At 41.0% G+C, this 142,583-nt stretch overlaps 11 protein-coding genes and 3 pseudogenes across 13 annotated transcripts; 13 read left to right on the top strand and 1 right to left on the bottom strand.

Annotated features, from left to right (window-relative positions):
• LOC115692210 (uncharacterized) overlaps window positions 1–1,932 on the top strand; it is a 9,265-nt pseudogene extending 7,333 nt beyond the window's left edge.
• An 18,598-nt stretch (window positions 1,933–20,530) lies between these two features.
• LOC115692209 (bidirectional sugar transporter SWEET1-like) lies at window positions 20,531–23,094 on the top strand. Its single transcript, XM_056311901.1, has 6 exons — window positions 20,531–20,782; window positions 20,896–20,932; window positions 21,013–21,108; window positions 21,237–21,516; window positions 22,564–22,683; window positions 22,806–23,094. The coding sequence occupies exons 1-6, from the start codon at window positions 20,605–20,607 to the stop codon at window positions 22,944–22,946; spliced, it is 852 nt and encodes a 283-aa protein (XP_056167876.1). The 5' UTR covers window positions 20,531–20,604; the 3' UTR covers window positions 22,947–23,094.
• Window positions 23,095–31,004: 7,910 nt separating this feature from the next.
• Window positions 31,005–32,523, top strand: LOC115692211 (bidirectional sugar transporter SWEET1-like). The gene is made up of 6 exons (XM_030618986.2): window positions 31,005–31,038; window positions 31,157–31,193; window positions 31,274–31,369; window positions 31,497–31,773; window positions 31,993–32,112; window positions 32,245–32,523. Exons 1-6 carry the CDS (start codon window positions 31,005–31,007, stop codon window positions 32,419–32,421), a joined length of 741 nt encoding a protein of 246 aa, XP_030474846.1. The 3' UTR covers window positions 32,422–32,523.
• A 17,765-nt stretch (window positions 32,524–50,288) lies between these two features.
• Window positions 50,289–52,629, top strand: LOC130138213 (uncharacterized). The gene is made up of 4 exons (XM_056311627.1): window positions 50,289–50,964; window positions 51,158–51,555; window positions 52,203–52,385; window positions 52,606–52,629. The coding sequence occupies exons 1-4, from the start codon at window positions 50,289–50,291 to the stop codon at window positions 52,627–52,629; spliced, it is 1,281 nt and encodes a 426-aa protein (XP_056167602.1).
• Window positions 52,630–63,904: 11,275 nt separating this feature from the next.
• Window positions 63,905–66,382, top strand: LOC115692212 (bidirectional sugar transporter SWEET1-like). The gene is made up of 6 exons (XM_030618987.2): window positions 63,905–63,938; window positions 64,253–64,289; window positions 64,903–64,998; window positions 65,562–65,841; window positions 65,952–66,071; window positions 66,194–66,382. Exons 1-6 carry the CDS (start codon window positions 63,905–63,907, stop codon window positions 66,380–66,382), a joined length of 756 nt encoding a protein of 251 aa, XP_030474847.2.
• A 7,261-nt stretch (window positions 66,383–73,643) lies between these two features.
• On the top strand, window positions 73,644–83,057 carry LOC115692188 (transcriptional corepressor SEUSS). Its single transcript, XM_030618957.2, has 10 exons — window positions 73,644–73,934; window positions 74,496–75,886; window positions 75,955–76,074; window positions 76,356–76,404; window positions 76,580–76,794; window positions 76,888–76,956; window positions 77,402–77,499; window positions 79,199–79,292; window positions 80,378–80,447; window positions 81,606–83,057. The coding sequence occupies exons 2-10, from the start codon at window positions 74,804–74,806 to the stop codon at window positions 82,553–82,555; spliced, it is 2,748 nt and encodes a 915-aa protein (XP_030474817.2). The 5' UTR covers window positions 73,644–73,934; window positions 74,496–74,803; the 3' UTR covers window positions 82,556–83,057.
• Window positions 83,058–86,517: 3,460 nt separating this feature from the next.
• Window positions 86,518–89,817, bottom strand: LOC115692194 (scarecrow-like protein 1). 3 transcript variants are annotated; one of them, XM_056311541.1, is made up of 3 exons: window positions 89,604–89,817; window positions 89,059–89,134; window positions 86,518–88,457 (listed from the first exon to the last, which is right to left on the bottom strand). In XM_056311541.1, exon 3 carries the CDS (start codon window positions 88,348–88,350, stop codon window positions 86,731–86,733), a length of 1,620 nt encoding a protein of 539 aa, XP_056167516.1. In that variant the 5' UTR covers window positions 88,351–88,457; window positions 89,059–89,134; window positions 89,604–89,817; the 3' UTR covers window positions 86,518–86,730. The 3 variants fall into 3 exon arrangements, with proteins under 3 accessions (XP_056167516.1, XP_056167517.1, XP_056167518.1); XM_056311542.1 differs by having other exon boundaries at window positions 89,059–89,130; XM_056311543.1 differs by lacking the exon at window positions 89,604–89,817 and adding an exon at window positions 89,425–89,485.
• A 6,306-nt stretch (window positions 89,818–96,123) lies between these two features.
• Window positions 96,124–98,045, top strand: LOC115692200 (transcription factor CSA-like). Its single transcript, XM_030618977.2, has 2 exons — window positions 96,124–96,594; window positions 97,048–98,045. The coding sequence occupies exons 1-2, from the start codon at window positions 96,414–96,416 to the stop codon at window positions 97,788–97,790; spliced, it is 924 nt and encodes a 307-aa protein (XP_030474837.2). The 5' UTR covers window positions 96,124–96,413; the 3' UTR covers window positions 97,791–98,045.
• A 6,558-nt stretch (window positions 98,046–104,603) lies between these two features.
• LOC115692180 (carboxyvinyl-carboxyphosphonate phosphorylmutase, chloroplastic) lies at window positions 104,604–108,911 on the top strand. Its single transcript, XM_030618944.2, is given in 8 exon segments — window positions 104,604–105,229; window positions 105,342–105,415; window positions 106,518–106,600; window positions 106,920–106,944; window positions 107,042–107,061; window positions 107,170–107,325; window positions 108,283–108,345; window positions 108,347–108,911. Coding segments are annotated over 8 exon segments (1,245 nt in total). The 5' UTR covers window positions 104,604–104,723; the 3' UTR covers window positions 108,665–108,911.
• A 2,287-nt stretch (window positions 108,912–111,198) lies between these two features.
• Window positions 111,199–112,130, top strand: LOC115692187 (basic blue protein). Its single transcript, XM_030618956.2, has 2 exons — window positions 111,199–111,539; window positions 111,763–112,130. The coding sequence occupies exons 1-2, from the start codon at window positions 111,356–111,358 to the stop codon at window positions 111,960–111,962; spliced, it is 384 nt and encodes a 127-aa protein (XP_030474816.1). The 5' UTR covers window positions 111,199–111,355; the 3' UTR covers window positions 111,963–112,130.
• Window positions 112,131–112,280: 150 nt separating this feature from the next.
• On the top strand, window positions 112,281–114,316 carry LOC115692186 (basic blue protein-like; annotated as a pseudogene).
• Window positions 114,317–119,374: 5,058 nt separating this feature from the next.
• On the top strand, window positions 119,375–120,650 carry LOC115692199 (uncharacterized; annotated as a pseudogene).
• Window positions 120,651–125,661: 5,011 nt separating this feature from the next.
• LOC115692198 (uncharacterized) lies at window positions 125,662–127,010 on the top strand. Its single transcript, XM_030618976.2, has one exon. The coding sequence runs from the start codon at window positions 125,835–125,837 to the stop codon at window positions 126,831–126,833; it is 999 nt and encodes a 332-aa protein (XP_030474836.1). The 5' UTR covers window positions 125,662–125,834; the 3' UTR covers window positions 126,834–127,010.
• An 11,777-nt stretch (window positions 127,011–138,787) lies between these two features.
• Window positions 138,788–140,137, top strand: LOC115692196 (uncharacterized). The gene has a single exon (XM_030618974.2). It carries the CDS (start codon window positions 138,917–138,919, stop codon window positions 139,913–139,915), a length of 999 nt encoding a protein of 332 aa, XP_030474834.1. The 5' UTR covers window positions 138,788–138,916; the 3' UTR covers window positions 139,916–140,137.
• Window positions 140,138–142,583: the final 2,446 nt, after the last annotated feature.

Here is a 142,583-nt window from a genome sequence, read left to right as displayed (position 1 = left end):
TGAGATAGTGAGACCTATCATACACTGAGGATTATCACTCATAGTTGTAATCTCTTGATTGATCATCTAATGGAATCCAGCCAGTAGACTGTCAGCGTGGGAGAGTGAACGTGGGTTTGATCTAAGCCAAACCATTATACATTTGTGTGCAAATTTTCTCTTCCCTAAAACTCCTTTTATTAATTTAATTGCACATTTACTTGTTTGTCATTCAAAAATTGATCAAAATCTAAATATTATTCAGACTTTACCTGTGATCAATTACTTCCACGTTAAAGTTGATAAAATAGTACTCAAATCACCTATGCACCCCCCTTCTAGGTGATATTTGCTAGTCTCATCACTTTCGTTATATTAGAGTTGGGTTTCTCTATATCTGAACGAACCAGAGCAAATCTGCTATATCCAGTTCATTATTGACATTACCAAATTAGTAAGGCCTTCAACTTCAGAGCAGATTTGCTGTTATCACTTCGCCTTATTTGCTTTCTTCTCACTTGCTTTTGACCTTGGAAAAGCCACGGACATTCTCCGTTTCTTGTGCGGCTCGGCACAGACTTTTGCATTCCGATTTCTGCATTTCTTCTTGTCATTCGAGCCCGTCCTTTTCATTTCTCCACTTGTTCTCGGCTTTAACATCCCTTGCTTTCCCTGTTTCCAATATAGGAAATGCAGTTGGTCTGTTCCTTTTCTTGGCGCCTATGTAAGTCAAAGCGTATCGTCTTGCTAAGTTATTATTCCGTCTTTTTCACTAAAACTTGTGAAGCTGCATAACTATTCTAGAATCACGTTCAAGAGGATCATAGCAAACTGGTCGACCGAGCAGTTCTCTGGTATCCCCTATGTGACAATCTTCTTAATTGCCTCTTCTACACTTGGTAAGTTCTACAGGATTTGCAACGACAAGCACAATGTTACTAAGGCACAAATCAGCTTGTTTTCTATATAATTAACCAAACTTGTGCGTATCTCTCTTTACTTGTGCGTGGCTAAATGATTTTGCAGGTATGGACTACCGTTCGTTTCATCGGACAACCTTCTGATATCCATCATTAGCGGCATAGGAGTAGTGATTGAGTTCACGTATGTTTCGATCTTCATCACATACGCACCAAAGAAGGAGAGGGCTAAGATCATGGGACTCTGCTCTTGTTCTGATTCTTTTCATAACATTTGCCTTTGTCTACCTCTTCGCCCTGCATGGCAAGACCCGGAAACTCTTCTGTGGCATCACGCTTGACATTTCCTCTACTATCATGTATGATTCACCTCTATCAGTCATGGTAAGATCATTTATATTGTTAAAATATTAAAATAGATTCCGCTTTGTACTCCAACAGTTTAAGCTTTTGGAGTAGGCAATTACACACTCAATTTAGATTTAGAATACATCTTAAAATATATCATCGTCAAAAGGAGAGGTTGGCTAGTACCAGAAGTTTAAATTGTATTTAAATCAAGCACTTGGTTTGATTGGTTTCGTTTGGTTCATACAGATGTTTGTGATCAAGATGAAGAGCGTGGAGTTCATGCCATTTTTGTTATCGTTGTTCACCTTCTTATGCGGCACTTTCTGGCTCGTCTATGGCCTTCTTAGTAGGGACCCCTTTCTCATCGTAAGTCATCACCTTTTATCATAATTATGTGTGTATGTGTCTGTGTGTGTCTGTGTGTGGAGAGTCAATTTTCAGAACATGCTATTTGAACTTGACAGTTGAGGACAATCTACGTGATGGTGTTGCAGGTGCCTAATGGATTGGGGACTGGGCTTGGGATTGCCCAACTGATCTTGTATGCAATGTACTGCAAGAACCAGAGTCATACAAAAGACGAGATTATGGATGAATTCGCCGAGATGGATCTTGAAAAGACCGATCAAATGAAGAAACTGGGTTGCCATGCTTAAGCTTCACCGCTCCTAGAAAAACATGACCAGCCCTCTTGAATGCGCTGTATTTGGCTTACATCACAAGAAAGAGTTACAGAAAACCTTTCCAGCTTTTATCATTCAAAATCAAGTGGCGACACACTTACATGATGAGGTTATCACCCTGATGAGATTCGAGAAATATCACTTTTCTTTTTCTTTTCCTCTTCTACTTTTTGGGTTTTGACTTTCACGCTAGAAAGTTTGCCTTCCTATGTCTCTCTCTACCACGATAGATTCCCACTACAATACGATATCATTTGTAAGACACCTCGAGTATGGCTTTAGTTGTGAGAATCAGTGATTTATATATCACTACTCATCTCTATATGATCACGATCTCGTGTGGTATTTTTAGGGTACTCATTGGATTCACATAGGTTAGGTCGCTACACTCTCTCCCTCCTTTGCCCAACCCTCAAACCCCACTATTGTCACTGTTACTCAAGGCACTGTCCCCAGCGACAACTTCAGCAAGGCACTGCCATCACCTCTCTCTCTCTCTCTCTCTCTCTCTCTCGTGATAACTATCCATTGCCATGGAGCCTCCATTGCCACTGAGATTTCGAGGTCAATCGTGGAGATGAGAGATGAGGCTAAAACTGGAGAAGGTTCCTCCTCCAAAGCTTGTGTTGACGCCAAAAAATGCTTAAGTGTTCAGTCAACATTCTCGAATGCAATTGTCGAAGAGGTAAATGATAAGTAGTGGAGTCGATAATCTCGGATGCAAACGTCAATATAGTAAAGTCAATGTAACTGTCAAGTAACCATCAAGGTAGTGCCATTGATGTTATTGTTGTAAATCTGAATGGCTTCGAACCAAAAGAGCAATCAAGTTGGACTTTGAGGCGTGATATCACTTTCCTTAAGGATTTATTTGCCCCACAATTGTTGCTAATGGTTATCGGCAAAAATCCTCCAGGATACGACAAAGTCTCAAAATGAGAATACTAAATAGCAATTCTAGTATTTCTCCAGAGTCTCTCTAGGAAACAAAAGAAATGATGGCTGTAGTTTTCAAAAGAAGACTTGAAGAAATTGATCTCTATTTTCTTTCTTGCCAAAAACTGACATATATAGAAATCGGTCTTAAAGAACATTGGCAACTCTTCACGAAAGGTTGCAAAGCTAACAAAGATATTCCTTCGGAAGAAGTTGCGAACTGAATAAATGCAACCCTTCGGATAATCTCCAAAAGTTGTCTTGGAAAGACACATGTAAAATTCGGAATAAAATAAATAAATAAATATATATATAATTCCGAATTTTCATAATTTCGAAAATTACTTAATAAAAAAAAAACAACCTTTCAACTAATAAAAATTAATAAGATAACCTTACGAAATAAAATAAAAATATAAAGGGATTAGTGCTAATTAAACCGCGGCCGCGCAAGCGTGCTAAGTGCGCCTAATAATCGCGCCAAAATCGCGCAATTATTCGCGCACCCGCACGCGGGTATTGTGTGGACTAGCACACACCCCATTGTCTTCACTCTAAGGAGCAAGAAGATATTCACAGTTATAAAGCGGCCCACTTTCTCAAAACTTTCCTATGTTGGACAAAGGAAAGAGCATTATTTTGTTTGTTTTACAAACAAACATCCAACATTTATTGTCTGTATAACCATCAAGATAGTGAAGTCGATGTAATTGCTTGTGTAATTGTCATTGTTGAGGTAATGGAGTCGATGTAACCATCATTTGTGAGCTATAAATACGCACATCAACGAACACCAGTTGTTTAATTATATTTTTAGTGTATCTTTACATTTCTGTACCCTTTTACATGGCTCGACACAATTGTCTCCAGTCTTTGTATTTTTAATTTTCTTGTCAATTGTGTTTCTGTCAAAGAGTCAGCAAAGGACCCTTCACATTTCTGTACCCTTTTACATCTCTGGTGGATTTCCACATCGATCCATATTTCGAAATGTTTTTCATCAACACTTTTCAGGAAAACATCCATTTGCACACTCGGTGGGACGCACTTTGTTGTTTTGAGGAGACTACAATGGCAAGAACCAGAAATCAACAAGAGTTTGTCACTAATGCTAGCAACAATAATCCAGTACCACAAGCTGGTGATTAGGTTACTACACGTTCTGAATCTTTAGCCACTAGGAGAGCGACAGGAGGAAATCGATGCAAAGAAGTTGATCTTTCAAGGGATCTTATTAAAGAGCGGTTAAGGGATGTTGCTCCAAATTCTAACATGATGTCAACCATGAGAAGATTGCTCCAAAAGCAGCAAAATGATATAGCTAGTTACATCATGAGCCACATGTCAGATGTGATCAAGCCAATAATCATTACTACCGTGAATGACACTTTATCGAAGCAGGGATCCTCCAATCAACAACAAGCACTCGGGCGCGTTTGGTAACGCTTCTATTTCTCTATTTTTCTATTCTTCTGTTCCCTGGAACAAAAAAGAACAGAAATTCGTTTGGTAACGTAATTTATTTTTCTATTTCCTGAAATAGAAAAGTGGCCAAGAAATAGATTTGGAGCAGAAATAAGAAGTAGAAAAAATCTACTTCTTTGTTCCTAGAAATAGAAATAGAAATAGAAATAGAAAGGTCCGGTCCTCAAGCCGCGACCTCAGCTCCTCCTCCATCCTCCGTCGTCTGCAAACCGTCTCAAAGCATCAGTCTGGTCCATTCTCGGCAAAAATAATAAAAAAATTATAAAAAATTAATTAAATTATAAAAAATTAAAAAATTCCAAAAATTTATAAAAATCAGAAAAATTCTCAGAAAATCCATAAAAATCAGAAAAACTCAGAAAACCCATAAAAAATTGCAAAATTTCGAAATTGAAAAAATTTTAAAAAAATTCATAAAAAGCTTTCTGGAAAATAAAAAGAGACAAATTTCGGGAAAGTAAAAAGTTTTAATAAAATTTTCCCCAGAAAAAACAAAAATAAAAAATTCACATAATGGCTTAGAATAAATTAAAAAATTCCGAAAATTCATAAAAATTAGAAAAATTTCAGAAAAATCCCATAAAAATTAGAAAATTAAAAAATTCCCAAAATTCATATAAATCAGAAAAATTCTCAGAAAAACTCATAAAACCCTTAAATATTTGCAAAATTCCGAAATTGAAAAAATTTAAAAAATTTCATAAAAAATTTTCGGAAAAATAAAAAGAAACAGATTTAGGGAAAGTAAAAAATTTTATAAATTTTACCCCAAAAAAATATAAAAAAATTCACATAATGGCTTAGAATACTTGTGGCCACCCACTTTGAGTGAAATTTAAATTTTTGAGGTGCCCAAGTGGTATTTTTGAAGATTCCTTAGTTTAGGGATTAAAAGGGGTTTTAAACCCCTAAAAAGGATTAGACAAACCAATAAATCATGCTTATTGATTTTTTTCACTTATAACTTGTACTTATAGTTAAATAAAAGATATAGATTTGAATGCAAAAAATTGGGAATAGAAATTTTGTGCAGTTACCAAACGCATTTCTGTTCTTTTTCTATTCCAGGAATAGAAATTTTGTGCAGTTACCAAACACATTTCTGTTCTAGAAATAGAAATTTTGTGTAGTTACCAAACGCATTATTTTGTTCAGAAACTCTTCTAGGAAATAGAAATAGAAAAAACTATTTCTGAAAAGAAATTGTTTCCAAAAATAGAAACGTTACCATACGCACCCTAAGTCAATCCAGCAGTATCAAGGTATGACCCTAGATCTTCTATTTTTAATAATATAAACAATCTTGGTCAAAATAATCATATAGGCAGTACCGATTTGACAAACCACTGGTCGATAGATTGGTCAAATGCCGAATATGGAAAACTTGAGGCCTGCAGTTGTTTTATCATCGGTTAATGCAAATATTCTGATTAGGCCTAATTTGCCAATTAATATTAACGTAGATAACTTGGTAAGACTAGCATCACCGCCTAGGGAGCAAGTGGCCAACCAAATCCTCAATTAAACCCAGCACAATTGCCGAAGAAGTTCAACAAAAATTAGGTTTAAATAGGAAATTATTAGGCCCATTTACAAGAAACCTTATCCTGAATGGATTGATACTGAGCCTTTTTCCTAGAGATTTTAAAATTCATGACTTTGCCATGTTCATTGGCAAAGATGAACAATTGATGTCACGCCCCGAACTCCTACGGGCTTGCGACATCCCCTGCTCCGGTCGAATTATTGCGATGTCCCAGGAACATCGCCGACCCAATCCCAAACATCAGAAACATATGCGGAAGCGAATATTAAAAACCCCGGACAAAAAAATGACGACAACAGGGTAGAACACCATAACGATCAAACAATAACAGCAACATTTCATGAAATATTACTGCACCAAATATACAAACATTCAAACATTATATTACAGACATACTTAATACACGGGCATCCACAACCACCGTCATAACAAAAGGATCGGATGGTCTGGTTAACCTAGCTTCGCTACAGGTCGACTTATTTTACACAACCCCTAAAAACTACCCTAGGGAAGCTACTAGTCGCCGTCTTCCATTCTGTTCTTGATTCTTCGGGCTTGAGCCTCCGGAAACTCACCTGCAGTTCCACTGGGCACCAAAAGCAGCTCCCCGGACTTCCAAAAAGAGGAGGCGGACTTCCGGGTTTACGGCTGGGGGTCTGAAAGTGGTGGTTATACAACCATGAGACGAATTTCAATAAGTGTACAACCCCAAACCCCACGTAGGCACTCACGTACCGCCAGACGAAAACACGCATAACACACGACAATCAATCAAACTAACAACCACACACGACCCTACCTGGAATCCATCATACACGTCCCTGCACGTTAGACAATAACACAGCCAACATATCGCAGCAATGAATCACAGACGCGCACGTGCCTCAATTATAAGATAAAACCCACTTGGGCACGTCCCATACCGTGCCTAGCAGTTTTTACCCCATAATTAAGCATCACATCACGCGATACAAACACACTCTCACACTGACTCACACCACGCATCACTTTCGCAAACCTCGCACCTCAAGCCAATTCCCGCTCATTCTCCACTTTTCCACCACTACCGCGCCCGCGTAAAACACATCAGGCCAACGGTCTTCTGACCTCATCAGGCATCGACACCCCGTCGGGCCGGGCATCGTCACCTCGTCAGGGACGGCATCGTCCCGCGTAAACGTACACGCCTCAGGACGGGATCCTACACACACTTTCCTTCTACCGCGCCCGCGTAAAACGCATCAGGCCAACGGTCTTCTAACCACATCAGGCATCGTCACCCCGTCGGGCCGGGCATCGTCACCTCGTCAAGGACGGCATCGTCCCGCGTAAACGTACACGCCTCAAGACGGATCCTTTCCAACCAATCCTACATTTCTGTATCCTCGTTCCACTCAAACCACACATACACACGGCCAACCACACCCATGGTCATACGCAACCTCACGCCTCACACACATTTCACAATGACACATTCTCGTCACACGAACACACCCCACGACCCACATACACTTAGCACGCAAATTCAATGCACATTCACATTTCCACGCCACCACACCTCACGGCCACACACACGGCACACCACATTCAGCCCAATACGCAACCAAAACCAGCCAATAATAACCAACAATACAAATACCCCAACATACCCAATCAAGCCATAACAATTCCAATCAATCACACCAACTAATCCCGATCGTTCCACAATGTCACAGCCCTAATCAAGCCTCCCAAACCTCGAAATTTCATCGCCCAATCAGTCCACGACAACCAAACAACCAGCCACAAAATTCAGTCCCAAAATAACCGCCTAAACTACCAAATTCGAGTCCTAAACGAGCCTAGTAATACCCGAGGTCCTAAGTGGCATTTGGGGAAGACACTTACCCTAGAAAAACAGGACAACTTGGCTGAACAGGGGCGGGGACAGCGGACCACCAACAGCAGCAGCAGCGTCGCCGGCGGCGCTTGGGCGGCGGCGGTGTACGGACGCGTACGGACAGCCGTACGGACGGCGATGTACGGCGACGTACGGACGGCTGAAGCATCACGGCGGCAGCAGCTCGGCTGGACGGCGCTCCGGCGGTGGCTGGTCGGTCTTCACGGCGGCGATGGGAGGAAACGAAGATGAAGAGGGTGAGAGAGAGAGAGATTTCGGGAAAGAGAGAGGATGGACCGGCCAAAATGAGGAAGAGAGAGAGTGTGCTGGTTAGACCGGTCAAATATAATGGGCTAATGGCGCCACGTGTCGCCGATTCGGAGAATTTGACCAAAATACCCCTAATCCGACGGTCCTCGTTCGTCTTTATCCAACTATTGAGGGGCAAAAGTGTCTAAGGTCTAATAATTGAGCTGATATTTCAGACCTGATTATTTCAAAAATATCCCAAAATTCGGAACACAAAAATAGCTCAGGGGCAAAATGGTCATTTTTTTGGTTCCGGGGCGAAATTTCAATTTTTGGCTATACCAACCCCAAATGGGTGTGGCCAACATAATATGGCGTCGGAATCGCGAAAATAGCCTCTTAAGCCCTCGAAAATCGATTGCAAAGTCCTGGGGAATAAAATAACATTATTTTTCAATTCCGAGCCAAAATTCCAATTTTTGACCGTAACAACTCTAAATGTGCGTGGCCACCCTAAAATGACATCGGCCGCAAAAAATAATCTCATACAGCCTCAAAATCGACATCGGTGACCAGAGGGGCAAAATCGTAATTTTTCCGGTCCCGAACCGAAATTCATTTTTTTGCAGAAATGGGTGGCCCCAAGGTTGGCCAAGCCAAAAACGTCATCGGCCGCTCAAAATTGTCACTTTCAAAATTCTCGATTCCCGGGCCCGAATTCCAAGAAATGACTAAAATTGAACAATCGCGACTTTAGCTTATCTCTGGCTAACGGGTGGCTCATTGGGATTACGCGCTCTCGACCCGTGATCGACACCAATTCAAATCACGTTTAAGTTTACTTGAACCGAGGCGACCTCGATTGTCATATAATTGCGAGGGTCTGTCACTAGTTCCCTTCGGACACGATCAATCAAATAGACCGGTCTCTATTGGCTCAAAACATTCCCTCGTCAATCGATATGGTCGAAGATCAAACCAAGGTCGAGTTGTTTGGTCGTGCGAACTCAATCCCATGCTGGCCTTACCCCTAAGGTCAGCATCCCAAGAATGCGCGGTTTTTGGTGAGATCTGACTATAAGTGCATTGGCCAAAATATTCATTTCATAGATCCCGGGAAAAGGATCGAAAATTCAGACTGTTACAATTGACCATTGAACATATCAATTAATTTATAGCCTAATGTAGAGAAGCGGGAACGAATGAATATTTAAGAAGGCTCTTTCTTTTATCTTTGTCGAAAAGGGCTTTCACTTAATACACTAATTTACCATCTAATTCAGAATGGGCAAAGATAGAAAGACAATTTCGAACAATAAATGAGGTATCAATTGTTGATTTGACCAGACTTTACCAATACAATAATGAGTCGGTTGATCAGTTTATTGCTTGATTTAAGAAGGCTAGGAATAAATATCTCGCCACACTCTTTGAAAAAGAATTCACAATAGCCTAAAATTTAACTTAAGGGAAATATTTGAAGGTTAAGAAGTTGTCAATATATTTGAATTGGCAACAAGAGTGTCTAAGTATGAGTAATTACTTAAGAAAAGAGATAAAATGCCATATGAAGACTTTACACAAAACGTGGCTTTAATGGAAAAATATGAGTTAGTAGATGAATTTAACCAGAATGAAAATATTACAATAGCTATAGCAAAAATGGTACTTGACAAGCCTTATGTTTGTCGGTTACTAAAGCCTGCCGAAAATAAAAGAAACAACAATGGCTAAGGCTAAAGACACTCAAGTTTACTCATTCAATAGCACTTAATTGGACGAAATCTTCGACTTACTTTTGAAAGATGGCCAAATTAAATTAACTGAAGGTCAAATAATTCCAAGTAAAGAAGATTTAGTCAACAAAAAATTGCAAGTGACACTATTCATGGAGCCATAATACGGTTAATTGTATTATTTTCAATAAAACAATTCATGAGACAATTCGGCAAGTAATAATCAAATTTACTGATGACAAAGGAAAAGCAAAAATGCAAGTCAATCCTAATCTGTTCCCTCACAAGGTTGGTATGGAATAAGCTAAGTTCAAGGGAAAAAAGCCTTAGAAAAATCTATGCCAGAATTGTCGACAGACAATTGAGACGGATGGCTGCGACAAAATGAAAGTCAAGCGACAGCCTGATCGAGGCAAAAAGGGTATTATGGATTATTCAATTTGAAAGAATCGAATGATTGATAAATCATTCCATTCTTTTAAAAGAAGACATATGTTGACACCAAAAAAATATCCAATTGTTCGGTTGACAATCTCATATTCAATCGTTGAAGAAGTAACTAGCAAGCAATGGAGTCGACAATCTCAAACACAACCGTCAAATAAGTAAATTATTAACGTAGTGGAGTTAGTACCTGTCAAAGTAGTGGAGTTGATGTTATTGTTTGTGTAACCATCAATGTGGTAAAGTCGATATAACCTTCAAGGTAGTAGAATCAATGTAATTGTCAAGTAAATGTTTAGGCAGCGGAGTTGATGTAACCGTCATTTGTGACCTATAAATACCCACGTTGTATTCTCATTTATCAATAAATGAAAACCAGTTGTTCAATTTTACTTCCAGTTTATCTTTACATTTTAGTATTTTTTTTATGTCTATACACGATTGTCTTTAGTTTTTGTACTTTTAATTTCTTCGTCAATTGTGTTTCCTGTCTAAGAATTAGCAAAGACCCTTCACATTCTTTGTTGATTTCTACATCAATCCATATATTGAAAATTGTTTCGTCAACTCTTATCAGTGAAACAGCCTGCGACTGAAAGGAGCTAGCATGAGGCATCAAGCTCTAGCACCAAAGCAATGGACGCTAATGTGGATGATAGCAGTGATGATTGCCAGAGCTACCATTTCCAATCTAATGAATTAATCGCCGTAAAATAAGTTTAAGAGTTTTTGGACCCAAAATGCATCATACTGTATTGGGCAACTGGTTGGAAACTTGGCATTGGCGAAGACATCCGATTTGCTAGGGAAAATTGTCCAAAAAGTCTTAACTTTATTGTAATTTCGCCAATTTATAACTAAACTTTTTAATTGTGTCAATTGAATCATAAACATTTTCATATTTTGCTAATTGAGTCCATTCGGTCAATTTTAGCAGAGAAATTGCTGATGTTAATGCAAGCCGTCCTACGTGGCACGGCCGGCGTTGATATACATAATTTTTAATAATATTTTAATCTTTTCTTTTTCCTTTTTTTCTTTTCTTGTCTTTTCCTTCTTTATTTTTTTTCTTTTTTTTTCCTTTTATCTTATTTTTTTTTCTTTTCTCTTCTTTTCTTTTTTCTTTTTCCCTTTTTCCTTTTGCTAGCCTCAGGCGAGGGACACTTGGGCCTGGGATGGCAAGGGACACCCTCACCAGCCTCGAGCAAGTGTTGCCCTCACCTGGGCGAGCATGGGAGGCCCTCGCTCGCCTTTCTTTTTCCCTTTTTCCTTTCACTAGCCTTAGGCGAGGGACACTCAGGCTTAGGCTAGCGAGGGACACCCCTCATTGAGCTCAAGCAAGTGTTGCCCTCACCTGACCTAACGAGGGCCTCCCACGCCCGCTAGGCAAGGGCGACCCTCGCCGGGTGCCGGCAAGGGCCAAGCCAGGCACTGGCCTCCCTTGCATGAGGCCAACAACCTATGCTAGCCATCGACGAGGTCCGACAATGGCCAGGGAGGGAAAAAGGGAAAAAGAAAAAAGAAAAGAAGAGAAAAGGAAAAAAAGAAAAAAGTAAAGAAAGAAAAGAGAAGAAAAGGAAAAAAAGGAAAAAGAAAAGAATAAATAAAAAAATTAGATAAAATATATTAAAATATCATTAAAAAATTTCTGCGTCAATGATGGTCGTCGGCCGTAGAGGTGGCTACGGTTCGAACCGACCGGTTCCGGTTCGAACCGGCGGTTCGGTTCGTGGCCAAGCGTGAACCGGAACCGTACGCAGGTCCGGTCCGTTCCGTTCGAACCGGTTCCGGGCCGTTCCTATTTTTTCTGTTTTTTTCTTTTCCTTTTCCTTTTCTTTTTTTTTCTTCTCCGCGGCCGGCCATAGCCGGGCCGGCGTGGAGGTCGCCGCGCCGGGCGAGGCCGGCCGGCCTCGCCCAGCCCAGGCGAGGGCCGGCCTCGCCCGACGCCGGCGAGGTCGAGCCTCGCCGTGCATGCGAGGCCGAGCCTTGCCGCGCGGGCGAGGCCGGCCTCGCCCGCCCCCGAGGGCCGGCCTCGCCGACGCCGGCGAGGTCGAGCTCGCCAGCAGTGCGAGGCCGAGCCTCGCCGCGCCGGTGCTGCGAGGCCGAGCCTCGCCTCGCCGGCGTCGGGCGAGGCCGGCCTCGCCTCACCGCGAGGCCGCCTCGCCCGACGCCGGCGAGGGCCCTCGCCCGACGCCGGCGACCTCCGCGCCGCCCGCCATGGCCGACCGGAGGCCGCGGAGGAAGAAAAAAAAATTAAAATATAAATTATAATTTTAAAAAACAGAAATAAGGAAAAAGACAAAAGAGAAAAAGGAAAAACAGAAAAGGAAAAGGAAAAGAAAAAAAAAAAAAGAAAAGGAAAAACAGAAATGAAAATAAAAAAATAAAAAAATACTATTCTTGTGATAGAACATTATTCAATATAAATTGTGATTAAAATGTAAATTGTACTCAAATTTGGGGACAAAAAGACAAGAGAGAAAGAGAGGGCTTCAACTTAATAAATTATCATTAAGCACATTACAATTCGTTACAACGATCTTAAAAAAAGGAGTACAATATATATACCCTAAAATTATCCCAAAACCTAAGCATTCCGTGCGCAGGGACCGAGAGGTCACATATCGTCGGATTATATTTCGGTTTCCCTAAGCTCACGTGGGCGTACGGGTATGAGAAACAAGAGTTCCCGAAATATTTGCCAACTCCAATAGTTCTTTTACCCTCAATCGTCACTACCCGTTCCAAGCACCGATAGTGGTAGCGGTAGTATCTCCGTCGTTAAAGAATTCGGATTCATTATTCCGATCTATCTCTTGTTGCCGGTATTGAGCCTTCGTCCAATCAGCAACACAAGCTTGCATCTCCACTGATTCTGATATAATCTTGAACGATGTTGTTCAAAATATTACCTCCGACCGAATGCTTGTTCGACCGCAACCGTAGAACAAGGGGTTGAAAAATCTGTTTTGCAATAAGAGAAAGGATTGGGTATTGGCTTGCGTGCCTCTTCCACCAATCCAAAATAAAAATATGTACCACCTTCGGCTTCGAAACTCAAATAAAATGGTTAGATAACTCTCTAATTCAGAAATATTTCCTATTACTCCCTTTTTTTTTTTGTCTATGTAATAAAAGTTGGTACCCTCTACTAATTTTACGTTCGTCATTTTGTATCTCCGTAGATTGAGAAGATCTAATATCACCTAAATTATATTTAGTATAAAATTCATTATATAATTCTATTACTACGTTTTTAACCTCACGTACTATAGTTGTAACATTTGTCACATCATAATGTAAACATTGATAATACGCACGCAAAAATCATTTAAGCCATCCAATTTGCAACGCGGATCAAAAACACAAGCAACTAAATAAATCATGGGAATTTCACTATAATAATGAAGCCATTTCATTTTCATTGCAACTACAGTAGGTTGTAATTCAACATCATTTTCATATTCATCAAAAGTTCCGACAATATTAGTACACTCTACTAAAAATAAATGTGTAGTAGGATAATAAACACCAGACAAAGTATAAGTTGCATCATTAAAAACCTTTAAAAGATCTAAAAAATTTTGGCAAATATGCCACTCTTGTGGGTATAAATTAATCTCAGGTATATTATTAGAAATGAATGCACATAATAAATCTTTATATGCTAAAGATTCACTAAGCAAGTGGAAAGTAGAATTCCAACGAGTTGGAACATCTCTTGGAAATCTTTTTGGCTTTTTGCCATTATCTCTACAAAATCTACCCCATTCTTTCATTTTTTGGGGTGTTTCCATAAAAATTGAATCGCCGTTTTTATTGGTTGAAGAAAAATATCAAGAGTTTTCAAACCATCTTGTACACATAAATTTAAAACATGACAAGCACATCTAATGTGAAAAATTTTCCACCAAAAGCGGGTTTACAAATATTTTCTAACTCGGCAATTGAAGCGGTATTTGCTCGGCATTATCAAAACCAATTGAAAAATTTTGTTAAGCAAATAATATTCTTCTAAAACTTGCCTAATTAGTCTATAAATATTATTTGCCGTATGATGATCATCGAAAACTCTAAATGCAATAACTCTTTTTGAATAGTCCACTCGTCATCTATCCAATGACATGTTATGCCCATGTAAGAATGATTTTGCCAATGATCACTCCAAATATCACTACCTATATGCACGCATCCATTAAATTGCATAAAAAGTTTTGTAAATCATTTTTTCCATTTTTGTAAAGATCTTTAATTACTCGTTTAGTTGTATTTCTAGAAACACGTTTTGCTTGTGGAGCACATGCTTTTTGTACAAATTCATTAAAACCAAATCTTTCTCCAAAATTAAATGCTAAATGCTCAACGGAAATAAATTTGCCTAATTCTTCCTTATAAGTTTTTCATTAAAACGAAATAAAGGGGAAGTGTTAGGATTGACGTACCCGGAAATTTGTTGTTGCCCGATATCGATTCCCGTTTCAGTTGGATGTTTGCTCACAAGATGTCGTTTAAATGTTCCATATCCTTGTCCACCTGTATATTTATATATTTTTCCACAATATTTACAAATTATATCATACCTTTTTTGACCGATATCAAACCTTTCCATTTTCGTGAAGTGATTCCAAATGTCGGATGTAAATTCCCGTTCCGCTTCCTTTATTGTAGATATTTCAGCAGGAGAATGAAAACTTTCTTGCGTCGGGACGCGCTCCACATCGTGAAAATGTTGATTTCATCATCTTGAAAATCTGCATATTCACGAGGATCAAAAGAATGATGGGATTTCGTCGCGATATTCTTACCTTTGCCGCTTGCACTCGACTTCCACTTGCCATTTTTCGAATGGATTGAGAGAATTGAGCGGATTAATTGGGAGAATTAAGAAAGAATTGCGGATGGATTGAGAAAATTGAGAGAATTTCAGAGAATTTGAGAGAATTTCGAGTATTGAGAAAATTTGAGACTTGAGAGAAGAGAATTGGAGAGAATTTGAGAGAATTGTGTGTGTATTGTGAGAATTTGAGAGAATTTATAGGAAAAAATAGAAGAAAATTTAGAATTAAAAAAATAAAACATAACCGTTGCAAAATTGCAACGGTTATGTGTTTTTTTATTATTATCAAAATGCCCGTTGGGCGTAGCCGTTGCCCCAACGGGCCGCAAGCTCAAGGCGGCGCACAGGCTCGCACGTCTCGCAGCCCCGCTGCAAATAAATCTTTTTTTTTTTTTGTTGGGCCGTCCGTTGGCCCGTTCTCCTACGGTGTGTGCCGTTGTAGCGTGGCCGCACCGCAGTTGCGGCCAGAGCCTCTTCACCGGCAGCAGCTTTTTTTTTTTTTTTTTTGCAGAACCGCCGGTTCCGGGCCGGTCGGTCCGGTTCCGGGCCAAAACCGGCCCGTGGCCACCTCTAGTCGGCCGGCCGTATCCTTTAGGACGGCCAATAGCCGCGGTTTACGTCAACGATTTATGGTTAAAATTGATCGGATGAATTCAATTGGCAAAACGTGAAAAGATCTAGAACTCAATTGGCACAATTAAAAGGTTGATGACTAAATTGACAAAAATGCGATAGATTTAAGATTTTTTTGACAATTTTCCTGATTTGCTAAGATGTCTTCCGTCGTAATCACTTAAACAGCACAGGTTATTTGGTCAACCGGCACTGTTTTTCATGTTTTTGTTTCCGAAGTCACCACCACTCAGGAAAGATTTTGGTGGTGGTGGTGGTGGTGGTGGTGAGAATCAAAACATTGTGCCAATTTGTCGAATCCCACGTTAAAGTTAGTGGCTCTATTATGCAGTGGAAATGATTTGTGTGTGGGATCTACACTCCCTAGATTCTCATCGCATAAATGTTTTGTTCGATTTAGATCCAACACGGACGATAAGGAAAAACTCGAATGAATGTCAGTTTAATCGACACGGTGGTGGTGAGAATCAAAACATTGTGCCAATTTGTCGAATCCCACGTTAAAGTTAGTGGCTCTATTATGCAGTGGAAATGATTTGTGTGTGGAATCTACACTCCCTAGATTCTCATCGCATAAATGTTTTGTTCGATTTAGATCCAACACAGACGATAAGGAAAAACTCGAATGAATGTCAGTTTAATCGACACGCTCTCCACTCGATTGATGGGAGGATATCTGTAACATCCTGAATTTCGACCCATTTCCGGGATCCGACGAAGTGGATATTATTTCTCATTTGATTTTAGTACGTCTCGTCCGGAGCTGGCCCCTCGCGGGATACTGACCAATGGGAAAGGCTAACTAGGAAAACGGTACGTGGACCGGGGACCCGATCGCGAATCGGGCACTGATTCCGAGAAACGACAGGGAAGTATTTTGGGCCAGTGTGGACCGAATCTAGGAAGGTGACGGATTTGGTTTGGCCAACGACGTACGATCGAATCGCGGGTGATTCCGCTCGACCGAGAGTACCAGTGGCGAACAAATCCCGAACTTGAACCGAACAATCGTGACCCCTGGAATAATCAATAATTCCTTGCGTCCTCCCGGTAATCGAGATCGTCACGACTCGAGTGACCCTAGGTCGATACGCGTAACCCCTAAACAGCCACCCGTCAGTGAGAGGCTCTAAAAATTTGAATTGAGCAATTTTGATCGTCAAATTGGACCCGAACTTCGATGTCGAAATTCTATGGGTGTTTGCGACTATTTTGCAAGGCCAACGTCGTTTTGGTGTGGCCACATACATTTGGGGCTAGTCCAGCCGAAAATTGGAATTTCAGCCGAAATTGGAAAAATTACGATTTTGCCCCTCCAAACTTTGCAGTCGATTTTCGAGGGCTTAAAAGGTTATTTTTGCGAATCCGACGTCATATTATGTTGGCCACACACATTTGGGGTCGGTACGATCGAAAAATGGAATTTTGACCCGGGACCGGAAAATTACCGTTTTGCCCTTATGGCCTATTTTTGGGGTTCCGAATTTTGGACAATTTTGGGAAATTATGTGGATAATTATCAGCCCAAATGTATTGGACAAGAATACCCCTCAATTATTGGACTTTGGAGTAATGTGAACCAAGTGTTAAAAGGGCAATTTGGTCATTAAAGGAAAATTTGACTATTTAGTCAAACCCTCCACTCTCTCCTCATTCTCTTCATTATCACCTCCGGCCATCCCCTCTCCCCCACGATCAGCCCCTCCTCTCCCGTCCTCTCCCTTGCTCGGCCGTGAGCCACTGCCGTGCGCCGCCGCTCGCCGGAGCAAACCGCCGGCCGCGCCGCTCGCCGCTTCGCCTTGCTCATCCCACCCTCACCGATCAGAACCTCCGCCGTGAGCCGCTAGAACGCCGCCGCTGATTTCGCCGTTTACCGGCAATCGGCCGCCCGTTCCTGTCGATTAGAATTTTGGGGAGCGTAAATAGGTGAGTGGAAATCCTAATCCTTAATTAGGATTATGTGCACTTTGGACAAGTTTTAGGGGTAATTGATGGGGGCTGATTTGGGTTGATGTTGTGGTGATTTTAAGGGCCTAAGGTGATGGTTTAGGGATGGTTTTAAGGCTGTGGAGACTTGGTTTAGAGGTTGTACGAGTTGGATTTGCTTAATGGTGCAAGTTACTGATTCTCGGATTACTGATTTTACTGTACCTCTGCGCTTTGTTATTTTTATTGTGATCATTGTGGGCCGAATCTGAAGAAGTGTTCTTCATGAAAGTTGTTCCCAACATCTTTAAGTATAACATACTTTAATTTGGGAATTTTTGGAAATCATTTGAGGCCATTCGGAAGTCCATCTTTGGACCGAAATAAAACTGCCCAATGTACTGTTCACCCGACCTTCTGGTCTGTTCGAATTTTTATAAATTTTTCCAGACCTATTTTCAAAATACTTCCTTCACAAAAATTGTTGGGGACATTTGTGGATATAATATATAAAAATTTCAAGGCTTTCCAAAATTATTTGGGTACTGAATGAGTTGTATTTTGATGGCCTGAGGGGCTGTCCGAGCGAATCGGATTTTGTCCGACTTGGAGTGTTAAAACGAGGTGTTTACGGTTAGAACTGGGTTTTTAGTTCTTCACGGAAAATGTTCATCGAGATGTTTTGTACAACATATCCAAATTTCATAATTTGTAGAATTGATTTACCATTTATTTCAAATGGATTTCTGTCATTGTGCAATTGCCCAGTTTGGACCCGATTTTTGCATATTTCCGATTTTTCTCTCTCTCGGACTGATTAGTGGCTGATTTGGGTACAAATTGTGCTTGATTGTGTTAAATTTTGTGGTGCCTCGTTTGAACGACTCGGTGGTTGAATGGTACTTTGTCGTGCTCAGTTGTTTAATGCCATGCCGCCTGATTTCGTGTTCGAGCAATGCGGTGTGTATTTGGCCAATCATTGGTGTGAATGTTTATTGCCCAAGTGCGTAAATTATGTTTTGGGCCACATGGTACTAGTTGGCCAAGTGCGCATGTTATGCGAATAAGTATGGGCAATTGATTGGCTATTTGAGCACGTTGATTTGGCATGTTTGTTGAAATGCCGTGCTGAAATTGAATGCTCATATTGCATTATACGACATTGCATGGCCACGCATTGTGTATGCCTAGTGTGAGGCATGTGACGAAATTGTGCGAGAATGCGTGTCTGCCATGAGCATGTGATCACCTAATTATAACCTGATGCGTTTTACGCGGGGTTCAGATAAAAATTGGCAGTGTGCCGTGTGATCACTTATTGGCCTTCGGGTCGTGCTATCCTCATGCACTTTGTAGCAGGACGATGCCCGGTATGTCCGGAAGACGACCAACCTCATGCACTTTGTAGCAGGCTCTGGTTCGTAAGGAGATCGGTGTTGCGCCTCATGCACTTTGTAGCAGGCTAGAGACACTGGGCCTGGGGCGTTTTTACGCTGACCGTGGAGTGTTGTGAGCCTTCGGGCCGTGACCTTCGGGTCGATTTCTAATTAAAAATGAGCTGTATGCTAGTGTGCAGTGTGAGCCAGAATGAAACATGGCATGATGATGACATTTGCATGCAAAAGAATGCATGGGCCAGTGTGCGAGTGTGCAAGACTCGGTCAATGGTAGGCGAGATGAACACTTTGAGTATGAGCATGCGTATGGTGTACGTGTGAAAATGTGTGCCACGTATGTGCCGTGATTTTTATGTCGAACTGTTTAACCTGCAGGGTCAGCAAGGTAAGCGAACCGGGCTCAAGGGCCTAGGTCATTTGATTGACATTATTGTCCGTTGATGTGTTGATTTGCTTGTCGGGAGGTGCATGTTAGCCTAGTTTCGGTTTAGGAGGCCTACTCACTGAGATTTGTCTCATAGTTGTTTAAACCCCGTTTTTCAGACTCATGATAGAGGTTGCCTGGTGTACCCAATCCATATGAGAATCCGAAGCCCATAAAGCAGGAACCCAAACAGGTTGGCGAGGTCGAGCAGATGGATTCAGAGGATGAAATAATCGAGGCTGAGTCCAAGTCATTAGGATCTGATCCCGATTAAGTTTCCTAGGATCAACCTTAGCCTCCCTTAGGTTGGGCCAGTAACCCTTTTGATTATAGCCCCACCTTAGACTGCCCCCTTGGCCACTTAGGGATTTTGTTAGTAGTGGCCGTCGACCCGCTTTTGTTTGGCGATTTGTATTGGTGTATAGTGAACATTGTATATGTTTTGAAGTTCAATGCAAATCTTGATTATTAGGCTTTGAATTGTTCGATGTTCCTGCTACCCTTGGTCATGTATTGTTTTGTAAGGGTGTTTTAATTGTTGCTTCCGCATGTGCCTTATGCTCTGTTTTGGGAGATGGGTCGGCGATGCGTCCTGGGACGTCGCATCAAAATCGACCGGTACGTGGGTTGATCGCGCTTCGAGGGGTTCGGGGCGTGACAATATCTGCCGTGTTATCAACAGGGACGAGGATCCCTTCAATTTGACAAGTAAATTAGGATCCTGTGAATTCTTAATTACTCTTCGAAACTTGGGTTGAAGTGACATCAATTCAAAATGTTCAAATTAAGTCAAACACTTAAGATGATTCGAACTCGATCGAGAAAAAGATGTTACACTAAGATTATTTGCTTCAACGGTAACCCCACTCCCCATTAGTAGATTATAAAGATGACCATAACAAATATACGGAACGTTCCACTAAGAAAGTGTGATCAACGTCACCTTCTAATCTTTTTTCTTTTGTTTTTGGTCGAAGCCACCTTCGAATCTAACTTTTAGCAATTATGGCTAACTTTTCAAATAATGAATCATTCGCTTCGGACATGAAATTTTGCTTTACCTCTTCCATTAAATATTCTAAGCTCCACTTCAAGTTTACCAGAATCCATTTTAGAAAAGAAGAGAAAGTTCCACTAATCTTTGTCTGCTCGTCAGATTAGAGTTGGGTTTCTCTATATATGAACGAACCAGAGCAAATCTGTTGTATTCAGTTCATTATTGACATTGCCAAATTAGTAAGGCCTTCAACTTCAGAGCAGATTTGCTGTTGTCACTTCTCCTTATTTACTTTCTTCTCACTTGCTTTTGACCTGGGAAAAGCCATGGACATTCTCCGTTTCTTGTGCGGCATTATCGGTACTGCGTTTTACAATCCGATTTCTGCAATTCTTCTTGTCATTCAAACCCGTCTTTCATTGCTTCACTTGTTAATGGCTTTAACATCGTGCGCTTTCCGTGTTTCCACATAGGAAATGCAATCGGCCTGTTCCTTTACTTGGCGCCTCTGTAAGTCACAGTGTATCTGTTTTCTAAGTTATCATCCCATCTTCTTCGTTAAAACTTCTGAAGTTGGGGAACTATTCTAGGACCACATTCAAAAAGATCATAAGGAGTCGGTCGACCGAACAGTTCTCGGGCATCCCTTATATGGTAACTCTTCTTAGTTGCAGCCTCTACACTTGGTGAGTTCTACAAGATTCGTAACAATCAGTACAATGTTACTATGGCACTAATCGGCTTGTTTTTCTATCTAATAAACCAAATTCGTGAGTATCTCTCTTTACTTATACATGGCTAATTGATCTCGCAGGTATGGACTACCATTCGTGTCGCTGGACAACCTTCTGCTTTTGATCATTAGCGGCATAGGAGTTGTGATTGAGCTCACGTATGTTTTGATCTTCATCACATACGCACCAAAGAAGGAGAGGGCAAAGATCATGGGACTCTCTGGTCTTGCTCTGGTTCTTTTCTTAACATTTGCCTTTGTTTCCCTCTTCGCCCTGCACGGCAAGGCCCGGAAACTCTTCTGCGGCATCACGCTCGTCATTTTCTCTACTATCACGTATGCTTCACCTCTATCAATCATGGTAAGAAGCTAAGAACTACTATATTGTTAGGATATAAAATATATTTCGTGCAATCCTCTAATAATTTAAACTTTTGGAGTAAACGATTACGCACTCAATTTAGATCTAGAATGCATCTTACTTGAAATATATCGTCATCAAAAGCACATTTAGGCACCGTTCGTTTCGTGGAAAACAACTTCCCAAAAAATGTTTTCCGGATTTTCCAGTCTTCGGTTCATGGAAAATAAACAAGTCAATGAAAACATTTTCCCTCAAATGAAAAAGCACCTTCAAAAGTGGGGAAAAGGATTTCTTCTTTTTGAAGAGAGAAAATCATTTTCCATTCTCTTTCCTCTCTACACTCCTTCACATTTATATTTCTTTTTAATTATTTTTTTATTTTTCATTTCTTTTTTCTTTTTATTTTTTTATTTTTTATAATTTCTTTTCTTTTCTTTTTTTCTCTGTTAGTCGCTGGCCATAGGCGAGGGACGAGCTCGCCCGTGGATGGTGAGCTCAAGCCTTGCCTGTGGCCGGCGAGCTCAAGCCTTGCTCAAAGTTGGCGAGGCGAGGCGAGGCTAGGCTTGGCCTAGCTCAGCCTAGCTTGTGGCCGACGAGGTGAGGCTCGAGCTCGTTGGCCTAGGGCGAGTGAGGCCGAGCCTCACGTGTGGCCAGTCACTGTGGCTGGCAACCGGCAGAGGAAGAAAGGAAAAAAAACAAAAAGAAGAGAAAAAAAGAGCAAAGAAATATAAAAAAGTATTCAAAAATAAAAAATAATTGAAATTCGAATTTAAAAAAAATAAAAAATTATTAGAAGAAGTGCAAGGAGGAAAATCAAATCAAATTTTCCATACGGAACAACGGAAAGTTTTTTCCAGTTCATTTTCAAGTCACAGCCGAATATCGGAAAATATTGTCATTTTCCTAGAAAATAACTTTCCGAAAAATATTTTTTAAAAATGTCACATTTTCCGTGAAACAAATGGAGCCTTAAGCTAGTATCAAAATTTCAAAGTGCATCTGAATTATGCACTCGGTTTCATCTATTCCGTCTGGTTCATACAGATGTTGGTGATCAAGACGAAGAGCGTGGAGTTCATGCCTTTTTTGTTATCGTTGTCCTCCTTCTTATGCGGCATTTCTTGGCTCGCATATGGCCTTCTTAGTCGGGATCCCTTTCTCATCGTAAGCAAATTCCCTTATATGATAATTGAGCGTGTGTTGGGTGAATATTCAAAATATGTTAGCTAATAACTTGGTTTATTTGAGCTTGATAGTTCAGGAAAATCTACGTAATGGTGTTGCAGGTGCCTAATGGATTGGGGACTGGACTTGGGATTGCCCAACTGATCTTGTATGCAATGTACCGCAAGAACCAGAGTCGTACAAAAAACGAGATTAGGGATGAATTCGGGGAGACGGATCTAGAAAAGACAGATCAAAAATGAAGAAACCGGGTTGCCACGCTTAAGCGTCACCGCTTCTAGCAAAAACTGACCAGCTTTCTTAAATGTATTACATTCAAAATTAAGTGGTGACGGACTTACATGATGAGGTTATCACCTTAATGAGATATTAGAAGTATCATCTTTCTTTTACATTCCCTCTTCTATTTTTCGGGTTTTGACTTTCACGCTACAGGGGTCGCCTTCCTTACTTTCTCTACTATGATGGACTCCCCCTTCAGAACGGCATCAGCTGTGAGACATCTCAAGTATGGCATTACTTGTGAAAGGAGTTTAGTATTTCGTAAGTCAACGTTCACCTGGGAATGATCATCACCTTACATGATTATTTAGAATACCCCTTTCCAAAATTGGCACGTATGGGATCAGGTCGTTACACACTCTCTTTCCCTGCTTTGCCAACCGTCCAACCCTCAACCCCCTACTGTCCCTATTACTCAAGTCACAGTCCCCGGCAACAACTTAGTAAGCCACTGCCATCACCTCTCTCTCTCTCTCTCTCTCTGGGGTGATGAGCTCCTATTGAGATGTGAGTTGTTTTAAAAAATTGTCAATAGGTAATATATCTTAGTCAGCTCATAACTTATTAATTTAAACTTTTGAGTGAAGGTGGGTCCAATCGGATATATTCTTGGGCTCAGACTTAGCTTCCCCTTGGCGATCCCTAAATGAAGGGTATCGGGCTTCTATTGTACACTCTCAAACAAATTATATCGACGCTGTTGAGTTTTGACTTCGAATTGGTGACAATGGCATTTTAGACCATGCACGTCTGTTTTAGGGGTTTTTTTTTTAAGGGGACTATAAAAGGGATGTGTTGCACAACACATCTCAAGAAAAGAAATCCTAGCCTCCACATTCTCTCCCTTCTTTGTTCTTACTATCTCTTGTTTGATATTTAGATCTTGTGGCTCACCAAGTGATTTTTGAGCTTTTGGATTGTACTCTTATACTTGTTGTTGAAGATAGTAAGGGTGCGCTGATCTATTACTGCCGTATTACGAACAGGAAATGATTTTTTTTGATTTCGGAAACAATTTGAGTATTTAAAGGCGTTTGATAAATGTCAAAATTTCTATTCCTAGAGTAGAAAAGAATAGAAAGCGTTTGTAACTACACAAAATTCGTTCCCAAATAATATTTTAATAATATTTTGAATTGTTTAATTTTTTTCTACTTTCTTCTTTGCCATGGCCGGTCGCCGTCGCCGGCGCCGGCCACGGCCGGGCACGGGGCATCACGGACCTCGCCGGCGGCCGGCGGAGCGGGTCGCCCTCGCCGGCGAGCGAGGCTGGACCCTCGCCCCGCTGAGCGGCGGCCTGTTCGCGACGGACCGGCTCGGCCTCGCTCTGCGCGAGGCCGCCTCGCCCGGCGGCGGGTCCGCCCTCGCCCTCGCCGGCGGCCGTGACGCCCTCGCCCGTACAGGTTGTGGCCGGTCGCCGGAGCCGCGCGCCAGCGCGAGAAGAACAACACACAAAATAAGAAATAAAAAAAAAAAAAAGAAAAAAAACTGATTCTCAAAATTGTGCCGAGAAACAGAAGCAACTTTTTTACTTCTTGTTTCTCTTCCAAAACTTGTTTCTTGGCACAAATTTTTGCAAAAAATTCGAGGAACAAAAAGTTTCAAACGCATTTCTATTCCAAACTATTTGGGAACAAAAGACGAAATTTTCATTGCGTTACCAAACGAGCCTAACCCTCTATCTCCCGTGGATTTTTACTTCTTGGATTTCTACGTATATCTTCTATCTCATGTGGTTTAATTTTGATTTCATCCTTTGCTATTTGTGCTTCGATTAGTGCATCTTTTGGTGTTGTTCCGCAACAAGAATTAGAAGTTCGAGGTTGGAATTTGGGAATCTGGTACCAAACCATTAGCTCTGAGAACTGATTCTGAGAGCTGTCTTTTGCCCACATGAGAGGGTTGCTATTAAGATTTAACCTATAAAACACGATAGGACATGGAATGATACTAGTCGAGTCGACAAAAGTTGTCCTAAATTAACTAATTAAGCCTATACTGCTTTTCAATTTGTTAGACAAAAAAGGTTGTTTTGATGTATGTATTTCCTGTTACTTTTATTCTACTGTTTAATCAGTGTCATGCATGTGTATACAGTATACTAGCTTAGACAAGAGGGGGATTGTCAAGAAGCAATTAAATGTATTATAGACTCATTTCCTGGAAGTTTAGACTTTGTGTAGTGTAACAAAAGTAATTACAAGTTAGAGAAGAAAAACGTTATGTTATTTAACAAAAAATAGAATTATGTTTCTCAACATCGTTCGTTGGCTTGGTGCACATTCATGCATGGCGTATCTCACGTATAGTCCTATTTAAAATGGAAAATTGTCCATGAAGTCTAATTTTAAACCTTTCAATTGTGCCAATTCAGTCATAAATTTTTTTACGATTTATCAATTTAGTCATCCTGATCAATTTTGGCGTAAAATTGCTGACGTGACTATGTGAAACAAGGGAAGTTAAGTGGGTTTAGTTTGTCTTGCGATGTCAAGTATCACACATTATATCCCATCTCAATTGGGAGAGACTCTCTTGGATGACAATAAAACCCATACCCAAATAGTCATCACATCATGCGGTTAGTTGGACACTCAGTTTGAGGACACGGCCGATGTAAAAGTGATCGGGTCATTAAGATGGTATTACATCAGACTCTCTTCGGGAGATGTGAGGTTCGAGGACAAATTAGACCTTAGCTGATCCTACAGGGCAAGGAGTCTGATCTACAAGGCGAAAGCTCTTGGACAAGGTACAACTGCTATAAGCTGCTAAGATGGCGATCAGGCATGGACTGGATCACACTCGAAATAGGGGATTTATAATTGGGCAATGCTTTTAGTGGGGAGGATTTGTTGTTCCTGAAATCCCATATAAGAGAAAAATGTATTCTCGAGCGATTCAAAGATAAGACAAACCCCAAAATGTTATCAACTTATCTAGTTACACCTGATTACTCACTTTGAGAGTTTAGCCCATAGTCCACGTGAGATGGGCTTAAAATGTCAAAAATGATATAGAGGGGGATTACATCCGGTAGATAGGTGATTCGGAGATAGACTAGCTAGGTCCAAGCCTTTTCGATGTTGGGAGGATTCGCTAGGGAGAGAGGGCTTGGAGAAGCTATGGCTCCTGGTAGACTTAGGGTAGGGATAGATCAAATCACACATCAGATATGGTTGCGGTGTCTCAAATCCCATAACGAATGGAAGATGCCCCTGTTTTTATGATTCATAAGTAAGATGGCTCCCATATAGTGACCATTTAATATGGTCATTTGAGCATTCCTTTTGAGGGCTCTCAATTCACGTAAAACGGGCCTTGTGGTTACAAACTTTTTTTGTTTGCCTGGTAGGCGAGGAGTTCTACTAATGAAAAACAAGCAGAAGATTTGCAATGTACATGTGGTTTATCACCAACTACGTGAAAATCTCAAGCCTATTGGTAACCTCTTCACATTGAGAATCTCAAGCCTATTGGTAACCTGTAAACCACCGAACCTGTACAAAACATCCTGCTTAACTTTCTAAAGATATAGCCACTACTTACAGAAAAATATTCCTCATGAATCCTCTTTTTCTTTCTAACCAAATTTTTTTAGATAGAACATTGCAAAACCAGGGATCGCAAACATCCCAATGCAACAGCAATCGAGTCGAACGAATGTCGGATGAGCCCAAAACCATACCTAGAGGTCACAGAATCGAAGGGAACTTTTTAGACCTCTAAGTTATGGTAGATGATGATTTTTGAAAATGAACCAAAATGACGCTCGGTTTATAGACTCGAGCCCTAGGCCCCAATGTGGTTTGAAATCTAAGATCGCACGCAATTTCATCTAACAATGAATGACCTCAACGTGAGCATTTTGACGGCGCAAAATCACGTAAATTGGACATGGGAGGAGGAGATACGGGTTCAGAAAGAGCGAGGCTCAAGACAAGGCGGACTCGCCTCATCTTGAGGCAGCCCAATTTACCTATGAGAACCTTTTCTGCCTTTCATTTTGAGAACGGTGAGTCTCTTCCTTACCCTTTTACTCTTAAAATTCTTCCAAACTTAATTTTCTTCTCACATTTCCCTTGTTTTCATGCGTTTTTATGGCGTTGTGAGTATCGAAGCTCTCGCACTTCCATGGGAAGTTTCGACTCCCTTTTTCAGGTTCATATGATAACTTGTTCCGAATCGGTCGTTATATTGAACTGAAAATCAAAAGCCTAACTATGTCATCATGCTGCCCGTTTGAATAGTCAAAAAACTTATGGACCATAAGAATATAAGTGAAGAGACGAAAGCTTCGGATAGGCGGGACCATTCCTAAACTTATTGCATTTGTACCAATTCAATCCTAAACTTCAATTTTATTGTTGTTTTCCATTTTAGCAATGAAATTAAAGTTTCAAGAGTCAATTCTCTCTGCAGTCTATATTAATATTCTTCATTTCATTTCTTTTCCTTTTTCACATGCTTTTGTACACGAGCTAACAAACTCGACCATTTCGGCCAAAAAAAAACAAGCTCGAGTATTGACGACTTGCAAATAAAGGGATCTATCATTTCTCAAATCACATAAGTTTCACCTACATGTAGTTTGAAATAACAATTGTAATAAATAATCCTAGAGATACTAAGCTTGGTATAGTAACAAAGTGTCGGGTTCATGTTGGGTGCTTAAATAGGCTAACTGACTTGAGTAATCACTTATAGTCTACTTCATCATTTTGTAAACAAATTCAGTATACATGTCCTAAATCACTTCCGAATTAAACATTTTTCTCCTCTATATAGTTAAAAATAACAATTACAATATATTGTAGTTAAATATATTAAGATCGGTATACTAAATTGATTTACAAAATGAAGTGTCAGTTTCATGTTGGGTGCTTGAATGGGCCAACCAACTTGAATAATCACTTGTTTATAAACTAATTTAGTATAACACTCCTAACAAAAAAAACAAGGGATCTGTTGAAGCAAACGCGGAAAAGCAAACACAGAACACGAGGATTTACGTGGTTCGATCACAACGTGATCTACGTCCACGGGCGAGGCAAGACAAAATTCCACTATAATCAAAGAGAGTACAGTTTTCAGAAGTCGAAACGACGACAAAAGCTCACGGCTCACAAAACTCTCCGAAAACAAAATTCTCTCTGTATATCAATGAGAAAACCTAGCTGCGGTATAAATAGTGCTCCCAAAAAAATTTCCTCGGGGCTACGCCCGAACCCCGAAACATTGATTCGTTGCTCCAGCTCGGGCGGACCGCCATAGATATTTGTTCACTTGCTACGAGTTGGGCCTATCGGCCCAACTCTCCGCGTCACGAACTAAATCTCAATTTTCGGGTCGCACAAAAATATGTCGGGTCGGGTGTTGAACCGGACCGAGAACATAAAATTCAAGACATATTTAACAGGATCTATCACTCTAATTAAACATGTTGCTCCTAGAGTTTTAAATAACAATTACAATTATGGTGGAGATACTAAGATTGGCATACTAAATTGATTTATAAAGTGAAGTGTCGGATTCATTCTGGGTGCTTAAATGGGCTGACTAACTTGAATAATCACTTGCAGTTTGCCACGTCACTTTGTAAACTAATTGTAGTATGTCAGTTCTGACAAAAAAAAAAAAAGGATCTATCCCTTTTCCATTTATATATGTTTCTTTTATAATCCGAAATAACAATTACAGTTATGCGAGAGATACTAAGATCAATATACTGGATTGGTTTACCCAGTGAAGTGTCAGATTCGTGCTGGGTGCTTAAATGGGCCAATTAACTTGAATGATCACTTTCAGTTGCTCACATCACTTCGTAAACCAATTTAGTGTACCGACCCTAATATCTCTAGCATTACTTTAATTAGAACATCTTTTAAGCACGTTACTCATCTCTATTCTTTCAACTGATATTTTGGACATTAACATGGATAAAAAGAAAATTGTAAGAAAATAGTCCAAAAAGTCCTAAACCTATTGCACTTTTGTCAATTCAATCATAAACCTTTCAAATTTGCCAATTGAGTCATAAACCTTTTCACTTCTTGCCAATTGAGTCCATCCGGCCAATTTTGGCCACCCGGAGCTGACGTGGACGCCAGCCGGCACCGGCCGTCCAGCCACTGCTGATGTAGTAATTTTTTAATATTTTTTTCGAATTTTGTAATATATTTTTATTTTTTTCCTTTTTCTTTTTTTTTTGTAGCCTTCTTCCCTCTGGCCGGCCCGGCAACCGGCCAGAGGCTAGCGAGGGCCGACGAGGTTGACCTCGCCAGCCTCTAGCGAGGCTCGCCCTCGCCGGCCCTTGGCTGGACTAGGTCGAACATCGCCCAGTAAAGGTGAGGCCGACCTCGTCGTCCTGACCCAGCCGACAATGACGGCGAGGCTCGACCTCGCCCAGATTTGGCGAGGCCGACCTCGCCGTTGCCGTTGCCTGGGTCGGAACGGCGAGGTCGGTCTTGCCTTTGCTGGGCGAGGTTGGGCGAGGTTGGGCGAGGTTTGACCTCACCCAACCAGGGGCTGGCGAGGCTCGCCCTCGCCAGTGGCCGACAGGGGTGAGCTTCGCCAGAGGCCAGTGAGGTCAACCTCGTCGGCCTCTGGCCGATTGCCAGACCGGCCAAAGGGAAGAAGGCCAGAAAAAATATATATATTAAAAAATTCAAAAAAAAAATTTAAAAATTGCCACGTCAGCGTTGGCTGGCATCCACGTCAGCTCCGAGGGGCCAAAATTGGCCAGATGGACTCAATTGGCAAGAAGTGAAAAGGTTTAGGACTCAATTGGCAAAAGTGCAATAGGTTTAGGACTTTTTAGACAATTTTCCCGAAAATTGTGCATCCTCTTAAATAGCCCAAGTCATCAATGATCCTGATGTGTTCAATCCACTTGAAAACATTATGCAACTTTGGAGATTCTATCGTTATGTGACTTAACCATATAACCAAATATATTAACCGTTTGATCAAGTCCACTGCATCATTTTCTTTCATTTCATTCCATACTAAAAATGGTAACTTAAAAACAGTTTTAACGGTATTGAAGGAATTTCTTATCCAATTTACTGTGATAGTCTTATGTTGAGAAATTATTACGTAAACCGAATGTTCTTTTGTTGACAACAAAATGCATCGTAGTGAATTCGGCAACCGACATTTGCTTTTCATGTCTTTGTTTCTGGAGTCACCACCGGTCGGGAATAGATTTTGGTGGTGGTGGTGGTGGTGTGAATCAAAACGTTGTGCAGCTCAAATTGGTCGAATCCTAGGTTAAAGTTAGTGGCTCTATTATCAGAGAAAAAGATTGTGTGTGGAATCTATAGTCTCTACATTATCGTCGCATAAACGTTTCGATTTAGATCCAACGCATACGATTAGGAAAAACTTGAATGAATGTTGATTCAATCAAAAAATAAAATTGTGAACTCAACACGCACTCCATACGATTGATGGGAGAATATTTACTCTGTTATCACAAAGGGATGACAAACCTTTTGATTCGATGAGCAAATTAGGATCTTGTGAATTCTTAATCACTCTTTGAAACTTGGGATGAAATGTCATCATTTCAAAATGTTCAAATTAATTCAAATTCTTAAGACGATTCAAACTCGATCGAGAAAAAGATGTTGAATAAGATTATTTGCTTCAACATTAACCCCACTCCCCATCAGTAGATTATAAAGATGACCAAAACAAATATATGGAACGTTCCACTAAGAAAGCGTGATCAATGTCACCTTCTAATCTAACTTTTAGCCATTTTGTCTAGCTTTTCAATTACAGAAACATTTGCTTGGGACATGAAATCTTGCTTCACCTTTTCTATAAAGTATTATAAGCTCCAATTCAAGTTTACCAGAATCCATTCTGGAAAACAAGATAAAGTTCCACTTATTTGTGTCTGCTCTCGTCATATTAGAGTTGGTTTCTCTATATATAAACGAACCAGAGCAAATCTGTGTATTAGTAAGGCCCTCACTTTCTTCTCACTTACTTTTGACCTGGGAAAAGCCATGGACGTTCTTCGTTTCTTGAGCGGTGTTCTCGGTACTGTATTTTGCATTCCGATTTTCTGCATTTCTTCTTTCATTCCAGCCTGTCCCTCAGTCGCCGTTTCGCTTGTTCTTGGCTTTAATGCCATAAATTTGCCTTGTTTTCAACGTAGGAAATGCTGTCGGTCTGCTATTTTTCTTGGCGCCTATGCAAGTCAAAGTGTATCGGTTTGCAAACTTAGTATCCAGTCTTTGTCGCTAAAACTTGGGAAGTTGCATAACTATTCTAGGACCACGCTCAAGAGGATAGTAAGAAGCCAGTCGACCGAGCAGTTCTCAGGCGTCCCCTGCATGATAACTCTTCTCAGTTGCAGCCTCTACACTTGGTAAGTTCTAAAAGATTCATAACGATTAGTACAATGTTACTAAGGCACTAATCATCTTGTTTTCTATCGAATTAACCAAACTCATGCGTCTCTCTCTTTACTTATACATGGCTAAATGATTTTGCAGGTATGGACTACCGTTTGTGTCGCCGGACAACCTTCTGATATTGATCAGGAACAGCATGGGAGTTGAGATCGAGCTCACGTATGTTTTGATCTTCATCACATACGCACCAAAGGAGAGGGCAAAGATCGTGGGACTCTCTGGTCTTGCTCTGATTCTTTTCTTAACATTTGCCCTTGTCTCCCTCTTCGCCCTGCACGGCAAGACCCAGAAACTCTTCTGCGGCATCATGATCGACATTTCCTCTACTATCATGTATGCTTCACCTCTATTGGTCATGGTAAGATCCATTACATTGTTAAGACATAAAATATATTCCGCGTTGTACTCTTAACAGTTTAAGATTTTTGAGTAAACGATTACACAATCAATTTAGATTCAGAATATAGTACATCTTACAATATGTCAATCATCAAAATGACTCGTTGGCTAGTATCAGAAGTTCAAATCGTATTTGGATTATGCACTTGGTTTCATCAGTTTAATTCGGTTCATACAGATGTTGGTGATCAAGACGAAGAGCGTGGAGTTCATGCCATTTTTGTTATCGTTGTCCTGCTTCTTATTGGGCATTTTCTGGCTCGCATATAGCCTTCTTAGTCGGGACCCCTTTCTCATCGTAAGCCATCACCTTATATGATAATTGAGGGTGTGTTGGCGCACGTGTGGAGTCGATATTCAGGAGATCCTAACTGATAACTTAGTTTTATTGGACTTGACAGTTGACAAAAATCTAATGATGGTGTTGCAGGTGCCTAATGGACTGGGGACTGCACTTGGGATTGTCCAACTGATCTTGTATGCAATGTACCGCAAGAACTGCAGTCATACTAAACACGAGACTAGGGATGAAATTGCGGCGATGGATCTTGAAAAGACCGATCGAACGATCAAACTGGGTTGCCAACATTTCCAGTTGGCATCTTGAAAAGACCTATCTAAAGACCGATGTAATTCGCTTGCATGTCAAGAAAGAGATGTATAGAAAACTTTTCCAGCTTTTATCATCAAAATTAGTGTCTTTATTTGAGGAAAAGTGTTTTTCTGGAATCCATTTTCCGGACTTTCACCTATTTAGTTCGCGAAAAATAATTAGTCAACCGAAAATACTTTCCGGTCAAGGAAAACATTCATGTACAAAATTAGGAAAGTGAATTCCCTAATATAAAAAGGTGAAAACACTTTTCGGAATTGCTCATCTTGAATTTGTTACTATTTTATTTTTTCTTTTCTTTCTTTTTCTTTTTCCTTCTTCCTCCCTCCCCCAGTAGCCGACCTCGGCAATAGGCCACAAGCACGGGTTGGTGAAGCAAATGTATTTTGAAATCATTTTCCAAATAAGATCTAAACACCAAAAAACTTTTTGATCACATATTATCAAACAAAAGAAAACTAACCATTTTCCTAAAAAATGATTTTCCGGAAAATATTTTCTGGAAATGTTACGTTTTCCATAATCAGGTTATTACTTTGAAGGTCATTTTTCTTTAACTTGCCTCTTCTATTTTTTAGGGTTTGACTTTCACGCTGCAGAGGTCACCTTCCTTACTCTCTCAATGAGAGATTCTCCCTTCGGTACTGCATCAATTGTGAGCCATCTCGAGTGTGGCATGAGTTGTGAGAGGCATTCATAAGTCAACACACACCTCCAAATGATCACCATCTTGCGTAATTATTCAAAAGACTCCTCTACTCACATAGGATGGGGTCATTACACTCTCCCTCCCTCCTTTGCAACCTCTGCCCAACCCTCAACCCCCGCTACTGCCATAGTTACTCAGGCCACAGCTCCCAGCAACAACTTCAGCAAGCCACTTCCCTCACCTCTCTCTCTCTCTCTCTCTCTCTCTCTCTCTCTCAAGCTCTCAAGCTTGATGGTGGTGACGAGTGTTGGGAAAACGTTCTCATAGATTTAAAGATGACAAAACTATCCATGTGTGTTTTATAAGTCTGATAAATGCCTTAAAATATTTTGATCCGTGAAGTTATTTTTTAAAGAAAAGCATATGTCAATATTGATCTTGTTCGTGTTCAAATTGTGAAATTACTTCAAGCAGAAGAGGTTTAGACTTTATATTGCAGATGAAGAACTTCAGACTTTATACCAGAAGTTCAGAATGTGACATAAGATCAGTATGTAAATAACAGCTAGTGATCTGGTTCGGATTTCACACTTAGAATAAATTGATTCACTCAATCCTGAAGATTGTTTTGCAACGGTTTAATATGCAAAACATCGTAATTGATTAGCAATCAATCTTGAGGCAAGTTATTTTCTAAACGGAGAAGCTCTACTTATGGAAACCAAGAATTTGGTTGTATGGGCGACCAGATTCATCGGAGATTCAGATTTTGTTCCTCAACGGCTACTCAATCTTCTTGATACAGTTTTGTCCAACGGATAGATTGGAAAACAATCCTCTTGAGAGTATCCAATGGCTAGATTAGAAGTAGAAGAGTATAAAAAAAAACCAAGTTGCCAAGGAGCAGAAGCAAGAGACGAGGTCCAGAGTCTAGAATTCCAAAGTCTGAGCAATCTTCTATCTATATACTTGTCTTTTGTGAGCTATAAAGTGTAATATTTGAGAGAAACTGAAAAGAGTGATTAAGTGAGATAGTGAGACTTATCATATATCGATAATTATCACTCACAGTTGTAATCTCTTAATTGATCATCTAGTGGAATCCAGCCGGTGAGCTATTAATATGGGAGAGTGGATGTAGGCTTGATCTAAGCCGAACCACTATACGTCTTGTGTGCAGTTTTTCTCATCCTTAAAGCTCCTTTCATTTATTACATTGCACACTTACACAATTGCTATCAAAGACTGTTTAAAATCTAAACATTGTTCAGACTTTGTTCTTGATCTTTTACTTCCACTTTAAATTGGTCAATAATTGTTTAAAATCACATATTCACCCCCTCTAAGTGATCTTTGCTTGTCACCTCAACGAGCTCCTCAATCAATACTCACTGTAGAGAAGCTCGATGGCCAAGGTAGAGCCTTGCTATTGTGTTGAGTGAGAAAGAGAGAGAGGGAGGAGGTCGACATGGAATTTTTCAACACTTTCCACCAGCTAGATCTTGGCGAGGTCTCAACGATCTCATCCTATCCAACCATCATCTTCACGATCTAACCTAGATCTCATCGGAGACTACTGGATCTGGAGAAGGTTCCTCCTTCAGAGCTTGTTGTAAGAGTTTTTCTATTGTGGTTAATTGATATTGTAATTTACTATTTTACGGGATTGGTCTAATAAAGTAAGATATAAAGATTCTTTATTAGTTTAATATAGGACTGGCTAGTGTAAGCCGAGTAAGGCCCGACCTGTGATGAAAGGGTTTGGCTTAAAACTTTATAAATAGTGCTCAAGTCCCTCCTCTAACCCTAATGCATAAGTTATCTCATAAAAAGAGCAAATGCTATCTTTGACAGACAGTCTCATTGAGCCAGTAATACATAGGGTAATAGAAGAGAAGAACTTGCGCTAAGGATCATCTATATTCCGCATCAAGAATGATGAATCCCAAAACAGGTAAGCGAATCTCTTTTACTTGATTATTGTGTTATAAATTCTAGCTATGGAGATCTTGGGTGTTGGCTTTTCGCAGCTAACACTTGTGACAAGCATGGTTAGAAAGAGCTCACACGAGGCATCCGTCAAGCTCTAGCAATCCATTATGAAATAGGCGAGATAGCTACAAAAGAGAGTATTAGGACTAATTCGATCATTTTATTTGCACATGTTAGATCAGTCGCTGAAATCAAATTTTCAGCTATCAGGAAAATGAGCATAAAAAAATGCATGTACAATATTTCCTAACAAAAAACATCAGATTGTAAGAGAAGATCAATTTCGTTTTCTGTAATCCCGATAAGTCTTGTATTGCATGCACGACGTATGTTTCTAAATGACATGATCGAAAATGAACAAAGAAAGTCTCTCAAATTTACAGCCTTCACTGCGTTTTCCTCGGTTGGACATCAAGATTCAAGGCAAAAATGGAAAAGAGACTCACAAAACAAAGAGAAGAGTTTGAATGTTTTGTAGATTTCCTCTTTCCTGATGATCAATCGAATAACAAGCTTGATCTGTCTATTTTCAGCCCCAATTGGCAGTTAGTGCTAAGAAAGGAATTCATATATTCAGAGAAGTGCTTGAAGAATTAGAAGTGCAATACTGGAATTCGGAATCCGGTACCAAACCATTAGCACTGAGAACTGATTCAATCTTTCGGCCATTTGGGAGGGTTGCTGTTCAGATTGAACCCACAAAGCACAATACGTCTGGAGAACATCGAACGATCCGAGTTGAATCGACAAAAGTTGTCCTAAATCAATCCTATACTGCTTTTCAATTTGTTACAGTGAAAATGATGTTGTAACATATGTAGTTTCTGTTACTGTCATTCCACTGTTTGATCTGTGTGATCTACAGGTATACTAGCTTAGACATGAGTGGGGATTATTAGAAAGCAATTAAGTAATATATAATATTTTTTTTGTGATGATGCATATTTTTTTTTATTGATCTATTAATATTGTTTATTTGTGATGCAGGCCAGATTGATAATGCTGCCCGCATCGAAGACGAGCTCACTCGACCAAGGAGATCAGCCCGCATCCGAGCTCGACAAGACGCTTGACCAGTCGAGGAGATATCGAAGGGACGCAATTCGAAGACCAAGAGTCTCATCCGCAATAAAGTCCTTGTCTTTCCCTATACATTGGAAGCCTAAAAGATACTTTGGGATGATCAAGAAGACGTTGGGCATTTATCTAGTTTATAGTTTCTAAGTTCTTTAATGTTTTATGCTTTCTAGGGTCTTTAATGCTCTTTAGTCTCTTCGTTTGCTTGAGTCTTTTCATTTGTTTTTCTTTGGCTATAAAAGACCATCTACTTTATGTATTCGACAGACAAATTTGATTAATGAAAATTTTGCATCAAGCAATTATCTTGAACCTTGAAGAGTTCATACCCCTGAAAACCTAGAAGAGTTTTCACTCCGTCCTTGAAGAGTCGGAGGTTTTCAAATCTGCATCCTTGAAGAGTTGCAGTCATCGATCTAGAAGAATCGGTGCCCTATCCACTTCCTTGGAGGCCTAGAAGAGCAACCAACGAAGTTCTATCTTTTCCTCTATTCTGTCCATTTACATCTGTCCACTTCCACCCCGATTTCGTCCTTCCTATAGTGCTTATTTGAGAAAACTCAAAACAGAGAAATTGTCAATCCAGAAGTCTTTGTTCATTTGGCTTTGGAATCGGGTCATTCCGATCTGTATCGACGAAGTTACATCCATTTTCCCGAGCTTGCGCAGGACTGTAATTACTGTTCGTCCTGTTCCACGTGTGCAAGTCACTCTCCCGATCCTAACGTTCGAGTAGCCTACACTAGGCTGCATCATTTGGTATCAGAGCTTTGGAGGAGAGAACCATGCCACCAAGACAAGCTAGACGTCGTGGAGGCAGAACCATCCCACTGAATGAAGTGCATACGCTCGCTGACAATTTGCAGCAACATATGCAACAACAAATTGATGAATTGACGTGGGAAGTTGAGCGTCTGAGGGCGGAAAGAAACAATTCACCACCTCGTTCCAGGACCGAAGATTCCAATGGTGACTCTTCATCTTCGGAGAATGTTCGACCATTTCGTAATCGGAGGAATGTTCGACGTCACGAGCAAAACATTCGTGAATCGGAGTGGGAAAAAGAAGTTAAAAAGAATATCCCGAAATTTTCAGGTAATGATTCTCCTTGTTGACACCTATTTTTAATTTGCCCAAAATTAATTGCAAAATTTAGGAGTTAATTTCTTTAATTCCTAAAACAAAAAAATATTTCTATTTAAATGCATTGCATATAGACATTAGGCATATGTGCATTAATAAGGCCTATTAGAGCATATTTTCTTAAAATTTTAAAAAAAAAAAAAAAAATTCAAATCGATTCGGGCCGGGTTGGGGGCCGACCCGGCCCTTTCTTCCTTTTTCTTTTTCTCTTTCCTCTGCGCGGGCCCATTCGTTTCCTTTTTTTCCTCCGCGCGGACCGGGCCCTGGCCCGCCCAACCCCTTCCTCTCTTCTTCCTTCTCCCTCGCCGGTCGCTCTCTCCTCCCCTGTTCTCCCCTGTGCGCGACCGAAGCGTGACGCACGGCGGCGCCGCTCCTCATCGTCGTCATCCGGTCAGAGGAGGCCGGGGGAACACGCCACAGGGACTGGCCATTAAGGCCAGTCCCGTCTTCCCTATCTCTGGAGCTCCCTCTCTCTCTCCTTCTCTCTCTGCGTCCTCACAGAATCGGCCCCTCCTCTGCACCGGCCTAATGGCCGCGAAAGTCTTGGTAGGAGCAGAGGCCGGTGCAGAGCATTGAATGGAGCAGAGAATGGCGTCGTCATCGTCGAATATACAGACCAGAGAGAGGAGGAGAGGGGGGGCGGTTTTTCTCGGTCGATTTGAGCGGAGAGAGTCCCCGTCGGCCATTTTGGAGAAAAATACAGAGGGAGCGTGAGAGCGTGAACCGAGAAGAGAGAGGAGCCTCGGAGGGTCTTGCAGGTCCCAGCCGGCCTCGTCGTCACCAAAGAAGCCGACCAACCCCTGGAGCAACTCCGGCGGCCATTTCGCAAACACGTAGAGAGCCGAGAGAGACAAGAGAGAGAATAGAGAGAGAGAGGAGCAAACCGAGGCCACGCGGAGCAGAAGGAGAACCAAGCGGCCACCGTCGCCACGGAGCACGGAGACCCCGAACGCGCCGTCGACCGTGAGCCCCGCCGAGAACCGCCTCTGTTTTCCCCTATTTTCCGGCGTGGTTGGGCCGGGACTCGCGCCGGCCGTTTCGTGCGAATCCCGCCCATACCGATGTCGTTCCCTGGCCCCCACTCGCCGTCGGAAGTGAGCCACGATCGCGGAGCGGACCGAGTCGCCGGAGAGAGGCCAAAATGCCTCTATTATTGTCATGCCCGCCAACCGTTTGTCAAAATGTCTCACGAGCTCGGTTTGTGTTTGAGCTTCGTCGGAGAGTAGGGGGCCGAACGGTGACTCAACCGACTCGGGTAAGTGTTGAGGAGACCATCGTGGACCGAGGAACCCGAATCGTGGTCCGGGTACGTCGGCCAAGTTCCGATCGGCGTCCGGTTTGACGAGTTCCGATCGGGGCTTGGCCGGCGATCATTCAGGCCGGTTCCCGGCGACCGGGCATCAACACTCCTCGCCTCGATGAGCGATGAGGACGATAAAAGATGGCCGGACAAACATCCGGCGAATCGCCGGATTTTCGTCCGGCCGCTGGCCCCGAGTTTGAGGCTTGGACACCGAACCGGTCCGGCCCTGTTCAAAACCGGTTTAGGGCCGGTTCATCGATTCGGTCAATCGAGACCCGACCCGGATCCAATTATCCGACCCGAATTAATCAATTCGGGTCGGTTTGATCCGGTCCGTTCCGGTCTCGGACCGGATCCGATCGCCCGACTCGGATCCGACCGACCGGATCACGTCAGATCCGACCTGGTCAACAGCCCGGTCGGATCCGTGACTTCGGCCTGATCCGACCCGGTTAATATTATATTATTATTTTATTTTATTTAAAAATTAAAAAATTTTAAAAAATTTTAAAAAATTTTTAAAAAAAAAAATTTTAAATTTTAAATTTTTTTTTTTCTTTTCCTTCTTCTGTATTATTATTATTATTTTTTTCTTTCGAAAAAAAAAAAAAAATTAATTAAATTTTTTTTTTTTTTATGTTATATCTAAGTGTTTTAATTTATTGTATTATTATGCATGTTTTTTGTCTTGTTTAAATTAGACAAGCCTGAGGTTACGCGGTAGTATTTTGCATGTTAGTTTTTATTACCGTTGTATTGTTATGCATATTTTTAATACAATTACATGAGTGTTGTATTTTTGAATGTCATCTGACTTAGTTAAGGTTAGAACCTTAGGCTGCATGAATTGTTGTGTTCTTGACTGCTGATCGTTTCTGATTATGCACTCGCTTGATCACCTCACATGTTAGGAGAAAGGTCCTAAAATTAATCCAAATTGCCTGACAAATATTTTCAGAAATGAACAGGGTAAAATGGTACCGAAAGGGCATTAGTTATCCAACTAGTGTAACCAAGTCCCCGAACTCATTTAATCTCTGGTTCGTAGGAATAGGGTGATTCTCCCATCACCCTATTTGGGTTTCTAATCGACCTACCCCAAATCGATTAGTGGCGACTCCTTGATATAAACCACTTGCATGTTAAAAACTTAAACCCTAAGTCGCGATATGGTATGGGCTTGGGAGAGCCCGAGTTAAGTCCCGAACCTAGACTTAGCGCGTACCAGGCGAGCCCCTCCCTTTTTGCATGTCGTTTAAAAAAGGGCTCGGGAGTTCGGTCGCGACAGACTGGCGACTCCGCTGGGGACTTGTTTTTTTTAAAGTGGACTTAGGCCAAAAAAATTTTTCCTGTTCAAATTGATTTTTGTTTGGCAGCAAGGACTCCAGGTATGAACCTGACATTAAGGTGATATTTGTCTTGCAGGTTCGAATTGATTATTTATAATTTGTTGTGCATGCTTTAATGATTTAGCACTACACCGTTGCACACACAACCACGCCGCCGGACCTGGGCCGCGATAGGGCATGTTAGGATGGTGTTAAGAAAGATACGACCTCGAACGCGAGCCCGCGATGTAGAGGTTGCCTTTCTTTTCCCCGAAATTTATTTCTAAAAATTGTAAAGAAGTATCTTTAGCCGCTATTCGCGTGACTATAAGATATTCCTTTCGATTTGGCCGAGGTTAAAAGGACTTGACACCAACGCGAGACTGCGACGGTTAGGCACCCTTTTAATTTCATTTTGCTGAGCCAGTCTAGATAGAAATCGAACCTCACTCCTCATGTGCATGTTATTGTGATTGCCATGGTTCAAGGAAAGGTATATATTCTGTCCCTTCTCATTTTTATTATTCAGCCTACTTATTTATTTGATTTGTTAATGTTAGGCCACCTGTTGATTGCAGTCTATATACCAGGGATACGCTTATTGCGGAGCTTGTCCGTAAAAATAAGCGCCTCCGAGAGACCGTGATTTCCCCATCGTTTATAAAATGAGTATCCGGGAAAGACACCCTTTTGTTAAAAACCCCGTCTTTTATATTTCCCTGTATTTATGTTCAGGGATTTTGGTTATCTCCTGTAAAAATGTTTTTGGGTTGTACAAATGTTAATATAACTCGGGCCGTTTTTTATGCTTTAAATAAAATTTTTGCCCCTTAATGACACCCATCGCGGCCTTCGGCCCAAGGGTATCCGGGGATGAGCAATACGGTCCGAGGCGACCGGGGTTCGAACCCCGGGGACGCCGCCTGTAATGTTAATATTAATAAAAACCCTTTTTGCTTATTTTTTTCTTTGCAAATAAAGAAAATACGCAATAATAATATGACTAAGTCATAGAATGATTCTTTATTGAGCATTATACTCATTCATATTAGCGTTTTCGCAGGTAGTTACAAAAAATGGCCGAAGAAAATGTCCGCCTCAATAATATGGAAGATGAGATGAAAATGGTCATCAATGCGATCCAAAATCTCACAAAGCAGGTGGAATCCATTCATGACAAGCTTACACCTACGCTAGCTAGCGGTTGAGGTGGTGTTATCACCACCGTCTACCGGAAAAGACAAAGCTTCGCCAGTGACAATAAAATGCCCCGCTAGAGAGACGATCCGCTTCCCTTGCTGTTAGGAAGCCTCGAACTCGAAGTTGTACCAGTGACGGAACAGGACAAACGCCTTGCAAAGGTCGAAGAAATGCTGAAACAGCTACAAGGCCCGCAAAATGCTGTCCCACTTGACCTGTCTATATACAAACGGGTCAAAATACCGAAAAAATTCAAGATGCCTAATTCGAGAAGTATGACGGTACCTCATGCCCCGTGACATCATTTGCACATGTATCATGTGCGGATGACCCAAGACGTTGACAACGAACCCCTCATGATTCGACCTTTCAAGCGAGTTTGACGGGGCCAGCCCTGACATGGTATATGTCGAAGGATGTTGATACTTTTAAGTCTTGGGATGATGCCGCTGATGCATTCCTCAAGCATTATCAATTCAACCTCGACGTCACCTTTACTCGTGACGATCTAGAACGCGCTGAGAAGAAGAAGATTGAGTCCTTCAAAGAGTATGCCACCAGATGGAGAAACTTGGCCGCCCAAAGTTACCCTTGCCTCACGACCATGAACAAGTGAAATTGTTCATAAAGTCTCTTCCATATGAATACGTACACGCCCTGGTTGGTGCCACCGCTGAATCCCTTAATCGTCTTGTTCCCGTGGGTGAACGAATCGAAATGGGATTGCGTGAGGGGTGGTTTACAGACCCCACTTCCACAAGCAAGAAACTCGGCATGAAGAAGGAGAAAGAACCTCTGACAGATGCGGATGTTGCATACACCCAAACCGTTCATCCTTCCCCAATGATTCGAGATAAGAGACAAGAACCGGCCTCGGCCGCAAGCCGCCCCAAAGGCGAAATAACAAAAAGCTTCACGCCACTCCCTTTGCCTATGTCTCGATCCCGCCTATTCTCCCGGAAAAGAGGTTGCTTGCTAAAGAGCCAAAGCGTGAAAATCCTGAGCGTTTCCCCAACTACGATCCCTCCAAGGCATGTGACTATCATTTGGGTGAAATGGGACATTCCGTCAATGACTGTGCTGTCTTGAAAAATAAGGTCCGAAATAGCTTTGGATGCAAAGATGTTTTCATTCCGCAACGCACCACCCAATCAAGCAGGAGGCACGGATGTCGTCATTGAGTAAACTGTAGACTCAATTTTCCTCCTTTAGAATAGATGCATATTTAATAGTTTGAATCCTCCTATGTAGGAGCTTTTCTTGCTTTCTAAAGTCCCAGTTGTTTTCTAAGATTCCCAGTTTTCTGATTTTTGTAATTATCCGTGGAATTTTAGTATTGCAATTTCCATTCCAACAAATGTAATTCGCCTGAATTATTCAAAAGAATTACAAATGTTTTGTTTTGAGGGCCTGAGGAAGTACTCCAAACCGGCCCGTTGATGATATCCAGCCATGTAAAGGAAAGTGTTCTGAGGCCCGGGCTTCCTCATGCTTCCTCGTTTCTAAACTTTTGAAAATAAAACAAACGTTTTATCATCTTTCAAAAGGGCCGAAAAAAGAACGGTGGTGGAAAAGCGTGCATGCTCTTAGCCCTGTTTGTTTTTCTAACTCGCTCACTTCGTGTCTCAGAGCATACTCCTTTTTGATTTGTTATTACGAAAGGGACATTTGGAAATGACACAAACTGAAGAGCACATCAGACCCTGGTAATGATCGCAGACCAACTAATCCAATAGGGATAGTCCGGAGCAAAGATCATCCAACCTTCAAATGAAGCATGGGGCAAATCTCACTACTACCAGTGGGTGATATCAACCCCAGAAAGTCAAAGAGAATGCGACCATTCCTTGACCCCATGATGAGCGAAACATCATTTCGTACGAGAGCCAAGCGATCAAAAAAAGATTATCCCTTTTGAAAGAAAAAGGTATGTCTTATTCCTTAACAAATTTTGGAAATGACATTCCTTCCCTTTTCTTTTGCAGATAATGAACTGGGGAACATGCTAGACTCTGACGTGCTAACGAGCCGGATAGAGCACCAATGTCGGGACCTCTCGAATGAAACATGACGAAGAAGTGCTTAATTAGGAGAGTAGACTAGGGGGCACGCAATCTCCCAGTCCATAAAAAAGGGTGTATTTCGTTCCTAAAGTTCATCCACTTTAGCATAGAAATGACATGTCTTTTCCTTTTACATAGGACAAAATTGAGTAAACAACACTCATGGTAGCAAGTCTAACCGGAAAGGGTTTCGCACATGACAAACTTGCGTCAAGGCCGATCCTGGCAACCACGGAAGTCTCAATGGTAGTCATGCCCATGTTCGTCAAAGACCTTTAAAGCAGAGATTAGCTTTGCTGCGAAGTTCTCTACGCAACCAATTGCACATGCCTGTGCAGTCGAGAATCGGAGCATCCACAAGAAACTCCTCAACATGCTGGAATCGCATTGACACAGCATCCGCTGACAATAAAACCCTCTATTCGGAAGCATCCCTAATTATAGAGGATTTCATTCGAGCTTCGAGACCAAGAGTATGGAAGAGCATTCTGAGACAAAGAAGGCTGAACAAAGTAAAGAGGAGAAACGACTCTGCTAGCTTTGAAGGCAAAATGGAAGAAGGGTAATTTGGATCGTTCTCAATTTACCCTCAATCCCCTCATTTCTAATATAAGCTCCTGTTTTTGTTAGGAGGGAATTATCGACATCCGAGAAAACTCAAGGAGTTGTCAGTTTAATCTCAAATGAAGGGAGTCACGAAGGATAATGTTGTATCGTTCCCAATTCCTATCCTTCAAAGTGCCGTTCATTAACACGGTCTTTCTCATTACCTTGCAGGTTTGCCTCACTGTTACAACACAGGTAAGTATTTCTTTCCCTTAAAGGCTTTAAGAGTTGAAAGAATCAAAAGAAAAGGGAAACATGTTAAAGCAAATAAATGCTTAACCTTCCCCCAAGTGCATTGCATGTCTTTTCAAAAGAATTTCGCATGGTAATTTTACTGTTTAATTCACCAATTCCTCAGGAAAACTGGACAATTCGACGAATGGTGTCGAATCGCTTCCGATATATTGAACGAGGTGTGTTAGGATGATGAGAGGCAATCCTTAGCCTATACACATTCTTAAATACCAAACCCATGTAAGATGAGCGAAAAGGTTCCACATTTTACAAGGTAAAGAGATTTCTCGCATAAGGTACGGTAGCCAAAATGACGAGAGGCAGTTCATTTCTCTGCCCCATACACTACCATTAATCCTTTGCTTGACCATTTGAGCCCATACACTTGGAGGTTCTTTTTAAATCACCCCTGTCAAGAACCACCCCACATTGGGGCAGCTTGAGGTAAACCAACATCACAGGGAGAATTCAAATTCAAAGGGAGCAAGAAGAGCGTCCCTCCCTTTCGATCACCGCCCCTGTGACTTCGGCCTCGTTGTTTTCACGGATCCGGTGGTTCTCGAAAGAGTCTTCCAAGACAAGCACACCATCGACGGCCGGACAGTCGAGGCTAAGAGGGCTTTGTCAAGAGAGGAGCAGCAAACTAAAGCCTGTCCAAAATGCCAATATCTTATTGATAACAGTGATGTTGTCACTGAGCAAGACAGGAAAGGATGAGGAGTTTGTAATATCTAAAATTTTCTATGATCATCAGCTGCAACAGCTCTCACAAGATGACAAAGATGAATAGGAATTTTCTTGCTCTCATTTGCATTAATCTTTGAGTGTTTTTATTGCAGATGAACTCTCACAATAATTTAAGTGCCCTAGGATGACGAAGAGCGGTTCTTCTTCTATCCCATACACTTATATCCCTTGCTAGCCCAATTGAGCCGGCGATTTCATTTCGTACCAACCCGGTTGGTGATCATCCCCTACACCGGGGCAAGGCAAAAGTCACCACAGCTTGAACATCAGGGTCCAAAATACCGAATCAAGATGAAGACTCCAAGAGCCTAATAACATTATTCTGCTCAAGCTTGTTTAGGCTAGTCCTGACAACACCAAAAGAGCATCAATAAAATGCTGAAAACTAGGGGCATGAAAAAGCAGTGTGCCTGGTAAAAGCAAGGCCAATGCCCATGAATAAAAAACAAAGAAAAAGAAAAAGGAAAAGAAGAAAAACGATGAAAAGACGACCCCAAAGGGTTAAACTTGAGTTCTTCTTCGATACAAATTCCTACTTTAGGAACTCTGTCTTGACAAAGATCTGTCACATGATAGAATGGTATACAGGAAAATGCTTGACGCATAAGCTCCTCAAGAAAATGTTGTCAAAGATGCTAAAACACGGGATTACCCAGGGAGTTGTCCAAGAGGATCCTGATGATGAAGAAAAAGACAGGTGACAATGCCAAGATGATCACCAACTCTCACCCTTACACACATTTTTGAGCCTAACGATCCTTTCGTTTCTCAACTCAGTGAACCGAGCCCACGTTACGTCCCTCATGAAGTCTCTTCGATTAGGGCATTTGATTTAACGTGGAATTTCAAATGTTTATAAACAACGCTCGAGGAAGTGCGAGCAAGACTATTTCTATCTCGTTTTGCAGGTTCTTGACTTGTAAACCCGGAGATGATTGCGAAATATTTTCTTTCATGGCCTTGACTCGGACGGTCTCCTTCGTTAAGCCATTGACCAAGCCTACATTACGACCACGAAGAAGACCTCTCAGATTGGCAGCGTCGTACCGCTTGCGAGAAAACTCAGACCCTTACGGATGTGATAGTGGTCAGATTGAGTGTTTTCGATGTTCCCGCATTAATGGATGGGACAAATAGCCCTTTTCAATGAGAGCGAGTGGAAAGTCCTTTTTGACGAGAATCCTCGTTCAAGATCTCGAGAAGTCCACCTCCCAAGCGAAAATTGTCTTGATTTACCCTCGGTGGATGTTTGGTGATGAGCATGGCAAAATTATCATGCATGAACTTTCAAATGCGCATTACGGAATAGCATAGCTTGTCTATCCTTGATGAATGCATGCATGTTTGCTTTAACTCTCTTTGACAGGTAAAATATCTTCAAAGACTCAAAGAACATATGACCTTTGGAGCGTCTCCAAAGATGTCACAAAATTTTTTCTGTTCCCAAGTGGAATTGACACAAAGATGCTTTTGCGGCTCGAGTTCTAATCCCCATATAGAACATGAAAATTCGGGCACTGAAAAGCCCTCATTATCATCACAAAAGAGATGCCCTGAAAAAGGTCGGGTATTCAGCAGATGATACATCAAACCTCCGGGTAAGAAATCCCGGGTATTTCATCGATTTCTTTTCAAACTACCCAGAAGGTAAATTGGGTGCTCCTTTGAAAAAGAAAAGCATCTTGACTAGCTGGTCAAGATATTTCATACGATATTCAAGAATAGCCTCAGTTGTCTATTTCTCCGATGAATACGTATGTCTTTGCACAAAAAAACTTGTCTGACAGGAGACACGCCCTTAAGAGGCAGGAACGTGCCCAGGTAAGTATATTCTACCCATGCCCGATTCCAAAAATCTATGTACCTACGATTGTTACGGTACCCTCTGAACATCGGATTGACCCCGTTGTTCACCCTCTGAACATCGGAGTGACCCCGTTGTTCACCAATTGAACATCGGATTGACCCCGTTGTTCACCCTCCGAACATCGGAGTGACCCCGTTGTTCACCCTCCGAACATCGGATTGACCCCGTTGTTCACCCTCTCGAACATCGGAGTGACCCCGTTGTTCACCAATTGAACATCGGATTGACCCCGTTGTTCACCCTCCGAACATCGGATTGACCCCGTTGTTCACCCTCCGAGCATGGGGCCGACCCCCATGTTCACAACAAATCTAGGGCGAGACCCCGGTGCTCATCGTTTGAGCCTTTTCAAGACCCGTCGGCGAGGACCCACCAGCAAACCAACAAATCCTCGGCGAGGACCCCAGTGCTCATCGTTTGAGCCTTTTCAAGACCTGCCGGCGAGGACCCACCAGGCAAACCGTCAAACCCTGGGCGACGACCCCTGTGTACTTTGACAAACAAAATCCGTCGATCAAGGCGACCGAAGAAAGGTCCGGTCCTAGACAGACGATTTCCCGATCAAAGGCGACCAAGAAAGGTTCGGGTCCTAGACAAAAACAATCCCCGTCAAGGCGACCGAAGAAAGGTTCGGGTCCTAGACAAACCATTTTTTCGTCAAGGCGACCGAAAGACAGGTTCGGGTCCTCGACACACAATATCAACCATCTGGAATTACTCTACCCTTCGGCAAGGTAAGTAGCCCCAGGTATGTTTTTATTTGCTTTAGCATGCATCATCTTATATCGCATCATAAAAATGGGAATCCGGTCTCGCTAAAAATAACATTCATTGAGCATGCATGGGCCAAATTTAGGTGCCATTTTATCTTTGAACGTAACCTCTCTGAGCTCAATCTCTGCGAGCTCACCTTCAAAGAGGGCAATGTTGACACCTATTTTTAATTTGCCCAAAATTAATTGCAAAATTTAGGAGTTAATTTCTTTAATTCCTAAAACAAAAAAATATTTCTATTTAAATGCATTGCATATAGACATTAGGCATATGTGCATTAATAAGGCCTATTAGAGCATATTTTCTTAAAATTTAAAAAAAAAAAAAAAAAAAAATTCGAAATCGATTCGGGCCAGCCGTTTGGGCCGACCCTACTTTTCTTCCTTTTTCTTTTTCTCTTTCCTCCCGCGCGGCCCATGCTTTCCTTTTTCCTCCGCGCGGACGGGCCCGGCCCGGCCCAACCCTTCCTCTCTTCCTTCTCCTCGCCGGTCGCTCTCCTCCCCCTTCTCCCCCCGTGCGCGACCGGGCGTGACGCACGGCGGCGCCGCTCCTCATCGTCGTCATCCGGCGAGGAGGCCGGGAACACGCCACGTGGACCGCCATTAAGGCTGCGGCCCGTCTTCCCTATCTCTCGGAGCTCCTCTCTCTCTCCTTCTCTCTCTGCGTCCTCACAGAATCGGCCCCTCCTCTGCACCGGCCTAATGGCCGCGAAAGTCTTGGTAGGAGCAGAGGCCGGTGCAGAGCATTGAATGGAGCAGAGAATGGCGTCGTCGTCGTCGAATATACAGACCCGAGAGAGGGAGAGGGGGGGCGGTTTTTCGGTCGATTTGAGCGGAGAGAGTCCCCGTCGGCCATTTTGGAGAAAAATACGGAGGAGCGTGAGAGCGTGAACCGAGAAGAGAGAGAGCCTCGGAGGTCTTGCGGGTCCCAGCGGCCTCGTCGTCACCAAAGGCAAGCCGGCCGCAACCCCGGAGCGGCCCAGGCCGGCCATTTCCGGCGAAACACGAGAGAGCAGACCGAGAGAGACAAGAGAGAGAATAGAGAGAGAGAGGGAGCAAACCGAGGCCACGCCGGAGCAGGGAAGGAGAACCAGCGGCGTCCACCGTCGCCTGCGCAGAGAGTCGGAGACCCCCTGAACAACGCGCGTCGACCGGTGAGCCCCGTAGAGAACCGCCTCTGTTTTCCCTGTTTTTCCGGCGTGGTTGGGCGGGACTCGCGCCGGCCGTTTCGTGCGAATCCCGGCCCATACCGATGTCGTTCCGGTCCCCACTCGCCGTCGAAAGTGAGCCACGTCCGCCGGAGCGGACCGAGTCGCCGGAGAGGCCAAAATGCCTCTATTATTGTCATGCCCGCCAACCGTTTGTCAAAATGTCTCACGAGCTCGGTTTGTGTTTGAGCTTCATCGGAGAGTAGGGGCCGAACGGTGACTCAACCGACTCGGGTAAGTGTTGAGGAGACCATCGGGGACCGGAGGAACCCGAATCGTGGTGCAGGTACGTCGGCCCCGAAGTTCGATCGGCGTCCGGTTTGACGAGTTCCGATCGGGGGCTTGGCCGCGATCATTCGGGCCGGTTCCCGGCGACCGGGCATCAAACACTCCTCGGCTCGATGAGCCGATGAGAACGATGCCAGTAGCTCGGACGAAACATCCGGCGAATCGCCGGATTACGTCCCACGTCAGTGCCGGAGTTTGAGGCTTGGACACCGAGCCGAACCGGTCCGTCTGTTCAAAAAGCCGGTTCGGGCCGGTTCATCGATTCGGGTCAATCGGACCCGACCGGATCCAATTATCCGACCCGAATTAATCAATTCGGGTCGGTTTCGTGAATCCGGTCGGTTCCGATCGGACCGGATCCGATCGCCGACTTCGGATCCGACTGAGGCCGGATCACAGATCCACCGGTCAACGCCCGGGTCGGATCGTTGATTCCAGTCGGATCCGACCCGGTTAATATTATATTATTATTTTATTTTATTTAAAAATTAAAAAATTTAAAAAAATTTTAAAAAATTTTAAAAAATTTTTAAAAAAAAAAATTTTAAATTTTAAATTTTTTTTTTCTTTTCCTTCTTCTGTATTATTATTATTATTTTTTTCTTTCGAAAAAAAAAAAAAATTAATTAAATTTTTTTTTTTTTTTGTTATATCTAAGTGTTTTAATTTATTGTATTATTATGCATGTTTTTGTCTTGTTTAAATTAGACAAGCCCGAGGTTACGCGGTAGTATTTTGCATGTTAGTTTTTATTACCGTTGTATTGTTATGCATATTTTTAATACAATTACATGAGTGTTGTATTTTTGAATGTCATCTGACTTAGTTAAGGTTAGAACCTTAGGCTGCATGAATTGTTGTGTTCTTGACTGCTGATCGTTTCTGATTATGCACTCGCTTGATCACCTCACATGTTAGGAGAAAGGTCCTAAAATTAATCCAAATTGCTCGACAAATGTTTTCGAAATGAACAGGTAAAATGGTACCGAAAGGGCATTAGTTATCCAACTAGTGTAACCAAGTCCCCGAACTCATTTAATCTCGGTTCGTAGGAATAGGGTGATTCTCCCATCACCCTATTTGGGTTTCTAATCGACCTACCCCAAATCGATTAGTGGCGACTCCTTGATATAAACCACTTGCATGTTAAAAACTTAAACCCTAAGTCGCGATATGGTATGGGCTTGGGAGAGCCCGAGTTAAGTCCCGAACCTAGACTTAGCGCGTACCAGGCGAGCCCCTCCCTTTTTGCTTGTCGTTTAAAAAAGGGCTCGGGAGTTCGGTCGCGACACTCCTGAAGAAATTGTTGATTGGCTAACACTTGTTAATGAAGTGTTTGAGCATCGAAATGTTCCGGAGGATCATCGAGTCGGGATCATCGCTATGCGATTCAGAGGTAAAGCCATCGCTTGGTGGAGGCGTGAGAAGCAAACTCGCCAATCCGTTGGCAAAGCGCCAATTACCTCGTGGAGGAAGATGGAAGACAAGATCCGAAAGTATTTCCTACCTAAGGGATACAAGAGAGAGCTCTATCAACGATACCAAAATCTGAGACAAGGTACGCGAACGGTGGACCAATACACCAACGAATTCAATGAGTTGGTGATTCGCAACAACATTCAAGATCCGGAGGAGATGCTTGTGAGCAAGTACTTGAATGGCCTTCAACTTCATATTCAAGATGCCCTGGAAGTCCTTGACATTTGGCACTTAGGAGATGCACACCAACGAGCACTCAAGGTGGAGCGTTCTCGCTCAAGGAGGCAACAATCCTCTATCATGACCAATCAACCCGCTAGGAGTACCCCTGGCACCACCAAAGTTGCTGAGGCTACGACGCAAACCGCTAGTAAGTTTCCTAATCAGTCCAACATTTTGAAGCGACCAACTACGTCCGATATTCGTTTCTATACTTGTGGTGAGTTGGGTCATCGTGCTAGCAATTGCCAAAAGAACAAGAATCGACAAGCCGGCAAAGCCTTCTTAGTGGATAACGATTCTGATGAGCATGTGGAAGATCCGCTCGAGGAAGAGGTGAATGATGTCGAAGAGTCCGCAGGTGACGAGTAAATAGTGCATGCTGATTCTGGTGAATTTCTGATGGTGAGAAAAATCTTTCTAGTTCCTCGTGATGAGACCAGAGATGGGTGGCTCAACTAACATTTTTCATTCTGCTTGCACGATTAAGGGGAAGGTATGTCAATTGATTATTGACTCTGGATGTTGTGAGAATATAATTTCTGAAAGTGCAGCAAACAAACTAAAGTTGGAGTTAAAGGCGCACCCAACACCTTATAAGATGTCATGGCTATCGAAAGGCACTGAGATAACCGTTTCCAAATGCTGCCTTGTTAATCTATCCATTGGTTCTGTTTATTTTGACAAGATATGGTGCGATGTTCTACCAATGGATGCTAGTCATGTTATTCTTGGGCGACCATGGCAATTCGATAGGCGGACTACTCATGATGGCTATCGAAATACGTATTCTTTTGAATTTGGAGGGAAGAAGATTATATTAGCACCTAGTAAGGAGCCTTTGAAAACTCCTGTTGTCAAAAAGTCTTCATCTCCTACACTGCTTTCGATGAAGGATATGAAAGGTGCTTTAAAAGGGGTTCGTATTGTATATGTTTTACTTCACAAACAGGTGAAGTTTCTTCTTCCATACCTCTTGAAGTTCGGCCACTTTTGGAAGAATTCAAGGTTGTTTTCCGACGGACTTACTCGCGGTCTCCTCCTATGAGAGACATTCAAGACCAAATCGATTTGATGCCCGGTGCTTCCCTACCTAATTTGGCTCATTATCGGATGAGTCCGAATTGAGCATGAAGAATTGCATCGACAAAGTTGTCGAACTCTTGACTAAGGGTTTTATCCGAGAAAGCCTTAGTCCATGTGCCGTTCAGCCTCTCTTGGTACCTAAGAAAATGGTACTTGGAGGATGTGTGTCGATAGTAGGGCGATCAAAAAAATCACCGTCAAGTATCGATTCCCTATTCCTCGCCTTGATGACCTCTTGGATCAACTCTCTGGTGCAATCATCTTTTCAAGCTGGATTTGAAAAGTGGATATCATCAAATCAAAAACAAGCCCGAAGATGAATGGAAGACAAAGATTCAAAACAAGAGATGGGTCATGTATGAGTGGCTAGTCATGCCATTCGGATTGTCGAATGCACCATCGACATTCATGAGGTTCATGACCCAAGTTCTGAAACCCTTTTTGGGAAAATTTGTTGTGGTCTATTCCGATGATATTCTTATTTTTAGCAAGTCTACTGATGAACACCTGCAGCATCTTCAAGAAGTACTACACGTGTTGAGACAGGAGCGCTTGTATGCAGCCCTCGAGAAGTGCTATTTCATGGTACCGCAAATCCTTTTCTTGGGATTTCATATTTCAGCAAAGGGCATTTCAGTGGATGATGCCAAGATCAAGGTGATTCGAGATTGGCCGACTCCATCAAATGTGCATGAGGTACGAAGCTTTCATGGCCTCGCTTCTTTCTATCGACGATTTATTGCACACTTCAGCACTATTGCGGCCCCACTTACTTCTTGCATGAAGAAAGGAGTCTTTGAGTGGACGTGTATGGCTCAGAAAAGTTTTGAGCATCTCAAAGAAAAATTGAGCACGGCCTCGACACTCGCATTGCCTAATTTTGATCTTGTTTTTGAAGTACATTGCGATGCGTCAGGTACCGGTATTGGAGGAGTTCTGAGTCAAGGAGGTCGACCCATTGCCTTCTTTAGCGAAAAATTGAATAGTGCTAAACTTCGTTATAGCACTTATGATCTGGAGTTCTATGCACTATTTCGCACACTCGAACATTGGAGGCAATATCTTATTCATCGAGAGTTTGTTTTGTACACTGATCATGAAGCTCTCAAGTATATTTCAGGGCAACAAAAGCTTAACTCTAGGCGTGCAAAATGGGCTGAATACGTTCAGGAGTTCACTTTCATCATTAAACATAAAGCTGGAGTTCAAAATCAGGTTGCTGATGCTCTTAGGGCCCGTTTGGCTCGACTTTGGGGGAATGCATTTGGGGGAATGCAAATACCTTTGGGCTAAAGAGGTTTTCCGAAATGCAAGTAGTGTTTAGTAAGTGTTTTTTAAAATCAACTTGGGCTAAAGGACTTTTGCTAATTTTTTTTTTAAAAAAAAAAAGCTCATGTGGAGCTAAACCACCGGCTAGATTTGGTTGCCGGCCAACCGCCAACGGCCGGATCCAGTCGCCGGCCACCACCGCCGGGTGTGGTCGCGTGACTCGGCGACCGCCGCCCTGGGGGTCGCTCGGAACCAGGTCGCCCGGGTCGCGCGACCCAGAAACGCTTGGCTCGTAGCGACGCAGCGACCTCCTAAGTGTCCGGCGACCCTAGGCGGCGGTCACCGGGGTCGCACGACCCCCAGGCGGTGGTCGCAGGGGTCGGGCTAGCCCTCAGGCGGTGGTCGCCGGCCGCCGAACCTCGGTCTGGGGAAGATGAACAGTGTCGATGAACAGTGCAAGTTCATTCCGAAAATGCAACATCCCAAAACACCTCCGGTGGAGCATTGGCCAAAGGTCCCTTGGGGAGCATTCCAAATGTAATTGCATCTCCCCAAAATGAGTAAAAAAAATTGCCAAACACTATTTGCATTTGACCAAGGGACTTTAGAGCCCAAATGAGCATTCCAAATGCTGAACCAAACGGGGCCTTAGTAGAAAGAAGAGCTTACTCCACACAATGTGATCAACAGTTCTTGGATTCGAATCATTCCAAGAGTTGTATCATGAAGATCCTTACTTCTCCAAAATTTTGCCCGAAGCAAAAGAAAAGAAACTTGCTGATTTCACGAGTGTGATGGGTTTCTTTTCAAAGGGAACCGTTTATGTATACCGATTGTTCACTTCGACAAAGGGTGATCGATGAAGTTCATCGCGACGGCCATTTTGGGCGTGACAAGACTATGCAACTTGTTTCAGCCAAGTACTTTTGGCCTCATTTGAAACGAGACATACATCGACATGTGATGAGGTGTCGATGCTGCCAAACTGGAAAAGGGCATGCTACTAATCGGCCTTTATTTGCCCTTGCCAATCTCTCAAGCACCTTGGGAAGATATCTCTATGGACTTTGTTCTTGGACTACCTCGCACTCTCAGAGGTATGGATTCCATCTTTGTTGTTGTAGATCGATTCTCAAAGATGGCGCACTTTATTCCTTGCCGCAAAACTATGGATGCTTCGCGTATTGCTGAATTATTCTTTAAGGAAGTCTATAAATTGCATGGCATTCCGAAGACTATTACTTCTGATCGGGACACAAAGTTTCTCAATCATTTTTGGCGACAATTGTGGAAGAATGTCGGTACTAAACTGCAATATAGTACCGTATTTCATCCCCAAACTGATGGGCAAACTGAAGTTGTCAATCGAACCTTGGGAAATCTATTGAGGACAATGATTGATGAAAATCCTCGCTCTTGGGAGACACGATTGTCACATGGCGAATTTGCATATAATTGTGTTGTAAACCGTACGACTGGGTATAGTCTTTTCATGATCGTGTATGGACAACAGCCGAACACTGCTCTTGATCTTGCACCCATTCCTTTTGCTAAAAAGTCGAGTGGCAATGTTGAAGATATTGTTTCTCAAATGAGAGCAATTCATGAAGATGTGCACCAAAGGTTAGAAAGCAAGATAGAGTCCTATAAAAAGGACGTCGATAAGCGGCGGCGTGAAGTTATCTTCGAACCAGGAGATTTTGTTTGGGCTTACTTGCCACCAGAGCGTCATCCTGTTGGAAGCTATAACAAGCTTAGTGATCGAAAGCTTGGTCCTCTTGAAGTTCTTGAGCGCATCAATCCCAATGCATATCGCTTAAGGCTTCCTTCTCATATGAAAACATATGATGTTTTCAACGTTCGGCATTTAACACCTTATGCTGGTGATTCCTCTGATGATGACATGAATTCGGGGACGAATTCTTTTAAAGAAGGGGAGGATGATGCAAAGCCGATTGATAATGCTGCCCGCATCGAAGACGAGCTCACTCGACCAAGGAGATCGCCCGCATCCGAGCTCGACAAGACGCTTGACCATCGAGGAGATATCGAAGGGACGCAATTCAAGACCAAGAGTCTCATCTCGCAACAATAAAGTCCTTCTCTTTCCCTATACATTGGAAGCCTAAAAGATACTTTGGGATGATCAAGAAGACGTTGGGCATTTATCTAGTTTATAGTTTCTAAGTTCTTTAATGTTTTATGCTTTCTAGGGTCTTTAATGCTCTTTAGTCTCTTCGTTTGCTTGAGTCTTTTCATTTGTTTTTCTTTGGCTATAAAAGACCATCTACTTTATGTATTCGACAGACAAATTTGATTAATGAAAATTTTGCATCAAGCAATTATCTTGAACCTTGAAGAGTTCGTACCCCTGAAAACCTAGAAGAGTTTTCACTCCGTCCTTGAAGAGTCGGAGGTTTTCAAATCTGCATCCTTGAAGAGTTGCAATCATCGATCTAGAAGAATCGGTGCCCTATCCACTTCCTTGGAGGCCTAGAAGAGCAACCAACGAAGTTCTATCTTTTCCTTTGTTCTGTCCATTTACATCCGTCCACTTCCACCCCGATTTCGTCCTTTCTATAGTGCTTATTTGAGAAAACTCAAAACAGAGAAATTATCAATCCAGAAGTCTTTGTTCATTTGGCTTTGGAATCAGGTCATTCCGATCTGTATCGACGAAGTTACATCCATTTTCCCGAGCTTGCGCAGGACTGTAATTACTGTTCGTCCTGTTCCACGTGTGCAAGTCACTCTCCCGATCCTAACGTTCGAGTAGCCTACACCAGGCTGCATCAATTTGTCAAATTCAGATTGATCTTTTAACATCGCTATCTGTGAAATATGAGTTTAATATTATTCATTTGTCAGATGCGAGTCAATATAAGATAGATACCTCTAAATTATAAAAGTTTTCCAAGACCTCATCATAAATAGATATGTTTAGACGTATAATTTATAGGTATTTCCAAATAGAATCTATATTCACATAAACAATTATTTTTAATATTTATTACCAAAATATGCATTATTATATTATTTTTTGTGCGTCAATTAGAGATTTATAGCCAAAATATATATGAATTAGTGATACAGATTGAGATACCAAAGTATCGGTTTGTTAGAGATCCATAATAAGCATGAGAATTAGAGATGCAGAATTAGATACTAACAAACGTACAAGAATTAAAGATGCAGAATTAGAGAATTGCGAGAATTAAAAATTTGCTAAAGTGATAATCAAAAGCAAATTACTAAGTAAAGCCCGCACGTGAGCGTGTCACATGACTCAATCTCGCGCGATATTTACCCGCTTCTAAATTGTGAGATTGCTTTTCACCAATCCAAAAGCTTAACTTGTCAAGTGGTTTAACATCGTTTGAACATGTTCTCCCCATATGCGCTATTAAATGAAGGTTTGATTACCTAAAAAGAAAATTAGTAAAAGAACGGTTCCCATTGAGACAGAAGAACGAAAGTCGCATGAATTTAACAAAAATCCCCGTCAATAGGAGCATACGACACCAGTCACACTTCTAACTCCACAAACAAGTATACTTTTATCGATGAGCAAGTCTTGCATTGACTCATTCACCATGAGTAGCAAACTTATTTTATTAAGTTAATGCACTCAACATTGGTCTTTTCTATCTAATGCAACAACATCTTAAGCCGAAATCCTTAATGAAATGGACAATTACGGTTCATGCATTTGGCTATGTTGGGGAGAACCGGGCAACAATTCACCAAGAACAAAACCAAATTCAGGATCAATATCTCCCCCACAATTGAACCGACCGAAATCGACTTAATCCTAGCAACAACCAACAATATTCCAGCAATTCAACCTTGAAATAATGAGGCAAATGCAACAACGACACCAAGATTTAACGTGGAAACCCAATGCGGGAAAAACCACGGACCACCCCAAAAACTTCCACTAATCACCAAGAATAGTCAGATACACCAAGTTCTTCTCTAGTCACACACTAGAGGCACAACATCAACATTACAACATCATTTTCATCACCGCGAAGGTGGATTTACATAAAACGGAGGAGAAAACCCTAACCGTGAATGGAGAGTTCGGAAGAGATTCTCAACGAACGAAACCGATCAACTCGTAGCCCTCGGTCTCACGAACAACATACTAAAATTTGAGTCAATTCCGACAACATCTGGCCTTCGAATCGGGACCGCAAATTTCAGCCCCTTCTTCCTGCTTCTCCCCTGCACTCTCGGTGAAGCTCTCGGTAAAGCTCTCAGTAAAGCTCACCTTTTTCTTTTTCTCTCTCCTATTTGAGCACACTTGCACGCACGAAGCACTTTCTTTTTGTTCTTTTCTTTTTTTTTGACTTTTTGTTTCTTTTCTTTTGTTTTGTATTATGCTGGCTAGGCCCCACATAAGGTGGACCCAGTCAACAAATCTCCCCCTCCACCTAATGTGGGAAGATCCATCATGCCCGCTTTGCTTCTACAAGAGTCAAGTTTCATCACGGGCAAGGCTTTGGTCATCATATCAGATCCATTGTTGTCGGTGTGGACTTTCTTGAGTAGAAAGAGCTTCTCTTCTAATTGTTCTCGGGCCCAATGATACTTCACATCAATATGCTTCGATCTTGAATGCAACACCGGATTTTTGCTAAGATAGATAGCACTCATGCTATCACAATAAAGAATAGCCTTCTCTTGCTTCAAGCCCAACTCTTGTAGGAATTTCTGCATCCACAAGAGTTCCTTACCTCCTTCGGTAAGAGCGATATACTTCGCTTCAGTCGTAGACAAAGTAACACACTTTTGCAATCTTGACTGCCATGAAACCGCTCCCCCTGCAAAAATCATCATGTAACCCGATGTGGACCTTCGAGAGTCAACATCACCGGCATAGTCCGCATCTGAATAGCCACTCAACTCAGGCTTTCCATTTTCATAACACAAACAGAATTTGGAAGTGCCTTTAAGATACCTCAAAATCCATTTAACAGCAGCCCAATGCTCTTTACCTGGATTTGAGAGAAACCTACTCACAACACCAATTGCATGAGCAATGTCTGGTCTTGTACAAACCATGGCATACATCAAACTACCGACGGCCGATGCATAAGGAATTTTCATCATCTCTTCCTTCTCTTTCTCACTTGTAGGACACTCGTCACTACTCAACTTGAAATGACTAGCAAGTGGAGTACTTACCGGTTTACATGTGCTCATGTTGAATCTTTCCAACACCTTATCAATGTACTTCTCTTGAGATAGCCAAAATTTCTTGTTCAACCTGTCACGAGTAATTTTCATGCCAAGGATTTACTTAGCCGGACCTAGATCCTTCATTGCAAAAGCTTTACTCAACTCATTTTTTAAGCTCTTGATTTTCTTAACATCATGCCCGACAATCAACATATCATCCATATAGAGTAGCAGGATAAGAAAATCATTATCCGAGGATCTTTTCATAAAGACACGAGAATCGGAGTTGATCTTACCATACCCGTGATCTTCCATGAATGATTCGAACTTCATATACCATTGCTTTGGCGCTTGCTTGAGACCGTACAAACTTTTTCTCAATCTACATAAAAGGTGCTCCTTGCCTTCGACTATAAAACCCTCCGGTTGCTCCATATATATTTCTTCCTCTAAGTCTCCATAAAGAAAAGCCGTCTTTACATCAAGTTGTTCAATTTCTAAATTCAAGGTGGCGGCCAACCCAAGAACAACTCGAATAGAAGGCATTTTTACAACCGGTGAAAATATCTCTTCAAAGTCAATTCCTTTCTTTTGACGAAAGCCCTTCACAACAAGCCTAGCCTTGTATCATGATTGCAAACTATTTTCTTCCGTCTTCAACTTGTACACCCACTTATTTGTGAGTGTTCTCTTGCCTTTAGGCAACTTCACCAATTCAAATGTGTGGTTCTCATGCAATGATTTAAGCTCCTCTTGCATGGCTTCATGCCACTCGTTCTTTTGATCACATGACATAGCCTCTACATAAGTTTCCGGCTCTCCTACATCGGTGAGTAACACATACTCATGCGGCTGATATTTCTGTGAGGGCCTACGTTCTCTTTTAGATCTTCTAACCTGAGGTAAGACCGGTTGTTCTTGCTCAACTGGCTCAACTGGCTCAACTGGCTGTTCTTGCTCAACTGTTTCACCCGTCTCAACTGAAGAATCAACATTTTGTGAGGATTCACCATCTTCATGATTTCCATGTACTTCTCTCCCATGATTTCCACCCAATATGGTAGGAGGACTTGGACTGAAACTAACATAATGTTGAGCTACATTCTTTGGCCTCCCTAGCCTGTTAATGTCTTCAATGGTTTGATGCTCAAAGAATATCACATCTCGGCTTCTAATGACTTTCTTTGCAACTGGATCCCATAACCTATAGCCAAACTCTTCATGTCCATAACCCAAGAAGATACACTGTTTAGACTTGTCATCAAGCTTCGACCTTTCATCTCTTGGAACATGCACAAATGCTCGGCAACCGAACACTTTCAGGTAATTATACGATACATCTTTCCCACTCCAAACTCTTTGCGGAACATCCCCCTTAAGAGGAACCGATGGAGAAAGATTTATCAAGTTCACTGCTGTTCTCATCGCTTCACCCCAAAATGACTTGGGCAACTTCGCATGAGAGAGCATACACCGAATCAGATCATTAATTGTCCGGTTCATTCTCTCCGCCACTCAATTTTGTTGTGGTGTTTTTGGAACAGTCTTCTCAAGCTTGATACCATAATTCCTACAATAATGTTCAAATGGGCCTCTATATTCACCACCATTGTCAACTCGAACACATTTCAACTTCTTTCCAATTTCTCTTTCCACATTGACATGAAATTGTTTGAAAGCTACAAGCACCTGATCTTTAGATTTCAAAGCAACAGCCCATACTTTTCTAGAGCAATCATCAATAAATGTCACAAAGTACAATGCACCACCAAGTATTCTAGCATCCATGCAACAAACATCAGTGTGAACTAAATCAAGTACATTTGATTTCGTATGTGGAGAGGAACTATGAAATGAGAACCTATGTTGCTTACCTGTAAGGCAATGAGTACATTCCTTCAGATTTCTCTCCTTTAATGGTAGGAGATTCTTTCTCGCAAGAGTTTCAAGCCCCTTCTCGCTGAGATGACCGAGTCTCATATGCCATAGGTCAACTGAGGAGTCATCCACTACATTCACATCTTCTTTGACCAACTTAGCTTGCATGGTGTAGAGAGTGCATGTCTTATTACCCTTAGCCATTATCATGGAACCCTTAGTCAATTTCCATTTGCCATCACTGAAGGTATTGCAATAACCATCATCATCTAAGGCACCTGCGGAGATCAAGTGAAGTCGAATATTCGGAACATGTCTCACATTTTTCAGAAGCAAACTACATCCAATGTCGGTCTCCAAATGAACGTCTCCCATGCCGATAACCTTGGAAACACCACTGTTTCCCATCCTAACACAATCAAAATCACCGCTGCGATAGGAAGTAAAATAGTCACGCCGTGAGGTGACATGAAATGAAGCTCCAGAATCAACAACCCAACCAAAGTCTTGGCATGTAAGGTTCACACAAGTATCATCACAAATGAACACAATATCGCCATCGGATGCAATTCCCGTTGTAACTTGCTTTTCTTCTTTCTTTCGACCTCCATTTCTATCATGGGATTTTTCTCTTTTTGGCAACCTACATTCCCTAGCATAATGTCCCATCTTGCCACAATTGTAGCACTTCACACTCCTCCTTGGCCTTGACTTCGATCTTCCTCTTGACTTGCCCCTATCATCATTACTCTGATGCTTTCTTGATTGAGTTGTCACCCTATTTTCTATGACAAGAGCCTCCGATTTAGAAGCATAATTCAAGCTTTTTCTCCTTGTTTCTTCATTGAATAGGCTTTCTTTGACCATGCTCATGGAAAGCACATTGGAAGGAGCCGAATTGTTTAGTGCCACAACTAAAGTGTCCCAACTATCGGGAAGAGTACCAAGCAATAGACATGCTTGCAATTCATCACCTAAGTCAATCTCAAGATTTGTCAATTGATTTACAACATCTTGAAATTCACTCAAGTGTTCCGACATGCTACTTCCCTCTTTATATCTCAAATTCACAAGTCTTTTAACTAGAAAAGCTTTATTTTGTGGGGTTCTCCTCTCATAGAGATCTTGCAATTTCTTCCACAAAGTGTCCGCTTTCGTTTCTTGAGCTACATGATGAAACACACTATCATCAATCCATTGTCGAATAAACCCAACCGTTTTCCGATTCATTCGCTCCCATTCTTTGTCTTCCTTATCTCCTTTGGCCTCATCACCCTCAACGGGATCAAATAAATCTTTGCAATATAAAAAGTCTTCAATCCGAGGCTTCCAAATGTTGTAATTCGAGGCTTTTAACTTAAACATGGTGCCACTAGTTTCCTCCATTCAATACTATAATATTAACGCAAGCTCTGATACCACTTTGTTGGGGAGAACCGGGCAACAATTCACCAAGAACAAAACCAAATTCAGGATCAATATCTCCCCCACAATTGAACCGACCGAAATTGACTTAATCCTAGCAACAACCAACAATATTCCAGCAATTCAACCTTGAAATAATAAGAAGGCAAATGCAACAACGACACCAAGATTTAACGTGGAAACCCAATGCGGGAAAAACCACGGACCGCCCCAAAAACTTTCACTAATCACCAAGAATAGTCGGATATACCAAGTTCTTCTCTAGTCACACACTAGAGGCACAACATCAATATTACAACATCATTTTCATCACCGCGAAGGTGGATTTATATAAAACGGAGGAGAAAATCCTAACCGTGAATGGAGAGTTCGGAGGAGATTCTCAATGAACGAAACCGATCAACTCGTAGCCCTCGGTCTTACGAACAACATACTAAAATTTGAGCCAATTCCGACAATATTTGGCCTTCGAATCAGGACCGCAAATTTCAGCCCCTTCTTCCTTCTTCTCCCCTGCATTCTCAGTGAAGCTCTCGATAAAGCTCACCTTTTTCTTTTTCTCTCTCCTATTTGAGCACACTTGCACGCACGAAGCACTTTCTTTTTGTTCTTTTCTTTTTTTTTTGACTTTTTGTTTCTTTTCTTTTGTTTTGTATTAGGCTGGCTGGGCCCCACATAAGGTGGACCCAGTCAACAGGCTATTACGTCACGTCTAACATATGCTTCAGTTAAGAACGAAATTTGATGCATGGGACACGAGGATAAGGGCCAGCAAAGTAATGCAAATTGCCAAGAGGGTAAGGATAATTTTAGGAAGCGATAATTGACACATAAAAGTGTTAGTATAAATTGAGATAATATAGGTTTTAGGAAGCTATAATTGACACAAACGGTTAATATAGTTTGGCTAGCCAAATTATATTTTGTCCCATGTTAAACCCCACGTAAGAGAACTTCTAAAGATAAAAGGGCATCTAAAGAGAACATTCCACACAATGCCCTCCTTGGAGATGAAAGTGATGATATATATATTATATTGACCAGCTTATAACATGTCACCCCAAAAGGGAAAGTATACAAAATAATGTGGTGCAACAATGGTGGGTCGAACTTGATTTGTTGTTTTGCGAGGTCAGTGGGTTTCGCCTTTCGTTAATACGCAATAGCTCGATTTGATCTAGTAGAAGGAGCGTAGACAACAATCTAATGGCATGAGCTTAATCCCGTGGGTTTTTAGAATTGTCAAATAGGCTGGTTAGGTCGAATTTGATTTGGATGGGTTGAAAATGGGCTCGACTTAAATTGATCCATTTAATTCATATTGACTTATTATTATTTAATATTATCTTTGCGACTCATATCCTACTTGATCCGGACCCAACTTGGGCTCCAAATTATTATCAACTTTGTCCTTAAATTTGGAAAATAACATGCTAACACAAAAAAAAATTAGCAAATAAGAAATTGTTAAAATTTCTTTCGAATTAAGCTATCAGAACCCATGTCCTGTAATTTTTCTTGGTGTTAGAAATTTTATCTAATTTAGCAAGAGAGAGTAAGCCTGAAAAGATATACATGACATAAATTCAATATGATATCCAATCCACAACTATTAGTCCATGCAATTGATGATTTCTTGAAGTTCGTTTTCGGCCATCAAAATTTCCTCGGCCAAGAATTTGTGATGACTCTCACCATCACTCATCCCAAAGGCCAACCACATTGAAACACCCTTGCTTAGTCATTCCTCGCGTCGCTGAAGATACTTTTTGTTATATTATGTCTCGAATTTGAATTCTTGATCTAAATAGAAATTTCAATCCCGAATAGGACTTGTGGATTGACGTCCGAATAATAAATTATCGAAATACTTTCCACATTTGAGTTAGATCATCATAACATATGAAAATGGGATTCTACTTAATTGTTACAAACTGGAGCAAACAAAAGTAATATTAGGTTTTTGAGTTTTCAAAGTAAGTTTTCTGTGAGAGATTGTGAGATCATACTTGTTAGTTTTGATTTTTTATGTGTGATTTGGGACTTGAAAACACTTGATCAATCGAGCAACAATAATTCTGTAATTCTCCAAAATCATAATGAATTTCTTCACAGTAGGCTCTCCCTGTGAAGTAAATACCGAGAACCGAACCACGTTAATCTCTGGTATCCTTATCGTTTATCGTAATCTCCATAAATCTATTCTTCTTGCATTAGGTTTGAATTGCAAGATTATGTTAAGTTTCTTTATTATTTCATAACACTTTTATACCTTTGGCATCAGAATGATTCCCGCCACACATTCGCACTGTGCCCAACTCTTCATGGCCAGTTAGGTTTGTTTTCCCTTATTTATAGATGCCCCATTACCCTCTCTTCTCAGCTCGACTCTCGTTTCACTTTTCTCCAAATTAATTCTGATCAAACCTTAAATTACTTTTGGAGTAAAAATTAGATTCATGGGTCTTCTCCGTTTCACCGTCGGCATTTTCGGTAGGTTTGCATCTCTTCTTTTCTTTCCTAATATATTCACTTCTTTTTCCTACTCCGTAGAGATTTGATTTCCGGTGACCGGACCAATTTCGGTCACCGCAAGATGGTTTCTGGTGACCCAATATCTAATTATATCAGGCAGCTAACGAGTTTTAGTCACCAAGAGTATGTACCCTTCGCGCCGGGAAACAAATAATTGTTTTGTCGCGATTTTTGAGTCACCAAGGACCTATTTTATATATGAATCATCATCATCATCATCATGCTATTAGCACCGGTACTAATTCTCCTCTTCCCTTGGTTTTTCTCTTCAGGAAATGTAACTGCGCTTCTCATGTACTTGGCACCAACGTAAGTCGTTCCCCTAATACAGACATTGTCATACGATTTTCTTCAAATAATTTAAGGTTTGATCAGAATTAATTTGGAGAACCTAAGGTTTGATGAAAAATATTTCCTGCGAATCGTGTCCAATGCATTTTGTTTAGGTTTTTTTTTCAGTTTGATTATATGTAGAAAACCTTGTTGGATAATTCCTGTTTATAGACAACCTTGTTAGTCACATTGTTCTTGTTTATATACAAACCTTGTTTTCCTCGTTCACCTCATATGCTGTTGCAGCTCTATCAAGGTGGTTTTAACGTGATAAACGTGTACTTATCATTGGAAAGCTCAATCTAATAAAGAGTATATCCTAATATCACCTCTCACGTGTGAGCCAGACCAAGAACGAACGAGATACGTGTAATTCGACTAACAAGAGCCCCCGCAACAGCGATATAAACCGGGACAAAATTTGGCTTTGATACAACAATAAAATGTCACCCAAAAAGTTTAGTTTATCGATGAAACAGACAATATTTATGTATAAGTGAAATGGGATGCTTTTAACGCATGCGTTCTATGAGCTGATTATAACCTATTTTGGATTTGTGAGATACAATCTTGGAAAATGATCTTGTAGGATTACATTCAGGAGGATCGTACGGAGCCGCTCGACGGAGCAGTTCTCGGGCGTCCCATATGTGATCACCCTGCTTAATTGTCTTCTCTATTGCTGGTACGCTTCTAATGATGTCAGAATCGGGGCATTGTTTCGCGTTCATATCATTGTTGTCGTCTGAATTTGATTATCTTTGGTAAATGACAACGCAACCGCACAAAAAATGTCGACTCATGAACTTTTGTCGCACGTTTGGCTAACGCTCATATGTAAATCTCCTTGACGACAAAACCAATGATCAATTGCATGCTCATGTGTTTTGGCCTTTATGCGATGTCAAGAGTACAGAAAACAGCTTACTAAATTAATTCATAATTTGACATGGCAAACTTTCAAGGAATAAGTAGAGGTAAGACAAGACATTGAAACTTGACAACTATGTTGTCACTCCAAGTTGGTTATAGGTGGAGATTTTAACGATATTTTATTAAAGAAATTCGTGCATATATTCCTCTTTTTGACATATATTCGAGCAATGATTGCAAATATCGAAATTTTGAGCTGGGAAATGGAATCCTCACATGAACTATGGTAAAAAAGTGAATGGAAACTTAGAAAATGTTTACTATACATCAGTTTTTGCCATCATTTTGTTCCGGATAAAGCTTAGGTCTTCACAGGTACGGCTTGCCGTTTGTGTCTCCAAATAACCTTCTGCTATCAACCATCACCGGGATCGGAGCTGTGATTGAGTTCACATATGTGTTGGTTTTCGTCATCTACGCTCCCAAGAAGGAGAGGACCAAGATTCTGGTGCTCGTCGCTCTTGCCGTCGCCATATTCTCTACCGTCGCTCTCATCTCCTTCTTTGTTTTCCATGGAAAAACTAGGAAGCTCTTCGCCGGCGTGTTCGTCGACATTTTTGCTGTCGCCATGTTTGCTTCGCCTCTTTCGGTCATGGTAAAAGGGTTTGCAATAACCTAGTCGTTTGTGTGATTCTGAGTTAAATGCCTAATCGGAACTTTATGTATGATTTTATTACTTTGGTTTTTCTTCGTTTTTGCGCGCAGAGATTGGTGATCAAGACCGAAAGTGTGGAGTTCATGCCCTTTTTCCTATCGCTATTCGGCTTATTGTGTGCGGTTAGCTGGTCCATTTTCGGCTTGATTAATCGGGATCCTTTCGTCATAGTAAGTTAACCATCTTTATTATATAGCAATCAAATTACTTAGCCTTCTACATGCCAAGAGGTTGTAAGAACTTCGACATTACACAATTGATGTGCTAAATATGAGTAATCGTGGTGATGTAGGTGCCCAATGCACTTGGATCGGGATTAGGAGTTGCTCAGATGTCCTTATACGCAATGTACCACAAGCGTAAACATCAGCATGACAACGTCGTGAAAGATGGATCCTTGGAGACGGATTTGCAGATGCCCCACGAGAAGCAACGACCAAAAACTCATCAGCTGGAGCATGGCCGCTCTCAGAACTTATGAGGGCTTCGTGATTGTGTTCGTGCGAGAAGAAAGAGACATAGCTGTGTGCAAAATAGGTCTCGTCAAAGACGGATGTAACTTAATATTTGTGTTTGTTTTAATGTAACTAAAATGGAAAATAATATAAATAGTCTCTGAACTTTGCTCCAATGTGCAACGTGGTCCCTGAACTTTCAATTTATTTAATTTGATCCATGAACTTTAGGCCAATGTGCAATGTGATCCCTGAACTTTAAATTTATTTAATGTGATCCCTAGACTTTCGGTACATATTCAATTTAGTCTCTGGACTGCATGAAAGTGTTCAATGTTGTCCTTGAACTTGAATTAATAAAAGGACGACATTGAAAATTTTCATATAGTCCAAGGACTAAATTAAACATGTGCTAAAATAACAGGGAATATATTGCACATTAGATTAAAGTCCAGGAATCATACTAAACAAATTGAAAATTTAAAGATTATATTATATATTATGGTAAAATTCAGGGATCATTCATGTCATTATTTCTATTGACATGCATTTTTGCTAATCAATGGACAATCATTACACTAGCGGACTGGGTTGTTAAATCCAGCGATGTATAGGCAAGCTGTACCGCAAAAGCTGGATTTCCAATTCTCGTCGGCCCCTTATCGGACATTGCTTGTTCCAAAGCCCCTCTATCGTGCAATTGGGCTAGTTCTTAATTTAAATGGAATGGACTTGGCATGCCATCCAATTTGAATGACTAGTTGATCCGCAGTGTGCTCCAAACTTCCATTTACATGGGGTAAGACAAGGAGATTTTCACCAATATTTCATGCATTGTCGGGTCCATAACGCTCAACGGCACTCCATCAATTTGTCAACCCTAGAAACGTTATCGATCGTGTTGTTTGTAATCAACCTAAACATGTACACGCACAAAAAGAATTGAGATGTTTTTTTATCATTTGCGTGGTAAATCAACATATTCAATTACCCATCCAAATGGTTCTTACATTTTTTTTCTAGAGAAAATTGTATTCATTGCTCAAAAGAATATATAAGAAGTACAAAGATTTTTATAGCAAGAAAATTGAAGCAAAACAAAGCCAAATCCAAAAAACAAAGAGGATCAACTCCAAAAAACAAAAAGGATCAACAGAGTACCGGCAGGGTGAAGCACACACTCATTTCATAAAAACGGATCTGTCAAGCAAAATAATTAGCGACTGATTACTGGATCTTGTATCGTCGTTAGTGATAAGCATACACCAGAAATTCATTCTCTGATAACTATGGGGTTGCTAGTTGGCAGTGTGCGCCTAGATTCAACTTTTTCTACACCATCGTTGTACGGAGACAATCAAAACTTGTTCAATAATTATATCTAACTTTTGGAAGAGCAAATCTGAGTAGTTTAGCAAGATACCAGAAATTCTACGATCGCCATTGAAATTGGAGGTAGAGGATATGTACATAGACAGAGCATGGGATATCGAATCCCCAAAAATATTATTAAACTCTCAAATCTAAATCGGGAGTGAATAGCTCCTAGATCTAAAACTAAATCAAGGGAGTTCAAATGTTGAGATCTAGAACTAGACCGGGAGAAAAGAGTTCTCGGATCTAGATCGGGAGGGAAGAAAAAATAAGAAAAGAACAAGAAAACTTAAACAAAATCAACAAGAAAGAGAGGGGAGGGTGAGACTAACTCAAATCCTCCCCCATGGCTCAAGGTTGAAGAGGCCGATGGAGAAAGAAGAGAGAGGAGTAGAAAAAGACTTGCTGCTTGTCCAACTTTTAGGCTGCTTGTCCAATGAGTGTTACATTTAAATAGTAACATCTCATAACTAAACTTGGGATGCACGACCAAAACTACCGTGACCCTCCGATGATTGTATCCTCTTTCAATACCAACAGCTTAACCCTCCACACGAGACACTCTCACGCCTAATAGCGGAGCACTGTCACACTCCACCGATTAGAGAGTTTGTTGCTGGCGATTAGCCTCGTCGTAGTGAAAACGCTCTATTTGTGCGCGCCCACACATGCATGGACACGCTTTGAAAATACGATTTCAGATGAATACATAATTAGCGAATTTGGATTATGCATTCCTGTTTGCATATAAAAAAATTAAAATTTCAAGCAATTAAAGTTTCTAGGGAAATTTACCCAAAAAGTCATAAACCTATTGTACTTATATCAGTCCTAAACTTTTTTAATTTGGTCAATTTAGTCGCAAAACTTTTGACGATTTGCCAATTCAGTCACAGACATTTCAATTGTACTAATTTGTTCTAATTTTTTTTTTGATGATTTGTCAATTTTGACTGAAAATTGCTGATTAGGTAATTTTTTACTTTTTTCTTTTTTTCTCTATTTTCCCTAACCCTAGGCGGAAGACGGCTGTGACGCCCTCACCTAGGCCAGGCGAGGGTTGGGCAACGACCTCGCCAGCCCAGGGTTAGAAAAGAAAAAAGGAAGAAGTGTATTAGGAGATCATAAAACTTGTCAGGAAAATACAATTGAGTCCTAAAACTTACAAAAAGTTCAATTAAGTCTAAAAACTTGTCAAATTGATACAATCGAGTCATTTCGTTAAATCCGTTCAACTTGGCTAATAAAAATGCCAATGTGGCTTCTTTTCAATATTTTCTCTTCCTTACGTGGTAATGAAGCGGCTAAAAAATGAAACATAAGGTTAAAACAACATTGTGGGCAGCAACGCCATCCCCACTCTCGTCGGCCCTTCACGGCAATGGTGGGGCGGCGGCAGCGAGGGCTGCAAGCCTTAGACACTAGTTCCCCAACTTTTTTTTTTAAATCTTTTTAAAATTTAGCTTATTTTTAAATCTAATTTAAATAAAATTTCTATTACAAATTAGATTTGGACCAAAACGACATCGTTTTAACCTTAGATTTCATATTTTAGCCACGTCAATGTCACGTAGGAGAGAGAAGACATTTAAAAAAAGTCATATCAGCATTTTTTCTTAATTAAGTTAGATGGAGTTAACTGAGGGTGTACAAAAGAATCGGGAACCGAACCAAACCGGCCCGGAACTAGCGGTTTCCATGGGGATCGGTCCAATTCTCGATTCCAATTTACTGGAACCAGTGAGCACTGGTTCGTTCTCAATTCCAAGCGTAGAATCGTCTACCTATCCACCTGAACCAGACCAGTATATATATATTTTTTAAAAATTTCATGCTGTAGTCATATTGTGATATCTGCTTATTTCGCATGAAGTAATATGCTTGCACAGAGTCCGATGATTCCGAAAGCTGACAAGGAAAACACTTATTAGATGAAGTGATGAAATATTTCTTCGAAGAATGGCTTCTAGTTTGCTTCCCTATGTGTTCGCGTAGAATTAGTATTTTTTTTTATTAATTGTGTGATGAAACCAAAGATGTACCCACATATAAACTAGGTTCACCGTGATATTGATTGGCGAATGCAATTTTGTAGAAATTGGAGACCGGGCGCGTCCGATTCCCGGGTTGGTCAATGGAACCAACAGGTGATTCTAGGTTCTAATTTTTCGAAACCAGTCCTCAGTGGGTGGTTCCCGGTTCTAGGGTGGGAACCGCCCACCTGGACCATACTCATCTCTAGAGTTAACGAAAGAACTCGATTGCACAAATTTAATAAGTTTTAGGACATGATTGCAGTTCTTGTAATTTTTAGGGCTTTATTGCACATTTGTGACAAGTTTTAGGACTGCCAATGCACTTATCCAAAAAAAAAAGATGAAAAAAAAAGAAAAGAAAAATTGAAACGAAAAGAATAAAAAAATTAGAAAAGTTTAAAAAATTATCTACGTCAATGTCGGCCGTGACACCCGGCATTGATTAGATTGCCACGTTAGTGATTTCCAACCAAAATTAATCAGAAGGACTAAATTAGTAAATCGTCAAAAAGTTTAGGACTAAATTGGCTAAATTAAAAGGTTTATGATCGAATTGACACAATACAATAGGTTCATGACTTTTTCGATAATTTTTCCAAAATTTATATATATAGATTATGATTTCTGACTCAATATGAGAACAGGACTAGACAAAACTTGAATGTAGGTGATCCTAGGAAGCTCCTTTCCAAGATGATGAATTTGAACGGACGCATCTATTATGTTTAGGGATCTAGAAATAATGTCTTGTTGGAGGGTGTTCCTTCTTTTGTCAATAATGGAGTCAATTTGGTAAAGTGTTCTGTTTAGTCCAAGATTAAGTATTTTGGAGGTATCCGAATTTCATCAAAGTTTTGACAAATCTTTCTTATTCTTGTCGGTCTATATGCATGTGTAAGATCATCTTCGATGAGCTTGCAATGACAATTACCTCTGCCCACGTTTGAGTTTGAACTGAAATGGAAATAGGCCATTTAATAAAACAAAGATTATTTGAGAATTAATCATGTTGTGCGCCCTCACTATGCCGAAAGGTGATTTTATTAATAAAATACAAATAACAATAAGGGATATTTTACACATGCAGCCTTTACCAAAAGATGCATTTTCGTAATCACCAATCTCTCGTTAATCCCTACGTGGCACAATTAGAGCCGATTGTGTCCATTGCCGATATAGACGGAAAAAATCTAGAAAAAGGTCATTCTTTCTCAATGCGTCGGGATGTTACCTTTTCCTAACAAATTGCATGGGCAAATTTGCCGGTTCGACTCGATGTGCGATGTCGGATCATCGGCAATCCGACGGCTCAGAAAATCCTTTGCACACACAAAAAAGAAGATCCTACGTGGCCTGGTCCACTTGTGTTCCGTTGCCGATATAGATAGAACGGTTCAGAAAGGATCACCCTTTCAAAATGTGATCCGACTTGGCACGATTAAGGTAGCTCGTGTTCAATTGTCGATATAGAGAGAACCGCCCAAGAAGAATCACCCTTTCTAAATGCGTTGAGATATTACCTTTTTTGGACAAATTGCATGGGCAGAGTCGCCAGTTCGACTCGATACGCATTGTCGGATTATTGTTGATCCAATGGCTCACAAAATCCTTTCAACACAAAAAAAAAAAAAAAGACCCTACGTGGCACGATCAGGGCCGCTAGTATTTCATTACCGATATAGACGAAAAAGTCCAAAAAAGTTCACTCTTTCTAAATGTGTCCACCGGCATATTACCTTTTTCGGACAAATTGCACGGGCAGATTTACCAATTCAACTAGATACACAATGTCACATTGGCGATTGGACGGCTCACAAAATCCTTTCCACACACATGAAAAAAGGAAGACCCTACGTGGCACGATCAGGGTTGCTTGTGTTCCATTGCCGATATAGATCGAAAAGTCCAAAGAAAGACGAGTCTTTCCAAATGCGTTCAGGATATTACCTTTCTTACGGACGAATTGCTTCCACACACAAAAAAGAAGACCCTACGTGGCATGGCCAGGGCCGCTTGTGTTTCATTGCCGATATAGACGGAAAAAGTCCAAAAAAGTTCACCCTTTCTAAATGCATCCACCGGGAGATTACCTTTTTCGGATAAATTGCACGGGCATATATGCCAATTCGACTAGATACACAATGTCTCATTGGCGATCGGACGGCTTACAAAATCCTTTCCACACACACAAGAAAAGGAAGACCCTAGGTGGCACGATGAGGGCTGCTTGCGTTCTATTGCCGATATAGACCAAAAAGTCCAAAGAAAGACCAATCTTTCCAAATGCGTTCGGGATATTGCCTTTCTTACGGACGAATTGCTTCCACACACAAAAATATGGGGCAGAGCCAGGGCTGCTTATGTTTCATTACTGATATAGATGAAAAAGTCCAAAAAAGTTCACCCTTTCTAAATGTGTCCACCGGGATATTACCTTTTTCAGACAAATTGCACGGGCAAATTCGCCAATTCGACTAGATACATAATGCCTCATTGGTGATCGGACGGCTCACAAAACCCTTTCCTCACACACAAAAAAGGAAGACCCTATGTGGCATGATCAGGCTCGATCAAGCTGCTTGCGTTCCATTGCTGATATAGACCGAAAAGTCCAAAGAAAGATCAGTCTAGGGCTGCTTGTGTTTCATTACCGATATAGACGGAGTCCAAAAAGGTTCACCCTTTCTAAATGCGTCCACCGGGATATTACCTTTTTTGGACAAATTGCACTAGCAAATATGCCAATTCGACTCAATACATAATGTCTCGTTCATTGGCGATTGGACGGCTCACAAAATCTTTTCCCCACATAAAAAAAAGGAAGATCCTATGTGGCACGATCAGAGCTACTTGCGTTCTATTTCCAAAATAGACTGAAAAGTCCAGAGAAAGATCAGTTTCCAAATGTGTTCGGGATATTACCTTTCCTAGAGACGAATCGCTTCCACACACAAAAAAACGAAAACCCTACGTGACACGGCCAAAGTCATTCGTGCACCATTCCTGATATAGACAGCACGGCCCGAAAAAAGGATCGCCCTTTCTAAACGCATCGGGGATATCACCTGTTCTGGACGAATCATTTCCGCACACGAAACGGGAACCCCCCGCGTGGCATGATAGGGGGCCGCTCGTGCCCCCATCGCCAAAACAGGCAAGAAAAATCCGGAGAGACCGCCCTTTCCAAATGTGTCCCCGGAGGGAAACCCGAAATCCGGGACGACGAGAACTGGGGCAAGCTCGCTAGGTCCAACTCGACCGAGCGGGTCGGCCCGGCCCGGCCCGGCCCCGATCCGACGGCTCGCAAAATCCACTCCCCCCCTCCCCTCCCCTCCCCGCCCCTCCCCTCCCACACACCCACGCCCACACCCACGCCCACACACGATCTCCTGCAAGCATGCTACCTGGCAGAAGGAGAGGGGATGAGATGAGATCAGATCGGCGGAGGTGAAATGCGACCGCGCACGCGCGCACGGGTGGGCTTGGGGGGGGGGGGGAGATATTTCTACACATGGCAACATAACGTAAAATGATGGAACCTGAGTTTTTTCTCTTTTTTGCCCCCCCTTTCTTTTCCTCCCCCCACAGAGAAAGACAGAGAGAGAGAGAGATCGCAGAGAAGAGGAAAAAGGAATACCGTTTGACTTCCACCCCTCCCCCTCCCTCTCTATATCTTTAGAGAGAGAAGTGAAAGAAGAGGGAGAGAGAGAGAGAGAGAGAGATTGAATCCGATTGAAGGAAGCTTTGACGTCCGCAAGGACACCCCCACACACACTCTCTCGAAGGGAGGAGAGGGAAGGGGGGGGGGGACGCTTTCTCTCTCTACTTTCTCTCTCTAAGCCTGCCGAGCCCCCGTCTCGAAGAAGAAGAAGAAGGGGGGAGGAGAGGACGAAGGAAGAAGGAAGGGAAGGGAAGGAAGGAAGGAAGGAAGGAAGGAGCGCCGCGTCACTGCGACGACGACGAGGAAGAAGAAGAAGAAGAAGCAGCAAAGCGGGAAGATGTGGTGAAGAAGCAAAGCGGGAGAGCTGTGAAGTAGCGGGGTGAGGGGATATCCGCGCGTGCTTTCGCCTCGGGGGGTTTTCCGGCTCGTCCGCGGCGAGGGCTCGTTGAGGAGGAGGCCCGAGGTTGTTCCTCTCGCTTGCCTCTTGGCGCAAAATTTTCGGCTGCGGTGAGTCTTCTAGGCTCCCTCCCTCTTTTTGCGAATGTGGGGCTCGCTCGCCGTGATGGCGGGCGCGGCGCTCGTTTTTCCGGACCACCAGATCGGTGATTCGAGTGGGTCGAGTCTCGATCGAGGCTTGGTCTTTAAGCCGGCTTCGCCGATTGCGTCCCGCGTTCAGTCGGGGCGCGGGTTTTCGGGCTTCAATGGGTTTTCTGTACCGGTGGGAGCTCCCAATTCGGTATGCGGGAGTGGGAGTTTCTCTGATGTTGTTGGGAGACTGTAAGTTTTCAGCTTGAGCTTGTGAGTGACGATGGGTGGGTTCTTGAAGGGGCGGTTGCTTGATTTCCCGTTCTTCTGGGTTGAATTTGTGGCGCGGGCCAATCGAATTGGTTCCCCGTCGTCGCGGGTGGAGTGAATTGTTGGGGGTCTCTGCGAGGGTTTTAGGTTTGGAATGTAGCTTAATTGAGATTAATGTCTTTATCTGACCAGCGTAGCTGAAAAACCGGTAAAAAGGTTTTGGCTTGGTGAGGGAATTTGACGAACTAACGTTTTCTTGATAATCTTTTCCAGAGGTTCATTCGAAAGCTGGTCGGAGATTTCTCTGTCTCGTGAAGATGGCGGAGAATGTTTAGAGATGAAGTTTGTTTCTTCGGAATCGGCTTTGGTGGCCATGGCGTGCGTTTGGTAGGCCTCGACTCAAGGCTGTATGCTCAGGCATGAAGAAGACGGGTTTCCTCCTCCATTCTTGAAGGGCGTCACTAAATGCTTCTTGCTTTTAGCTTAAAATTGGGTCTGCAAGCCAAGTCCTGTAATTAATTTTACTCATATCCGAGCTATTTTCTGTTTGCGATAAGTCTTATTAAGGGTGAGTTTAGAAGATGGTACTTTCGGGACCACCCACTCCAGCCAATGGGTCCCAGTCCATTTCGCCTTCGCTTCTGCGATCAAATTCAGAATTGTTAGGAGGAGAAGCTGCCGCATTGCCTTCCCAGTCAACATTCTCTTCTCTTGTTTCACCGCGTTCTCAGCTTAGTAATGTGAATATGCTTAATGCATCTTCCCTGCTCAACCAGTCATTTGCAAATGGTGGTTCAAACCCCATGATTCCTTCTTCCGGAAGTGGCCAGAGAGTGGGTATCGATATGAAGGCCGAGTTGGATCAGTTAGCGAATGTTGGTAATGGGATGAACTTTGGATTGTCCAACATGACCAATACTGGCACTTCTAGTCAATATCAGGGACAATTTTCTAATCCTTCTGGCAGTCAGTTGATACCGGATCAAGCCCAGTCTCAACAACTTGAACAGCAAAATTTCCAGCAATGTCAGCAACCAATGCAACAGTTTTCTTCCCCTCAACATGCCCAGCAACATCAGCAGCATCAACTCCAACAATACCGGGCAGTTCGTGGAGGGTTAGCTGGTGTAGGACCTGTCAAGCTGGAACCACAAACAGGCGGGGAGCAACATGGACAGCAACTTCAGCAGCCCAATTTACAGTCACTAAGGAATCTGGCTCCTGTGAAACTGGAGCCACAACAGATTCAGAGCATGAGGAACTTGGCTTCTGTGAAAATGGAACCTCAACACTCAGACCAGTCACTTTTTCTCCACCAACAGCAACAGCAGCAACAGAATCAGCAGCAGCATCAACACCCGCAGCAGCAGCATCAACACCCGCAGCAGCAATTGTTGCATATGTCCAGGCAGAATTCACCGGCTGCTGCTGCTGCACAGATTAATCTTCTGGAGCAACAAAGATTTTTGCAGATGCGGCAGCAGCAGCAGCATCAACAGCATCAACAGCAACTATTGAAGGCAATGCCTCAGCAAAGAGCTCAGGTAGCACAGCAGTTTCAGCAGAGCATCCCTATGAGGTCCCCTGTAAAATCAGTTTATGAACCTGGAACATGTGCAAAACGTCTGACGGACTACATGTATCGGCAACAACGTAGACCTGAGGTAATGTACCTTAAATGGAGAGCTTTATTGAGTCTATGAGGTCTTATACTGATTAATCTATTCTATAGGACAACCATATTGATTTCTGGAGAAAATTTGTTGCCGAGTATTTTGCTCCCAATGCCAAGAAAAAATGGTGTGTTTCTATGTATGGAAGTGGCCGGCAGACAACCGGAGTTTTTCCTCAGGTATGCAAACTGACGCCATCTTTAACTTGGTTCTGGTCTATAAACGCAATACTCTAACCTATTTTCTAGCTGGTGATTAATAATGAAGATCTGATCGATTGTGGTCCTTGACGTTCTCATTTACCGAGGATAGTCATTTCCTCAGAGCTCTGAGGAGTGATTTCACCCTTTTTCCAAATATTTTTGTTCACGCTGTTCTCTTTTTGGTGAATGATAAGTCTTGATGTACCTATGGTTAATGGTTTTTAAGGAACTAGTGGAATTAATGTCTACCTTTACAGGATACATGGCACTGTGATATATGCAATCGCAAGCCTGGTCGTGGCTTTGGTAAGTTTCATTCTGCTTTAGGTGCTAGTTTTCAGGTGTCATTTTCATTATCTCTTGAACTCTGATGTCTTTTTTGCATTGAATTTTTACTCCCACAGTCAGTTTCCGTGTGTATTATTTTGACATTGTTATGAGCTCTGGCCATTGCTGATGTGGATATTTTTCTTACTTTCAGAGGCAACTTTTGAGGTCCTTCCCAGGCTTTTCAAAATAAAATATGAAAGCGGTACTTTGGAAGAACTTCTGTATGTCGATATGCCATGTGAATATCCGATTGCGTCAGGCCAAATTGTATTGGACTATGCAAAAGCTATTCAAGAAAGTGTCTTTGAGCAGCTTCGTGTTGTCCGTGAAGGTCAACTTCGGGTTGTTTTCTCTTCAGACCTGAAGGTGGCAAATCTATATGATCTTCTTGAACCTTTTTAGATCTAACTTCTCCAAGGTGGAAAATTTTACATCTGTTTTGTTTCTCAAAACTTCCAGATATGTTCATGGGAATTTTGTGCACGTCGTCACGAAGAGCTTATTCCACGAAGACTATTGATTCCTCAGGTTATGTATCAGCTAGATTTTATGCTCAGTAGCATGTTAAAATCTTGTTTGGTGTTGGCATTAGTAGCTTTGATTTGGGTGTGTTTTCTGCATGCTTTTTCTATTTGCCTTTTCAAGTGTTTTTTTGCGAAAGGTACTTTAGATAAGTATAGTCGAAGTTTTACTCTTGTAGGTATATAGTTGCTAATTTAGAGATGATTTGGCCGAACTGAGGTACGTTAATTTGACGTCAGGTAAGTAAGCATTCATAACATTTCAAGTCAATGGACATTCCTTTGGTAGATGTAGCAGAAGAAGATCTCTTGGGACCATTTGGATGTTTTGTGATTATACTTTTTATGCTTCCATGTAATTAGATGAGTAGTTGTACTCACATTTACTTTAATCAAGTAACTTAAATGGTCATATCATTTTTGTGGTTACTGACTGTTAGCTATGTATGCAGGTTAGCCAGCTGGCAGCGGCAGCTCAAAAGTACCAGGCAGCCACTCAAAATGCATCATCTGGTTTATCTGTCCCAGAGCTGCAAAATAATTGTAACATGTAAGGCTTCTTGGTTATATCGGCCTCCTGTTGAATATAACTGAGAGATCTGTCATTAGATTGACTTTACATATTACTGTCCAAAATTAGCAGTGATGCCTGCATTAGGGCCAAAAGCAAATTGCAAGAGCAGGAGCTACCTCCTCTAGCCTGTGACTTGGTCTTGTTGCTTTAGATTGGAGATATATGTTTTAATAAGTGTTAAGTTTCGAGACATGAACCGTCAGAAACTGTAAAATTGTAAAATGTCTGAAACTAATATGTTTGATCTATACGAAATAATAATTCCTCAGGGGACTATGTGCTGTGTTATTTGCAACTTATTGTTAATTTTTGTTATGGAGGAAATAAATATGTTTGATAACACTTCTAAGCGTACTTGAAAAATACCAAGAATATCAAATCTAACTGTTCCACCGACATTTTCAGCTTTGGGTTTATATGTCCAGGGAGCAAAAGAAAATGTGTAGATTTTATCAGTAGTGACTGACTTTGGGGTAACTTTCACTTAGGTCATCGAAATACTTTTTTTAAGCCAAATGCACCTTACCTTACAAACCCTTTCACCTGTTACATCCTCCCAATTATCCTGATTATAATTGATATTCTTATTGATTTGCCTGGCATTAGATTCTGACACAGTGCCTGATGGTGCCACGAGCAGCACAGGCGCTACATAAGCACACACCGAAGAAAAGAAAATAACGCACTTGCATAGTCGCCTCAGCTTTTGGTCATAAATTGGCTTGAAAATGGTCAAAGTGCAACAATTAAAAGGATTTAAAAGTTTAATGTATTATATTAAGGAATTGAAATTCATTTGATATTAGTGAAAGTCTGAGCAGAGTACAATATAATTTACCCAGCAAATACTTGTTAAATGGAATTGAAATTTGAAAGCTACCTGTAATTCTTATCTCAAAAGCTAAAAGAAAAGTTAAAGCTGACAGTTGATTTACTCGTGATAAGAAAACTAAATCTTCAAATAAATCTGAAACAGCAACACCCATCTGTGCTGGCCATGTAATGTCATTAAGTTACTCAATTTGCTGCAAATCTTTAAATCAAAAAGTAACTCAAATCTTCTACAAGATTTTCCAATGCATCAAATTTGTCATTGCTTTTGTCGCTGTATGGAGAATTTTCTGTTAACTAACCTGCTGACAGCAATTGTAAGTTTCTAGTTAGTATATATTGGTGTCAATGCCGAAAGAATTTGATTTATGGACGGAGACCTCATCAATGTTGGAGAACCCTTATCATGACAAGCTTTAGTCCCATTCCCTGATGTTGAGTACAAGTACTTGATTAAAATTAGCCTAGACAGCACTAAAATCTTGGAACAAACTGCAAGCACTCAAATTCTGTGCACAACTATATGTACGAGTAAATCTTACTGCAAAAGTTTGTTTTCTGACTGCTCTTTGGCTGCTTGAGGCATATAAAACTTCGTTTTGCCCTCTGTACGCCTACTTAAAAGTGATTGTTGACAAAGTGACAAGGTGATGATCTTTACGTTCATATGGGTGAATTGATCTGTTGCTTATCAACGATCTTAAAGTAAGTTATGTTCGCCTCATGTATTTTGTGTATCTCTCTGTTGAGAGCTATTGGGTGGTCTGTGTTTGACCTTTTTATTGGTAGCCATTTGTTGAGTGCATAAATGCTTGACATTTCTACTACTGTTTTGATGTAATAGGTTTCTTTCATCGGCTCGGCAATTGGCAAAAGCTCTTGAAGTTCCTTTAGTGAATGACTTAGGATATACAAAGAGATATGTGAGGTGTCTTCAGGTTGTCCCTTATACTCTTCTCGGTTCCATGTTTAATGTTTGTTGTCTTTGCACATTTTGAGAATTACCCTTATTGCTTTCTGGTACTGTGTATAATTTGGTGTTGACAATGCATAAGTGAGGATATTGGCCATTGTGCATTGAGATATCTGGCTGTCTCCTGTTACTTTTGCTATGCTTTTCTCCTTCTTGTAAACCTTCCAAAGAGGTCAATTATAAACAGTCCTCCAAAGTGGATAATCTCGTGAATTCAATTTTGTTAATAGTTACCTTTCCTCTCTACAATTCCTTGGGAAGAGAAAATAGTATGGCCTGGCTGTTCCTGGTGATGTTAAACGGCGGCTTGTTTCCTGGGAAGTGCAAAATTTATGTTCTTGAGCTTCTTGTGGCTGAACATGAAAAACTTTATGTTGTACTTTTTAAGCCTTTTCATAAATCATCATCTGGGACAGTGTTTAGTGTTCCTTGCTGGGTCAAATTTCATGATTCAAAAGTAATATTATGCTGAATATTGTTTTTAAGCATAGTTGAGTACCTGCTACCTCAGTCTTATGCAGTGAAATTCTTTTACATAATTGTCTTTGAAAGGCTTATTTTGGCAACTGGTGATTTTGCTGTGCTGCACTATGGGACTCAAAAGTATTAGGGTGTATTTGGTTGACTTTTATTTCTCGGAGAAGTTCTTTTTTATAAGCAAGGCAGGTATATTAAAGAGCCTCCCTTTACAACCTAGGAGTTAGAAAATATCCTAGAAATTCAGAAAGAGACTTGGAAAAAGTCCTTTTCACTTTCTTGTCCAAATAAAAAATTAATGGAGAAATTTAAAGTGGTTTGAACATCATGTTTATATGTTTTTAAAAGTTTTGAGGTGTTTATCATCAAAAGGAATGTTAAGATTTCATGCCTTTGTTACTGACTATCCTTAAATAAGATCCAAAAATGGTGATGATCCGCATGGATTTACAATATTCATGTTAATTGACCTCAAGATAGACAACTTTGGTTGGGATGTGTAATTAGGAAATATTCGATAACTAAATCACTTGAACTCCATTGAATTCCTCACCTTTTGGATGCACATTGCAGATATCAGAAGTGGTCAATTGCATGAAAGATCTAATTGATTACAGCCGACAAACGCAGACTGGGCCTATGGGTAAGCTCCTTCGTTTCTTATTGTCCTCTTTAGCTTTCCATATCATTGCCAGAACATTTAATATGAGGATTGGGGGGGGTTGTTGGGTGTTTAGATAGCGAAGAAATGCTCATGAAACTGCTGCTTTATCCTGTGTTGTAATGCAAAAGTTGGTCAGGTACTGTCCTCGAGGACACAAAAATGTCATCAGCTATCCTGACACCTTTTCAAAAGCATAATGTTCTCTAGCAATATACAATTACCGTTTGTTTACAGTTTGGTGGCAATCCTCCATGTATAGTGTAGTGTAATTGGTTTTTTATCAATAACGTGTTTAGTGAGAGAATAGTTGAAGCTGCAGGATTGTCATCGATGCATGGTTTAGAAGGTATTTTTAAAAGTTTGACAAACTTGAATGAATTATTCATTTGAGAACAGAAGATTTTATAATCTTTGGAACTATGGCCTATGTCTTATAGTTATAGGTTGTAGTCCTGTTGGTGTTGGAAGCCATGAAGATTGGATACCTCAATATGTGTTGTTAAGTTTGTACACTTAACCTTAAAAATCTTCTTGATCTCATCCATTTTGTATGTGATGTGTCTTGCTGCTACATGGAGTGTTTGTGTACTGGTGTGTGCGTGTGTAGCGCTATTTTTTGGAGTTCCTAAATCATGTGAACTTGAGTTTGAGTCACTATTAGCGTTTTCTTTTCTTTTTCTTTGCTGAGCTACAAGTGATAAAGAAGACTAATAGCCTTCTCTCTCAATGATGAATGCCACACGTAGAGACTCAATTTGAAATTCTTTGAATACGATAAACAATGACTGTATTTGGAAGAAAGAGAAATGACATGCCTAAGTTGTAACATACTTCTGTGACTCTGAAGGTAAGAGTATGGTAGAAGAATTTTTTTTTCAGAGTAGAGAATCAAAGGTGAGTTTTAAAAATTAAAAATGACAAGAAAAATGACAAGTTGGTGGGAGGGCGTCATGGTACGCTTCCAACTTTAAGAAAGATTCTGTGGACTCCTGGTCATATAAAAAGGAAAACTAAAAAGAACTCACTGTATGCCCACTTGGTTACCCAATTTTTTTATAAATTTATTCATGAAACGCAGTATTGGCTGCTGTTGGTTTGCAATAAAAATTTACATTACTTTTCTTCTTTGGCTCTCAGAAAGCTTGGCCAAATACCCTCGGAGGAGCAGTGCTTCAACTGGGGTTCATAGTCAAGCTCACCAATCTGAGGAGCATTCGCAGCAGCAGGCACACCAACAGCAGCAAACAGTGTCACAGAATGCAAACAATGATCGGAACAATGTTCAGGCTCCTTCTGTGCAACTAGGTGCTACTGACTGTTCTAGAGCTGTAAACAACACAGCCTCTACTTCTGCAACTGGCAATGCCATACCTGGCCTTCTCCATCAAAATTCCATAAACTCGAGACAGCAAAGTTCGATTAGCAATTCAGGCAGTCCATATGGAAGTAGTGGTCTTCAGATCCCATCCCCTGGTTCCTCCACAACATTGCCACCGGCTCAACCCAATAATCCTTCGACTTTTCAATCACCTACACATTCCTCGGGCAATAATCCTGCACACAGTAATGGCGGTTTGTCAGCTCCGAATCACATTAGTACTGTGAACTCATCTGCAAAAGTGTCTCCTCATAATGGTGAGGTCGAACCAAATGATTCCCAGAGTTCTGTGCAGAAAATTCTGCAAAAAGTGATGTCAGGCCAAATTAACAGTGGGGGGGCTATTGTTGGTGTTGGTTCATTGGGAAATGATGTGAAACATGTGAATGGGAGTTTGCCAACCAGCTCTAATACAGGCCTTAGTACTTCTTCCAACAGCTTGCTGGGGAACGGGATGGCCCACAGCTCTAATATGGGAGGCGCTGTGTATGGCAACATGGCTGCAGGAATAGACTCATCTGCCATGGCCAATGGAGTGAGAGCTGTGATGGGAAACAACTCCTTCATGAATGGAAGAGGAGTAGCCCCTATGATTCGAGATCAGAGTATGAATGGTAACCAACAGGATTTGAGTAACCAACTGCTTAACGGGCTCAGGGCTGGGAATGGCTTCAATAATCTTCAGTATGATTGGAAACCGTCCCCCTGAAGGCTCTGCTAAATCACGTCGATTTTTCGGGTTGTGGCTGTAGCTGCTTGTGCAGAAAGTGAAGATGAGAATGGCTGAAATTACTACAGGCCCTCGGGACATGGTAATACAAGGTCAAAGTACTTCCAAGTTTTCACTTGCTGATTCTACCGATTTCGGAGGAAGGACGGGATATGACATATTATCCATTGTTAGAGCACTATCACATTGAGTGAGTTGCTTCAGTATCACTCCAAATTCTGGTATGTCATTTTATAGAGTTGATGATTGGCGCTAACCGCCCAGCGAAGGGCGGAGTTGGAATGGAGGAAATGGAGATCTTTGGTGGAACTCCTTGTATTACCTACGTCAAACACTTAATTCGTCTGAGTGTTTCTCTCTGAGTGTACATATCCATGGCTGCCTTGAAGCATCCTGGAATGACCTCAAATGTTCAATTTTGACATTGTCTGATCCGTTTTTTTTTCTCCGTAATATAACATACCTTGTCTAAAAGCTCAAATTTACGGAGTACCGAGTTTCCCATTTCTCCATGGCCTCTTCTCGTTTTTGTCTTGATTTCCAGCTTGGTTCTGCATTAATAAAACGATCATGATGGTGTCTTATCGATGATTGTTATTGGGCGAACACAATTTCAAATGCCATCTGAGCTAATATGTGACGCACCAATTTGATGCGTTCTTAAGTTGGGAGTCTTGATTCTCGAAAACTTCCGCATTCAGACGGTCGGGCCCATTGTGATAATATCAACTTGCGAAATTGGCAACTTGACAAGTGAACCTCTTCTTTCTATTGGTCCTGATCGTATGGCAATGTCATGCCAATGTTGAGGGAAATGTACTGCTTTTGTTTTATCGACATGTTTAGTGTGATATTGTTGTTAGTGTGATATTGTTGGGACTCTCTTTCGACTTGGTTTTAAAGCAAGGCACGACAATGACACTGAACTTATTTTTACCTTCGCTTCTTTATGAACATGTCAGATAGGATGTGGAATATGTCAATTAGGTAACATATGATTCATCTAATCGAGATGTAAATTAGAATGTATAATTTAGACTCGATGCATCTTTCACTGAGCCTATGGTACTCTTTCCTTACCCTCGAGCCTTTGTTTTTACCATTCCATGCTTGCAGCTTTTCAAATTTCATTCTGCTTCACAGCGATGTTTTCCTTTTAGTTTGCACCCGACCTATCTTCAACAGCTTGGTTGCTATATTGCATATCAGGGTTGAGTTTCAAAACCACAATTTGAAGAATTTGAAGTTGTATGAAGTACCGACCAAGTCGTTGGTTGGAATAGTGGCCGATACCGAAACTTGAAGCCCGACAATGACAAATTTAGTTATTCCACTGAATTGTCGCCAATACCAAATGCAACATAACCAAAGTAACTAATCCATCATGCCCAGAAATATTGAAGCAATGAAATAATGCAATTGCAATCATTCTTTGCTGAACAGAAAATCATGAATCCCTTCTGATAAGTTTCTAAACAATTACCAAAAGTCCTACTCAGTTTCTTAGTGCGTCAGTTTGAACAATGAGAATTGCGTACTTTTGCTGCAAATAAATGACCTGAACTTAATCCATTTCAATAGATCAGGACCCTACCAATAATATCCTAAGTCATACCGTATATTACGCCTTGGTCAAATGAATTTTACTCGAACACAGACTTTTTTATGCACACCAGAATCGTTCCTGGAAATTCCAACATTATTTTCTTGCGACTGCTGGTTGGTTCATGCTCTTGATGGTTTCAATCATTACCTGACAGGAGGGCATGGCCTTCTCACGTTTTTACATGACTTGATAGTCTGTCCCCTCATGAGCTATTTAAACCGATTCTCGGGTTTATTTTCCAGCCACAACAAAACGACAAAATGCTGTCGAATGTTGTTGTTCGAGTAATGTGGCTTCCTCAAATCTCATGCATTCCGAAACAGGCAAGCTTTGTAAGCAATATGTTGTTCAGCTCAATATCAACAAACGCCACCAATACTGAGAATGTCCTTGTACACCCGTAGCCAACTCTGTGGGTCCATTGCCAATTGTGCCATGGTCGCTCTCGCCTTCCCAATTCAATTCACCACCTCAGGTGTACCCACGATGCAGAATTTCATCGCACAAGTCTCTCGTTACTTCACAACTAATGGAATGGAACAGCAAGTGATAAGGGTTTATGTGGAAGACCTCCGTTCATAAATTGGACAGCTAGTGTGAGAGATGTAAAACTTGACGAAGGACGTGGCCTTAGACTTGCTAAGTCAAAGGTTTACTCCCAACATTCGCCGTTGATTATCTTATCCTTGCTAGACCTGAATTCTCTCGTGTGTGCAGGTAAAGCATCTGACGGAGTTTTGCCTAGCATGTCCATAACAACGTGATCTCTCTTGTACAGCAGAAAAGAGAGAACAGAGAAAATAGCGATAATGCTTGAGCAGGGCAATTATTGTAGATTTAAGCCCTCATCCAAAACTATTGTCCTCATGAAATGGCAATATGAATGTGAAGGGGCTCATTTTGATCTTATAGCTGATTTGGGGCATGTGGTCCTCAGTTAAACAATTTGTGCAATCAGTCATTGTAGTATGGTTTTTAAGATTATGATGAACACGAATGCAGTACTGCGGTTCTGTTTTCTGTAGGTCTTCTCAGATGAAGTGATTGTACCACTATCACGCCGTGTCTGCAATCTCTTTACTAAGCATCAAAAACTCGAGTATCGACGTGATTACCAACCATTACCTGCCGGTTGTCCCAATAGAGCTTCAAAAAGAGGGAAGATTTCTTTAAAGGGGTACATCTATGCATGTTTCACTCAACAGGTGAACTCTGTCTTCTCTGCTCTGTTTTCAACATACTATGATAGGTACAAAGCATCATTCATCTTTTGCAATTTGCTGTAACGTATCATCATTAAGTTGAGCATTATTATCCAGTAGAAAGTGATTTGTACAGCTCTTATTTGCATCCCTGCAGATCGCCACATCCAAAAACTGTTCAGTGCTCTGGGAATGAATTGGTGCGGAATCACCTGAAAAAGACTAGATCACTCTCCTTAAAGCTTTGCTTGTCCTCTTGGTTTGTAAAAAAATTGATTAAGTTTGCGGAATTGGCGATGGATAAATCCAAATTATTCTTGCTTGATTCATTTTAGCTTTTAATGCACACCGAAATCGGATCAAACTAGCAAATCTCAGCTTTAAAGAAACATCAAATATGCACCAGTTACCTTGAAAGTTTCTTATGCATGAGATAAAACAAGGCAAGTCATCAAGCATATCTTTGTCCATGTACAAGGTACGATGGGAAATCAATTGCAACAGCGCATGTAACATCAACGAGGCAAAGATCCTACTATTCCTCTTTTTCAAACACTAATTGAAGGTTGCATTCTCTTCTCGGCAAAGATCCTTCTGTACCTGTTTTGTTTGGTCTGGCTATAATTAATTGCTCCGACGACTCTCTCTTATTTGAAGTTTGATGTGCCAAGAAATAACGGAATAAAATACGTGAAATCACAACTCAAACCAATCCATGCATTTTTGGAGGATACTGGACCTGCCGGCGTAGGAAGAGATTGAATCCACTTAAATAGACCATATCAGAGAACTTGTTATTTTCACACGGACTGAACTGATGACAAGTGCTGATACCAAGTTCAGGACATACACTCATTCTACATGACATGGTGATGGGCCTAAATCCTCGTCCCAATACAGAATTTCAAACCATCCGCACCATGGTCATTGTCTCCATAAGGAGCAGGAAGTATATAATTTAACAACAATGCCAAGGCTTTAGTGTGCATAACATGTGTGTGGTCTGTCCATAAGCGAAGGTTAGTATCTGGACAAAAATAAATAAACAAGCCAATGGTTCCAGATATCCTGTAGCAAAAGATTGCGATTACACAACTAAACTTAGAAATGAGCGAGAAGCAAAGTTGAAGACATGCCGAAATAAGGAGCTTCGCATACTAAATCGCCTTTCAAGTTTTAGTCAGAAAACGTATTACAAGACAGATTTAATCAAATAAATTCACGTATCAGGTGCATCGGATCCCGAAACAAAGAAGTGGAAAGTTACATTACACGTAAGCATAAATATTTATCATCCAGCCACTTGGGTTCCTAATCTATCAGTAGTTAGATGAATAAAGATTATTTCACCTCCATGCTGAAGCAACGATCAAGCTCTTATCTTCCCATCCAAAATGAAGTGCACCCATATCATCTTTTATCTTATACCTCTCGGAATACTGCCTAATGAGGTTGATGATAGATTCCGTGACGCTTTCGCTCATTGGACATGAAGTAAATCCAGCCATCATCATTCTCGCTCTCCACTTCCCTGCAACTTCATATCTCTCTATCCTCTCCTCGCCCTCGCATGCCACGATGTTAATAATATCACGCGCTAAACACTGGCGTTCCACATTTATCCTGTCCTGGCTCTCCCTAGGCAAAGTGGCATCAAGAGAATCAAAGACTGCAGAGTAGTAACTATAGGCCTCCCCGAATCTCGCTAAGAAGGGAGCAGTGTTTGTGTTCATATTTTGCTCAACAACAGTTATGAGCTTTGGATTTAAGCTCTTAACCATGCGGAGAAGCTGGTCCCGCTCATTGATAGTGGAAACACTCTCATCGGGCATGTGGTGGAGCTGAAAAGCAAAGTTCACAACTAGTGCTTCTCTGGGTTGTGGGTCTAGCATGGCCGGGGTGACGAGAGGCGTCCTTGAAGCTACTGCTCTGAACTTAAATGGTACGTTAAGGGCTTCTGCCAATTTTACAAGCCTTTGGCCAATATGTTTCAAGCCCCCAACAGGGCGCTGGACCGACTCCGGATCATCCACCCCTGTCAACCTCAGGTGAGGCGGTTGACCTGGTAGAGTTGCAAGTGTCTGTATGAGAGTGATGTATTGACTCCCTTGGTTTATGTCAAAGTCAACTATATGAACCCTTTTTTCACCCTTAAATGCTTCTATAATCGCTCCATTTGCTGCCATGAACCCAAATCTAAAACACGGACAAACTTCAAACAAAATTTGCATAGCTGCAAGCCGGTCAGAAGATGGGGGCTCTTTGCATTTTAAGGCTTTGTAAAGAAATTTTCCAGAAGCACCCATCCGAGCAGCGAGCCCTTCCACCATGTAGGCCGCGATTCTCTGAGGTGGGTCCCCTTGAATGGAAACAATCTGTCGCACCTTATCTATGATAATGGACGCTTCTCTGACGTTTCCTTCAGAAATTGCAGTAGCACAATCAAAAAGCAACTGTTTCGGGGTGCGTGATGGCGGCTGTGATACTTCTCTGTTGGTGCTAATGCTGCTGAGGTTGGAATCAGACGACGAGGATGCTTTGGGGGAGTCATGTGAAGTGATCTGAACTTGGTCAACCCATTGACCATCAACATACATGTCATCCTCCTCTTCATCACCACCATCATCGAGCAGTGCCCTTTCAAGCTCTTGAAGCTTCAACCTCATTTTATCTTCATCGCATTCTACACAATCCAGACTTTGACCATCCATGAGTTCTGATTCCGAAGTGCTAAATGGGTTTTCAGTATTAATGGAGGATCCCCGGGTGTGATATAAATTTCTTGAAACACCATAGCTGGATGGGTTAATCGTATCTTCAGATGGAGAGTCGATGAAATACTTAGGGTCATAATCCTCTCCACTGTAGGATTCGGAAACATACATCATCTGGTGCTTTTTGGAGCCTAACATTTCCGAACTTGCATAGGGAGTAGCGGATAACTCTGCGGACCTAATTAAAGACATGAATCTGTCCCTTCAATACAAGTATCTCTGTGGTTGAAACTGATCCCGAGGATTAATGTCAGCCAAATTTATAAGGTGTCACTGTTTCTGTCTCCTTCAAATCTCCCCTACGTTCTGCATATGTCAAACATGGCATTCAACTGTTGTCAGACTCAATCACATCTTTAGCACAACACGCCCACGCACACGAGCTCCAGAAAGCTCAAAAGTAAGGGATGCAGATTCAACCTCTAAGAGTTTATGAGAAAGCAATCATGATTCATGTTACAAGAAAGAACGACAGCTAAACTTTTGCAGAACATCCAGGTTCAAAGTTCTTTTACCCCAAAGAGCGTAGTGCTGCAACCTAACTACCCCACTCGACCTAAGTCCTCTGGCCTCATTAACAACTAATCAGATCAAGAAGTGAGGAGATAAAGATATAGCATCCAACAAAGAACAGCATCAACATAGTAGGGCTAGTTCCTAATTGGTTGATTGTGAAAATTCAAGGAAGTTAGAGCTTTCATCTGTCTACTACAAGAGAAAGTCAAAGGGAAATAAACATGAAACAGATGCCTGAGTTAAATAATCTGTGCAGGGCAATTGAAACAAGAGAGTGATTATGCCAACCAACAAGTAATTTGGGGACAAATCAAGAAACCCAAAAAGAGATCTACGTTTATCTTGTCACGGGATTCAGAGAAACTACAGATTTGAGAAGGAAACATGTAGTACCTGAGCAGAGAAACAAGTCCACAAGATCACTACACTCCAAACTCTGCAATTCCCAGCTGAAACCTGTCTAAGAGATGAGCATGGCTTTCAGAGAGAGAGAGAGAGAGAGAGAGAGAGAGAGAGAGAGAGAAAGAGAGAGAGAGGAAAACATGGGTTTTTGACCACTGGCAACGCGGAGCAAAAGGAAGCAAATTGCTTCTTTACCTTGTCTCCTCATGAAGAAGAAATTATACAAGAAGCCTGTGGGATCAGGCAGGTTGACAAAGAAGAAAGCACATATAGCAAACGAACATAAAGAATCAAGATAGCACACATAAACAAAAGGAAAATAAAGAATCAAGATAGTTGACAACTCACTTATTAATAATTAAATTGTCCAGCTTTCAAAACCCAGATAAGCTTAGAGAGAGAGAGAGAGAGAAATTGGTTGAGGGGATTCGAGCTTAAGCAAATCGCCAATCTGAACTTAATAAATATTCCAAAAAAAAGATCAAACTTTCTGGAAATTTGAGCAAGCATGTTTTCAAGAGACTCACCCCCGGATATTTTTCATTCAACAGAACCTTCCCATCTGCGAGTTGGCTTTGCTTTTCTTGGTATCTCTGCCTCTCTCTCTCTCTCTCTCTCTCTTTAAAAATCTTGAAAGTTCGCACCAAACTTGTCTGACTATCTTGACACGCTTTCGCAGCAAGAAAAGCAGCGAGTGGGCCTGCCCCTGGTGATCATGCTATGTTCCTAACATTCGCCTTTTGACCTTTAAAGCTCCATCGTAGAAGGCTCCAAAAAAGCATTGGGTATTCAAAGTAGTGGTGGTGGTGGCGAGTCTGCTGACCAAGGTTGGGACTGTACGAATACTGGGCTGGTGGGGCATCTCGTGGGACGATTGTACGGTGATGGTGGAAGATGGCATCGAAGTTGGATGGTGGAAAACCAAGTGCAATGTAGATCAGCCCGAATGGGTAGTGGATGTGGCTGTAAATTTCGTAGTCCCCCCCGCCACTAACACATGATGGAATCATTCAATTCGAAGACGAAGTCATGATGGACTTCGTAATGGTATCCTAGGACATAGACAGCCTAAGGAAGGGTATTGGATCTCACTCGATGTGCGAATACGGGTGACTCGAACGCGGAAAAGTTTCCGCCCATTAGCTTTTCTGTAATCTCACGCGTTTAGTATGGTGAAAATGATCGGTCGACCGAAAATCATTTACAATCAAAGAAAATATGTATGCTTAAAGTAAGGAATAATAGCTTAGAAGGGTATTGGATCTCACTCGGTGTGTAAAGACACGTGACTCGAGCACGGAAAAGTTTCCATGAATTAGCTTGTATTCTCACGCGTTTGGTAAGGTGAAAATAATCGTTTGACGGAAAATCATTTACAGTAAAAAAAAGGTGCATGCGTAAAATTAGGAATATGAATTCCCTGACTTGAAAAAGGGAGAACGTTTCTATGGAGAAAAAATGAAATCGTTTTCAAGGAAAAATGCTTATTTTTCATTTGTTTATTGGTTTCGGGGAAAGTGACTTCCTTCTTACCGGAATAGAAAGTCATTTTCTCCCAATCTAAGTTTGTTATTTTCGATATATGAAAAATGATTTCCGTAAATCGATTAGCTTTTCGTCATTCAAATATCGGAAAGTTGGAACTAGAAATTGTTTCCCTTATGTTTGTTTGAGTGAAAGAATTTTTTACAAATTAAATTTCTAGACTTTCACGCATTTGATTTACTGAAAATAATCGGTCAACGGAGAACCATTTATGATTAAAAAATTATACATGCTTTAATTAGGGAAATGGATTCCCTAAACTAAAGAGGAGAATACATTTTCCCAAAAAATGATTTTCCGATAATCATTGAAGTTTTCCCTAAAACAAACACACTCAGATAACAAATAACATGAAGCTTTTAACTTAATCCTGAGTACTTCGACTGGTATGATGTCTTCTATCAATCGTGCATTATTCTAATCTTCACGGGCATCTCCAGCCATTGGAATAAGCAGCTGCATACATCATCAGCACTGTATTTTAATCATCCCTCCTTCTGTCTTGAACCACCGGTGCCAATTGCTGTCATGGATCACGAGGATTTCTCGCTGATCACTATGAGAGAATTTGGTTGCGTGCCCTTGCACCTATCCTACTAGGACACAATGTGTTGATCCAAGTTTGTCTTAGCAATTGACGTACATGGATTTTACTAAGCTTTTAAGAAGTCCCTTGAACGGCTGATGTCGCGCCAAGTGATTTTGGAGAGGCCTCTTGCACAATGTCCTCTCACTGGGGAGATTACCGAGGACGAGCACAAAACTAGCCTGCAACATATTTGGTTGGATCCATTTTCAATCGAAAGTTTTAGCTAATATGTTATGCGTCGATTTGAGTAGCATTAATCACTCCGTATTACACCACGTTCTTGATCAAGGACTTCTTTGGTCTAATATCCTCACAAGTGCGCATTTAAAAATCCCCCCCTCGCATGTGAGCGTCTTGTGTTAGGGGCCTGCCTCCTTTTAATTCAAGTATCCTTTCGCCCCACCAATTAATCTTATTTTAAATCTCCATCTTGGGAGTGACCCATTAATTAACTATCGGCTTTGATACCACTTGTTGAGTCGACACGGCAGAAGTTCGATACCCTTCGTCCACGAAGAGCACCATATGAGACCTCAAGTTTGAGGCCGCCAGTATGTTCAATTAGACTCATCTTTCCTCCAGATCCGAAATCTATGAGCGATGAACTTGTTTTTGCCTAAACCCGGGCACATGCATTTTAAAAGGACTAAACCAAACCAAGTTAGCGGATTGCTCAACGAAAGAAGAAATCTCTAACCCCTAGTGTGAATGGAATCGAAGGATGTCATGATCATCAACGAAAAGAGAACCAAAAAGAAATTATATTTTCAAGAATAATGGGGTTTGCGACAAGTGGAATTTAGGGTAAAATCATTTCCGCTCTCGTTTTCTCATTTCTAATCATTCATGTCTTAGTCATTCTTACCTTATCTTATCCAAAGTTTGGACCTTTCGGACCGGAGCACTCCATCAATAGCATACGAAAAATCGATAAATTAAAAAGATAGAAGAAGCATGGGAAGGAGAAATTTGATCTTTCGGTTGCTTTCAGTTCCAAGTCATTGTCCATAATACTAGGAAAACAAATTTTCTAGTGACCCTAGGTGGAATTAATCATGAGAAACGGTTTGAACGTATGTTGAATCTGCGGGATAAACCTATTTATACTTGGCTAATTCAATCATGAACTTTTTGATTTTGTCGATTTAGTCATAAGCTTTTTGATGATTTGCCAATGTAACTGTTTCGGTCAGTTTTGATCGGAAATCGCTGGCATGACCTCCATGTCAGCGATTCGTGCAAATGATTTTGGCCAAAATTGGTCGGAAAAACTATATTGACAAATCATCAAAAGGTTTATAAAATTGAAAAGTGTAAGATTAAATTGGCCGCCGTATAATATGTTGAGAACTTTTTGGATAATTTTTCCAACTAAATTGGATCTACATTTTAAATTAGGCTAGCTTCTTCTAAGCTTACGTGATGGGCTGTTGGGCTGCGCACGTTTAACAACAGTAGTTTTGCACTTGGGCTTAGAGCTAACCTAATCAGGCCCATAACATAAGAAGCTGCCCCTAATGTACCCTATTTGTTTAACTCAAGATGTTATTTGTACCTTTGTAGATATTATAATCCGCGGATTCATATTATATTCGGACTTAAAATGAATCGCGCTCGAGCTTAACTTACATAAACTGGTATTTATTGGCGTGACCAGCTCAATTAAAGGTTATGGCGATTTTTCTTGTAGATATCTTATATGATACAGGAAAATTAACGCATTTAATATCATACTCATCTAATGTCGAGTCACTATTTTTCAAGTCATTTATGTACTTTCGAAATTATCATATGAGAAGCCATTGGGGTTTCTCTCATGGAAAAGTAGGTTATTTGTTATATTTGGTATGCAAAATGTCAATATAAGCAAGTGGAGTCTCGAACTAATTAGAGAAACTGCTGATAATCTTTTATGCCACTTTCCAAACATTCGTTAAGAGCAGTTTATTTCAAACATCTTTTGACTACCGAAACATATAATTCTGGGAAAAGGTAATAGTATTTGTCTGCTCAAGTACCGATTATTTATTCTTTTAGTAGCTAGTTAATTTGAGAAAAATGGGTGGTTGAAAAAACTGAGGTGACTTGTGGGTGAATTGGTAATATCAAGAATATAAACCGGGTCAAATTTTATGTTTTTGGGCCAAAATCGAGTAGGTGTGAATTGTTTACTTTGTCTCATCACCTTTGAGTCAAAGAAGAACTTGCCAAACGTGCTACAATAGATTCAAACTCGAAAATAGAAAAAAAAACAAAACTATAGTCATCACGGGTGGAGGAAGTAATGTCACGTTTTCAACCCATTGAAATCAAGTTTCCATTGCATAGAAAATGCCAAAAAAACGTACCTAAACTTTCATCTATACGCCGCTTACGTATCTCTTTCAAAGCCGCTTACGTATCTCTATTTTTTACGGTACGTATCGACACCCTCGATTTAGTGAAATTGTCCTTCCATTTATAATTGTGCCATTTATTTTTCGAACATGCCATCACCTTTCTCACAGTCACAACCATGCCCTTAAAAGTAGAGGTGTGTTTTTTGTATTGGGGGGGAAAATTCAAGTATGTTTTGATATTTTCCCTATATATATATACCTTTCAACAGAAAGAATGGAGTTGCTTAAACAACGGTTAGGTTAATATATAAACAACTAAAGCGGACATAGTCTTTCTTTTTCCTAACAATAATTGTTTGGGGCTTTTTCTGCTCCCTTGGTGCCAAGTTAGCATCACGTGTTACTTTCTATCACATATGTAGTGCCATGTCATTAACTAATTAAAAGTTTAGTTAGAATGGCTGACTGAAGGATTTATTTGCACAAATAGAAAAAAAAAGGATTTGATTGCACAAAATGAAACTTAGAGGACTAAATCATACAAATTATAAAAGTTAAACGACTTGATTGAACAAATTTAAAGTTATAAAGCCAAATTGAACAAACTCTGAAATTCAAAGAATTAAATATGTACTTAACCCTCTATTTCACAACGAGAAAATCTACAATTTTCGATAGATAAATTCTGCTCACTATGAATATTCGAAGATGCAAACCAAAACATGGATAAAGTGACCAAAATATGAGATAGTTTCACTTGATGGTAGAGGGAATCAAACTTGTGCCATGTCTTTAGTATATGTACCCATTTCCGTTCCTCAACTACTAAATGAACCGCACGGGGTTCAATTAATAAGATGCGTTTGAATATATAAATAATGCTCTCATCTAGTTTAGTTTTACTTTTTTAAGTAAATTGATAGTGGTATCACAACGTCAACCACAGTTCTAAACGATCAGATTTCGTGCAAAGGTCATTTTCCAGTTCAAAAGATTTAGATAAATATAACAAAGCAAGAGGAACAGCATTTTAGGGAGAATAGGACAATTGACCAATATTTCGTAGATTCAATGTCCAATTGGAAAAATTTTCTCCGAAACAATTACGTTTTCGGGAGCACACAAAATGACATCTTAACGAAAAATAAATGTAAGATCGAAAAGCCGTCAGATATGTTTATTGTTTCTAAGGAAGGAAAAACAGAAATTAATTGAAATAATCCATCGCTTTATCAATTAACAAGCATATATAACCATTCAAACCCTAATTCCAGATAACACAAAAGTAATCATTCCAAATTTTTAAAAATATCGTTAAATCCATTTTTTAAAGAAGAAAACCAAACACCACCTAAATAACCATGGTCTTGGAGGCCTCCATGGGCTTGACTGGTAGAGAGCATTTTTCCTTATTTTCATTATTCACGGATTTTCCATCAATATAAACAACCAGAAGTGCAAATAATGACACAATAAGAGGCGATTTGGCATTATAAAGCGTTCATCAAAGTCATCTTCAACTTTAAACACTTAAATTGCCTGATATACAAAGAGAAAATGCATCATCCTTTAAGGATAAAACTCTCACTCGACAATTCTAGCAACAGAAGATTATTATGCTGCCCTAAAAAACTATCTTAACTTGGCAATTCAAGAAAGTATCATGCATGACCACAGGCCAAAGCAAATACCTTAAGAAGCATAGCATAAACATGGCAAGATATAGAATCGTTTCCATCAGAGAGAGAGAGAGAGAGAGAGAGAGAGAGAGAGAGAGAGAGAGAGAGAGAGAGAGAGAGAGAGAGAGTTATCATCACCTTTAATTAGCATACCATGATAATCCACTAGCAACATCTATCTTAGTATATGCAGGTGACAACTAAGGACTCATCAAAGTTTCCTTCAAAGGTGCTTGATACAGGCTTTTCTGATTCAGCGTTCCATATGAACGGTCTGCAATTGGAAGCATGAGGTGCTAAAGATGGCAAGCTGGTTTTTGTTGGGTATTTTTGATATGGTAAGCTTTGAGCTGTATTTACTTCTTCTGAGGCAAACTACTTAGAACTCAATTGAACACAAATAGTGCTCATGGCGTCAGACTATCAACTACCACTCTAAAAGGACAATGCATAGAATTAATGAATATCTAGATATGGACAGATATGGCATCCATTAAATTTTCGTAACAACATAAATAGTAGGTAATATTCAATCAAATCTCAACAACCATTTGAGTTCATATGCGTTAATGTGGATATTGTTAAGCAAATCTCGAGAGAACTTCCTCGTTTTGGCTCTCCATTTACACTTATTGGTGGGGAAAGTAATTAAAAGGAACAATGAAAAGAAAAAAAATCTCAACCCACCAAGTGCTATAAATTTAGGGCTCCATCTTAATGAAAGGAATTAGGAAAGCGGTCTTCGCACTAGGAGAAATGTCTCTTTTAGAGAAAACAGACCTAGAAAACTCATGCTCAAATCACTATTTAGGTTCTTGATTTAACATAGCACCATTGTCTGAGAGAGAGAGAGAGAGAGAGAGAGAGAGAGAGAGAGAGAGAGAGAGAGAGAGAGAGAGAGAGATGAGATGAGAGAAAATTAGTTCATGGGCTGCTGACATAAAAGAAAGGGTCAGTGGTTCTACAGTTATTAACGCATAGGCTTGATTTGTCTTGCAAAACCAACAAAAGTGACTTCTCATCCACAACCCTAAACCAACCCACTTTCTTTATTTTTCCGCTGGTCAAGAATTCTTCTTCTGTTCTCTCCCTACATATCTTCTTCAGGGCTTCTCTTCATCACTCTTTGGCTCTATAGAAGTTCCGGCGGTTTGTAATTCAGCGCTACTCGGAACGGATAGATCGATGGACAATTCCGGAGCTAACAAATTGGGCGGTGGCGGTGGTGTTGGTTCTGGAGATGAGGGCAAAGTTTGCACTCGCGGACACTGGAGACCTGCTGAGGATGAAAAACTCCGGCACCTTGTTGAGCAATATGGAGCGCATAATTGGAACGCGATAGCCGAAAAGCTTCAAGGAAGATCAGGTATATCAAATTCTGTATCTAATGAATTTTCTCTTGAAAAGATCATACCTTTTAGGTTTGGTGATTGGATAATATCATTTTCACTCCTTACTGTCGAATAACCACTTTGGACCAACTTCAGCATTCTTTTTGAGCATCTTAAATTCTCCGAACAAGGGAACATATGAACTAACCAATCAGAAACTTAATGATAAAATGATCGGAAATAAATCGACTGCATCTCAAATTTTCTCATCCTTTTTCCAAATGTGTGCATATGTACCATTACTACCAATTATGTTTTGAAGTTTTGTGCTATCAGATTGATTGATATTTGAGAGAAAAGGGTTAAGATCATAAGAGTACTTGTTTTGGAAAGTCAAGGCCCTGCACATATATTGTTCATTTATTGTATAGAATAAACTAAATTGTTAAACTTTACGGGGGGGGTTCATGGCTCATTGTCTTAAATAGGCAAGAGTTGCAGATTGAGGTGGTTCAATCAGCTGGACCCGAGAATCAACAGAAGGCCTTTCACGGAGGACGAAGAAGAACGGCTTTTGGCAGCGCATCGCATTCATGGAAACAGGTGGGCACTGATAGCTCGACTGTTTCCGGGTCGAACCGATAACGCCGTGAAGAATCACTGGCATGTCATAATGGCCAGAAAGCAAAGGGAAGAATCAAGGTCATTGCCTAGTTACAAGAGGAGTTACCAAGATTCTCTCATTGACTTCAAGGGTTTGCATGGTATTGGGAAATCGGCATTTGTTGTGGAGCCTAACTCTAATTATGCATTGGAAAAGAAGAAAGATAGACATTTCGATTCTTCTTTGCTTTCTTGGAAATTTGCCCCATCTGTGTCAGCGGCGATGGCTACGACAGCATCGTCCATGGTGGAATTCGCCCGAGGAGAAAAGAGAGACTATGGCGCTTCTGGGTTTGGTAATCGCATTAGTGAGAGCTATCAATCCTTGAACAATAATTTGCCAAGTTATGGTGCACTCGCCCGTCCGAATTACACAAGTACCCTGAAGTATCCGAGACATGGAAATGACTATGAAGCAACTTGGATAATCGGAAAAGATGACAGCGATCTCCGTGACAGTTTGGCAAACGCGAATACGATGGCTTCTGGGCAAGGAGAAGGAAATGAATCCATCGTGCGCAAGAATGTTCCCTTCATTGATTTTCTTGGTGTAGGAATCACATCTTGATGATTATATGACTGAAATTAGTTGCAGCTCCTAGCTAAATTATGACGGTTTTGTTTCTTCATTGAAAACATTACGTAGATGAGAGCCTTACTCTGTCTTTCGAAGTCATTTTCTGTGTAGCATGGAAAGGAATAGGGCAGCTTAGTGCTGGAGAACATTATACTGTAATACTTTTATTTTTGGCATGCTGTTCCTGGAAAAATATCACATTTCAGTTTAATTTAGAGCAATGGGGAAAATAAATTATTTCTTTCAGTGTTTTCCACCATTTTGGCCAAAATTCATGACGACGTACGAGCTTCTTTGTTTGTCCATTTGAATGTCCTTGCTTAAGTATGATACTTTTTGTCCTATTATAATGAAGGCATATATCATCAAAGTGCTCAACACCCAAAACTAAATTAGGAAGGCCAAGTCTTCTGACTTAAATAATCTGAAGAGCTTCAAATAAGAACATCTCTCTTTCTTTCTCAAGAATTCCATTAGGAGAAAAAAATGGGAAGTTCGAATGGAAAATAATTAAAGATGTTGCTTCTTTAGAGTTTAGATATGTGCCTGCATTAGGTGGAGGTTTCCTTTCAAGTGGTTAGCATCTGTATTACCCTATTTTGCTTATGAATAATGGAGAGTTCGTGGTCAAGAACAGAAAAAAGAAAAATCAAGGTCGAGAGCAGTTACATACTAGCAACTTTGGTTTATGTATGTACTGCTAACTGCTAAGACAACATTAACGACCCCCTCAAAGTCTGCCATTTTGTTTATGTTGGATTTGGACAATATCAGGTGCAAACCCATGATTGGTCGACTTGACCCGACGGACCGAATCAAATAACTAATCGCACAAGATACTTGTTATTCGATTTGGAGTCTTTTTTTTTTTTTTTTGGGTCCGTCCATTCCATTCGGAGTCTGGATAATAGCAAATGATGGGATTTTGAGGAGATATAAAGTTCTATCTCAACTCAAATTCCTTCCCAACATCCCCAACAATCTTATCTCTTACTTTATAACGTGGTCCTTAAGGACGCAAATATAAAAGTGTCCGCATCGACATTCGTGCACAAGAGAGGTTTTAGACGCTGTCAAAGATTTTGCTTTTGCCACCAAAGTCTTGTTTGATAAGACGTGTGATTTTATAGTTAGTAGAGAGACCAATTCAGTATGTGGACAGGTATGTGAAAATGTCCTATGCTTTGCTATGAGAAGGCTTACAAAAAGTTAACAGCACCACGGCTCTCATAATTTTCTATAAACATGAAATTCCAATTTTTTTTAGAACTGTTGAAGTACATTTATGAATTTCAGAAAATTCCCCAGTAAAATATATTGCCAGACATATTAAATCCTATGGATATTATTTCATACTGTGTTATTTCTTAGGAAAGCTAGTTTCTTGTTAGATTATGATAGCTAAATTTCTTGTTACGTCCTTTTAGATACATGTTGTTTAGATATAAATACCTCTTAATTGCAACAAATTGAAAGGTTAGGTTATTGAGTAAAGGTGGTAGCCCTCGAGTATTTTCTCTCTCATTTCTTCCATTTCTACCCTAACATTGACACCATTACCGTTCATCGTTCCAAGTCCTTTGTTTTTGGTCCACCGATTTTCATCCTTGAGAAAAGCCACAACCAAACGTCTTGAAGAGTAGCACCACCATCCTTTGCTTGTCGCGTCGCAAATCTGCTTTGGTTGTCTCCGAGTGCATCTCTATATTGTGAGTAGTTGGTCTCTCCGTCGTTGTCAAGGGTAGTTGCCGTTTCCAGCGGCCTTGTTGGTCTTTTGCCCGGCATCCTTGTACTAGTGATGCCTACCGAAAGTCGAGCTTTTCAGGTCTCTATATTCATTCCGTTGTTCATCCTTCTCAATGATGGTCTTTGGTTCTGCTTCTCTATCAAAATCAAGCTACTAATCCTCAGACTTCCCAATTTAATCAACAGTTAACAATGTCTAAGAGCGTTGGAGTCTAGCAAACCTTCATCGAGCAGCCAAAATTGATCATCGTGAGGTAATGCGGTTTAGTTCATTGCAATGCAAGTTAGTTTTCCACACGGTTTTATGAAGGTTGTGTGAGAAAGACATGCCCTCATCAAATCCAATGATGATATAGATTACGTTCAATTTGTCATGTAAGGTATAATTGTCATTGTTTAAAATTCGATTCGATGTATCCACATCACTTATCTAGTATAAGCGGTGCTTTGGTTGCAGACTTTGAAAGAAAGTTGCACTTATCTTCGTGGAAGTACATTTATGGATATTAGAAAATTCTCTGTGATTTGATAGAGATATCATTCGATATTAGAGTTATTATTTGATTTTTTTTTGTTTTTTTTATCAAGTGCTAGTTTATTTGTTAGAATAGGGATAATGATACAAATAGTCCTTGGATTTTGGTTCAATGTGCAATGTGATCCTTTAATTTTTAATTTGTTCAATGTAATCAATGAACTTTAGCTTAATGTTCAATATGGTCCCTAAACTTCTAATTTATTCAATATGGTCCCTGTACTTTTTGGTACATGTTCAATGTAGTCCTTGAACTATATGCAAATATTCAATGTAGTCCTTCCATTAATTCAAGTTCAGGGACTACATTAAACATGTACCAAAAGTTCAGGGACAATATTAAACAAATTAAAAGTACAGGGACCACATTGCGTATTAGGTCAAAGTTCAGGGATTGTTTGTGTAATTTTCCCATTAGATTAAAATAGCTAATTTATTTGTTAGATTATATTTTTTTTCTTTCCTATACATAGAGTTCAGATATAACTACCCTTGATTGTAACTTCAAAAAGTTATCTTATTGAGTAAAGATGTAACCTTTGAGTATTTTCCCTCTCCCTTTCTCTTAAAGATCCTAGTATATTTACAGATTGTTTGGCCTTTTAGTGTGTGTATGTGTATGTGTGTATATATATAAGTTATAACCATACATATCTGTATAACTATCATTGCTTATGCTTGCCAGGCAGGTACATTTATGACACAAGACAATAGACATTCATAGATGTATCTCAACCCACATGATGCCGCGAATGTGAAATAACTTTCATCCAATAATAGCAAAGATGTAAAAGTAGTCAATAGTAAGAAAAAAAGGGCAATTTTATTGAAAATTTGATATATCCAAGTCCGACATATGGAAAGTACAAATTTACACATCGTTTTGCGAACATTTTTCAATGTGTTTGGTCTGAAATTATAACGAGGATGGTGTATGGCATGTCAATTTCAAATTTCTGCGCATATCTCATTTTGGGTTTGGAGTTCTCAAGCGAGTCATCTCATCCCCGTGTGGTTCGGAAATTCTTATGTTATCCATACGTGGTATTCGCAATATGTGAAGAAGCATAACGTGACGTGATATTGCTGGAGAAAAACACTATTTGGATGAAATATTGTCTGAATAACTGATTGTCTTTTCTATACGCAGCCTCGTGCATTTTCGTAGTAGATAAGTATCTAATTTGGTACGCCAAGAGTACGACATTCTCATCCACCCGCGTCAATAGTTGAGTGTCCCTTATTGAAGAAGAGGTGGGTTCCTAAACAGGTTCAAAAGATTCAGTCTCAGCAGGTTGGTGTTCTTGTCAGTGATCGAAAGTTGGTTCTCCTAAGACTCTTGACTCGTGATGATGATAATTTATAATAAGTTTTCGTTGCTCTTGCGAATGATGAGAATGTAGAGGTTGGAAATGTTTCTTCTGATGATTTGCCTGAGCTAGTTGGTGATGTTGTTATGGCTTCTATGGAGGATGTTTTGGTGGACTCTTCATCTAGGCTTAAGCAGATGAGAGCTGCTGCTAAATCTGCTCAAGAGATGTTTAAGCCGATAACTCAACCTCAGTGGGGGCAAGAAGGGTCGAGGTAATGTGAATGCTGAGTTGAAGAAACTGTCTGGAAAAACCAGCAGTCATTTTTTTTTTGTCATGAAAATCCTCTCATGGAACCTGAGGGGCTTTAATAAGCCCATAAGCATAGAGAAAGAATTAATTGTTCGACAAACCAATGTGCAGCCTTCATGTATTTTGAAAACTAGAGTTAAAGAAGCAAATGCCTCTCACAATGTGTCTTCTAGATTTGCTGGGTAGTCTTGTTTCACTACTATTTGAACTGTCCCTCTGGCAGAATATGGATCTTGCATTACCCTTCTATACATGTAAGTGTTCTTGAACACAGTGATTAGTTTATCCACTGCTTGGTGAAATATCATGATTATCCCTTCTATTTACTGCCATTAATGCTGTTAATCATGTTGGGAAGAGGCAAGCTCTGTAGAACCAACTCACTGGGTTGGCAAGGAGTGTGCCTATTCCTTGCTTCTTGGCTGGAGACTGTAAGACTATCCTTGATCCAAGCAAGTAATGCTGATTTACTAATATTCCTGATTTGGATTGTTTTAAGGAGTTCTTGTTATATGCAGAGATTCAGAATTTGACTTCGACAGCACATTTCTTCATCTGGACTGATCCTAGGACTGAAAGTTTTGGTGCTTGAGAGCTTGATTGAGCTCTGGTGAATGAGGCTTGGGTTCAGCGACTCCCTCACTATAATGCTCATTTTCTTGATCCTACTGTCTCAGATCATTGTCCTGAACTCATTAAGATGTTCCCTGATGATTACCACCCTTCCAAAACTTTTAAGTTTATTATTTTTGGAGTAAACATCCTGAATTTATGAAGATTATTCAGGATGCTTGGAAGTGCATAAATCCAGCTATCCCATGGCAATCCTTTATGAAAAGCTAAGGAATGTTAAGAAGGTTTCAAAGGATTTGAACAGGCAATATTTTGATCAGGTTTCACTCCAAGTTGAAGATGCTCATACCCATCGGTCTCCCTTACAACAATCGATTCTTAATAGCAATCCTGATGATGTGCTTCTATCTGAAGACTTTAATGCTGGAGCTCGTGTTTTGAAAATTAAAGCAGATGAGGAGTCTTTTCTACGACAGCAATCTAGTATCACTTGGCTTAAGCTAGGTGATCGTAACACTAGCTATTTTTACAAAGTTGAAAAGGTGAGGAAATCCAGTAATTCTCTGAGACTGCTGTCTAAGGTACTAAGGTCATGAGACATAGAAATATAGTTGTTGTGGCTGTTGATTTGTACAAGAATTTGCCGGGAAAATCTACTCCTATCTCTGGATTACAAGAGCTGCTTAATCTTACAGAGTTACAGATGTCTGCAGAGCAGCAACATTCTGTATCTTATCCTGACACAGCTCTAGAAGTTAAGGATGTTTTATGGCTAATGAGTGGGGATAAACCTCCTGATCCTGATGGATTTTCAGCCCAATTTTACAAGGATGCTTGGTCTATTGTGGGGCGTGATTTCTCCTCTGCTATCTTGGATTTCTTCAATACATCCAAGCTGCCACAAAGGGTCAGCACTACTGCCATTACTCCAGTCACAAAGGGCCAGAATGCTTCGAGGATGACCAACATCACCTGCAAGTGCATAACTAAGGTGTTGGCTAATAGGTAGAAGAAAATGCTTCCTGCATTTATTAATACTAATCAATTATGTGCATAGCAGATAATGTGCTTTTAGCACATGAACTTGTAAAGAATTACCACAGACAACGGATTTCTCCTTGAGGGATGATAAAGGCTGACTTGATGAAGGCTCTCGATTCAGTTAGTTGGAATTTCTTGTATGTTTGTGTGGGAATCTATTCAGGTTCCTACTCATTTCATTTCTTGGACTGGGGTCTGCATATTTTCATCATACTTCTCTGTATCTCCTAATGGAGGGTTTGAAGGATTCTTTAAAGGAGGGAAAGGGTTGAGATCCTCTGTCACCTTGCTTGTTATAGCCACGAAGGCATTCTCTAGAATGATTGACTAGTCTGCAGCTCAAGGTAGAATTAATATCATCTTTGTTGCTCAAAGGTGAAGCTAATGTGTAATCTTGGCAGATGATGTTATGATCCTTTGTAAATAAGGAGTCTTTAGATGAGATTCTATCACCGTTTCAAAAGTTTCAAGCTATGTCTCATTTGAAACTCAACCCTAGAAAAAACTGAATTATTTCTTGTAGGCTGTAATGAATCTAATATTGCTGATATGATGTATCTAAGTGGGTTTTACAGGGGTTCTCTGCCTGTGAGGTACCTTGGTCTTCCCTTAATCTCAGGGAGCCTTAGTGATAGAGAGTGTAAGCCCCTTGTTGAGAAGATCGCTGCAAGAATGAGCACCTGGACTTCTAACCACTTGTCATATACTAGTAGACTTGAACTCTCAAGCTGTGGTCTATACAGTAGTTAACTATTACTGGCATCAAATCTTTTCTCCCTCAAAAGACGATCATATAATCGTGGAAAGAAAGAGTGCCGCTTATCTAAGGGCGGGCCAAATTGACTCAGCAGGAGGTGCAAAGATGACCTGGGATGCATGCCAAAATGTGAACTTTGGCATCAGGCAGTTAGCACTTTGAAATCTTGCATGCATTCTTTAAAACCTCTAGAAATTGTCGCTGCAGGCTGTTCTATACGAGTTGCCTGGACATCTCACTATCTTCTTGGTGAGGTCTCCATTGGACAGCTCAACCAAAGGGAGATAATACCTATTCTTGGGGGAAAATTCTGGAAGATAGGCATTACTTGAAACCTCATGTTCCTTTTCTCATTGGTAATGGTAAATCTCCGAATCTCATTGTCTGAAGCATATCCTGCTAGAGCCATTTATGGTTCTGGGATCCCTTCGTATGCCAAAGATGAAACCACTATTGAGGGGGACAACTTGTTTTGGCCTCCTTGCTCGTTCCGGTTCTGTAAATTCAGACATCGTTGCATTCATAGGTTCAAAAGGTGGTAACTTTACGCCGGTTGATGATTGGAACTTGGTCAGGATTCATAGACCTGAGGTTTCTTGGTGCAAGTTGATTTGGGTTGATCCAAATGTTCCCGAATTCTCTTTCATTCCATGGTGGGTAATCCTCAACAAGTTGCAAAATCTACTCGTGAGGTTATGAAGATGAGTTTAGTAGACGGTGTTTGTCGGACTTGGTTTGGTTACACTTGTCGCCGCACCGCATGCTTGTACCTTGTCCATATCCAAAGCGCTTCACACGCGTTGTCGTGTGTTTCTTTCCGAAACGAAAAACCACTCTTTTGCTCCCACTTCTTCACTCCATCCCGTGATTCGGAAATGTCTGCGGCGATTATGGCGGCTCACCGGACCGGCCTGCCACTCCACTACTCCACGTCCAGGCCGAGGCTCCCGCGGAGGCCGGCCAATCCGACGGTCGGGATGGCGCGGCGGACGCGCGTGCACCGGCTGATAGAGGATCAGGGCGTCGTCCTGATGCCCGGTTGCTACGACGCGCTCTCCGCCGCGATCGTCCAGAAGGCGGGCTTCGCCGCCGGCTTCATCTCCGGCTACGCCCTCTCCGCGTCGCTCCTCGGCAAGCCCGACTTCGGTCTCTTGACGTGAGCTCAGCTCCTTAGCTTGTGATTCTCCGCTCTTGCATGTGAAGTGGGTTGTGAGTTTGCGATGCTAAAGTTGGATTCTTTGAGCTCTGTTTCTTCTGAATGTCTTCAGGCCACCGGAAATGGCCGCGACTGCGAGGTCGGTCTGCGCGGCGGCTCCGTTGATACCGATAATTGCGGACGCAGGTGAAATTGCAGGCTCATTTGTCACATAACTTAGAGAATTTGCCTTTTACAGCTGATTCCCCTGATATTGATTTGCTGAGAACTGCGCCACTTGATTTGCATTTAGCATGGAATGCTGATTGCGAAATGCATGTTTGTAGGATACTTTGTTTATATGTAGATGGAGATGTTAAGAACTTGTTGAAGAGGACAAACTACCAAGAAAAATGCTTTAAAAGCATAATAGAATAGAGACAGCCCAAGAGCATGATTTGCATTTTCTCCGTAACATTTTCCTTCACGATCAAGCCGATGCAGCGAGATAATCTTAGCACATGCTAACTAAGCGATGGATGAAAAATATGAACCAGGAGAGAAGAGGAACCGGATAATTGACCTGCCTAGTAGAATACTTTTATAATAGAATTTCGATTCGGTATTTGACTAAGTGGTTCTTGAGCATTAAAAAAGCATGGACAACTCAAGAAATAACATAAGACAAATAACTGCCAAAGTGCTTTACTTGTTGTCCATCTGCTGGGCGGCGGATGATGAGTCCAGCTATGAATGAGAGGGAAGCAGATGTCAGCAAGGAAACAGAAAATTTTTGCAGTGACATCTCTCGACTTGCGTAATGACATTTCCTATGGTTTGACATCTTTTCCATTTTCAAGAAATATAGCAGGATAACCGGACATAGTTCTGTGGTTGTTTTCAGCAGGAGATCGACTCCGTAATCCTCCAAAATCACGGGAACATTTATACGAATCTCTGTTTGCCCCCAATTTGCATGTCACTATGCTCATCGTCATATCTGGGTTTTTGGAACTTTCAAAAGTGTAGACTACACATTCAGTTCTGAGTTGCAAATGCATGAAGTGGTGAATAAGAAGAAAGAGATGAAGAAGATCTGGTGAGTACTGCTGCGCTGTTGCAGGGGAGGGGAAAGCTACGAGAGTTCTGTTTTGTGTGCATACTTTGGGAATGAGAAATGTTGCTGAATTTTAAATTTTTCATTTTACTACTGTCTGAACGGTTCTCATTGAATCTTTCTCTTTTTTTTTGGTATTTGGCTCTTTTAATTATGAGTTTTACCCATAAAAGAAGATTATCATTATTGTAGATACTGGAGGTGGAAATGCTCTGAATGTTCAAAGGACTGTGAAAGACTTGATAGCAGCAGGAGCTGCTGGCTGTTTTCTAGAGGTACTAGTTTCAGCTGAGAGAGATGTAACGCTGCTCCTTATACAAAGCTCTCAGCCTTTGCTTTTAATTACTCACTACATAAGCGCTAAAGTTCTAGTATGAACTACGAAGTCCCAAATTGTAAATTAGTCAAGTTTGATCCTATCTTTCGGTTTCAGATATGTTGAATTTTATTCAGTTGAACAGCCTGTGAAAGAAGTTATCACATGTATACACCTTGTTAGCAAATTCTGGGTGAATTGTCATTTCTTGAGTAAGTTGTTCCTGAGTTCTGTTTGACAACTGTTCATCTACTGATTTCAAATTACTTCCTCTTCAGGATCAAGCATGGCCAAAGAAGTGTGGTAAGATTATCTCTTTCTCATGGAGCTCAGGCACATGTCCTTTCTTCCCTCTTTATGTTTAGCATGCTGATAAGTATCATTATCATTGTCATTTCAGGGCATATGCGTGGTAAGCAGGTACAGAAGTCTGCCCTTGGTGAATTTGAGCTGCGATTTTCTCTTTCCACACTTAGGAACATAGAAACACGTAAAACTGCGATTTCTCTCGAACAGCCTCATTTATAGGTCATACCAGCTGAGGAGCATGCTGCTAAAATAGCATCTGCAAGGGATGCTATTGGGAATTCTGACTTCTTCCTCGTGGCTAGGACCGATGCACGTGCAACATCAGCCAAAACTGGCCTGTCTGATGCCATTGCAAGGGTTAATCTTTACATGGAGGTACTGGTTGACAATCCTCTGCTTCTTTGTCATGGTCTACCATTGAATGAGGCTTCTGTTTGTTGTGAAACAGAAATACTGATCTAAGTGGGAGTCACATGGTCATCCTGCTGAGACACAGGTTTACAGTCAATATGCGGAGCTCTTTCTTGACATTATTAAAGTATTCAAGTGATGACTAGATGTTCAACCCAAAGTTAAATCACAAGAAATAAACATTTTGGCATCTTATGTATTGGTACATCTTCACTTTTTCATTCTATACCTTCATTCCCCAGAAACTCATGCAGCTTCTGCCATAATTCAAGTGTAGATCATATCATATGACTTCTTAGTTTGTGTTCCATTTGCCTCTCCTTGAACCCTTGCGCTCTGGACACCCATTATCACCCATTATCTCCAATACTGCTCTCTGCAACATAAGGAATTCAGCGATTAAGCTTATTGATGGAACATCCTGGGGAAGTCATATTTTTAGACTGGTTGTGAATGTGGCTTGTGAAGTCAAAATTAGAGCTTTTTCAGTTGGAACTGGGGTGATTGAGCTCACTTGTTTACTTCGGGCAGGGATACAATTGCTCTTCACGAAAATTACATGTCCAAGATCTTTTGGTTGTTTACCTGATGGCTAGAATCGTCAAGACATTTGCTGTCTAATGCTCTGTCTGAAGAAGGAAAAGGAAAGAAAATATGAGCAACTTATCTTATCTTAACCATTCGAGTGTTTGCATGATGATTTCTGTCAAATTTTCATTTTACCATGTGAATCCAATAATCTTTTCTTAGCATTCGCAGGATGGTCAAGCTGTTTGGATAATGTTTATTGGTTCTTTCATGACTCTACAAGATGGAGCATAGTGTTTCCTCCTAAAGCATTGATAGAATTTCGTTTGAAATGAATAATTGAAAACATTTTCTTGGTTTCTTAACTTGTGTTGATTATTGTAAAACTTGCAGGCAGGAGCTGATGCATGCTTTGTGGAGGCACCAAGGGATGACGATGAGCTCAAGGAGATAGGTCAAGGAGATAGGACGACATACGAAAGGCTACAGAGTATGCAATATGATTGGAGGTGGAGTCACACCATTGCACACTCCCAAGGAGCTGAAAGAGATGGGCTTTCATTTGATCATGCACCTGCTCACGGCGCTCTATGCTTCAGCGCGCACCGTTGTCGATGTCCTCAAGTCCTTCAAAGAGAAGGGAACTACAAGAGCTGACCTCGACAAGATGGCTACATTTGAGGAATTTAACCAGTTGGTCAGCTTGGAGTCCTGGTTTGAGCTTGAACCACGGTATTCGAATTTAAGGAGTGCTGTTGGAGTAAATTCACGGTAATTGCGAAAGCCGAAAGTAATAAAACTATGTGCGGCTACTTTTGAATTCCAATTCCAGTTTCCCTTAGTTAGATGGACACAGTAATTCTACTAATTAGTGGAGCAATAGCCAATTTCCAGTCTTTAAACATGTAATGACCCACGTGTTTGCATGATAGATGCACCACTTAGAGGGTGTTGGACTCTTCTCAATATGAATGCTTTTGCTATGCTATTGCCAAGTAATTACATATAAATTTTTTTAAGTCTGTCTGTCTCTCTAATGACCGAACAACCCAAAATCGACAACCTATTATAAGTGTTTTCAGCATATGGGTTTGATCCTAAAAGACTAAACCTCGAAAATCCGCCTGTAAAGATTATAAATGGGATCAGAATATTGCACGAATCACGTGCACAATTCAACACAATCCATAATGTTTGTGTGAATTTACGTTGCCACTAGTCATTAACAATTCTGCATTGATCCTGTAGTTTAGGTAGCGAGTTGCATCCAATTAAGCTGGCTCAAGATAGGGGTACTTCACCAGATGACTTAAGGCAAGCGCCTTCCTTCAAATAAAATCAAAAGATAAATCATTTAGATGATAGGATCATAGGAAACGTATCGATAGAACATCAGAAGGTCAGTCAGTACTTTGGGTGGCAAAAGGCAGATCCTTCCCTGCCATCATTAAATCCGAGCCATGACGAAACGTGCAACGTTAGAATGAACCATGTAATGAACGTTGGAAGTCTCTGTCTCCTGTCCTGTGTGGGACTCAGTTTTTTGTCGCACCCCTTCGGCAAATATCAGGAGGCAAGCGATTCAAAGATCACGGGCGGGGGCGTCTGAAACCTGACCTGCCATGTGATTCGTGGATTCATATGGCAGTGGTTTGGACTGTACAAGAGACTGGAACCACTCACTGCACTGCAACTGCAACTGCTGCAGAGACCAGTCTTTGAAAAGAGCCACGCCATGACCCTCTTTTAGCATGAGTTCGAGTCCATATCGTTAAAAGTCAGATCCTGAGTACATCCACGCTTTTACGTTGTTTAGGCAACGAGAGGTGGATTAATCGCCCAATAAAGGAAATATGATTCCAGTATAGATATAAAAATAGTGGGAAACAATAAGTATAACGATACATAAACCATCGAATCCTTAATAGATAAAATCGTAATTTATGATAACCAAAGTAATTAAATAGTTAAGCAATCTATCCATCCCCACATTTCAAATTTAAATTTGTGAAAATTGTTTAGTACTCTACGTATATCTTTCCTTTCTAACGTGAACTCAAAATAATTATAAAGTAGTCTATATATGCTGTAGCAGTTTAAATTCATATTCGCAAAAATGAATCGAATCCATGAGATTGATCATTGAAATATCTATTAACGAATATTTTATGTGACGATTACACCATTTTAGCAGTGACAAGTGGGGTAATAAGCCAATCAAAAGTGCGTTGCATAACACACGTGGCGCCATCGAGGATGAGATTCATAGCACTCGGAGAATGACGATGGGTCGGTTACATCGCACTATCACCGTCTTGGGGTGTCATGATTACCCGAAAGATGAAAAGTTTTTTTTTTTGTTTGACCGGAGTGTCACGGACTAGAGGCATCGCCTTACCATCATGATGAAGTGCAACAAATTTCAACTGTGGTCTAACCATAGGCATGGCTAAAATAGAGGAAATGAAGCACATAAAGACCAAAGGAGTGGGGACCACCTTGAAGCAGCTAGTGCTTGTGAATTCTCAATTAAACGTTATGGAAAATTTTTGCATCCTACATCTATAAATTCACAAAGGAAAGCAGCCTACCAACAATTTAGTATTTATATTAAAGCTGTGGGACTAATTTCAAAATTGTTTTTCTCCATATCCGATGCTCCCAGCTATTAATTTTCTTAAGTTTGGCCAAAAAATAACAATAAAAAATCTTGGCACAGTCATACAAAAGTTTCTTTTGCATTCTTCAATGAAATAAAAGTTGGATAGGTCATATATAAAGTCTGCTTTACATTCCACCGGCGGTGGACGATATAATAACTCATCGGGCATTGGTAGTCTTGGCTTCAATTGGGGATCAAAAGCTCATAGCAAATCAGCAAATCTTCCAATTTAATTAGTCGATTAAACATTAAATTACAATAGAAGTGCCCAACTATCGATAGTAAAGTCCTTCGATGACACATTTATCCAATTCATTGCCCTATTCGATTAAATAGAACGTTCGGAATAAAAATTCAAAATGGCAATTAATTTCTACACTATATTGTGCGTTGTACTATGTCACATTGTTTTTCCACATTCATATATATCTTGGAAGTGGAATGTAATCTTTAGGCCTAACTTTGACAATCGTAAACCATAGAGCAAAGAAAATCAATAAATTCGTTGAATTATGTTAATTAGCCTAACCCATTTTCTTGCCTTTGAAAAACTTGCCGTATGCAATTTCAAATTATTAAATCAATTCGTGAAATGTACCCTTCCCCCAAGAACGAGCCTTATTAATTCATGCCCATTCGTCCACGTCAAGTGGACCACTTGCCGCTTTCTCTTCTTCCAAAACCATATATAATAAGGGTCATGACTCATTTTTCATAAACCCACTAAGCCATCCCTCCACAAGAGCACACCTTCTCTGCTAAAGTATCTGTGTCTTCCTTCAACCCGTTCGCCTTTCCAAACCAATGTCTCAGGGAAGAGGCAGTGCATCTCGAACCGCCGCCGCCGCCGCGCTCATGCTAATTTACCTCCTTGCTCAAGCCGAGTATGCTCGAGCAGCGACCTACACGGTTGGTGGCTCTAGTGGCTGGACATTCAACATGGCGAGCTGGCCCCAAGGCAAGACATTCAGAGCTGGTGACACTCTCAGTAAGTTTATTTTCCCACATCCATCTAATTATAGAACATTTGATACCATCCTCAATCACTTGTATTTGATAATTAAATGATTCCAGAAAGCATAGGACAAAGGAAAATACAATCATAGGACAGAGGAAAATACAACCTTCTTTTGTTAAGGTTCATAGATTTATCTTGTTTAATGGGAGAGCGACTGTAGCTAGCGATTGTGTTTTTGGTAAATTTATTGCAGTATTCAAGTATGACCGGACGCTCCACAACGTTGTGGCGCTGGACAAGGGCAGTTACGACAGTTGCCGGACTCCAGTGGGAGCGAAGGTCTACAATTCTGGCAACGACCGGATCAGACTGGCCAAGGGGCCGAACTACTTCATATGCAACTTTCCTGGTCACTGCGAGTCAGCTATGAAGATTGCTGTGAATGCAGCTTGATGAGAGATCACTATAAGCTGATTGTAATGGAGAGGAATAACATAGCATCGTTCAATGCTTTGATTCTGAATATCTCTGTCTCTGTCTCTGTCTCTCTTGCTTGATGTACAATATTTGCTCTATATAATGAGCAAAAGAATCACTAGTCAATGTGCTGGCTTGTTATGACCTGCTTGTTTTGCGACTGATGGAAATTGGGAAAACAAAATGGATCCTGATCGCAGGAATTGGTTTGCCAGCATCAATTTGGGAATCTCTAAATTAAAAGAGTGCCAAAATCCTAAAACTTGAAAGGTCTTTTCAGGTCCTGCAGAATATGAATTTGTTCCCAAAAGCTTTGTTCCCCAGGAAAGTCTGCAACTTTCAATGCACTTTTCAAAGTCTGTTGTAGTCGGTGCCTTGAAAATTGTAAGGTTCCTCATTAAGTATCTTGGTTTGTCCTAGTTTAAACTTTCATATAGGCGTATGCCCTTATTGCGATCTGGTCAAGTTATATGTATTTTATGTCTGGAATACCAAATATAAAACATGCATTTCCACCTGGGGCTTTGCGCTGTGAGGATTATGTACAGTTTAGTTCAAGAAAAGGTAGGACCTTAAGCTCTAAGAGATGGAACCATGCTTGTCAAGCGGCAACAAGTAAGTGAAAGAACGATGTTATCCTTGACCTAGATCATGTAATCAGTAATTACATTAAACAATTTTGTTGACACTCACCAACTTCTTTAGAGATCTACCGGAACGGAAACACTTCCACTTTTTTTGGCCTCGAAATGATGAATCGTCCTGCTAATTGGAGCAATCTTAAGAGATTTTTGACTGGATATATATACATACATACATATATATATATATATATATATATATATATAGCTTTCTTAGAACATTCTAATGGATTCCATAAACAGACCCTTAATAGTTTTCGTATAGAATAGGTTAAAATCAGACATCATGGTTCACGTGGAATTGTTGGCTATATATCACGTTCTTGAAGATTTGTCCCTGAAAAAACGTGGTAACAATGTCAGCTTGCATCACCAATTGGAGGGACGGAGTCTACCTAGATGTTACATTGTAAACAACATCTTGGACCAAAGATGGTGAAATGTGCGATGTTTTCGAGAATTTTATCATTACCAAGTTTCTTTTCAGCTCATCATTCATCAAGAAGAGGCAGTTTGCGCATAAAAAAAGGGTCATAACTAGGCACCATTGCTAAGCATTCCTCGTAGCTGTCTCATTATATCCTAGTCTCTCTCTCGCCTCAATCTCGTGGCAAAATGTCTCAGGGAAGAGGCAGTGCATATGGAGCGGCCATCGTTGGGCTTGCGGTGATGTACCTTCTTCCTCAGGCCAAGGTTGCGACATATGTAGTTGGCGGATCTGAGGGTTGGACGTTCAACATGGAAAACAGGCCCAATGGAAAGAGATTTAGAGCTGGTGATACTCTTAGTAAGTTTCTTCTGCCCCCTCACATTTTGACCAGGAGAAAAGCTTCACCGGAAGTCTTTCATTTTACGATCTAATGTACTCAACCTCCAAATATTTCGATAATTTCCTATTACAAGGAAAGAATCAGTTATTGTGAGCATGTGCTTCCACTGGAGTTACCTTATACAATTTATCAAGTCATTAGGCTCTTCTCATTGCTTGGAAATTTTTCAGTATTCAAGTATGACCCTTAAAGCACAACGTGGTGGTAGTTGACAGCGGCGGTTACAGCGGTTGCCAGACTTCGACAGGTGCGAAAGTTCGCACTTCGGGCAATGACCAGATAAAGCTGGTGAAGGTAGAAAACTACTTCATATGCAGCTTTGAGGGTCACTGCGAGTCTGGTATGAAGATAGCTGTCAATGCAGCTTGAGAGCACGAGAGATCTTCAAGCTGCTCTTAACAAGCTACATGCACCTACTTTTTCTCGTGTTGTCTGTTGAATAATGTTGGAGCAGACTATTGAAATAAGGTCGGTTTCTTCATTCGCAAATCGGGAAATTATAAATAACGCACAGAAAGTCGCAAAGCTTAGAAGCTACTCAAGATCATGGCGGTGGGGTTAGAACAAGCAATAAAGACGAACCTGTTTCTCTACGAAGTTGATGGATGCGCGTGGTAGAAGTAGCTACCCTGTGAAAATTGATCATGCCGATGAACCCGAATTGTATGAGCTAAATAGGCTACACTGTCATGCAATCTGACAGCTATAACGTTCAAGAATCAAGAAACGTGGAATTCATTTACTCCAAGCAAAAGAATTTGGAGAGTTCACAAGTTCGTGTTGAGCTCATTCTCCAGCTTCCACTTAGGGTAGTTATCAGCATTCAAAGAAATCAAAACATATATGGGATTAGGATTGAACCCGGAAGAAGGAAGGAAAGCCGAGTTTGGATGAATTGAACTGCCAGAATCTCAGCTTTTGCAAACATGGGGTGGAGACAGAGGAAACAAAAGGTGTACAAATACAATTTTCCTATCTACACTCTAATTAACTAACTGCTCGTCCCAAGGTTAAGAGATAGGGGATAGGTAGAAAGAAAGTTAGATAGTCTTGTAGACAATGTTAATCGATAGTCTCTGGATAAATGTATTAGGTATGCAGGCTGCGTATTCCATTTCTTTTACGAATTTCACGTCTAACATCACTGATATGGACAGTTATATTTTTAGCAATTAACTAGATGCTAATCTTAACGGTGAGAGACGTAAGATGCGTAGAAAAAAGTTACAGGCTGCGTATGTACAATATCTTTACATTGTCTTCTCTCTAATACTAAGTGGTCAAGTTCTTGATTCCAATACGGCGTCTCCCCTTCTAGTAATCTCGGGCTGTCCATTGACCATCCCATCGGCGAAGCCTTATTGAATGAACTTGTGGACGGATCGATCTCTGATTTGCCGCGATATGTCAAACTCAAGGATCAATTCATATTATTTGGAAAATATATATAAAAAAAAAGGGATTCTTGTCATTGATTCTTAATTCCATTACATACAAGTTCCCTCGAGTTGAAGAATTTTCTGTCAGGCATTCATAGTAACTGTGCGTCCAAAAGTGATCTGTCTTTTATATTATATAGTAAGATCTATCATTGAATGGAAAATCAGGAAGAATGCCTTTTCTTTCGAGGGAAAAAACCACCAAAAACCCCAAATTATACCACCTGTGACATATTTATCCTGAACTTTTTTTTGTGACACCAAAAACCCCAAACTATACTATTTGTGACACATTTACCCCGATGTACTTTTAGTCCATGGGTATTTTCGTCTTTTTTGCTTTTTCTTTTTTTTTTTCCTTTTTTTTTTCCTGTTGGGCGAGGGCGGCCCTTGCCGGCGTTGGGCGAGGGCGGCCCTCGCGGCGTCGAGCGAGGGCGGCCCTAGCTCGCCCAGGCGAGGGCGGCCCTCGCCCAGACTCAGGCGAGGGCAGCCCTCGCCAGACGCGGCGAGGGCGGCCCTCGCCCGAGTCGGGCGAGGGTCGCCTTGCCCGACTCAGGCGAGGGCGGCCCTCGCCGGAAAGGAAAAAAAAAGAAAAAAAAAAGCAAAAAAGAAGAAAATGCCCATGGACTAAAGTACAATGGGGTAAATATGTCACAAATAGCATAGTTTGGGATTTTTGGTGTCACAAAAAAAAATTCAAAGTAAATGTGTCACATGTAGTAAAGTTTGGGGTTTTTGGTGGTCTTTTCCCTTCTTTCAATATCTATCATTGAAAAGAAGGAAAAAAGAAACCCAGACAGTTTGACAGTACACCAACTCCAACCACACCGAATATTGCTTTACATTGGACAAAAAATGAATGAAATTGTTCTGTGATGGAAGCAATTTGGTGGGCATCTGCTCATATGTCTGTGAAGACATCGCCTGACCCTTACTTTTTAAGTGGCTAATTACATCAACTAGACATGAGAAACTCTTTGAAAGACGTGCCTTTTTTTTTTTGGTGGTACATTGAGATTTGTCCTCTTAGGACAGTCATATTTATATGACACGGGGTATCCAAACATTGCCGCTCGATCAAATCCCTACAGATACACGAACACTTCTCTGTCCATGTCCATCAGTTATCGCTTCACCCGTAGGCCAGAAAGCTTGGCCCTCGAGTTAATTTAAACATGGTGACGTTGTGATTCGAATACAGGATCTACTAGATCCACACCAAGTGTTTAACCACTCAGCCAATCTCTTGACGGTTTCTCCAATGACAGTGATGCAATACTTCATTTTACTTCTGTAGCAAAGCCCAAAAGGAGCAATTTCGAACATGTGTTAATCATAGACCACACGAAAAAGGAACTTATAAGCTGCCAGATCCGAGGATATGCATGGTGGGTCTAACACCTTAGTATGTTTCAATACGTATGCAGTGGTTGGATTTTCCCTTCCACAATTGCAAGAGTTCTTCCACCACCATGTGCCGGAATCCATGGAAAGTGCATGCTTGATCTTGAAAATCCTGGAGGTGTTAGCAATCTGTGAGAACAAATGGATCAACTGTTGGTTGTTTGTTTGTAAAATAAACAAAATAGTGTTTTTTCCTTTGTCCCACATAGAAAAGTTTTAAGAAGGTAGGTCACTTTATATATGTGAATATCTTCTTCCTTGTTAAAGTGAAGACAATAGGGTGTGGAAATGATAATTAGCACTAATCCTCGTTTATTATTTTTATTTATTAAATTTCGAATTTGTTATTATAAAATAACAATTTTATCTTATTGAAACAGTGTGACTGTTCGCAATAGAGTTGCGGTTATTTTTTTATTAATTAATTTCAAAATTTATTATTTAGCCTAACGGTTATTAGGCGTTTCTACAACCTTTGGAAGAATTGTGTCCCTTCGGACATAACTACTTCACTTTTGGAAGGTTTTGCCTTTTCGGACGTAACTCCTTTAATGTTGAAAGGTTGTGTTTGTTTAAAGATTATTTTTCAGAATTTATAAAATTCGGATTAATAAAAATGATTAAAAAATATTATTATGTTATTTTATTATTATTTTATTCCGAATTTTCATATATATTCTTTTTCAACGTGACTTTTGATTTCGTACCAATTCACTATACATTTTTTTGATGAAGGGACGCCTTTATTTGAAAGGCTGCGATTAGTGAATCAGTTTTTACATGGTTGAATATAAAGTCTCTTCATTCGGATTTTTAGACACTTTTTCATTCCGAAAAATTGCAGCCATTCTTTCTAATTGTTTTCCTATAGAGTCCCTGAAGATATACTGAAATTGCTATTTGGTATTCTCAATCGAGATTTTGTTGTATCTTGGAGGAAATTTGCGAGTGACCATTAGCAACTTCGTGGGGCAAATAATTCCTTAAATAAAGTAATATTACGCCTAAAAGTCTGACTTCGTTGTTCATCCCGTTTGAAATTGAAGTTGACGTTTCTTTTCTTCTACAATTCGAAGGAGCATATTTCTTCCAACATCAGCCAGGGCATTGACAAGATCAGTTTTTTGTGCTTGGTTGGAGCATTTAACATGATATATCTCATACATTTCTTCGATCATATTTCTGTTCTTATTTTGATTCATAGGAACAATTCTCGATCGCCCAATTTGTCAAAACTTATGAAATTGTAGAGCCCTTCAACTTAATTTGTGTTTGACCAATTATTTTTCTTCAATTTGAAGATCCGTTCGTTCTATTCCGAATTGTTCAATTGCTTTCGTTTCTTAAATAGACTTAATTCGTCGGAAATTCCATTTTCTTTCGTAGTTTAATGTGCCAGATCTTTGGTTGCGATTTTCGTTGACCCGAATTATGAAATTTCATATTTTTTGTCCTATAAAAATTTGTTTATGGCTGTTCGAACCTTGTTAAGATCCAACAATCCTCATGGTTTTGTAAGTGCTTATGTTTTTCAGATATATGGTTGACTGCTCAACTTTAAAATAGTATAGAGATAGAGGTTTCCAAGTTCAAATGCTCACGCCGGCTTCTATCTATTTATGAATTTTCCTTCTTTATTATGCCCTAAATTTCAAGGAGTCTTTCACCTTCTCTTATTGGGTTTGCATGCTTTCTGGCTCTACATGCTAATCAATCTTCAAATGAGTAAGATTGTCACGATCTAAAGCATAATTAGTGGGGTTCTCTAGCAGCTTAAGCTAATTCGTGCAGCTAATTGAGCAAACCTCATGACCCCATGTAACATATAATAAGTGAGCTCCTCTCCACTTCATCTCTAAATTATTATGAACAAAACGAATCCCATTCTACTAACTCTCACATTCAAAGAAATTAGCTTATCTAATAAACTGATATTTTCATGACACATTCACGTTAAGAAAAGTCCTATCGTATTTCATAACTTCAATTTTCCAAACCGATGGGAAAATTCTGATTGAATGGTTCCCAAGAATAGTTGGTTTGGTGATAGGGAATACATCCAATTGTAAGTTGATAGAGCATGATGAGTTCAGACAAAGCAATTTTCCAAACCGATGGGATAATTCTGATTGAATGGTTCCCAAGAATAGTTGGCTTGGTGATAGGGAATACATCCAATTGTAAGTTGATAGAGCATGATGAGTTCAGACAAAGCCAAAAGGCCAAAAGGACGAGGAAGAGAATAGGCCAACCTGGTTGACCGACCAAAAAAGTTTGTCATTGCCGTCTTTGAAGAGCAAAGTACCATTTTGCCGATCAAAGTCGAGTAACAATGTCTATCCGTCTCGTTGTCACCGTTTTTCAAGGTAGATCATTCTAAAGCATTATAAGATACAAATTATAAAATCGTGTATCCGGTAGTTTGTTTAGAAATTTTGGTATTTAATATAGAATAATGCAAGCCCGGTATGTTAAATGATGCAATAAATTTTTTATTGAATGTTGCAATGTGATGGCTTACTCGTCATCCTAGAGGCTCGTTTGAAGTTTCTCACTTTACTTAGTATATTAATGTAGTTTTACCAATCTCAGTCAAGTGATATTGATGAAAGTAAGAGATTTAGTGCGATGTTCTTGTGAGTAACCAAATGATTCATGCAACATCTGATGCATCATCTATTAATGTTTAGCAAAAACATTGTACCCTAGCATCGGTCACCGACCAAGAGCATAGACACTATATATGAAATTACAACAATGCACAAACCTAAGGAAAAATTCTGGGCATGATCATTTCAAGTCGTAGCGCATCGACTCCCCTAGGTATTCTACGAAATAACAAATAAAGAAAGGGATCAAACTCCTATAAACATTATGAAAACCGACAAATCAAAATAAAATTAAGATCGATATTAAGCCCTATTGACTTAGTCTCTTGCCATATTTATTTATTATTTCCATGTTCGTCGTCGATCCGTTGGACGATTGCATTGACTTGGGTTTAGATTTTAAATGTCTAGAGGGAGTTCGAGATTGAAAAGTCCAACCAAACGTCCTGTAATTCTCTTCAACTCCTCTCCCTTCCTTTCCAATCCTTTCTTCCTTCCTTCTTCTTCGTCTTCTCTTCCTCAAGTAATTGTTCACTGAACACAAGGGATCGTCAAAAACATGGATCGAGAGCAAGGAGAGATGCAGTTCCTCGGCCTCTTCGGCATCTACAAAGAGTCCTACAGAGTCATATTCTCATGGAGGAAAATCTTCAGCCAGATCACCTTGGCCTTGATCCTCCCTCTCTCCTTCGTCTTCCTCCTCCACATCCAAGTCTCCGACGTCCTCTTCTTGAAGATCGTCAACAACGAGATCGAGCTTGACGAGAGCCGCCCCGAGACTGCCCGGTATGACAAGGTCTCCGACGTTCTCTCCAAGGAGTGGGCCATCTACCACCTCTTCAAGGCCCTCTACTTCACTGTCCTGCTTGTGTTCTCCCTCCTCTCGACCTCGGCCGTCGTCTACACCATCGTGTACGTCTACATAGGCCGTGAGGTCGCATTCGGGAATGTCATGAGCGTGGTCCCCAGGGTCTGGAGGCGGTTGATGGTCACCTTCTTGTGCATCTTCAATGGCCATGTGCGCGTACATCGTGGTCGCTGTGCTTATCTTCTTCACGTGGGCACTCCTGATCGGCAGCACAAATTTCGGCCTCGTGATCTTGGCTGTCCTAGGGATCGCTTACTTGGTCGGTTTCGTGTACATGACCTTAGTGTGGCAATTGGCGGGTGTGGTCTCCGTTCTGGAGGAAGATTGCGGGGTCAAAGCCATGATCAAGAGCAAGGACCTGATAAAGGGCAAGATGGGTGTGTCCATAATCATATTCTTGCCGCTCAAAATATCTGGTTATCTAATTCCATTCGCGTTTGAGAGGTTGGTCGTTCATGGGCGCTCAACAGAGACGGTAGGTAGGTTTGGCTATGGAGCGTTGTGTTTCTTGCTTCTTTCCATGCTGATGCTATTGGGGCTCGTCGTCCAAACGGTGGTCTACTTCGTCTGCAAGTCGTACCACCACGAGAACATCGACAAATCGGCGCTATCGGATCATCTCGAAGTCTATCACGGAGAGTATGTTCGTCTCAAATCCAAGGATGTTCTGCTTGAGCAATTCGACGTTTAACTCTTTGCTGTGTTTTGTGCACTATAAAAAAAAGTCGTCTATCTTTTTATTTTGGAAAATTGCTAAGTTAGGTATATGTTCTTAATTTCATATAAATGCGTAATAATTAAGCCTGTATTTTTGTGCCTAGTGCTTAACGTGTGGCGGATTTGAGCTAATACGTCTTTCTCGAGGTGTGTTGACCACTCTGTTTATTTCCTGAAAACTGTTTATCAAAAAGTCATGATCCAAAAAAAAGTTGATATTTTGCGGTGATTGGCTTGAATTTGAGAAATAAATGGAAAAATATTTTTCATCGTTTGGAAAGAAAATTTTGATTTGATTGTCCTAAATAGACATATACTATTTGAGCACTAGTAACTTGTGAATGGGTAGCGGGAGAACTAAGCACATGCACCGCAATCCCGTATCCGGTCCAACCATGGGAACTAGGACATAAAGCACTGGGTTCTTGGGCCCAACCTTTATGGACTCGGGCACAAGCACCATGGACCCGGTCTCGGGTCTGGCCTCGATGGACCCGAGCTCGAGCGTAGGGGAACTGGACGTCGACACTAGGGTCTCGAGCTTGGATGCTGGGAACTCGAGCATAGGCACCGGGGTTTCGAGCTCGGTCTCGATGGACTTGGGGTCCTTGGAGTCAAGGACACAGGCATGGACACCGGGGTGCTGAGCTCGGCCTTGATGAACTCGGGCTTAGGCGCAGGAGATTCGGGCACGGGCACTAGCATCTTCGGCCTTGCCTTATAGACTCGGACTTGGACTTGGGCGTCAAGGATTCAAGCACGGGTTTTGGGGTCCGAAGCCCGGCTTCTATGGACCGAGACCTATCCATGGACCGAGGCCTAGGTGCTGGGAACCGGGGGCACGGGCACATGGCTCTTGGGCCTTTCCTCTATGGACTTGGGCCAAGGCCCCAGGGAGCCAAGTAATGTTACCGAGGTCCAAGGCCCAGCCTTTGTGGACTCAAGCTTAGGTGCCGAGATCGTGGGCAGGGGAGCCAGTGTCCCGAGCCCCACCTTTGTTGACACAGGCGTGGGCATCAGGGTTTCAAGTCCGGCCTCTTTGGACATGGACTTGGCCTCAATAGACGTCAGTGGATCCAGCCTCAGCCTCTAGACCCGGGTCCACTGCGATGGGCGGGGGAGCAAGCGTTGTGGTTATGATGCTAAAGCGCAAAAATATGGGTAGCCCCCACAACTTCTTTTAGATATCCTTTGTTCAGATGTTAAGAAACTTTGTTCAAGTTAATGTTATGAGATGCTATTTTCGACCAAAAAATATATCTTGAAAATCCTAGAGTTGTTAGCAATATGTGAGAACAAATGGATCAACCAGGGCATGGACACGATCAATTTTTAGGACAGATAAGTATTGCTTGGTTGGAGCATTTAACATGACAAATCTCATACGTTTCTACGATCTTTTTTCAGTTCTTGTTTTAATTTGTAAGAACAATTCTCGATCTCCTGATTTATGTCAAAGCCGATGCAATTGTAGAGCTCTTCTACTTAATTTGTATTCGACTAATTATTTTTCTTCGATTTGAAGATTCGTGGTGTTCATTCTATTCCGAGTTGTTCGATTTCTTTCGGTTCTTAATTAAACAGTAATTCGTTAGAAATTCTGTTTTTCCTCTGTAGTTTAATGTGGCAAATGCCTCATTCACTTGACGATTCTCCATTTTCTTCATATTTCATCTTCGTCTATAAATGTTATTGTCTTTCCTAGGTCACGATTTTCGTTGACCAAACAATGAAAATTTATTTCCTGTAGCCCTTTAAAAATATGTTTATAGCTTATCAAACCTTCTTAAGATCTAATAATCCTCATGGTTTTATAAATGCTAATGTTTTTCATTTAATGCTTATTTTTTACATAGTATTAGAGATAGAGGTCTATGTTGAGTTGCACATGTAAGTTGTGTAAGAAAAGTTCAATATCATATAATTGTTGTGGTGTTGAGTAGTTAATATATTCGAGTTATCTCATAATTCACCGGCTTAAGTTTTTGAGTGAAAGTAAGTCCAACTAGATATTTTGTCGGGTTCGAACTTAGGTTCCTTCTAGGCAATCTCCCCGATGAACGTATCGGGCTTCTAGTGCGCGCTCCCAACAATCTCCAAGGTCAAATGCTCATGCCTCCTTCTATCTATTCGTGAATTTTCCATCTTTATTATGTGCTAAATTTCAAGAAGTCTTTCACCTTCTCTTGTTTGGTTTTCATGCTTCTAGCTTTACATGCTAATCAATCTTTTAAATGAGTAAGATTGTCATGATCTAAAGCATAATCGGCATCATTCTCTAGCAGCTTAAGCTAATATGTGCACCTAATTGAACAGATCTGGTGACCCCATGTCACATAATAAGAGAGCTCCTTTCCACTATATCTCTGAATTATTATGAACAAAACGAATTATGTCCTACTAACTCTCACATTCAAAGAAATTAGCTTATCCATTAAACTGATATTTTCACGAAACATTCATGTTAAGAAAAATCATATAGTATCTCTTAATTTCAATTTTCCAAACCGATGGGATAATTCTGATCGAGTGGTTCCCTATGATGGTTGGTTTGGTGATTGGGAATACCTCCAATTGCAAGTTGACAGGGCGTGATGAGCTCGTCCAAAGCAAAAAGGCCACAAGGAAAGGACGAGGAAAAAAATAGGCCAACGTGGTCGACGGGACAAAATTTGGTCATGGCCGCCTTTGAAGAGCAAAGTACCATGTTGTCAACCAAAGCCGAGTAATAATATCTATCCGTCGCAACGACGACCGATTTTCAAGTTAGATCGTTGTAAAGCGTTTTAAGATAATAAATTATAAAATTGCGTATTCGGTAGTTTATTTAGAAATGTTGGCATTTAATATAGAATAATGCAAAATACATTGAGGCCGGTATGTTATATGATGCGATAAATTTATTATCGAATGTTGAAATAATGATGGCTTACTTGTCCGAGAGGCTCGTTTGAAGTTTCTCGCTTTACTTAGTATGTTAATTTAGTTTTACCAATCTCGATAGAGTGATAGCGGTGAGCGTAAGAGAGGGAAAAGTGTCAAAAAAGTCCTAAACATTTTGTATCGGTGCCAATTTAATCCTAAATCATTTTTTTTACCAATTCAGTCCTAAACCTTTTGTCTTTTTGCCAATTTAGTCATTCCGACCAATTTAGGTCGGATTTTGCTTAAGTGGACGACGACCGGCCACCGGCGCGGACGTGGATAACTTTTAATAAAATTTTAATATTTTTTGAATTTTTTTTCCTCCTCTCCCTCCCTCCAGTCGGTCGCCGGTCCAGCGACTGGCCAAAGGCCAAATGCCAGCGAGGCTCGCCCTCGTCGGATTGCCATGAGGGCATCCTCGCGCTGGGTGGGCGAGGCTCTCGCTCCAGCGAGGTCGGGCCTCGCCCAGCCGCTGGCGAGGCTCGAGCCCTTGCCAGAGGCCTTCGACCTCGCGGCCTCCGGCGAGGTCGGGCCTCACCTAGCCGCAGGCGAGGCTCAAGCCCTCACCAGAGGCCACGAGGTCGAAGGCCTCCGGCTAGGGCTCGAGACTCGCCAGCGACTGGGCGAGGCATGACCTCGCCGGATCTGGTGAGGTTGATCCTCGTCGGCGACTGGGCGAGGCACGACCTCGGCAGATCTGGCAAGGTCCAGCCTTGCCCAGCCATGGCAAGGCTCACCTTCGCCGTTGTTGGTGAGGGCGAGCATCGCCAGTGGCCGGCAACCGACTTGAGGAAGGAGGGAGGGGAGGGAAAAAAATAAAAATTCGAAAAATATTAAAATATTATTAAAAGTTATCCATCTCAACGCCGATGACCAGCTACCTACCGGCCGGCGTTCACGTCAGCAAAATTCTGCCAAAATTGACCGGAAGGACTGAATTGGTAGAAAGACAAAAGGTTTATGACTGAATTGACACAAATACAAAAGGTTTAGGACTGAATCAGCACCCAAAAAAGAGAACTAAATTGACATCAATGCAAAAGGTTTAGAACTGAATTGGCACCAAAAAAAGGTTTAGGACTAAATTGATACAAATGCCAAAGGTTTAGGACTTTTTTGACACTTTTCCCGTTAATTTATTGTGACGTTCTTGTAAGTAACATATTGATTCATGCCACATCCGATGCAATATCTATTAGGCTGCGTTTAGTCGTCTGGATTTCTAGCCGTGATAAGACTGGATACGATAGGATATGAAATCCAAGGGATTTGCTATATCCTATCTACTGTTTGGTGAATCATGAAAATAAAGCCGGATATTTTCTCATCTTACTATATCCATGCTATGAACGTCATATTAGTGTAAATAAACCTAAAAATTGCACAAACGGAGGTGATAAAAATCTTTTACGACACTCTTACCTACTTCATTTTTATTTGCTTATTTTTTTATATCATTTTTCCATCTTTTTTAATTATTTAATTATTTTATTTCTTTTTTCCCCTTCCATCATTCTCTAATAAAATTTTATTAAATAGTAAACTATACTAATATTCCTAAAATATGTACTAAATATAAATACATTAATATTGATTTATATATATGAAATTTATATCACAAGATATAAAGAGATTTTGAATATATAAATAAAAATAAGAATAAATAAAAACGAATTTTTTTTATTTTGAAATTTTTATACTAAAATTCAAATATTATTTTAATTTTATTAATTTAACAAGTTTGTTATTCGAGAAAATTAACTTTTATATTATGGTTATTAGAAATCCTATCCACCTTTATCCCACATTCCCATAGGATAATTTTATCCGGGCTATATCCCTCATATATCTGACTTTATCCTATCTTAGGTAGACACCAAATATGGGATAGGATAAAATTTATTCTATCCTGAATTTTATCCTGACGGCCAAACTTAGCCTAACAAAAAAATTGTACCCTAGCATCGGTCACTGGCCTAAAGCATAGACAATATATATGAAATTACAACATGCACAACCTAACGAAATATTTTGGGCAATCGTTTCAAGTCGTGGCGCATTGACTCCCCTAGGTATTCTACGAAATAACAAATAAAGATAGGGATCAAACTCCCATATACTTTATGAAAACCGACATATCAAACTAAAGTTAAGATTGATATTAAGTCCTATTGACTTAGTCTCTTGCCATATTTATTTATTATTTCTATCTTCGTCGTCGATCCACTGGCCGATGACATTGACTTGGGTTTAGATTTTAAATGTCTAGAGGGAGTTCGAGATTGAAAAGTCCAATCAAACCTCCTATAATTCTCTTCAACTGCTCTCTCTTCATTTCCAATCCTTTATCCCTTCTTCTTCTTCATCTTCTCTTCCTCAAGAAAGTGTTCACTGAACATAAGGATCGACAACAACATGGATCGAGAGCAAGGAGAGATGCAGTTCCTCGGCCTCTTCGGCATCTACAAAGAGTCCTACAGAGTCATATTCTCATGGAGGAAAATCTTCAGCCAAATTACCTTGGCCTTGATCCTCCCTCTCTCATTCGTCTTCCTCCTGCACATCCAAGTCTCCGACGTCCTCTTCTCGAAGATCGTCCACAACAAGATCGAGCTCGACGAGACCCGCCCTGAGACCGACCGCTACAACAAGATCTCTGATGTTCTCTCCAAGGAGTGGGCCGTCTACTTGATCATCAAGACCTTCTACTTCACTGTCCTGCTTGTGTTCTCCCTCCTCTCGACCTCGGCCATTGTCTACACCATCGCCTGCATCTACACTGGCCGCGAGGTCGCGTTCGGGAAGGCCATGAGCGTGGTCCCCAGGGTCTGGAGGCGATTGATGGTCACCTTCTTGTGCGTCTTCATGGCCATATTCGTGTACATCGTGGTCACTGTGCTGATCCTTTTCACGTGGGCACTCCTGATCGGCAGCACAAATTTAGGCCTCGTGATCTTGGCTGTCCTAGGGATCGCTTACTTGGTCGGGTTCGTGTACATCACGCTAGTGTGGCAACTGGCGGGTGTGGTCTCCGTTTTGGAGGAAGATTACGGGGTCAAAGCCATGATCAAGAGCAAGTGCCTGATAAAGGGCAAGATGGGCGTGTCCATGCTCATATTCGTCCCGCTCAACATATCTGGTTATCTAATTCAGTTCGCGTTTGAGAGGTTGGTCGTTCATGGGCGCTCAACAGAGACGGTAGGTAGGTTTGGCTATGGAGCGTTGTGTTTCTTGCTTCTTTCCATGCTGATGCTATTGGGGCACGTCGTCCAAACGGTGATCTACTTCGTCTGCAAGTCGTACCACCACGAGAGCATCGACAAATCGGCGCTGTCGGATCATCTCGAAGTCTATCACGGAGAGTATGTTCGTCTCAAATCCAAGGATGTTCTACTTGAGCAATTCGACGTTTAACTCTTTGCTGTGTTTTGTGCACTATAAAAATGTCGTCTATCTTTTTATTTTGGGAAATTGCTAAGCTAGCTATAAGTTCTTAATTTCATATAAATATGCGATAAACAAGCCTGTATTTTTGTGCCTAGCGCTTGACATGCGGCGGATTTGAGCTAATACGTCTTTCCCGAGGTGTGTTGACTGTTTATTTGTTCCAGAAAAACGATTATATCTTCCTGTGTTTGGCTTAAATTTGAGAAATAACCGGAAAAATATTTTCCGTTGTTTGGAAAGAAAAATCTGATTAAATTATCCTAAATAGACATATATTATTTGAGCACTAGTAACTTGCGCATGGATAGTGGGAACAAGGTATGGGCACCAAGGTCTGGAATCTAGTCCCACCGAGAGGACCTGGACACGAGTGACGTGGTCCTAGGCCTAGTCTTGATGGACTTAGGCGTGAGCGCTAGGGACCCGGTCCCGGGTCTAGCCTCGATGGACCCGCGCTCGAGCGTAGGAAAACCAAATATGGACATTAGGGTCTCAAGCTCTGGTGTTGGGGACCCGGGCACAGGCCTAGGGGTCTTGGGCTCGGTCTCGATGGACCTGGGGTCCCTAGCATCGAGGACCCAGGCACAAGCATCGAGGTCTCGGGCTAAGGCGCAGGAGATTCGGGCACGAGCATTAGCATCCCAGACCTTGCCTTGATAGACTTAGACTTGGACTCAAGTGTCGAGGATCCGAGCATGGGTTTTGGGGTCCTGACCTTGGCTTAAATGGACCAGGGCCTAGCCTCCATGGATCGAGACCTAGGTGTTGGGAACCTAGGGCATGGACACAAGGGTCTCAGGCCTTGCCTCTAATCGGGCCAAGGCCCCAGGGAGCCAAGTAATGATACCGAGGTTCAAGGCCTAGCCTTTGTGGACTCGGGCTCAGGTGTCGAGGTCCCAAGCATGGGCATCGATGTCTAGAGCCCCACCTTTGTTGGCACGGGCCTAGGCATCGGGGTTCCAAGTCCGGCCTCTTTGGACATGGGCTTGGCCTGAATAGACCCTAGTGGACCCAGCCCCAACCTCTAGACTGGGTCCACTACGAAGGGCGGCGAGTAAGCATTGTGGTTAGGGTGGCCAAGTACAGAGATTCGGGTCCAAGTATCGATATATAGTCATATTTTTGGAAAATGATGTCGACTTTTTAAAGAGGAAACCATTTTTTTGAATTTAAGCATAAGCTTTCCGTTGACTAGGAAAAATCTTTCCGTTGACTCATTTTCCTAGACAATTTAAACACTGAAAAATGAAAAAAAAATTGTTTTCCCAAAAATTATTTTTTGCAAAAAAAATGGAGCCTAAAATAAAAGAGTTTTCCAAGTAATTACGAGGTGCGGGCTTATGTTGACTCTTAATTCTTCTTGCCCAAAACGCAGAAAAATATTAGGCAGTGGATGGTGCCTCGTCTGTGAGAATGAGATCCAAGGTGGTAACTTTTTCGTGTTGATTATTACTACTTTGTATTGAAAAAGAAAAAAAAAATCTCTCAAATATTTCTTCTTCCAACTAATTTCATTGTTTGACAAACATGGTATATCATAGAGTTGAGCATTCATAAATGGTAGCTTCAACTTGATATTTTTTAATTGACATGTGTTCAGTAAACTTTTTATGATATTTTGAAATTGACAAAACAATTCATGAACTCTTTAAGAGCTTGATAAATGCAAATATTGTTTAAGCTTCAGGTAATACTCTAATCCGCATCAAAGGAACTTAGACGTACAAAATGAAAAGATTCATGAGGATTGGAGGGACCTATATGAAAGGATGAAAAAGTCTAGGAAATGTGAAATTCACAAAACTTGGATGTACCAAGGTGAAGAGAACTAAAGGATCTATATTACTAGTGTTCTCAAAGTTGCCAAATGGAAAGCAGTATAATATCATAGGGATACTTGATATAACCAGGAACTGCTGATATAAGCTTATATTACTGTATCACATGACGACTTACAATTTCTAAACAATAATAATAACTAATTATTTGGCTTGGATTCCTAAATAAAGATGTTGATTGATCATCTATTTGAGGAAAGATTGATCACGTGAAAGATATTGACTGTGTGTAAGATCTTGATTGATAAACAATCATCCATAAGGAAGAATTATTTCCAAAGTTTGAGCTACTTAGTTTTTCGAAACTAGAAGATTTGATTGTATGGACGACCAAATCTCTACAATCCCGGACTAATTGATTTCAATGGCTAAATTGATCTACTCAACAATCGTCCAATTGATAGCTTGGAAATTGATACTTGTGAAAATTGTCCAACGGGAAGATTGAATACTGATGAGTATAAAAGGAAATTAAGAGACACTGAAATAATTAAGAAAACAAGAGATGAGCAATACTCATCCAATAGACAGAGAAAACTTTACATCTTTATACTATATTTCTAAGTGTACTACAAATGTAATCTCATTGAGAAGTGTAGCAGTGTCATTGTTTATGCTTAGGTGTGAGATAATTTGATTTATCCGCTTAGGTATAAACAGCTCCAGCTTTGGAAAGAAGTGCTTTGATTATAAGCAGCACATACTACATATAACGTCTGGGAGAGTAAATATAGACTCACACCAAATCGGGAATTGCCGAGGGGGTGGGTGTAGGTGTGGATTAGTGGTCATGGGCAATGATAAGGTTTCTCTATAAGTTATGACTAGTTTTGAGGATTACATCGGTGTTATATGCAAGGAGTTGGGTAGTGGAAAGATTATGAGAATAACTTTCCCATATGGGTTAACTAATTATGAGGGGAGACTTATGTTGCGGAAGCAGCTAAAATGTATCCACTCTAACAATGTTCTCCCATAGGTATGCATAGGAGACTTCAATGAAATATCATATCATTAGGAAAAGGTAGGAAAACGAGCAACATATCATTACAAATTAATGGCATTTTGAGATCTTTTGAATGAGTGCTCTTTGATGAATGTTGAAAGTAAAGGTCGCGCCTTCACTTGGGCGTATAACAGAGAGGGGGATGCCTTGGTAAGAAAGAGGTTGGATAGAGCTCTTTGCAACATAGATTGGATGGTTATGTTTCCTAATGCTCAAGCCTTTGCATTACCGGTAATTAGATTGGACTATAGTCCAATTATCCTTTCTTTGTATCCTAACTTAGTTAAGGAAAAAGGTGTTCAAATTTGAAGCATTTTGGTTAGAAGACAAAGAGTGTGAAGAAATCATGAAAGCAGTGTGGAGTGATCCAAAATTAAATCAGAAGAATTTCCTAGGCAAGTTGAGGAAGGTCTCGGGCAAGCTGGCAACATGGAGCAAAAAGATATTCTTAAAATGCCAATTGATGCATAATCGATTAGTGGTGCGTTTTTGGACCAGTTGGACATGCAGAAGTCCAAACAGAAGGCAAAACGGTGATGTGACTAGAACCGGCAGCCCTGGTTGACGACATCGGATCGAGCTCAAATTCAGTCATTTGAAGCGAAACGGCGGTCTGAACAAAACTCACCGCCTTTGGCCGTGATTAACGATGGATTTTAGCGATTCGGGATCGTTTACATGGATTTTTCTATTATTTTAATATTTTTATGGGTTTTAATTTTAAGGGTAGTTTTGTAATTTTGATATTTTATGATTTATAGTTCTAGTAGGGTTTGGTTTAGGGATATATAGGCTTGTTTTAGGATTCTTTTTGAAGGACAGAACACTATCATCAATATTGAATTTCGGGATTTCTCTCCCTAAGCAAGATTTTGCTTGAATTACTCGCTGAACGCTACGTCAGGTGGTATCAGAGCCTATAGCGACTGGAGGTGGTATCAGAGCCTATAGCGACTGGCGGTGGTCTTCGTGACGATGATCAGGAGACTGGAGCCCCAATCTTTAGGGACGACGCGTTGCAACGTTTGGAGCAGCGTTTAATGGAACGCTTGCATCATCGAATCGATCAAAGTCTTCATCGTTTCGAAGAACGATTTGACGAGTTAACATATCAATTTGAAGGTCTCGGCGTTGATGTGAATCGGAATCGGCGAAACTGTAGAAGACCGGGTGCAGATCTTGCTCGCGGTGATCCTATTGATAGGCTTGTTCCTGTCCGTAGGCAGAATAACCCTCTGTTTTCAAAGAGTTCGGAAGAAGAAGAAAACGATTATTTTGATGAGGAACGTGCTGATTATGGCGGTAGACATCGTCATGGAGGATTTCAAAGAGGATATGATAGGAGAGATGGAAGACGACGTTACGACAATCGTGAAGGTAACGACTTTAAATTGAAAGTCGATATTCCTTATTTTAATGGAAGTCTGGACATAGAAGAATTTCTGAATTGGATTGCTAATATAGATAGATTTTTCGATTATATGGAGACCCCTGGTGAGAAAAGGGTGCGATTAGTAGCCTGTAGATTAAAGGGGGGTGCGTCTGCATGGTGGGAGAGATTGCAGAATAAGAGAGACCGAGAAGGGAAAGAGAGAGTTCGAACTTGAACTAGGATAAGGAGGCTGCTGAAACAGGAGTTCCTTCCACCCGACTATGAACAGATTATGTTCCAGCAGTACCAACATTGCTAGCAAGGCAATCGGACTGTACATGAGTATACACCCGAATTTATGAGATTGGCGGAGCGGAATAATCTATCGGAGACGGAGGGACAGCAGGTGGCCAGATATCTTGATGGTTTGAAATCCTTCATTTGAGATAAAATTGGGGTGCAGTTTCTGCAAAATTTAACTAAAGCGAAGAATATGGTGATGAAGGCAGAATTGATGTAGCAAGACAAGGGAAAAAGAGCATACGAAAATTATCAAGGTTTCAGTTCGAGCAGTTTGATAGAGAAGAGTGGCTTCAACAACCACAATAACATAAGGCGAAATCAAGAAGATAAGGTATTAGAAAGGCATCCTATGAACGAGTCGAGGGATAAGGGAACGCAAGCTCAGAAAACTGCGAACCCTAACCCTTATGCTAAACCAACCGCGATAAAGTGTTATAGGTGTAATCAACCTGGACACCGATCTAATGAATGACCTCAAAGAAAAATCGTAAACGTAGCAGCGAGAGATGAGGAAGAAGATGGGTATTACTGTGAGCCAGATGGTGAAGAAGACGATTTTGAAGATGAAGAAGGGGAAGTAAATTGTGTGGTGCGCAGGATGATATTGGCCCCAAAACAGAAAGATGATTCGCAGCTCCATCAGTTATTCCGAACTAGGTGCACTATTCTTGGAAAAATATTTACTGTGGTTATTAATAGTGGAAGCATGTAGAATATCATTAGGAAAGAGGCACTGAAGAAGCTGAGAATACCCATGAAGAAGCATCCTAATCCTCATACGTTAGGATGGATTAAATCTAGAGCGGAAAGTATTCAGGTGACTGAGCAATGTAAAATTTCATTCTCCATTAGAAAATATCATGATGAACTGTATTGTGATGTGGTAGACATGGATGTATGTCATGTGTTGTTTGGGAGGCCGTGACAATTTGATGTAGATGTGCAGCATTCGGGAAGGAGCAATCAGTATAACCTCGTGAAGGATGGAATGAAGTACACGTTGATGCTACTGAAGAATAAAGGAAAACAAGCTGCTGAAAATAATTTCCTTACCCTTACAGGGAAATTTAAAGTTGAGATTAAGGAGACCTGACAGATTCATGCGTTAATAGTGAAACAGGCATTCGAGCCAAAGCCTGAATTCCAAGTGGAGGAGTAGCCCGAATCAGTTAAGCCTTTATTGAAGGAGTTTAGTGAGCTGATGCCTGTGGAGATCCTAGATGGGTTGCCGCATTTGCGCGATATTCAGCACCATATAGACTTAATTCCTGGTGCTAGTTTGCCTAATTTACCGCACTACAGGATGAGTCCTAAAGAGAGCGAGATTCTAAAAGAGAAGGTGGTGGAGTTGTTACAAAAGGGGCACATTCAGAATAGCATGAGCCCATGTGCTGTTCCGGCCTTATTGACTCCTAAGAAAGATGGGAGTTGGCGGATGTGTGTAGATAGCAGGGCCATTAATAAAATAACCGTGGGTTACAAGTTTCCAATTCCTAGATTGGATGACATGCTGGATAAGTTGCACGGTGCTAAGTGATTCTCGAAGCTGGATTTGAAGAATGGGTAACATCAGATTCGGATTCGACTTGGAGATGAGTGGAAGACAGCTTTCAAAATGAAGAAGGGGTTGTACAAATGGTTGGTAATGCCTTTCGGACTTTCCAATGCTCCAAGTACTTTCATGAGGTTTATGAATCAGGTTTTCAAATCTTTTATTGGCAAATTCGTTATAGTTTATTTTGATGATATCTTGATTTATAGTAAGACTGAGGAGGATCATCTGATGCACTTAAGGGAGGTGTTGACAGTTTTGCAGATTAATAAACTGTATGTTAATCTTAAAAAGTGCAGTTTTTTAACTAATAAGCTGTTATTCTTGGGGTTTATTATTACTACTGAAGGAATAGAGATATATGAGGCGAAGGTAAAAGCAATTAGAGAGTGGCCGACTCCTAAAAGAGTTTTTGACGTTAGGAGTTTTCATGGGTTGGCTACTTTCTATTGGCGATTTATTAAGAATTTCAGTACTATCGCAGCCCCGATTACAAAATGTATGAAGAAAGGAAAATTTCTATGGGGAGAGGAAGTAGATAATAGTTTTGCTATTCTGAAGGAAAAGTTATGTATTGCATCTGTTCTTGTCTTACCTGATTTTGATAAAATGTTTGAAGTGGACTGTGATGCCAATGGAATGGGTATAGGAGCTGTTTTGTCTTAAGAGTGCAGACTAATTTGCTATTTCAATGAGAAGCTTAGCGAGGCGAGGCAGAAGTGGAGCACTTATGACAAAGAATTCTATTCTGTTGTAAGAGCTTTGAAGACCTGGGAGCATTATCTGATTGGGAAAGAATTCGTCTTTTATTCTTATCATGAAGTTTTGAAGTATCTAAATAGTCAGAAGAGGATTAACAAAGATATTCATGCACGATGGTGTCAATTTTTGCAAAAAATTTCCTTTCAGATTACAGCATAAGTCAAGTGTGCATAATGTCGTAGCAGATGCATTGAATAGGAGAGCTGGCTTGTTGATTACATTAAGCCAAGACATCTTGGGGTTCGAGCAGCTGAAAGATTATTATGTATATGATGATGACTTTGGGCAAATTTGGAAGTTATGTGCTGCTGGTCAACATGTGCATGAATTTTATGTGCAGGATGGCTATTTGATGCGTAGCAACTAGCTTTTCCTTCCTCGAACATCATTACGAGAGAAGGTAATTCGTGATTTACATGATTGTGGATTAGCTGCACACCTGGGTCGTGATAAAATTATTGCTGCAGTCCGGGAGCGATTTTACTGGCCTCAATTGCGTAGAGATGTTAACAGGTACGTACAAATGTGTTATATTTGCCAGACTGCTAAGGGGAAATCTACGAATACAGGTCTGTATATGCCATTACCTATTCCTGACAATATATGGGAAGATCTGTCCATGGATTTTGTGCTTGGTTTGCCATGAACACAAAGACGTGTGGATTCTGTTTTTGTTGTAGTTGACAGATTTTCCAAGATGGCACACTTCATTCCTTGTAGAAAGACTTCTGATGCAGTAAGTGTGGCCAGGTTATTCTTTAAGGAGGTGGTTCGTTTGCATGGTGTCCCTAAGTCTATTACCTATGATAGGGACAACAAATTTCTGGGGCATTTTTGGCGGACTTTGTGGAAACTGTTTGATTCATCTTTGAATTTCAGTAGTACAGCTCACCCGCATACTGATGGGCAAACAGAGGTGGTTAATGGAACTCTGGGAAACTTGATTCGAAGCATTTGTGGAGATAAGCTGAAGTAGTGGGATGTTGCTTTATCACAGGCAGAGTTTGCTTATAATAATGCAGTTCATAGTTCTATTGGCAGGTCGCATTTTTCTGTTGTTTATACAAAGGCGCCTCAGCATACTCTGGATTTAGTACAGTTGCCTAAGCAAGCGGATAAGAGTGTAGCAGCGGATCATATGGCTAAACAGATTGTGGAAGTGCATCATGAAGTCCAACAGAAGTTAGAGGAAGCTAATAAGAAGTATAAAGTTGCAGCAGATAAGCACAAGCGGAAGCAGGTATTTGTTGTAGGTGATCAGGTCATGGTTTTTTTTTTCGTAAAGAGCGATTACCAGTTGGATTTTATAGCAAATTGCAGCAAAAAAAGTATGGGCCTTACACTGTCAGCAAGAAGATCAACGATAATGTTTATGTTATAGACCTTCCACATAGTATAGGCATATCTAACACTTTCAATGTTGCTGATTTATCGCCGTTTCATGAGTCCACAGAACCGTTATATCCAGATCATGATTTTAACTCGAGGACGAGTTCTTTTCAAGTGGAGGAGAATGATGCAGAATTTATTAGTGGTGTGTTTCTGGACCGATTAGACAGGCAGAAGTCCAAATGGAAGGCGAAATGGTGATGCGACTAGAACCGGCGGACCCGATTGACGACATCGGATCAGGCTCAAATTCAGTCGTTTGAAGCGAAACGGCGGTCTTAACAAAACTCACTGCCTTTGGCTGTGACTAACGATGGATTTTAGCGATTCGGGATCGTTTACATGGATTTTTCTATTATTTTAATATTTTTTATGGGTTTTAATTTTAAGGGCAGTTTTGTAATTTTGATATTTTATGCTTTATAGTCCTAGTAGTGTTTGGTTTAGGGATATATAAGTTTGTTTTAGAGTTCTTTTTGAAGGACATAATACTATCATCAATATTGAATTTCGGGATTTCTTATCCTAAGCAAGGTTTTGCTTGAATTATTCACTGAACGCTGCGTCACCTATCGTCAAATTGATGCTTTAAAGAAACAACTTACAGTCTGACAAACTACAGAATTGGGGATTATAATAAAGAGGCAATCCAAATGATCTCTGGGCAAATAGAAAGACTATGGGACAGGAGGAGATGTATTGGGAAATAAGATCACGAATCAACCAGATGAAATGGGGAGATAGAAATATAAAGTATTTTCATGTTACCACTGTGCAAAGAAGACAAAGGAACAAAATTTCCATTCTGAAAATTGATGACAAGAATAAGTGTCGGGAGCCCAATTTGTTACAACAGCACACTTTAAATTCTTTCAATCGCTATACAGTTTGGTGGGGATAAAAGACTTCCAACCAACCAATGCTAGACCAATCCCCTTGTCTAGCTCAGGAAGGCATGAATGAAGCATTGATGGCAAATGTAACTATGGAGGAAGGGAAATTTGTTGTTTTTCAGTTGGGTGCTAAAAAAGCTTCGGGCTATGATGAATTGAATGGCCAATTTTATCAAAATCATTGGGAAATAATCCAGCATGATATGCTTCAAATAATGAAAAGCTTCTTTGACTCAGGTACATTTGATCCCAATTTAAATATGACCCATATCTCACTTAGTCCTAAAGTCCCCAAACTCGAGAGCCTGAATCAATTTAAACGCCGGTTATACCACGTAGGACTCAATCGGAAATCACGAAATGCATCCATTTTTCAAGCACAGCATGTAGATTTGAGCTTAGTTGTTGGTGCCGCCCTTGCAACATAGATTTCTAAGATGGAACCCATAAACTAATTTGAAATTGAGACTGATAGCTTATCATTGCTCAGCTATGTTACGGGCGATGATCAAAGGCCATGGAACCTGCAGGCTAGGATTGAACATCGCAAACGAAGACTGACCCAATACAAGTCTTGAAAATCATGGAGTTGTTCGCAATATGTGAGAACAAATGGATCAACCAGGGCATGGACAAGATCAATTTTTTGGACAGATAAGTATTGCTTGGTCGGAGCATTTAACATGATAGATCTCAAACATTTCTTCGATCTTCTTAATTAAAAAACAAAATACCCTACCCTACCCTTCGTCGGAGTCGGCGACCGGCGAAGGCCTACGGCCGCCGGCGAGCTAGATCTAGCGCTGGTGGCCATCGCCCGAGGTCGGGCAACCCCCGACAAGCCAGATCTGCCGCCGCCGGCCGTCGTCCGAGGCCAGGTGACCTGTGCGATCGCCGACCGGCGCGCAGCGACCCAGGCGGCCGCCGCGGGCGGCGACCCAGGCGGCCGCCGCCCGAGGTCAAGCGACCCAGCAAAGGCGGCGCCGGGCGATCGCGCGCCCTCAAGCGGTCGTCGCCTCGGTCGTGCGACCTCGCCGGCCTCTCGCCAGCTCGATTCGGCGTCGTCCGCCCTCACCGGCCTCCCTCATCGACCGCCTCACGAAGAAGATGAACAGTAACAAGAGGAGCAAAACCAGAATAAGCCAAAATAAGTGAGGGTAGTTTGGGGACAAAAAATTTGGGTTTAGCATTTGTGGAATGTCGAAAGCCCAAAGTTGGTCCGGATCAGCTTTGGGCATTCGGCATTCCAAATGCTAGCATTTGGCTAATGCTAGGTCGAAAGTTGAACCAAACGGTTGAGAATTTTGGGAAAGAGCTTTCGAGGCCGAAAGCCTCTTCTCAAAGCTAAACCAAACGCACCCAAGTTACACATGTGAGTTGTGTGAGAAAAGTACAATGTCATATAATTATTGTGGTGTTGAGCAGTTAATATATCCGAATTAGCTCATAATACATCGGCTTAAGTTTTTGAGTGAAAGTGAGTCCAATTGAATATATTGACAGGCTTAAACTTTGGCTCCTTCTTGGATATCTCCCCGATATAGGTATCAGACTTCTAGTGCGTGCTCCTAACAGTCTCCAAGGTCAAATGTTCATGCTTGCTTCTATATATTCATTAATTTTCCATCTTTATTATGTCCTAAATCAAGAAGTCTTTCACCTTCTCTTACTGGGTTTTCATCTTCTGGCTTTACATGCTAATCAATCTTCAAATGAGCAGGATTGTCACAATCTAAAGCATAATATGCATCGTTCTTTAGTAGCTTAAGCTAATATGTACATCTAATTGGACAGACCCCATGACCCCATCTCTGAATTATTATGAACAAAACGAATTGCGTCCTACTAACTCTCACATTCAAAGAAATTAGCTTATCTATTAAACTGATATTTTCACGAAACATTCATGTTAAGAAAAATCATATAGTTTCTCTTGATTTCGATATTCCAAACCGATGGGGTACTTCTGATTGACTCGTTCCCAATGATGGTTGGTTTGGTGATTGGGAATACCTCCAATTGCAAGTTGATAGAGCATGATGAGTTCAGACAAAGCAAAAGGACCACAAGGAAAGGACGAGGAAAAAAAAATAGGCCAACGTGGTTGACGAGCCAAAAAATTGGTCATTGCCGTCTTTGAAGGGTTAAGTACCATGTTGTCAATCGTAGTCGAGTAATAAATAATAAAGTCTACTCGTCTCGTTGTCACCAATTTTCAAGTTAGATGGTTATAATGCGATTTAATATATGATATATAATACTGCGTCATCGGGTGCCTATTTAGAAAATTTCATATTCGATATGAAATAACTCAAATTATATTAAGGCCGGTCTGTTAACTGATGCAATAAACTTTTTTTGAAGGTTAAAATATTACGGCCCACTTGTTTAAGAGGCTCATATGAAGTCTGTCACTTCATTTAGTATGTTAACTGAATTTTACCCATCTCAGTCGACTGATATTGGTGAGCACAAGAGATCTAATGCTTTTTTAAGTAACCGATCGAAACGTGCCACATCCGACGCACCGCCTATTAATCTTTAGCAGAAATTTAGTACCCTAGCATTGGTCACCAGCCTATAGCATAGACAACATATATGCAAATCTTTGGGCATGCATGAAAAAGCTGCGAATCAAACTCCAATTCACATCATAGTGTCACCAGTATTAAAATAAAATTAGGATTGAAATTAAGCATATTGACCGGATCTCTTGCCGTTATTAATTTGATTTTTTTTTCCATCTTCCTTGTCGATCCATCGGACGACGACATTGACTTCGGGGTTAGTTTTTAAATGTCTAGAGGCAGTACTAGATTGAAAAGTCCAACCGAACCTCTTCAACTACTCTCGCTTCCTTCCCAATCCCTTTATTCCTTCTTCATCTTCTGTTCCTCAAGAAAATCTTCACTGAACGTAAGGGATCGACAGAAGTATGGATCGAGAGCAAGAAGAGATGCAGTTCCTCGGCCTCTTCGGCATCTACAAAGAGTCCTACAAGGTCATCTTCTCATGGAGGAAGATCTTCAGCCAAATCACCTTGGCCTTGGTCCTCCCCCTCGCCTTCGTCTTCCTCCTCCACATCCAAGTCTCCGATGTCCTCTTCTCGAAGATTATCTACAACGAGATCGAGCTCGACGAGACCCGCCCCGAGACCGCCCGCTACGACAAGATCTCCGGCATCCTCTCCAAGGAGTGGGCCGTCTTCCTGCTCTTCAAGGCCCTCTACTTCACCGTCCTGCTCGTGTTCTCCCTCCTCTCGACCTCGGCCGTTGTCTACACCATCGCGTGCATCTACACCGGCCGCGAGGTCGCGTTCAGGAAGGTCATGAGCGTGGTCCCCAAGGTCTGGAGGCGGCTGATGGTCACCTTCTTGTGCATCTTCGTGGCCATGTTCGGGTACAACGTGGTCGCCGTGCTGGTCCTGGTCACCTGTGCAATCTCCATCGGCAACACGAACTTCGGCATCGTGATCTTTGCCCTCCTAGGGATCGCTTACTTGGTCGGGTTCGTGTACATGACCATAGTGTGGCAATTGGCGAGCGTGGTCTCCGTTCTGGAGGAAGATTACGGGGTCAAGGCCATGATCAAGAGCAAGGGCCTGATAAAGGGCAAGATGGGTGTGTCCATAATCATATTCTTGAAGCTCAACATATATCTTCATCTGATTCAATTCGCGTTCGAGAGGTTGGTCGTTCATGGGCCCTCGACAGGGACGTTAGGTAGGTTTGGCTATGGAGCTCTGTGTTTCTTGCTACTCTCGATGCTGATGCTATTCGGGCTTGTCGTCCAAACGGTGATCTACTTCGTCTGCAAGTCGTACCACCATGAGAACATCGACAAGTCGGCGCTGTCGGATCATCTCGAAGTCTATCTCGGAGAGTATGTTCCTCTCAAATCCAAGGATGTTCAGCTTGAGCAATACAACGTTTGATTCATAGTTGTGTTTCTATATCTTTTTTCCCTTTTTTTTTTTTTTCGTGGGAGGAGACATTTAGATACTTGATATCTTATGCACTATAAAAATTTCAAAGTGAAAATAAAATTCTGTAACTTTTTTTATCCATTGGCAAATGGCTAAGTTAGATATATGTTCTTAATTTCTTGTATAAATATGCGATAATTAAGCCGGTCGTCGATTGATTTTTTGTTCCTAGTGCTTAACGTGTGGCGGATTTGAGCCAATATGTTTTTCCCCAAGGCGTGTTGACTTGGAACAAAAGAGTTTTCCAAGTAATTGCGTGGTGCGTGCTTACGTTGACTTTGAAAAATATTAGGTGGTGGATGGGGCCACGCATGTGAGAGACATAAAGGGGATGAATTCTTCGTATTAATTATTATTATCTTGCATTGAAAAAGAAACTAAACTCTTAAATATTTTATCCGTTCTACGATTAAATTTTGCAAATTAGCGTTGGTCAATTTAAATTTCTCTATCCAACTAATTTCATCGTCGTTTGACAAACGGGGTATATTACAGAGTTGAGCACTCCTAAATAATAGCTTCGACATGATTTTTTATTTTTAATTGACGTGCATTAATTACGAGGAGCAACCTAAATCTCAAGCACCTTGATTCGGCGACCTACCACATTAATAATTACGAAGAGCAACCTAACCCATGTAACTACTTAACTTGGTAGGTTTCTCTTTGGCCACTTTAGAAGTACTATATTTGTCTTCTTTGTGTCCCTTGTGCTCTGTAGATAGATATGAAACGGTTGCTAGCGTAGCGACTACAAGCTTCCGCATCGACTTATGAAGAAAATGAGAGTCGAGGCAAGTCATGGAGCAAAGATGACACCAACCCATAGATCCAATGTGGGGTATAGAAGGTTTTGGGGAAATTGTTATTTCAGTTTTAGACCCGTTGTTCGAATTTCAGTTCAATTTTGAACCTTTCAATTAATCAAATATGATAGACCTTTTAGTAAAAAAGTAATCAAGTTTTCTTAGTCAATCTCGCTTGAAATTGCTAATGTGGGGGAAAATTACCAAAAAAGTCATAAACCTATTGCACTTGTATTGATTCAGTTCTCAACCTTTCAATTGTGCTAATTTAGTCTTAAACATTTTCATGTTTTGCCAATTGAGTCCATGCAGCCAATTTTGACAGGAAACGGATGATGTGATTGTCGGCGATCTTACTTGACATAGCCGACGGTAGCGTAGACATTTTTAATAAATTTTTTAATAATTTTTTGGTTTTTTCTTTTCTTTTCTTTTCAATTTGGCCTAAGGGCATGCAAGGTTCGTCATCCACAAGCAAGGGCCGGGATGCCCTTGCTGAATTTGGGCATTGCGGCCTCACCTTCGCCTAGGGCCAGCGAGGGTGTCTCAACCCTTGCCAGATCTAGGCGAGGCCATGCGCCCTTGTTTTGGCCTAGGCAAGGGTTGTAACGCCCTCAACCAATGCAGGGAGGGTTAGCCGATGATCCTTGCCGGACCTCATGCCAAAAAGAAAAGAAGATACCAAAAAAATTATTAAAAAATTCAAAAATTATTTTAAAAAACTATTAAAAATGTCCACGTTAGCGCCGACCATACCACGTAGGACCGCTAGTGACCAAGTCATCAATTTTCAGCCAAAATTGGCCGAATTGACTCAATTAACAAAATGTGAAAATATTTAGGACTAAATTGACACAATTAAAAAGTTAAGGACTGAATCGGCACAAGTACAATATGTTTAGGACTTTTTTTGGTAATTTTCCGATTAACTTGGCGGTCCAGTCATTATTAACCATCTTACGTGGCACGATGATTTGACATGGACAAATATACTCCAAACGACACCGTTTTGCTTAATATTTCTAAGTCTACTATTGTTTTTATTTTTTCTTTTCTTTTCTTTTTGGTTATTATCCATCTTCTTCTTTTCCGCTGATCGTCCTCAACCTTCAAATCAACCTCCGTTCCACGGCGACCTCTTTGATGGCTTTGTTGCCTCCCTCATCGGCCTCCACCGGTCTCAAAGATACACGTTTGCGGTAAAATCCTTAATCAACTAATGAAGGGGAAGCTAAAAATTTCACCATCTTGTTGTGTCACGTAGGATTGCCGGCGATGACCAGACTGTCACATCATCAATTTTAGTCAAAACTTGGAGGGGAGGACTTAATTGCATTTTTACTCAAAGGTTTATGATTATATTAAATCAATTGAAATGTTTAGAACTGAATTAGAATCTATGCGATAGATCGAAGATTGAAATAGCAGTTTTCGCTACTTCCCTTGTTCTGAAAGGAATACCCCTTGGCAATGACCATTTAATATTCGGAGCTTCTCCTTCGTGAATTTCACTTGGTAATTTATGCATTACATCCGATTGAGATCACTTGTCTTATTGAAGGCGCAAGTATTTGGAAGTCGCGAAGTAATTCTCCGTGATTTCTTTTATCGAACAATTACGTGAGACTGAACATTGTGAATTTGGGTGTAATTTAGGATTGGGAAACACTTAACTGTGTGATTGTAGCTTTTTTGTAGTTCTTCGATTGATTAGTAGTTTCTCTGCGGCAAGCTCTCCACATGGAGTAGATCCAATACTCGGATCATATCACATAAACCTTTCGCCTTCTTTATAGTTTCCCGTTGGGTCT

Source organism: Syzygium oleosum, unplaced genomic scaffold, assembly GCF_021117445.2.
Source record: "Syzygium oleosum isolate NSW1041296 unplaced genomic scaffold, Sole_v2.1 Sole_v2.05, whole genome shotgun sequence".
In the NCBI taxonomy this organism is placed as follows: Eukaryota; Viridiplantae; Streptophyta; class Magnoliopsida; order Myrtales; family Myrtaceae; genus Syzygium; species Syzygium oleosum.
This window is presented reverse-complemented; position numbering and strand designations above follow the sequence as displayed.

Excerpts from the sequence above, each read along its gene's own strand:
- LOC115692209 (XM_056311901.1), top strand. The coding sequence starts at position 20,605 with ATGAACGAACCAGAGCAAATCTGTTGTATTCAGTTCATTATTGACATT. Across the intron at positions 20,933-21,012 it reads TTCCTTTACTTGGCGCCTCT|GACCACATTCAAAAAGATCA; the intron begins GTAAGTCACAGT and ends GAACTATTCTAG. Across the intron at positions 22,684-22,805 it reads GTCGGGATCCCTTTCTCATC|GTGCCTAATGGATTGGGGAC; the intron begins GTAAGCAAATTC and ends ATGGTGTTGCAG.
- LOC115692211 (XM_030618986.2), top strand. The coding sequence starts at position 31,005 with ATGGACGTTCTTCGTTTCTTGAGCGGTGTTCTCG. Across the intron at positions 31,370-31,496 it reads AGTTGCAGCCTCTACACTTG|GTATGGACTACCGTTTGTGT; the intron begins GTAAGTTCTAAA and ends ATGATTTTGCAG. Across the intron at positions 31,774-31,992 it reads CTTCACCTCTATTGGTCATG|ATGTTGGTGATCAAGACGAA; the intron begins GTAAGATCCATT and ends CGGTTCATACAG.
- LOC130138213 (XM_056311627.1), top strand. The coding sequence starts at position 50,289 with ATGCGATTCAGAGGTAAAGCCATCGCTTGGTGGAGGCGTGAGAAGCAA. Across the intron at positions 51,556-52,202 it reads ATGTTTTACTTCACAAACAG|CATCTTCAAGAAGTACTACA; the intron begins GTGAAGTTTCTT and ends GAACACCTGCAG. Across the intron at positions 52,386-52,605 it reads CTCCATCAAATGTGCATGAG|GTACCGGTATTGGAGGAGTT; the intron begins GTACGAAGCTTT and ends GCGATGCGTCAG.
- LOC115692212 (XM_030618987.2), top strand. The coding sequence starts at position 63,905 with ATGGGTCTTCTCCGTTTCACCGTCGGCATTTTCG. Across the intron at positions 65,842-65,951 it reads CTTCGCCTCTTTCGGTCATG|AGATTGGTGATCAAGACCGA; the intron begins GTAAAAGGGTTT and ends TTTTGCGCGCAG. Across the intron at positions 66,072-66,193 it reads ATCGGGATCCTTTCGTCATA|GTGCCCAATGCACTTGGATC; the intron begins GTAAGTTAACCA and ends GTGGTGATGTAG.
- LOC115692188 (XM_030618957.2), top strand. The coding sequence starts at position 74,804 with ATGGTACTTTCGGGACCACCCACTCCAGCCAATGGGTCCCAGTCCATT. Across the intron at positions 76,795-76,887 it reads TTTTCTCTTCAGACCTGAAG|ATATGTTCATGGGAATTTTG; the intron begins GTGGCAAATCTA and ends CAAAACTTCCAG. Across the intron at positions 79,293-80,377 it reads GATATGTGAGGTGTCTTCAG|ATATCAGAAGTGGTCAATTG; the intron begins GTTGTCCCTTAT and ends TGCACATTGCAG.
- LOC115692194 (XM_056311541.1), bottom strand. The coding sequence starts at position 88,350 with ATGTCTTTAATTAGGTCCGCAGAGTTATCCGCTACTCCCTATGCAAGT.
- LOC115692200 (XM_030618977.2), top strand. The coding sequence starts at position 96,414 with ATGGACAATTCCGGAGCTAACAAATTGGGCGGTGGCGGTGGTGTTGGT. Across the intron at positions 96,595-97,047 it reads AAAGCTTCAAGGAAGATCAG|GCAAGAGTTGCAGATTGAGG; the intron begins GTATATCAAATT and ends TGTCTTAAATAG.
- LOC115692187 (XM_030618956.2), top strand. The coding sequence starts at position 111,356 with ATGTCTCAGGGAAGAGGCAGTGCATCTCGAACCGCCGCCGCCGCCGCG. Across the intron at positions 111,540-111,762 it reads CAGAGCTGGTGACACTCTCA|TATTCAAGTATGACCGGACG; the intron begins GTAAGTTTATTT and ends AATTTATTGCAG.
- LOC115692198 (XM_030618976.2), top strand. The coding sequence starts at position 125,835 with ATGGATCGAGAGCAAGGAGAGATGCAGTTCCTCGGCCTCTTCGGCATC.
- LOC115692196 (XM_030618974.2), top strand. The coding sequence starts at position 138,917 with ATGGATCGAGAGCAAGAAGAGATGCAGTTCCTCGGCCTCTTCGGCATC.